General features: G+C 40.2%; 1 protein-coding gene across 2 annotated transcripts; it reads left to right on the top strand.

Annotated features, from left to right (window-relative positions):
- Positions 1–24,879: 24,879 nt before the first annotated feature.
- Positions 24,880–143,367, top strand: LOC106003286 (collagen alpha-4(VI) chain-like). 2 transcript variants are annotated; one of them, XM_045088927.1, is made up of 37 exons: positions 24,880–24,975; positions 35,375–35,463; positions 38,954–39,556; positions 43,216–43,821; positions 47,786–48,415; positions 54,087–54,632; positions 54,975–55,529; positions 58,932–59,266; positions 60,327–60,405; positions 61,929–62,074; positions 62,239–62,331; positions 64,579–64,632; positions 73,292–73,363; positions 74,435–74,461; positions 76,045–76,089; positions 78,378–78,431; positions 81,919–81,981; positions 82,322–82,387; positions 88,915–88,968; positions 89,087–89,122; positions 102,281–102,343; positions 104,134–104,196; positions 105,258–105,320; positions 105,870–105,932; positions 108,155–108,205; positions 112,992–113,027; positions 113,134–113,196; positions 114,502–114,564; positions 115,764–115,799; positions 117,075–117,111; positions 119,689–119,700; positions 119,789–120,282; positions 133,480–133,570; positions 134,851–135,534; positions 136,572–136,668; positions 137,170–137,399; positions 142,719–143,367. In XM_045088927.1, exons 2-37 carry the CDS (start codon positions 35,388–35,390, stop codon positions 142,892–142,894), a joined length of 6,462 nt encoding a protein of 2,153 aa, XP_044944862.1. In that variant the 5' UTR covers positions 24,880–24,975; positions 35,375–35,387; the 3' UTR covers positions 142,895–143,367. The 2 variants fall into 2 exon arrangements, with proteins under 2 accessions (XP_044944862.1, XP_044944863.1); XM_045088928.1 differs by lacking the exon at positions 137,170–137,399.
- The last annotated feature ends 812 nt before the right edge of the window (positions 143,368–144,179 follow it).

The following is a 144,179-nucleotide window of genomic DNA, read 5'->3' as shown; positions in this document are numbered from 1 at the left end:
CGTGGTCCATTGGACCTTTTAGTGAGCTTGCTTGAAGTTGACAGTGTTGGGAACAACCCTTAGCTTACAGAAAACAGAGGCATTCAGTGTAGTTTGCTTCTCAGGAGGCTACAACAGGATTAAGCTCTCACCTGGTTCAATAACACAGCCTCTAAGGGTGTCTTGGTGGCTCAGTGGGTTACGTATCTACCTTTGGCTCAGGTCATGATCTCAGGGTCCTGGGATCGAGCCCCGAGTCAGGCTCCCTGTTCAGCGGGGAGCCTGCTCCCTCCAACCCCCCACTTCTCTACCTGCCTCTCTGCCTATTTGTGATCTCTGTCTGTCAAATAAATAAAATCTTTAAAAAACAAAAATAAAAATGTTGGGTCCATTATCAAAGGAACGAGACTGAGACAAAGTTATGCAAAGCCTTATTCTATGCCAAGCATTAGAAGTTAGACTGACCGGCTAGGGAAACGAGGCTGAGACAAAGTAAAATTTATGTAAAGCTTTATTCTATGCCAAGCATTAGAAGTCAGACTGACCGGCCAGGGCCGCCTCCGAAGAGAGCGACGCTCCTTGGTCTTACAGGCTAGTTTTTATAGGGCACAATCGCAGACATCTGCATATGTGGCATTGGCTGATTGGATGTCTCCTACCTGTGTGTTTTAGTAAAGGTTACCTGGAACCAATACTAGTAACTGTTGAGGCGTTTATTAAACAACAAAATGGCCTTGTTTTTGGTATGTGTTTTGGTAATAGTTACCTGGAACCGATATAAACAAAATGGCCTTGTTTTAGGTGTGTGTTTTAGTAACAGTTACCTGGAACTGATATCAATAACTTTTGAGGCATTTATTAAACAACAAAAGGTCTATCTAGGCAACATGGAGTCACTATGGCTAAGTAGGCCCAGGCAGGTCCTAGGGGGTTAACATGTTTTAACATGGAATCGACCCCAACAAAAAACACAGCTTCTGGTCTGCCTGTCTTTCCTCCCTGTCTTCCTCTTTTCTGTTTCCTGGCCTCACCTTCCAAATTAATCACCAGCCTCCAAGTTGCTGTGTTAAAGGCTCTGCTTTAACTTACCTCTCTCCAGATTAGAAAAAAGGAAAGAACTCAGGGAGAACACAGAGGTGCACATCTCTGCCAGGAGTGTGTCTGGACCATTGTTCTTGTGCTGTAGATGTGCCTGGCAGCCTGAATTCTGGTCTAAGCCCTGACCAGATAGATGTAGAAACAGATTTTTCATCTTTTCTCTGGCAATCAGCTCTTTCATTCCAGCTTTTAAATGAGCTTTGCAGGGGGACTGACATCTCCAGCATTGTGTCCAAAAGCTGGAGCCAGAGGCAAAAATTCTCTGAAAGTTCAGCTTTTATCCTTTGGATTCAGAAAAGACCTGACAAGAAAAACTTGCCTGTGGCCTGGGCTATGTGGATAGGGAGAGATGAGTTCAGCTGCTGGTGGTCATGTGGCCAAACTGTGTCTTCATCTCTGCCCACTGGGCAGGAGTTCTTTTTCTTTCTCTGGGCAGTGCCTAGCTTCTCTCACACCACTCCCAAACACAAGAAGGAAAACCACCTTCAAAGAACAAAGTGAGGCACTTTTTCCTTTTTAGAAGGGATCCCTGAGGTTATTTCTGAGTGATGGGTTGTGTTATGGTTGATGTTTATTTTTTCTTTAGGCTTGTCTGTATTTTTTTTTTTTTTTAAGATTTTGTTTATTTGAGAGAGAGAGTGCACGAGTGGGGTTAGGGGAGACACAGAGGGAGAGAGAGAAGCAGGCTGAGCAGGGAGCCTGATGTCAAGCCCAAGGCTGACTCAGAGCTAGATCCCAGGACCCTGAGATCATGACCTGAGCCGAAGGCAGATGCTTAACCAACTGAGCCACCCAGGTACCCCAAGCTTATCTGTATTTTTTAAAAAAGATTTAATTATTTTTTTGAGAGAGAGAGGGAGTGAGGGTTTGGGGAGGGGAGAAGAGCAGAGAGAGGAACAAGCAGAATCCACACTGGACACAGAGCCCAGTGTGGGGCTATCTCATGACCCTGCATGGGCCCTTATCTATTGGGCCTCAGTGGGCATGTGGGCCCAGGGCCTGTCCTGCGTGGGGACCCCAAACCCCACTCCAGGGGCACAGTCTCATGGACATTTCTCCCTCCTTTCTCAACCCAAATAACGACAGAGCCATAAGCAGTCATCTGGCTCTGTCATATCCTCTTGCAAACACCTAGCTGAATCTTCTGTTGTGCTGAAACAAAGGATTTTTGATTAGTTTTCGAGGTTGCCTGAAGGAGGGAGCAAGGTATCTTAGTGCAGATCTCTGCTACCAAAGTGGGAAGTGGGGGAAGGGCAGACCAATAACATGTATACATCTGTAAATCATTTATCCTCCTGCAAACCATAAGCCAACATGTGAAGTAAACGAATCAGGAGAGAAAGCAGAGGTGCGAAGTGGAAAGGCGAGAATCTCTTGAGGTTGATTGTTAAAAAACCTGAACACCCCTGCAAATTAATGGGGTCAGAAACCCCCAGAGGATTTTATAACTATTCAAGCTTGAGATCCTTTGGTCTGCAGGGTCCGGAAACCTTTTGTTTCACGCACGAACTGGCATTCTACTGTTGTGCATCAGGACAACTAGAGCAAACCTCATGGTTCTCCCTCATCTGTAATGGGTGGCAAGGTCATGTGCAAATAAATGGAAGTATGAGGGCTGCTTCTGGCTGTGCCACCAGAGGGAAAACAGGTCACCTGTTGACTGACATTGAGAAAAAAAGAAAGTGTTCAGGAGAGTTATCTAAAACTTAGGAATAAGGTAAAAAAGATGACTGCCTGGCATTGTAAACGCCACACTAGAGCATTTTCTAAGCCTGCCTCAGGGTTATCTAAATCTCAGGGAATATAACTTTGTTTGATTTGCTATTCACAAATTGATTAGATCCCATTTATTTTACAGCTTTGAAAAGTCAGAGATTAACTTGCATTAAACTAAGAAGGGACTTTTTTTTTTCTTGTCCAGGAGGGAAGATAACCTGGACATTAAGGTTTTATCGCCTCATGGGGCATGAATCAGCATTGTATCTGAGTTGGCACTCTTATTCAGCATTCATTTTCTCTGCTGACTATATAAATGAAATTTTTCATATCCTCATGGAACTGGCTTTCTCTTTCTGCTGGTTTGCATGTTAATGAATTGAATAAAATGTTGAGTGTGCTTGTTATCTATTCATAGGAGTTATGATAACCTTCAAATAATGTTTTGGTGAGGCATACTGAGTGTTTTTAGGTCTGAGGCAGTGAATAGGAAACCAGTCAATGGGCTAAGAGTTACATGTATCAAATGTCAACTGAAAGGACGAGCCCTGGAAGAGCTGAGGTGAGCAGTTTAGGATGAAGGTCATGAACATGACAAGGCTCACAAGTGTCATACTGTTTGGGTGCAGTGTCGCTGGGCTGGACCAGGGTGGTTTTGAGGCACCGTTCCAGACCAGTCACACAACTCTTGCCCTGTTAGGAAGCTCAGTGCTAAGTCCGGTGCTCAACTGTTCTTTCTTTTTCCAGCACAGAGTTTTTGTGTTTTTTTTTTTAATTTTTTAATTTTTTAATAAACATATAATGTATTATTAGCCACAGGGGTACAGGTCTGTGAATTGCCAGGTTTACACACTTCACAGCACTCACCATAGCACATACCCTCCCCAATGTCCATAACCCCACCACCCTCTCCATACCCCCCTACCCCCAGCAACCCTCAGTTTGTTTTGTGAGATTAAGAGTCTCTTATGATTTGTCTCCCTCCGATCCCATCTTGTTTCATTTTTTCTTTTCCTACCCCCCAAACCCCCATGTTGCATCTCCACTTCCTCACATCAGGGAGATCATATGATAGTTGTCTTTCTCCGATTGACTTATTTCGCTAAGCATAATACCCTCTAGTTCCATCCACATCATCGCAAATAGCAAGATTTTATTTCTTTTGATGGCTGCATAGTATTCCATTGTGTATATATACCACGTCTTCTTTATCCATTCATATGTTGATGGACATCTAGGTTCTTTCCATAGTTTTAGCCCAGGGTTTTTGATTCATTTTCCCCTGTCTTATGTTTTCTTACTTGGTTTCCTTCTTTTTTTTCCTGTTTGTTATTTGAGGTACTGTCTTATTATAAGCTGTTGAAATTCCTGTTCTAGGTAAGCAGAGAAAAATCGATCAACAGGATAAAGGTAGTCTTTCAACTTGACCTAAGTGGACATGGTTGTTCACAATTATGAGGCCCTTTGTTTTTTATTTTGTTTTAATTTTTGGTTAATATCTGTAGTGTCCAATAGTTTGAAGCTAGAGCTATAAGTCTAGATATAGGTCTTTACTATTAAGTTAGAAGAGAGCAAGTGTCAGGTTACATTTATCCAGTTAGACATTTATACTTAAATTAAGCAGGAACAAACAGGCAGAGTAGGGTTAGGATTAGAATTAGTTTACAGACCACTGGTTTGGCAAATGGAAAAAGTGCTAGTTCTTCCTTTTGCAGGAGCTCTTGATAGCACCTTGCATGAAAGAAAGTCTCTCCCATGTGACAGGGTACTAGGAACATGGTTTTGCTCACTGATTAGGTAAGTGAGGGAACCACAAATCCTTCCAAATTAGGGGCTGGACACCAGAACTTTTGAGAATCAAGTCTCAGGCAGCATTTCCAAAAATACACTGGGCTTGTTACATTCTTATATCCTGTTGTATAATGATGGGTAGTATCCATAATATAACTGGACAATGCATGCATCTAGAGCATCACTGATTTGACCAAAGAATGCATTTCCAATGGTCATGTTAATTAACAAAATACCTGGTGTTAGCTGGGGACAAGGATGGTTGAAGAACTGATGGTAGCCATCTCTGGTGTGTGGCTTTTTGATTAAATCCTGCTTGACCTTCCAGATTAGGGCAATCCACTTCTAGGGCATAGGTGAAAACCAAAACCTATCTGCCATATGGTGGGGAAGTGTTTTAAAGATTTACCAACCACATCCCACTCAGGATACGGGAACATTTGCTGTGCTGTATCTGGCTTGTGTGGGAATTAAACCAGAATATTTTTGAATCAGTCTTGATTAAAATTAAGTTTCATAATTTCCATAGCAGTAAATTTGAAAGAATAGTAGGTGCTTTGAAAATGCAAAGCACTACTTTACATGAATTTTAAAGATTAGATAAGATTTATATGGAAGTTGCAAAAAAATAATGTTCAACATGTTTTTAACCTGTATCATGTTATCATAAAGTTGATTTTTAGGCTAAGTTATTGTCTAGAGAAAAACAATTTCCTGTAATAGTCAAAAGTTTACCTAATATAAACCTTGGAAAGACCATTGGTTAGTAATCTTCAGATCATGAGTTTGTGTTATGAGGAACTACAACCATTGAATGTTTATTATAGACAACAGTGTTTATCACTTAAAGTTGAAAGCTAGGTTTCTTGTTGAAGATTGAATTTATGGCTAACTTTAAGGTCATTGACCCCCTGACTGTGATCTCTTTTTATTTATTTATTTAAATTAATTAACTTTTATTAACATATAATATATTATTTGCTTCAGGGGTACAGGTCTGTGAATCATCAGGCTTACACTTTTCACAGCACTTGCCATAGCACAGACCCTCTCCAATGTCCATAACCCAGCCACCCTATCCCTCACCTCCCAGGCCCCAGCAACCCTCAGTTTGTTTTGTGAGATTAAGAGTCTCTTATGGTTTGTCTCCCTCTGGATCCCATCTTGTTTCATTTTTTCCCGGCCTACCTCTCCCCTCACAACCCCTGCCCTGTCTCTCAAATTCCTCATATCAGAGAGATCAGATGATAATTGTCTTTCTCTGATTGACTTATTTTACTTAGCATAATATCCTTTAGTTCCATCCATGTTGTTGCAAGTGGCAAGATTTCATTTTTTGATGGCTTCGTAGTTCTCCAGTGTATGTATGTGTATATATATATATATATATATATATATATATATATATATATATATATATATATACCACATCTTCTTTATCCATTCATCTGTTGATGGAAATCTAGGTTCTTTCCATAGTTTGGCTATTGTGGACATTGCTGCTATAAACATTCAGGTGCAGGTGCCCCTTTGGATCCCTACATTTGTATCTTTAGGGTAACAACTGACCCAGTGATTGCTGGGTTGTAGGGTAGCTCTATTTTGAAGTTTTTGAGGAACCTCCATACTATTTTCCAGAGTGGATGCACCAGCTTGCTTTCCCACCAACAGTGTAGGAGGGTTTCCCTTTCTCCGCATCCTCGCCAACATCTGTTGTTTCCTGTTTTGTTAATTTTAGTCATTCTGATGGGTGTGAGGTGGTATCTCACTGTGGTTTTGATTTGTATTTCCCTGATACCAAGTGATATTGAACACTTTTTCATGTGTCTTTTGGCCATCTGGATGTCTTATTTGCAGAAAAGTCTGTTCCTGCCTTTCGCCCATTTCTTGATTGTATTTTTTGTTCTTTGGGTGTTGAGTTTGATAAGTTCTTTAGAGATTTTGGATACTAGCCCTTATCTGATATGTCATTTGCGAATATCTTCCCCCATTCTGTCGGTTGTCTTTTGGTTTTGTTGACTGTTTCCTTTGCTGTGCAAAAGCTTTTGATCTTGATGAAGTCCTAATTAATTTTTGCCCTTGCTTCCCTTGCCTTTTGGCGATGTTTCTATGAAGAAGTTGCTGCGGCTGAGGTTGAAGAGGTTGCTACTTGTGTACTCCTCAAGGATTTTGATGGATTCCTGTCTCACATTGAGGTCTTTCATCCATCTTGAGTCTATTTTCATGTGTGATGTAAGGAAATGGTCCAGTTTCATTCTTCTGCATGTGGCAGTCCAATTTTCCCAACACTATTTGTTGAAGAAACTGCCGTTTTTCCATTGGACATTCTTTCCTGCTTTGTCGAAGATTAGTTGACCATAGAGTTGAAGACCTATTTCTGGGCTCTCTATTCTGTTCCATTGATCTATGTACGTGTTTTTGTGCCAGTACTATACTGTCTTGATGATTATAGGTTTGTAATAGAGCTTGAAGTCCAAAATTGTGATGCTGCAAACTTTGGTTTTCTTTTTCAACATTCCTCTATTTAGGGTCTTTTCTGTTTCCATATAAATTTTAGGATTATTTGTTCCATTTATTTGAAAAAAAAAAAGGATGGTATTTTGATAGGGATTGCATTAAATGTGTAGATTGCTTTAGGGTAGCATAGACATTTTCACAATACTTGTTCTTTGAATCCATGAGCATGAAACGATTTTCCATTCTTTGTGTCTTACTCAATTTCTTTCATGAGTATTTTATAGTTTTCTGAGTACAGATTCTTTGCCTCTTTGGTTAGGTTTATTCCTAGGTATCTTATGGTTTTGGGTGCAATTGTAAATGGGATCAATTCCTTAATTTTTCTTTCCTCTGTCTTGTTGGTGTATAGAAACACAACTGATTTCTGTGCATTGATTTCATATCCTGACACTTTACTGAATTCCTGTACAAATTCTAGCAGTTTTGGGGTGGTGTCTTTTGGGCTTTCCACATAAGGTATCACATCATTTGCAAAGAGTTAGAGTTTGACTTCTTCTTTGCCGATTTGGATGCCTTTTATTTCTTTCTGTTGTGTGATTGCTAAGGCTAGGACTTTTAGTACTATGTTGAATAGCAGTGGTGATAATGGACATCCCTGCCGTGATCCTGACCTAAGGGGAAAAGCTCTCAGTTTTTACCCATTAAGAATGATATTCACTGTGGGTCTTTCATAGATGACTTTGATGATATTGAGGTATGTATTCTCTATCCCTACACTGTAAAGAGTTTTGATCAAGAAAGGATGCTGTACTTTGTTAAATGCTTTTTCCGCATCTATTGAGAGTATCATATAGAGACATATATTGTTGTTCTTTCTTTTATTAATGTATTTTCTTTTATTAATGTATTTTATCACATCGATTGATTTGAGGATATTGAACCAAACTTGCAGCCCAGGATAAATCCCACTTTGTCATGGTGAATAATCCTTTTAATGTACTGTGGGATCCTAATGGCTAGTATTTTGGTGAGAATTTTTGCCCCCATGTTCATCAGGGATAATGGTCTGTAATTCTCCTATTTGATGGGGTCTTTGTCTGGTTTTGGGATCAAGATCATGCTGGCCTCATAAAATGAGTTTGGAATTTTTCCTCCCATTTCAATTTTTTGGGACAGTTTCAGGAGAATAGGTATTAATTCTTCTATAAAAGTTTGGTAGAATTCCCCTGGGATGCTGTCTGGCCCTGTGCTCTTGATTGTTTGGAGATTTTTGATGACTGCTTCAATCTCCTCACTGGTTATGGGTCTGTTCTGGTTTTCTATTTCTTCTTGGTTCAGTTGTGGTAGTTTTATATGTCTCTAGGAATGCATCCATTTCTTCCAGATTGCCCAATTTTCTGACGTATAGTTGTTCATAATATGTTCTTATAATTATTTGTATTTCTTTGGTGTTGGTTTTGATATCCCCTCTTTCATTCATGATTTTATTTATTTGTTTCCTTTCTCTTTTCTTTTTGATAAGTCTGGCCAGGGGTTTATCAATCTTATTAATTCTTTCAAGGAACCAGCTCCTAGTTTCATTGATTTGTTCTACTGTTCTTTGGATTATATTTCATTGATTTCTGCTTTGATCTTTATGATTTCTCTTCTGCTGGGTTTAGGCTTTCTTTGCTGTTCTTTCACTAGCTCCTTTAGGTGTTGGGTTAGGTTGTATACTTGAGACCTTTCTTGTTTCTTGAGAAAGGCTTGTATTGTTATATACTTTCCTCTCAGGACTGCCTTTGCTGTGTGCCCAAATTTTTGAACAGTTGTGTTTCCATGAATTTTTAAAATTCTTCTTTAATTACCTGGTTGATCCATTCATTCTTTAGTTGGATGCTCTTTAGCCTACATGTATTTGAGTTCTTTCCAATTTTCCTCTTGTGGTTGAGTTCTAGTTTGAAAGCATTGTGATCTGAAACTATGCAGGGAATGATCCCAGTCTTTTTGGTACTGGTTGAGATCTGATTTGTGACACAGGATGTGATCTATTCTGGAGAATGTTCCATGTGCACTACAGAAGAATGTGTATTCTGTTGTTTTGGGATGGAATGTTCTAAATATATCTGTGATGTCCAACTGGTCCAGTGTGTCATTTAAAGCATTTATTTCCTTGTTGATCTTTTGCTTAGATGATCTATCCATTTCAGCGAGGGGTGTTAAAGAGCCTTACTATTACTGTATTGTTGCTGATGTGTTTCTTTGATTTTGTTATTAATTGATTTATGTAGTTGGCTGTTCCCATGTTAGGGGCATAGATATTTAAAATTGTTAAATCTTCTTGTTGGGCAGACCCTTTAAGTATGATATAGTGAGCTTCCTCATCTCTTATTATAGTCTTTGGCTTAAAATCTAATTTATCTGATATTAGGATTACCACCCCAACTTTCTTTTGATGTCCATTAGCATGGTAAATTATTTTCCACCTTCTCACTTTCAATCTGGAGGTGTCTTTGAGACTAAAATGAGTTTCTTGTAGACAGCATATCAATGGGTTTTGGTTTTTGTCCATTCTGGTACCCCGTATCTTTTTTTTTTTTTTTTTTTTTTTTTTTTTTTAATTTTTTATTTTTTATAAACATATATTTTTATCCCCAGGGGTACAGGTCTGTGAATCACCAGGTTTACACACTTCACAGCACTCACCAAATCACATACCCTCCCCAATGTCCATAATCCCACCCCCTTCTCCCAAACCCCCTCCCCCCGGCAACCCTCAGTTTGTTTTGTGAGATTAAAAGTCACTTATGGTTTGTCTCCCTCCCAATCCCATCTTGTTTCATTTATTCTTCTTCTACCCACTTAAGCCTCCATGTTGCATCACCACTTCCTCATATCAGGGAGATCATATGATAGTTGTCTTTCTCTGCTTGACTTATTTCGCTAAGCATGATACGCTCTAGTTCCATCCATGTTGTTGCAAATGGCAAGATTTCATTTCTTTTGATGGCTGCATAGTATTCCATTGTGTATATATACCACATCTTCTTGATCCATTCATCTGTTGATGGACATCTAGGTTCTTTCCATAGTTTGGCTATTGTGGATATTGCTGCTATAAACATTCGGGTGCATGTGTCCCTTTGGATCACTACATTTGTATCTTTAGGGTAAATACCCAATAGTGCAATTGCTGGGTCATAGGGCAGTTCTATTTTCAACATTTTGAGGAACCTCCATGCTGTTTTCCAGAGTGGCTGCACCAGCTTGCATTCCCACCAACAGTGTAGGAGGGTTCCCCTTTCTCCGCATCCTCGCCAGCATCTGTCATTTCCTGACTTGTTGATTTTAGCCATTCTGACTGGTGTGAGGTGATATCTCATTGTGGTTTTGATTTGTATTTCCCTGATGCTTAGTGATATGGAGCACTTTTTCATGTGTCTGTTCGCCATCTGGATGTCTTCTTTGCAGAAATGTCTGTTCATGTCTTCTGCCCATTTCTTGATTGGATTATTTGTTCTTTGGGTGTTGAGTTTGCTAAGTTCTTTATAGATTCTGGACACTAGTCCTTTATCTGATATGTGGTTTGCAAATATCTTTTCCCATTCTGTCAGTTGTCTTTTGATTTTGTTAACTGTTTCCTTTGCTGTGCAAAAGCTTTTGATCTTGATGAAATCCCAGTTGTTCATTTTTTCCCTTGCTTCCCTCGCCTTTTGCGTTGTTCCTAGGAAGATGTTGCTGCGGCAGAGGTCGAAGAGGTTGCTGCCCGTGTTCTCCTTAAGGATTTTGATGGATTCCTTTCGTACATTGAGGTCCTTCATCCATTTTGAGTCTATTTTTGTGTGTGGTGTAAGGAAATGGTCCAATTTCATTTTTCTGCATGTGGCTGTCCAATTTTCCCAGCACCATTTATTGAAAAGGCTGTCTTTTTTTTTCCATTGGACATTCTTTCCTGCTTTGTCGAAGATTAGTTGACCATAGATTTGAGGGTCTATTTCTGGGCTCTCTATTCTGTTCCATTGATCTATGTGTCTGTTTTTGTGCCAGTACCATGCTGTCTTGATGATGACAGCTTTGTAATAGAGCTTGAAGTCCGGAATTGTGATGCCACCAACGTTGGCTTTCTTTTTCAATATCCCTTTGGCTATTCGAGGTCGTTTCTGGTTCCATATAAATTTTAGAATTATTTGTTCCATTTCTTTGAAAAAGATGGATGGTACTTTGATAGGAATTGCATTAAATGTGTAGATTGCTTTAGGTAGCATAGACATTTTCACAATATTTATTCTTCCAATCCAGGAGCATGGAACATTTTTCCATTTCTTTGTGTCTTCCTCAATTTCTTTCATGAGTACTTTATAGTTTTCTGAGTATAGATTCTGTGTCTCTTTGGTTAGGTTTATTCCTAGGTATCTTATGGTTTTGGATGCAATTGTAAATGGGATTGACTCCTTAATATCTCTTTCTTCTGTCTTGCTGTTGGTGTAGAGAAATGCAACTGATTTTTGTGCATTGATTTTATATCCTGACACTTTACTGAATTCCTGTATAAGTTCTAGCAGTTTTGGAGTGGAGTCTTTTGGGTTTTCCACATATAGTATCATATCATCTGCGAAGAGTGATAATTTGACTTCTTCTTTGCCGATTTGGATGCCTTTAATTTCCTTTTGTTGTCTGATTGCTGAGGCTAGGACCTCTAGTACGATGTTGAATAGCAGTGGTGATAATGGACATCCCTGCCGTGTTCCTGACCTTAGCGGAAAAGCTTTCAGTTTTTCTCCATTGAGAATGATATTTGCGGTGGGTTTTTCATAGATGGCTTTGATGATATTGAGGTATGTGCCCTCTATCCCTACACTTTGAAGAGTTTTGATCAGGAAGGGATGTTGTACTTTGTCAAATGCTTTTTCAGCATCTATTGAGAGTATCATATGGTTCTTGTTCTTTCTTTTATTGATGTGTTGTATCACATTGACTGATTTGCGGATGTTGAACCAACCTTGCAGCCCTGGAATAAATCCCACTTGGTTTGTGGTGAATAATCTTTTTAATGTACTGTTGAATCCTATTGGCTAGTATTTTGTTGAGTATTTTCGCATCTGTGTTCATCAAGGATATCGGTCTATAGCTCTCTTTTTTGGTGGGATCCTTGTCTGGTTTTGGGATCAAGGTGATGCTGGCCTCATAAAATGAGTTTGGAAGTTTTCCTTCCATTTCTATTTTTTGGAACAGTTTCAGGAGAATAGGAATTAGTTCTTCTTTAAATGTTTGGTAGAATTCCCCCGGGAAGCCGTCTGGCCCTGGGCTTTTGTTTGTTTGGAGATTTTTAATGACTGTTTCAATCTCCTTACTGGTTATGGGTCTGTTCAGGCTTTCGATTTCTTCCTGGTTCAGTTGCGGTAGTTTATATGTTTCTAGGAATGCATCCATTTCTTCCAGATTGTCAAATTTATTGCCGTAGAGTTGCTCATAGTATGTTCTTATAATAGTTTGTATTTCTTTGGTGTTAGTTGTGATCTCTCCTCTTTCATTCATGATTTTATTTATTTGGGTCCTTTCTCTTTTCTTTTTGATAAGTCGGGCCAGGGGTTTATCAATTTTATTAATTCTTTCAAAGAACCAGCTCCTAGTTTCGTTGATTTGTTCTATTGTTTTTTTTGGTTTCTATTTCATTGATTTCTGCTCTGATCTTTATGATTTCTCTTCTCCTGCTGGGCTTAGGGTTTCTTTCTTGTTCTTTCTCCATCTCCTTTAGGTGTAGGGTTAGGTTGTGTACCTGAGACCTTTCTTGTTTCTTGAGAAAGGCTTGTACCGCTATATATTTTCCTCTCAGGACTGCCTTTGTTGTGTCCCACAGATTTTGAACCGTTGTATTTTTCATTATCATTTGTTTCCATGATTTTTTTCAATTCTTCTTTAATTTCCCGGTTGACCCATTCATTCTTTAGAAGGATACTGTTTAGTCTCCATGTATTTGGGTTCTTTCCAAACTTCCTTTTGTGGTTGAGTTCTAGCTTTAGAGCATTGTGGTCTGAAAATATGCAGGGAATGATCCCAATCTTTTGATACCGGTTGAGTCCTGATTTAGGACCGAGGATGTGATCTATTCTGGAGAATGTTCCATGTGCACTAGAGAAGAATGTGTATTCTGTTGCTTTGGGATGAAATATTCTGAATATATCTGTGATGTCCATCTGGTCCAGTGTGTCATTTAAGGCCTTTATTTCCTTGCTGATCTTTTGCTTGGATGACCTGTCCATTTCAGTGAGGGGAGTGTTAAAGTCCCCTACTATCATTGTATTATTGTTGATGTGTTTTCTTTGATTTTGTTATTAATTGGTTTATATAGTTGGCTGCTCCCACATTGGGGGCATAGATATTTAAAATTGTTAAATCTTCTTGTTGGACAGACCCTTTGAGTATGATATAGTGTCCTTCCTCATCTCTTATTATAGTCTTTGGCTTAAAATCTAATTGATCTGATATAAGGATTGCCACTCCTGCTTTCTTCTGATGTCCATTAGCATGGTAAATTCTTTTCCACCCCCTCACTTTAAATCTGGAGGTGTCTTCGGGCTTAAAATGTGTTTCTTGGAGGCAACATATAGATGGGTTTTGTTTTTTTTTTATCCATTCTGATACCCTGTGTCTTTTGACAGGGGCATTTAGCCCATTCACATTCAGGGTAACTATTGAGAGATATGAATTTAGTGCCATTGTATTGCCTGTAAGGTGACTGTTACTGTATATGGTCTCTGTTCCTTTCTGATCTACAACTTGTAGGCTCTCTCTTTGCTTAGAGGACCCCTTTCAATATTTCCTGTAGAGCTGGTTTGGTATTTGCAAATTCTTTCAGTAGTTGTTTGTCCTGGAAGCTTTTAATCTCTCCTTCTATTTTCAATGATAGCCTAGCTGGATATAGTATTCTTGGCTGCATGTTTTTCTCTTTTAGTGCTCTGAAAATATCATGCCAGCTCTTTCTGGCCTGCCAGGTCTCTGTGGATAAGTCAGCTGCCAATCTAATATTTTTACCATTGTATGTTACAGACTTCTTTTCCCGGGCTGCTTTCAGGATTTTCTCTTTGTCATTGAGACTTGTAAATTTTACTATTAGGTGACGGGGTGTGGTCCTATTCTTATTGATTTTGAGGGGCATTCTCTGAACCTCCTGAATTTTGATGCTCGTTCCCTTTGCCATATTGGGGAAATTCTCCCCAATAATTCTCTCCAGTATACCTTCTGCTCCCCTCTCACTTTCTTCTTCTTCTGGAATCCCAATTATTCTAATGTTGTTTTCGTCTTATGGTGTCACTTATCTCTCGAATTCTCCCCTCGTGGTCTAGTAGCTGTTTGTCCCTCTTTTGCTCAGCTTCTTTATTCTCTGTCATTTGGTCTTCTATATCACTAATTCTTTCTTCTGCCTCATTTATCCTAGCAGTTAGAGCCTCCATTTTTGATTGTACCTCATTAATAGCTTTTTTGATTTCACCTTGGTTAGATTTTAGTTCTTTTATTTCTCCAGAAAGGGCTTTTATATCTCTCGAGAGGGTTTCTCTAATATCTTCCATGCCTTTTTCGAGCCCGGCTAGAACCTTGAGAATTGTCATTCTGAACTCTAGATCTGACATATTACCAATGTCTGTATTGATTAGGTCCCTAGCCTTCGGTACTGCCTCTTGTTCTTTTTTTTGTGTTGAATTTTTACGTCTTGTCATTTTGTCCAGATAAGAGTAAATGAAGGGGCAAGTAAAATACTAAAAGGGTGGCAACAACCCCAGGAAAATATGCTTTAACCAAATTAGAAGAGATCCAAAATCGTGAGTGGGGAGAAAGGGGATAAAAAGAGGTTCAAAAAGGAAGAAAGAAAAAAAAAAAAAAAACAAAAAGAAAAGAAAAAGAAAAAAAAAGAAAAGAAAAGAAAAGAATTTTTAAAAAAAGAAAACACCTAAGAAAAATGTAAAAAATATATATATATATATTAGATAAACTAGTAAAAAATCGTTAAAAAAGAAAAAGGTAACAGTTAAAAAAAAAATTTTTTTTTTTACCCGAAGGCGAGAAAAAAAAAAAAATGAAAAAGAAAAAATTAAATTAACTGCAAGACTAAAAAAAATCACAGGAAAAAAGCCATGAGTTCCGTGCTTGGCTTTCTCCTCCTCTGGAATTCTGCTGCTCTCCTTGGTATTGAAACCGCACTCCTTGGTAGGTGAACTTGGTCTCGGCTGGATTTCTTGTTGATCTTCTGGGGGAGGGGCCTGTTGTAGTGATTCTCAAGTGTCTTTGCCCCAGGCGGAATTACACCGCCCTTACCCGGGGCCGGGGTGAGTAATCCGCTCGGGTTTGCTTTCAGGAGCTTTTGTTCCCTGAGCGCTTTCCGTAGAGTTCCAGAGGACGGGAATACAAATGGCGGCCTCCTGGTCTCCGGCCCGGAGGAGCCGAGAGCCCAGGGCCCCACTCCTCAGTGCGCCCTCAGAGAACAGCGCCCAGTCACTCCCGTCTGCCTGACCTCCGGCCGCGCTCCGAGCTCACCGAGCCTGCGACCGGTTCAAGGTAACACGGAGCTGCGAGCTTACTGTCAGCTCTGTCTCTGTAGCCGGCTTTCCCGTTCCAATACCCGCAAGCTCTGCGACACTCAGACACCCCCGATCCTTCTGTGACCCTGCGGGACCTGAGGCCACGCTGACCCCGCGTGGGCTTCGCCCCGGTTTAGCCTCTGGAACGATGTCCCTCCGCGGAACAGACTTTTAAAAGTCCTGATTTTGTGCGCGGTTGCTCCGCCGCTTGCCGGGAGCCGGCCCCTCCCCCCGGGGTCTATCTTCCCGTCGCTTTGGATTCACTTCTCTGCCAGTCCTACCTTTCAGAAAGTGGTTGTTTTTCTGTTTCCAGAATTGCTGTTCTTCTTCTCTTCGATCTGCCGATGGATTTTCAGGTGTTTGCAATCTTTAGATAAGCTATCTAGCTGATCTCCGGCTAGCTGAAGCAGTCTCAGCTTGCTACTTCTCCGCCATCTTGACTCCTCCCTCCCCGTATCTTTTGATTAGGGCATTTAGCCCATTTGCATTCAGGGTAACTATTGAGACATATGAATTTAGTGGCACTGTATTGCCTGTAAGGTGACTGTTACTATATATTGTCTCTGTTCCTTTCTAGTCTGTTAATTTAGGCTCTCTCTTTGCTTAGAATACCCCTTTCAATATTTCCTGTGGGGCTTGTTTAGTGTTTGCAAGTTCTTTTAGTTTTGGTTTGTCCTGGAAGCTTTTTATCTCTCCTTCTATTTTCAGTGACAGCCTAGATGGATATAGCATTCTTGGCTGCTTATTTTTCTCATTTAGTTCTCTGAATATACCATGGCAGTCCTTTCTGGCCTTCCAGGTCTCTGTGGATGGATCTGTTGCCAACCCAATATTTCTGCCATTGTACATTATGGACCTCTTGTCCCTAGCTGCTTTCAGGAGTTTCTCTTTGTCAATGAGCTTTGTAAGTTTTACTATTAGATGATGGGGTGTGGACCTATTTTTATTGATTTTGAGGGGAGCTCTCTGTGCCTCCTGGATTTTGATGTTTGTTCCCTTTGCCAAATTAGGGAAATTCTCTGCTATAATTTGGTCTGGTATACCTTCTGCTCCTCTCTGTCTTCTTCTGGGATCCAATTATTCTAATATTGTTTTGTCTTATGGTATCACTTATCTCTCAAATTCTCCCCTCCTGGTCCAGGAGGTTGTTTATATCTCTCTTTCTCGGGTTCTTTATTTTCTCCATTATTTGGTCTTCTATATCACTAATTCTCTCTTCTGCCTCATCTATCCTAGCAAAAAGAGCCTCCATTTTAAAAATTGTACCTCATTAATAGCTTTTTTGATTTTTACTTGGTTAGATTATAGTTCTTTTATTTCTCCAGGAAGGGATTCTCTAGTATTTTCCTTTTTTTTTTTTCAAGCCAAGCTAACACCTTGATAATTGTCATTCTGAACTCCAGTTTTGACATATTACTAATGTCCATATTGAGTAGGTCCCTAGCTGTTGGTACTGTTTCTTGTTTTTTTGTTTTGTTTTGTTTTGTGGTCAGTTTTTCTGCCTTCTCATTCTATTCAGAAAGGAATAGATAAATGAGTGAACAAAATAGGGAACAAAATACTAAAAGGGTAGAAATGACCCCAGAAAAATATACACTAACCAAATCAGAAGAGACCCAAAACTGGGGGGAGAGAAAGGATGAAAAAAAGAAAGAGAGAACATATATATATATTAGACTGGTGAGTTGAAAAGCATACACTTTATTTTGTGTGTATTTTGGTCTGTTAGAAGAAACTACCTCCTAAAATTTTAAATAAAGAAAACCTTATCTATGTACAAAAACCATATATGTACAAAAATATCTGTAGATAGTGGGCAGTCATGAAGGGATAGAATATGACTGTAAAGATGAAAATTAAAGAAGATTCTGAAAGAGGAATTGGTAAGATAAGAATTTGGTTGAAAAAAGGTAAAAAAGGCAGGGGAAAGAATATGATCAGACTGGAGACTAGAACAAATCCTATGCACTAGATTTAGGGTATATTTTGATGTAGTAGAAGAAACTATATCCCAAAATTTTAACAACAACAAAAAAAACCCCCTATCTGTATACAAAAAATTAGGTTAAATGCAATGAAGGGTCAGAATATGACTATAACAATGAAAATTAAAAAAAAATTTTTTTGAAAAGTATTGATAAGATAAAATGGATAAAAAAATTAAAATAGGAAAGAGGAAAATAAAAAAATAGAATAAGAAAACAATAACATTTAAAAATTTAACTTTGAAAGACTAAGGAATCATGGAAAAAAAGCCACGAATTCTATGTGTTGCTTTCCCCTAGCTCTGGAGTTCTGCAGTTCTCATTGAACTTTGTCTTAGCTGGATGTTCTTACTGGGGAAGGGGCCTGTTGCAGTGATTCTCATATGTCTTTGCCTGAGGAGGAATTGCACCACCCTTGCCAGGAGACAGGCTAAGTAATCTGCTCAGGTTGCGCTTGGTAGCTTTTGTTCCCTGAATGCTTTCCATAGAGCTTTCAAGGATGGGAATGAAAATGGTGGCCTCCCAATCTCTGGCCCCATAGGAGCCGAGAGCTCAGGGCCCCACCCCTCAGTGCACCTTCAGAGAAAAACAGTTAATCCCTTCTGTCTCTCTGGTCTCTGGCCACTCTCTGTGCTCACCCAGCCTGTGACCGATCATTTTAACTCTGGTGCATGGCCACATTTGGAGTCTTGAAACCCAGCAGATTCTTGTAGCACATTCCCATGCCACTCCTCCTAGAGGAGGAAAGTGAGTATCCCTGGATCTGCCACTTGTGGGGTCCCTGCTCAAATAGAAGTGGCCTGATTGTGTCCCAATCACAGTTTATGGCAATCCTGAGCTGAGAACCCCCTCCTTGGCTCTGTCATTGTAGCCGGCTTCCTCACTCTGATACCCGGGAACTCTGCCACACTCAGACACCCCTGGTCTTTTTGTGACCCTCTGGGTCCTGAGACAACACTGTCCCTGGGAGTGCCCCACCCCTCTCTTAGCCTCTGGAGCGATGTCCCTTAGTGGAGTTGACTTCTAAAAGTTCAGATTTTGTGCTCTGCTGCTGTCTCACTTGCTGGGAGGCTTCTCCTCCCCCCATGGTATATCTTCCTGTATGACTCCTGGGATTCACTTCTCTGCATGTCCTGCCCTCTAAAAAGTGGTCGATTTTCTATTCCTAGAATTGCTGCCCTTCTCCTCTTTGATTTCCTATTGAGCTTGTAGGTGTTCAGAATGGTTTGGTAACTATCTAGCTGAACTCCTGGGATCTGATAATATTTAGGTTCCTACTCCTCCATCATCTTGCCAGATCAAAATGATCTCTTGATTTTCTTTTAAATCACTAGTCATAGCATGAAAATTTATGCTATGACTTTTTTTTGAGGAAGTTTTTGCACATATGCTATCCAAATAAACATTAAATATGTGACCTTAGTAGATAAAGACACAAAGCAAATTCCCTGTCTCCTGTTGTGGGTTTGAATCTCTTGCCCTGTAGCCTGATGAAGTTATGAAGTTGTGTAAGAGAATTACTGAATATACTGGATATAGTTTTTAAAAATGATATTATATGAATTACCAAAAGTCCAGGGTTTGACTATATGAAGTTTGGGTATTTGCTTATGTTTGGTTTCTCAATCCCTTTCTGTTGGCTCTTTGTCGTGGGTGCAGATATCTTATCTCTCCAAGGAACATAGCTTTTGGGATTAGTCTGGATTCCAAGAAGCCAGAGAGTGCCATTCCCACTGTGAATACTCAGCAAACATTTGGGTGATAATAGAGATTCTTCATGTCTCTGGGAATCCAAAAATCCTAATGCCTTCCTCTCTGGCCCAAAATGAAGAAGGCCTTTATGTCTCTGTTTGTAGGGGATGGGGGTAGGGAACAACACTGTGGTCCTGCATATGCTTTCCAGCTTTTGGATCAAGAGAAACTTGAGGGGTGCCTGGGTGGCTCAGTTGGTTAAGCATCTGCTTTCAGTTTGGGTCACGATGCCAGGATCCTGGGATCGAGCCCCGTGGCATGCTCTCTGCTCAGCAGGGAGTCTTCTCCCTCTCCTTCTCCCCTCCGCTTGTGCTCCATCTCTTTCAAATAAATAAATAGAAAATCTTTAAAAAAATTTAAAAGAGGAATTTGAGAGGGAGACAAGACAGATATCACCAATGGAAGCTAGTTTATACACTGATATGTACATGTTCTTCTAAATAGGGTCTCATATTGGCTCACAGATTTGAAAATTATCCCTCTTCTTCATGGCTGCTAATATCTTAGCTCCTGAAGGCTTCACAAAGACATTATGAATCACAGATAACATTTGTTGCATCATTTCCTCTCTTGCTATTTCTTATCCATGAAGGGCTTGTGAGGGATGGCTTACATCCAAGATTCTACCACAGGCTGGCTGCTATATACTTCTAATTTGATACTCTAATTTACAAATTTGTGACTAGCATTGCCTAATTCACTCCATTAGATATGAGGAAATGTCTTTAAATTTTTAGAGAACTATAGCTATAAACATTTTTTATGAATTCCTGCCCATAGCATGAAGCCTGAGTCTTCTCTTGACAGTCTTCAAACTCCCCTCCTCACTACTCAATAATCCCTTCCCTTTCGGGAATTACTGTGAACTCCATGTCCAGGTTTTGTCAGATCTGAATAGCATTAATTCCTTGGTTAAATCCCATTATCTCTGCCCTTTTCCCTCCCTAATTTCTGAGAATCATCCCTTCATCCTCTGCCATCTGCCCTCCCATCAGTAAGGAGGAAAATGGATATGCCTACTTAAGGCAGTGTTCAGATAAAAGAACAGAGAGAATATAAAGACAGTAGAGTGCGTAGATGAGATCAGTTACTGGCGAATATGGTTGTTAATTGTTTATGTGTCTCTTGGGCAAATTGTATCACCTTTTAGGACCTCTAGTTTTCTCTGTAAAGTAATGAGGTTTGACTAGATGATCTGTAAGATTCCTTCCAGGGCTAAATTTTGTAAAATATACAAGCATTTGCTGCTGCTGGATATTGTATTTGGCTCTAGAATTCCTGGTAGCAAAAGAAAATTGGAAAAGATATTGAATTATCCATTGTTCATTGATGAACAGAAGTACAGGCTGTGTCCTCAGAGATAGAGTAAAATGCAAGTGAGAAAGTATAATTTAGGACCCTGGAAAAAGTTTTAGATTGTCTATGTAAAAGTCATAATGATGATTCTCAGTTACAAATGACCAACCAACCAACCAACCAACAAAACCAAAACCAAACCCCAACAAAACAACAACAAAAAAATCCCCAAGCAAACAAACAAACCAAAACCAAAAACTAAAACCAAAACCAAGAAAGCCCCCAAACAGTGGAAGGGCAGGTACTTGAATGCCCTCAAAGTTTCATCTCTGCTTTCCTCTGTTCTAGGATCGGGCTGCCTGCCCCACGGTGCTGAAACCATGACAACAGATAAATTCAACATTTTATCTTTACAGCTTCATAACCAGAGATGTTGGGGAAAAATTTTAAGGAAGGATTTTCATTTGTCAGGTTTGAGTCACATGCTGATTCCTGGGCCAGTCATAGTATGGGGACTGCAGCTCCCACTGGAGCAGAGGGGGGAATGGAAGCTTTTCATAAGCGGCTTTCATTCCAGGTAGGTGAAGAGTAAAGGGGTGTTTCATCTTGTCTTGGTTGTTCTCTTTATCCCTTCAACTCTAGGTTTGGGTCTACCATATAAATTTGCCCTTCTCAGAAGTCCATTATACACTCAAAGCCCCTAGGTATTTTTAAAAAAATTATGGTTTGTCTCCTGACCAGAGTTTGCCTACCAGGTCTTCTCAGTGTCTGTCTCTAAGTGCTTTTCATGGTAATGACTAGCAACCTTGATTTATTTGTCTGTGCTACAAACAAATTGGCCAGAGGCGATAAAGTCCATCTGATAAAAACCACCAAGGAGCCACTTGTCATCCAATGAGGTTACTTGCTGAGTTCAGGGACCACACACCAAAGGGGCACCTCACCAAAGGAAGACTCAGGCTTATTGTAGTATTTAGAGGGGTGGTGGGGCTTAAGTAAAATTTCAACAAAGCAGTGTTCTGCTCACTCAAAGTGAAGCAGGGGGTTGTATAAAGGAGTTGACATCATGTCTGGGCTGAGATGAGAACTCAGGGTCCTGTTTCCTTGGAAACCACAAAGTTAAGAAAATGTGGAATGTTGTGTTCAAAACTCTTATCTGAAGCTCTGCACCTGGGTTGGAAATTGAATCTGTTTTTCTGTGTTAAAACGATTTAGATCCTCTAGGCAAAAAAGAGGTGTTTCATTTTCACTAAATGTGATTTCAAACATCAGTTTCTGACAGTCTATGGTTTTAGAGAACAAGTTTTCTCATGTCCTTTTGTTAATTAACAAAAGCGTTTCCCCCAACTTCCCCAAAGCTTCACAGAGGAGATTCTCTTCCACTCATCAGATACACAGTTGATCAGAGTCTCCCTTGAAATAACAACATGGCTTTTGTAATCAAACATCAAGGAGTGAGTTAAAGTGAAAATGTCATGTCAGTCACAAAGAGAAGTTAAAGGTCTTTTGTAGTTTATGTATATTATTTAGGCAATTATTTGCCATTTATTCACTCTGCAAATATTTGTGGAGCTCCTACTTTGGGCTAATACTTGCAAAGGAGATAGAATTTCTATCCTTGAGCAGCTCACAGTTTCGTGATGGGAACATTGCAGAAGGAAACAAGCCCAGTATGTAAGGGTGAAGATAACAACGGATTTTGGCATAGTCATTTTCGAGAGCAAAGTGGAAGAAGTTGTGAACTTTGAGCTTAGGAATTTAGCTCAACTCACGGGGAGAATAGCCAAGGGGCGGCAGAATCTGAGGTCTTTGAGGTGAGGAAACTTCGAATTGAAGAAGTTGGCACATGTAGTAGAGGCTGTTGATCCATGCTCCAGATCCTCTCAGTGCACCTCTGAGCTCCTTGCAGCTGTGGACAGTTTCTGACCATGTGCTCAGCTTCCCACCATAGTCTTCCACTTGAGAGCTTTCTCAGTTGCCAAGAGAGTTTACTTACTCAGTCTGCTCACAGAGCAGCTTGGAAGTGCTGAGGATTTCACATCCGCCCCCATTTTAGTTCTCAGCCACTGAGGGGTGGCATTCAGGGACTAAATTCCAACTATATCTCCCCGGGATTGTTCTCAGGGCCATTCTGAGTTTCTCAGAGGGTTCCCAGAGAGATTGAACCTCAGTTGCCTACCACAGTAACATACACATCAAGGCAAGCTTTTTGGCTTTTATTCTTTCAGGTCTAACTTTCCATATTCCCTCTCTTCCTTCCTTGGATGGCTTTCCAAATAAATGACATATCTCCAAGTCCTTTTCTCAGGGTCTGCTTTTGGAGGAACCCAAATGAAGATGGCAAACTTCTCCCTTATGGGAGAAGAGGAGACAAGAAGTAGGAATATTGCTTGAAGGTCAAGAAGAGGGTACAGAGCAGAACAAAATGGTGAATATTCTGAAGTAACAGAAAAAATAAGGACCTTGCTATTTAACCAGGGTCTGTGTTAAAGAGTTTAAGATCTTGAGTCTAAAGTTATCTTGGGGTCTAACCTACTGCTTTGGGCAATGAAAGGGAGACAGAAGGGGGGGGGATGCTGTGAGGTGGGTGAGTCATGGCGTGTGGGGGGAGTGGGGAGGGGGAAACATGACCTGCTGAGCAGGAAGGCACAAAAGACTGAAACTGCTGGTTGGCATTGAATATCTGAACAACACTGTTTTTACTGAAGAATTAAATGTGATGGCTTGATTATTTCCTTAGGGAATCAAGAAGAGTTAGTGAGCACTTACAGCTTCTTAGCTATATATGAAATTACTCTATCTCCAGGTAGAGCAAAGCTCTGCTCCTGTTATCCCCACATCAGGAATAATTAAGGGAAACTTGATGAAGAATGAGCTAACATCATTTTGGAAGTTATCTTCTATGTAGCAGGCTGTCTAGATTTTAGGTCAAATTTAGCAATCCTGGAAAAACACAGAGAAGACTGAATTCAACTGTTAATGATACATTATCCTTCTATTAATAATTTCTTTTGGGAAACTTCACTTGACCCCATTTCCTTGAATACTTATGCCAGAAATGGGTCCAAGTATGGGTCTTCAGATTTTGAGATAATGGTGAACGACAACTATACAAAAGTGATGGAGATGGTAGCTGACCAACCCCTCCTCCACCTCCATTCTCCCTCTCCTTGTTTTATGGGGACAGAGTTGAGCAGGGCACATGGTTGCTTGGTGGGAAACCAAACCTCAGGCGCCCCTTCTCCTGGATGTGACAGTGTCACTGAGCTCTGACCAGTGGAATGTGAGTGGAAGGAATGAATATAAGCAGCTTCTTCCTTGCTCTTTTAGGAGGAAGTTTGTAGGGTTAGCTCTTTCACCCTTCCCACTGGCTACCATCGTGGTACTTGCAGAAACCCTAGATGTCACATGTTGAATACTAGCCTGGGTCCCCAAATGACCATGTGGAAGAGAGCAGCTTGCTGACCTGGAATACCCACCTTGGACTGAACTATGTGAGAAGGAAATGACCTTCGTTGTTAAGTTTCTCGTAGCTGCTTAACGCTTAGTTTAACTCACGTGTATATACATATACATGCTTATATATTTCCTTTGACTCCATCCTGATCTGTAATCTGGTTGGGCTGGTTTAGAGTATCCCAGATGAGTACAGACAGTTGGTAAATGTTGTCCATGCAGACAGTTTTTGTCGTTGGCCAGTTCATGAATTTATCCACCCATCCATCCACCAATTCATCCAACCCTCATGCCTACTATTTTGAGATCTGTGTTAAAATGATTTGTATGTATAAGTATGTATAAGTATGTATGTATAAGACCCTTGGCTGGGGGATATCCAGGGAACATGAGTAACCCAAAGATGAATTATACTCAGTTCTTGCTTTCAGGAGGCTCATAGTCCAGAGACTTTAGGTGGAGACTAAATCATTGAAATAAGGATAATTAGGATAAATGTTTATTCTAGGAATTTTTAATTAAATTTGAAAGAAGCTAGTTTTATTTCTATTGTTTTATTATTATTGCTGCTATTTTTTGAGAACGCTCTTCCTGGTAAGTTTTTGTATGCATTTTTGAGACCAGTGTTTACAGAAGGACCCTTTATATTTAATGGCAATAAAACACACATGAGAAAAAAACAATGCGTCAGTCACCATAAACACCAATTTTGCTCCTTCCCTCACCCCCCCCTTCCTTTCCCCCAGGAGAGGATTAAATACTGGAAAAGCTGATGTGTCACTGTACTCTTGAGCCTTCCTGTACTCTAGGGAATTCCCAGGGCTCAAACAGCTTCTTAAGGGATGAAGACCAGAAGGACGAATTAAAAGAACAAGTCCGAAAGGTTTTGCCAGGTAGGAGGAAATGCCTTTTCCCAGGGAGAGTTTGGTAGGTGGGAACCCTATTTTGTTTTCATGTATTTTTTCAAATGCCCTGCTTCTATTTCACTTCCAGACAGAGAGAGACAGGAACACATAGACAGACCAACAGAAAAGAAGGTGAGACAGAGAGACCTCGCATAGCAAAGAGATGGAGAGAAAATGAGATGGGGATGAAGATGTGGAGGAAAAACCCCAGAGAGTATCTCTGTTAGATAGACAGAAGAAGGGTAACCTTTAAGATTCAGAGTATGATGAAAGGAGATCTGTAACTCTGAACTTCTGTGGAGTAGGAAGATGTGAAATATTTGAAGATTGGGCCTAGAATTTACCATCTGTGTGGAAATGGGAAACCAATTTATGGGGATTCACACATGTCTCATGAATTATTTCACTGATGAGAATCTTTGGGAGAATTTAAACATGGAGATTAGTGTTAGAATTGTAAGGCCAAAAGAAGAAAGAAAACACTAAATACTCAGGGACTAAATAAAGCTTTAGTAGAATTATAAAACTCAGGTAAAAATGACTCTCTCGGAACAATCCTAGAGGCAATTTTGAGTTAGAAATAGAGTTTTCTCCTGTCTAGTTTGCCAGGATTCATAGAATTAGGCTCTCATTTTCCTTTACATTTGACTACCATACACAATTTTAAGAAATAAGTTAGATGATTATTTAAAATTTTAATGAAAAATTTCAAACATAGAACAAAAGTCACAGAATTCACAGGGAATACATGTACCCACCACTGAGATTCACCATGAATTTTAATTTTAATATAGTTTTAATTTTAATTTTAATATAGTTTTAATTTTAATATAGTTTTAATTTTAATTTTAATATAGTTTTTAATTTTAATATAGTTTTAATTTTAATATAGTTGTTCGTTTTCACATATCCATCCCTCTAGCCATCTGTTAATCCTTCTTATTTTTAAATGTGTTTTAAAGTAAATTATAAACATCAGCAAATTGCCTAAATACATCAGCATGCATAACATTTACTAGAGTTCAAGAAAATGATTATAAAGTACCTCAAGAAAAATTAATGTAAAATTGACCAGATTCAGATTTTGCAGGCAATTTTTTGATGATTTGGGTTGATACTTATACATTTAAATTCACGGGACAGAGATAGGGATGGTGACAGCTATTAAGGATGACTTCTGTGGGGTGAAAGGACCAAATATTGACTGAGAATTATTCCACGGACTACAGGAGAACAATCTTAGCATCTGTTTGTTCTCTTTTATATTGATCTTCAAAAGCTAAGAAATTGGCCCAGGGACTTACAAATGTAGAAGGGTCCTTTTTATTTCAGCCCTGAGTGTGTGTATGCCGCAGGCCTTTGAAAGTAGTCTGTCATCACATATATTCTGTCTGGTAGATTCTGACTCATCGGAATGGGATTTGAGAGGTCTATGGATGCCTTTATTTCATCACTGACCAAGAGTAATGAAGCCTCGTCTACATTTTTGCCAAAATAGCACCTATAGTGCATTACAGAGTCACTAGGAAGTGAAAATAATGGATGCTATCTACCTGATATTTTGGCCTGAAATAAAAACACCATGAGTCCTTTAAAAAGATTGTAAAAGAAAGTGTTTGCCCCAACATTCCAACCTAATCTTGTGTTTTAGGTTTGAGCAACTCACCGTATAAGTGAACTTCTGTGGCTGTGAGTTTTAAAAGATTCACCTCTGGCTGCACCTTCCCCCTGCCTTCTTGGGCATGCATATAGTCATAGACTGGCTCCCTTTCAAATTTCTCAGAGATCTTAAACCAAGTCTCTTCTAAAACTGTACCTGTGATCTGGTTTTACTTATTGTACAAACTTGCCAAATGTTTAGTTTTATGATGTTTGTTCTGATTATATTTTTTAATTCAAATGAATTAAAAATAAAACTATAATTAAAATATAAAAGTGAGCCCAATTGGCTTTGAGTCTTCCACTTGCCAAAAAATAATGGCCTAGGGGGCACTGATCTTCCCTAGAATGCCTCTGAGTCTTTGTATAGAACATTCTGTCTTAAGGACCTGAATTTTTTTTCTGAAAAAATGAATTTATGCAACAAATTTTTTCTGAGCTATATGTCAGACACTGGGGATATATCATGGAAAACAAAATTCTTTATAGTGCTTCTATTCTAGTTAAAGGTGGGGCATGGCAACAGGTAATTCTTAAAAACCATGATGAATAATACGTAGCATGTAAGAAGGTGATAAAAGAAGAAAAGAGGGAAAGCAGAGGGGGATAAATGGGATTGTGTGCTGGGAGTACAAGGATGAGTAGCAATTTTAAGTAGAATGGCTATGGTGGAACTTACTGAGATGACAAGGGAATCAGCCATGCAGATATATGGGTATATATATGATATATGGGACCATATGGGGATGTGTGTAGGTATATGGGGACATATATGGATATATGGAGATATATGTAGACATAGATGGTCATATAGGATATTTACGGGTATTCGTGGATATATGTAGTTATCTGTGGATATGTGTAGATGTGTGTGGATATATAGGTTTATATGTGGGTATATGGTGTTACATGGGGAAGAGCATTTCAGATGGAGGAAACAGTAAGTACAAAGACCCTTAACAGGGAGTGTAACTGTCTTATTTGAAGGACAGCCAGTAGGCCAAAACAATCAGGGTCTAATGTGCAAGGTTGAGAGGTGAGTTAGAGAAAACTGGGAGTCAGATTACATAGGACCTTGTAGCCTATTTTTTTTTTTTTCTCTGAATGAAATAAGGAGCCATTAGAAGGCTTGGAGCAGAGGTGACTTTAGTTTTAAAAGGATTTTGCTGGATATATGTTGAGAATAGGCTTCAGAGAAAAAGGTTAGAAGCAGGGAGAGCTGCGGAGGTTGTTTTAGTAACCAAGCAAGAGAGATGATGGTGGCTTGAACCAGCCTGTTTGCAGGAGAAATGATGAGAGGATCAGTTTCTGTGTAAACAGCTTTAAATGCTGATCCAGCATGCTTTCCTCGCAGGCTGGATGTAGGGTGTGTGTGAGAGAGGAGTTAATGGTAACTCCATGGTCTTTGGTCAAGGTTGTAGTTGCCAGGAACTGAGAGAAACGCACAGATGGAGGGAAGAGGAGGGAGAAAGAACAAAGGAGAACAAAGGGAACTGTTCTAGGTGCTGAGCATATATTAATGGTCAAGACACAGTTTTAATAAATCCCAGTTATCCACTGAAATAAATGTACATGTTTCAGGGAGTGATTTGCCATCAGGCTTGGGTTAGGAAGGTGACATATAAATTGAGTTTTGAACGGTGAATGGAACCTGCAGGGGTGTGTGTGTGTGTGTGTGTGTGTGTGCACGAGCATGTGAGTACTGGGGCCAAGGAGTAGTATGCCACCTTCTAGGCAGAGGGAAGGAATAAAACATACTCTGAATCATCCAAGTGTGAATGGACTTGGCAAAACACACTGACTTATAATTCTGTAAGCTCCAGAAAGATGTGTAGTGTGGTCAACACTTCTTGCAATCTGTAAAGAAATATCATTACCCTTCCCAGGGGCAATAGGTTTGTGTCGCTGAATTTAGTGGGTAGTTTTTCAGTTTGTCTGTAAAAATTTTATTATACACTATTTAAGAATGCAAAAAAGATACAAAGAACGGTTCAATGGCATTTGTTATTTTTAAGCTGAGGCCCTGGAGACAAAAATGAAAGATTCAACCCAAAGAACATAGCTAAGATTTCCTAACATAAGATTTCCTAGAGCTTATCTCATCCAGGTGACCATCAGTTTGCTGTCACACCTGGTGCCCGACTTCTCCAATTTAGGGAATTTTCTCTCTGCTGTAGCACGTCCGTTCCTATATGTTTTCATCATAGTGTGATTATTTCCTAGACATAATGAAGCAGAAATGTAGCCACAGTTCTTTGATTCAAGCAATGCATTCTTTCCTCTTAGAATAAAAAAATTCTGAGGCTTGGTTCTATCAGTGAGAAAGGATTCAGTTTTTGGAATTGTGTTTTGTAGATTATTTGCTTGACGAAAGTAATGGTAACCTCTTAAGTTTCATAGCTTTCTACAAAGTCTTTCCTACTGCATTAGCTTGTGCTATCTTCACAATAACCCTTCCAAACAGTGATGGCACAGTATCATTACCTCTATTTTATGCTGACAGAGCTGTGCTTTAGTGAGTTCAAGAGACTTCCAAGATGCCAAATAACAAGAATGTGGTAGGGTTGACTCCTGAACCAGAAAATTTGAAGTCAAAATCCATGCAATTTTTATTGCTCCACACTACACTTTCTTTCCAGATTCTGGAGCAACTTTCTTAAAGGACATCAAAGAAATAGGGGATTGGGTGTATGAAGCCCTAGACAATTGAAGAGGGCCACTGTGCCCTTGTTAACTACCATGGCCTGCTCCTTCTATGTTTCTTTGTGATAGAAAGTAGGGAGTGGCAGAGTGTCCTGACCTGCTCCGGGTGTTTAGAGGGGCCTGATCTCTTTAGGGGATTGCAGGCATTCTTCCTGAATGAAACACTTGAGAAAGATAGGGTAGTTATTCCCATTTCTGCCAGAACCAAGCTCATGAAATGCCAGGGTGATGGAGTTTCTAAGCTACACATAACTTGAAAGCGTTTGAGTATTCTTTTTCCCTTGGATTAAATCACTCAGCAGTTCAAACATTTATATAATGATCACAAAAGGGAAAGATTTATTAGTTTCAACAAAGAATCCAGCACTGCAAAGATTTCTCGGATTGTGGCTCCTCCCTCTGTGTGTTCACAGCTCAGTAAGGCAGATAAATGATTCAGCAATGTTAATACCGTATGGCAAAGAGAGTAGATGACCTATGAGTCAGACACAGTGGGAAACTAGGTGAATCAGTATATGAAAAGGGACTACGAAATTTAAAAACTACCCAAGAGCTGAGATTCTATTTGGTTCTAAAATTTTCAACACCTCACAAGTTGTGCGCTAGTTTTGAAACGACCACAGCTGATGGGAGTGTCATAGCTGTGAGCACCCATTTCCTGCTTTGCACACTGCCCTGCTGAACTCTGCCATTGCAATCCTTATCCTTCCCTGGAGGAATGCTTTTTTCAGAGCCCCATGACACATTAATTTTCATTGAAATGTTTGACACAGCCTCTCTCAAATATGTTACAACAAAGTTTATGTAAATCCAAGCAGTCATAGGAATTGTGAATAGGCACAGAAAGCAAATGCTAATGTTTATGCAATAGGTTAAGGCTAACCTTCATTTTTCTTAACTGTTAAACATGCCATGTAGATTCTAATGTGATGTGTATAGAAGAATCTGTTCATGTCCTCCAACTGTTTGCCTTCTGGAGCTTCCTGTGGCCCAGATGTAATACACTCCAAGGCCGTCTTGTAAGAAAGCCAAATAATACAGTGCTTAAAATAATCCTATTTAAATGACCAGAAAAATTTTGGAAAAAAAAAAGAAGAGAGAGAAAGAACAGTGTTCTTTATTATTTCAGGGAATAAAGTATAATTAAAAAAATAAATTGAAAAATTGTGTTGTTAATTTTGCACATTTGCATTGGGTCTTTCATCTAAATATTTTGAAGCTTCTGCTTACCTCTCAGTCAGGTACGTATAGGGAAAACATTTTTAATTGATCGCCTCTTCCCTTTCCCCACTTAATGGGTAATAGACACTTGGCTTTTCTCCATGTGGAGCTCAAGATGCTGTTGAAAGTAAGTGCAGCAGACATCTGTCTGGTTGGTAACCACTGCATGCTAAATGCAGAGTAGAGTAGTTATCAAAGTGTGGTGTCTTGGATCCACTCAATATGCAAGTTCTTACCACAGAAACCTATTAAATCAGAAACTCCGAAGATGGGGTCCAGGAAGCTGGGTTTTAAAAGGTCCTCTGGATGATTCTGATACAATGCTCAATCTAAGAACCACTGGCATAGAACATTAGAGATGGCATCTTTTCATTTTATTTTTGAGGGGTTAATAGAGGGAGAACAGGAAACTCGAAGGAAATTAGTGTATAAAGCACAGCTGGTTTAATTAAATAAAGTGAAAGTGGCTTATGGTTGAAGACTGAGAAACTCTACCCAGTTCCCTCTTCTATCCCACCTTCTGAGTTCACACATTTCAGAAAACCAAAGACTCCATGAGATGTATGCCCTCAGAGCTTATGCAGCACACAGCTGTGTGAGCTCCAAGAAGGCTTACCCAGTTTCCTTGCACTCCAAAACCTTAGCTCCCAAGGCCTTGGATGAGCTCTATCTGGGGTTGTCCAATATCTCTTCTGAGACCTTGCATGTTCTATTCCATACCTGGAATGCCCTTTCCCCACTTGCTCACTTTAAAATTTCTGTTCCTCCCTTAAATCTCGACTCCAGCATCATCTGCTCTGTGAAGTCTTCACCAAATGAAGGGAGATGTTCACCCAGGTGTTTCTTAGCACCTTGTACAGTTTTCTATATTATTTTGCTCATGTCACAAAATATTACAGTGTATCCATCTCTTTTTCTCCACTAGAGTTCCAAGTCTTCTCAAGAGAAGAACTATTTCTTTAATATTATTTCTAGTGTCTGATATATTATTTGGTAAACAGTAAACACTCAATAAAAAAGTTGCAAAGTATTATAATATTTTTTCCTCTCTCTCTCTATGAATTATTATAATTCTGCTAAATCTTTGAGAGTAAGTGGGTGACCTTAAGACCCTCTGCCTCATATTATGTATATTTCTTAAGAACAAGGACTTTCTCTTCCATAACTACAACACAATGATCAACTCAGGAAATGTAACATTGATACATAATTATTATGTAACATTCAGTCCATATTAAATTTTTACCTGTTGTCACCCTTTATGTCCTTTACAGGCATTTTTTTTCCCAATCTAAGATTATTCATTGTCTTTAATTGCCACTTCTCCTTAGACTGTTTTAACCTCAGTTGGTTCCTTAGGTTTTCTTCGTTTTATCATGACACTAATATTTTTGAGGAGCCACAGGTCAGGTGTTTTTTAGATTGTCTCCAAGTTTTGTTTTGTATGATTGTTTCCTCACTATTAGACTTAAGTCATGGGATTGGAGGAGGACTACCATATAAGTGATGTAGTTTTCCCATGCATCACATCTGGAAGTATGTGATATTGGTATAGCCTACCATTGTTGGTTACATCATGTCTACCATGTTTTTCAGTTGTAAAGGTACATTTTTGCCCTCTGTAACTTACAAGTAATGTGTTAGGAGATACTTTGAGACTGTGTTAAAACCTTTTCCCCAATATGTGTCTACCCAATGGTAGCTTCATTTGATGATTATTCCCTCAATCAGTTATTATTATGGTGGTTGCTTGCCAATTTTTTGTAATTTTTTTGCTTGTAATTTTTTGTAGCTGAATGAGTCAGTCTTAGAAGATAGATGGTCTTAGTTGACTATTGAACTGTTTGACTTCTCTCAGCATACTTTGAGGGAAGTGTGATTCTACTCCACACCCATTAGAATTATTTCCAGAAAGAATCAGTATTCTATGCTAGCCCTACCTAGTGGCACTTCACTTAATGGCTCAATTTTTTTTTCCCTCCACAATGAACTCTATATGTTCAAATGCAAAACCAATTCAGAAACTTAAACTAGATATAAACATCCTAATGGAATTGTATATACAATATAGGTATTAAGTTCTTAATCTATAGAACTTTTTCTCTTCATTAATGTAAATACACATATGTGCAGCTGTAAAATGTTTATAAACTTCCGACTTCCCCACTGGATTTCCATAAACAGCTCTGGTACTTTATATATAACTAACTAAAAATATTTTCATTTCTTGTTATTAGCTGCATTAATACTAATAATTAGGATACAATCGAATATGAAGATGTAGATTCCCTACTTGAAGGTTTTCTATTTTATCCAACTTTATTAATCTAAGAGTTAAAAAGTTGCGGTATAGTATTTTATTATAACAATAATAATAATAATAATAAAAAAAAAATAACATCTGAATTTATTTTGGATCATTCTTCTTGGCCCTTTCAAATTTTCAAGCCCTTTACTCTCGAGCTCTATTCTTTGTGATCATACATTTGTTTACTTGTCAATAGATAAAAGTTTATTGGGGAATAGGATATTTACAGTCTTAAAGTATCTTCCCTCAAATTACCTATAAGCCTCCATGAGGAGGCATTAGTGGGAAGTTGGTGTTTCTCTGAGGAACCGAGAAATCCAATTGTATCACATCTATTATTGGAAAATTATTGGACCAACACCCTCTGGAGCATTTGCAATATAGTGGGCAATGTAGTAGATGTCCCAAATCAGTACCAAGCCCTTGAGAGTCATCACATAAACCTCAGAAGGGGAACTGGCTAGCTCAAGTCCACAAAGCAAATGGTCAAACTGACACCAGAGTTAAGGCCTCTGGGCCTCTTTTGAGGTCAAGGCTTCTCCCAGTATTTTCTGTTACCATAAAGTGGTAAAAATAGATGTGGTTATCCCATATCCTTGAGTCATTTGTAAGTAGTAAATTAAGCATGCACAGTAGGAATGTTTCCTTAGGGAAACAGGATGGCTCCACTTAGGCTTTCTGGAAAGAGGGCCTCAGTTGTTGGATAGCTGGGATTTCTAGACACCATGCTATGATTTCCACACAACTTTCCCCTTAAAGGGTCCGAGACTGCAAAGTGATGTAGACACAAGGAGATACTTGCCTAAACTCTTTGATACATTTAAAGTATGCGTTTAAAGTTTCCTGAATTTCTTAGTTTCCAGTATGTAAAGTTTCTCCCTCCAAATAGATTGTTCAGTTTTCTAAACAATAAAAGCAAGGTTTGTAGTTCCATTCTCTGGAGCACCCCACAAAGCGTTTTGTAGATAAAACTGTGCTCTCTGAAGACAAATTGGTGGATACAGGAACTTAGGGCTTGAGTTCGCGTTTTTACCCCATGGTAAATTGTTCACAGGTCTTCATTTTACATGAGTTGGGCTCTGGAGAGTGCAGTGACAGTCTGGACTTGGGCATTTTCATTGAGGGTTTAGAATTCCTGTCATGTGCTGTACCTAGGGCGAGGTTACATGAAACAAAGCCTGGCAGTCCATTGCCGTGTAGCTGTGGTTTGCTACTTAGCCTTGCTGGGGCCCCATTTCTTCATTTCCATCAACAAGAGGAGCAGAGTAAGGTCTGTTCTGTTGGCCTTTCCCAGGTTTGAGGTGAGGAATACAGAGATATCAGCATAGTAACTTAAAAAATATCAATCAACTGAGTGAAAATTAAATGAATTAAGTAAAAAATATAAATTAAAACACACACACAAAATAAACTCCTTATGAGTGCACAATGCAGAGTATTACTGTTCCTCTACTTCTGCAGATTCTGAGTTTCAAGTTAGAGGCTTCTTTACTTCTTAGTGGGTAGCCAAGGAGACTTATTTTATTTAACAAGCACTTAAGGAGTGATTTCTATGTACCGGGCATAGGTGAAGTGTTTTACAGTAATGAGCTCACTTAATCCTGATGGCAAGGCTCTGAGGTAGATGCCATTCTGGTTCTAATTTTATAGATGGGGAAACTGAGGCACAGGGCAGTGAAGCAACTTTCCCGAGATCAACTACTAAGTATGGGTCTGGGATTCAAACTCAGTCTGTTAAGAATCCTTACTTTCAGCTCGCTGAAGATACCGAGGATGGCTGGCTAAGAATATAAAGAGAAGGTGTTCCCTATTCCATTTGAAACCTCATTCAACACGAATTTCTTATTTTTAAAAACGTGGACTTCTTTAGAGTAAAAAAAACAGAAATGGAATTGGGACTGGATAATTTTCATGGAGGCCTTCAGAAATAAATTCAACTTTGACATTCAGCTTCTTCTGGGAACATGTAAAATATTTCCAGGCTATCCTGATTTTATCAGGCCAATGTGCTCCCAAGATATTTGAATATTTCTGCATGCCACAAATATTTATAAGGTTGTCCAATGCTTGTATACAAATACAAACAAAAGCATCCAGAAATGTTTATGTTCCACTGAATGAATTCAGTGTGTGAGACAGAAATTCTATCCATGCCCCATATGTTTCAGACTTCTCAGGTCATATCTGGACAACTTTAAACAGTGAAGTCTGAGGTAGTCATGCCAGGTGTTTACAAAACTCCTCCTGAGCTGGGTCAGCAAGATCATCTTCCTTGCATAATTGAAACAATGTAGAAACAAGCCCTTTATTTATTTATTTTTTTAAATCAAGTTTCCATTAGTCTGGGGAAAGACATCTTTATATATATATATTTTTAAAAAATTCAACTTTTGGAGATATAATTAACATATGACATGATGCACTCATTTTAAACATATGAAGACAGAATATTAATTATGAGGTTTTTTTTTTTTTTTCTTTTTCTTCCCTCCCTAGGTCCATATCCAGAATGGAGACTTGGAAGGCATTTTGGGAGTTCATCTTTCTTGCAGCTAGTTTTGGCTTCATCAAGTCACAGAGAATTGGTAATGCATTGGATTCTCTAAGCTAAAAATGATGACCTTCCCGGGGACCTATGGTAGTGACTGTCTTAAAAGATAGTACAGAAGCTTTATAATCAATGGAAGGGAAATACTTCTTTTCAAGAGAGCTTAGAATCTAGAAGCTATTAGGGAGCAGTGGGCACATGATTTTTTTTTTTTTTTCAAAGCTAAGTCTCAAATGACACACACAAAAAGCTATTAAAAATGCTATACTTCTGAATGCATTACCAGGCTCTCAAATGCTTTTGTAAACACAGGCCTATTCTCTTGATTCTGCATTTTGCTTTGTCTCCTTTGGCAGAGCTGTTCTGAGAGGTAATTGTCGTCACAAGATGGATCACTTCACTAAATGCCAGTGACACCTTTGTATTGTTTTTGTATTGTCATTTTAACAGATTGTTGTGACTTTTCACATGAAAGTCTCAGGAAGAAAAGATTGTTTGAGTAGCCTGAAGCCCAACTGAGACAATACTAAGGTTTAAATATAAATATTTAATTACACAGAGTGTTATTTGTTGGGGGAAAAAGACAACAACACATGAAGCTCTCTAAATTTTCCCTTCAGTTCTGACTCCCCGCTATTGGGAACAGAAACCATGACAGTCTGTCTCTTCATGTTTCAAACACCTTCTAAAATGACAAAGGGCTGATAGAGGTGTTAAGAAAAGGAACAATGTATAAAAATGCCACACATCTCTCCAGGTGTACGTCTGGAACCCGTACTTTTTTGCCTGGAAAACCGTTCCACAACTGTGAGTTTTCTCCTGATTGGAAAGATCAGGGCAACACTCTTATGTCTGTGTTTATCTCCTCTGAAAGAGATGTAAAGGAGACAAAACACTCAGTCACTCCTACACAGCATTGCATTCTGGAGAGCCAAAGGGAAATAACGCTTCAAGATCCATCTGCCTTTTCAATAATCATGATTCCACTTGGCTTTATGACCAAGATTAGGCAAACCTCTGAGAAGTGGGACTCTGGAAACTTAAAGTGATTTAGTGTCCCTGGAGCACACCACTCTTTGTCAGCCCTTCTCTGCCTAAACTCTTACAGGGTCTTTGCCTTTCTATAATATAGACTTTTAATTTAATCTTCTTTATGGCAGTCCTGGATGTCAGGAGACCTGGTTTTTAACTGGTCTGTTCTAACTGATTTATGCCTTTCTAGGTCTTGTTGTTCTTATCTGTGAGATGGACAAACTGGATTCATTCTTCTACACTTGCATTTTTCATTTTTAAAAAACGTTATTTATTTATTAGAGAGAGAGTGAGAGAGCACAAACAGGGAGGGGAGTGGAGAGGGGGTTGGAGAGGGAGAAGCAGACTAGCTGCTGAGCAGGGAGCCCAATGTGGGTTGAACTCGATCCCAGGACCCTGGGATCACGATCTGAGCTAAAGGCAGATGCTTATTGGACCGAGCCACCCAGGCACCCCTATACCTGCATTTTTCAATACGGTGGCCATTAGCCATATGTGACTATTTAAATTAGATTAAAATTCAGTAAAAATTTAAATTTATTTTCACATTTGTGCTAGCTACATTCCAAGTGCTCAATCACCACATGTACCTAGTGGCTATGGTATTGTATTCTATAATCTCATAGGGTTCTTTCTAGCTCTAAAATTTTCTGATTCCCTTATTTGGTTTCATTAATTTTCAATATTTCCATTCTTATAAGAGATATCTTCTCCCTTTTTCCCTTCCTCTGTCCTCCCTTCTTTTCCAAATATTTCCTTCCTTGAATATTTTTTTTGGTGACTATGCTAGATACCTGAGTGATGGACAAACAAACAAAAGATAGGGTGTCTGTCTGCACAGAGCCCACTGTCTAGTTGGGGCGATTGCTATTAGTTGAATAAGCAAATTGATGAATGTTACATTAAAAAATGGGAAAAATGAACACGATTCTATGAGGATTTATCAAAAAATAAAAAAAGAAAGAAAGAGAGAGAAAGAAACTCAGCAGATGGAAGAGCATGTAGGGGACACATGGCAGCTGTGAGAACTTGGACTAAGGAGCCTGGACCATGGAGAGCCAAGTGGAGAGGTGACAGTATGTACAGGGCCAGGCCCAGCCAGTATTTTAACCCTCCAGACACAAGATCAAATACAAGATGTATTTAATCAGTGTGGCATAATCATCCTCTGATTGTTGAACCACTTGAAACTAACATCCTCTTCAGCTAGTTTCTGTTTTGTTTCTCTTCTCTCTTATTGCTGATTCATGGATTCTCCTACCATCATCATGGGCAATCATGTTGCCAAGTGTGGGGGGAACAGTCATGCCAGTTACTGATGAACAGGGAGATCATAATCACCTCTTCCTTTCTTTTGGTCCCCACAAGCACAGTGTTCAATCCATGCGTTTACTTTTTGCCAGAGCAGTGCAATGTTTGAGTTGGAAGAGACCAGGTCATCTGATCAAACCCTTATCATAGAAAGATGCAATCTGAGAAGCAGAAAGATGAGCTCTTGGCCCCAGTCCTGCAGCCACCTGGTGTCTGATCCTTTCCATGCTGGAGGCCAGGGTGGGCCCAGCTGGAGTGACACTCCCTCTGGTCACTGTTGGGGTTGTGGTTTCTGGGGTTAGAACTGGGTTTGGGAGATGTGGTTGTACAGTGCAGGCTTGAGTTTAGGGAGCCAAAGGACAAGTGGGAGCCACACTTATGGTAATGCCAGAAGATAATACTGAAAGGGGCTGGTGGTAGCTAAGGAATGCCAGGGGTCAAAGCTAGAAAGCAGAGGTCTTAGGTCAGGTTCTCTAGATGCAGAGCCTGAGGAAAGGATTTGGTGAACATGTTATTGTGAGGGAATACTCTTTAGAACAACCTGTAAGGGAATAAGAGAAATAAGATAGGCTGGGGGTGAAGAAGCCAAGCAAGGACGTAATCTCAGGTAATATCCAGCCTTGGCCTGAGCCATGGAAGATGCTGGAACATAAATGACACCGGAGTTTTTTCAGTCAAGGCAAGGGGGCCAGGTACTTGTGACACCATATGATCGACCATTGGCCACCAAGGTGGTATAAATTTCCAGATGTCTCCAGATGTGGTTGCTCTGCTCACTACAGCCAAGGACAAGTCTCTAGACAAAGTGTCAGAGGGGAGCAGTTAACTCTAGCACTTGTAGAAGCTGGGGCACAGGTGTGCCAGCCAGCAAAGATCTAGGTGGGGCAACAACACATCCTCTACTGGTCAAAAGTATTTTCTTTTATTAAATTTAAGGGATGGGTGGAGAGCCATAGTCAGGGATCTCACTGAAGGGATCAGATATCTGTTGAAATGAAACAGAGTGGCTGGTGAACAAGGGTAGATGGTGGCCACGAGGAGACAAAGGAAGTTGACGATACGCTTAGGCTGTGCATATTAGCTATTGTCAAAGAGCTGTGCAGGCAGATCTGTGGGCTGTGACGGCAACAAGTGGTAGCTGTCAATTTTGTGTTGTTTTATCTTGAATTGACTCTCTTCTCCAGTCTGCAGGGAGGCGTCCGTGGGAGATGTCGTGTTTCTAGTGGACGCCAACATCAACCCCCAACATACCCGCAGCATGCGGAACTTCTTGTACATCATGGTAAACAGCTTCAATGTCAGCAAAGAGTCCATCCGCGTGGGGCTGGCTCAATACGGCGACCAGCTCCACTCCGAATTCCTACTTTCCTCTTACCCCCGCAAAAGCGATGTGTTGAAACAAATTCAGAGCTTTCAATTTAGGCCTGGGGGCCACAGGTTGGGCCTGGCCCTGCAGGTCCTTCTAGATGAGCACTTCCAGACAACAGCAGGGAGTCGGGCAACCCAGGATGTGCCTCAGGTGGCCATGGTGATCAGCAGCAGCCCCGCTGAGGACCGTGTGCGGGAAGCCGCCGAGGCCCTGAAGAGGGCCGGCGTCCATATTTTTACCGTTGGTGTCAAAGATGCAGTTTTGGCGGAGCTCAAGGAGATTGCGAGCAGTCCGGAGGAGAAGTTCTCTTCTTTTGTTCCCAAATTCTCTGATCTGGGCAGTCACGCTCAGAAGCTGCGGCAACAGCTGTGCAATACTTTGGCAAAGGCAGTTCCACCTGCTGATGACAGCTTTCCAGGTACAGAGAATTTCAATTTCCCCTTCTTGTTTCTAATCTAGAAGTCACAGGACTCAAAGCTTTATCTCTTCTTCATCTCTCCCACTATCCTTGTTTTCCATTTGTGTGGACATTGAATTTTAATATTACAATCTCACTAAACTATTTGTACTCAAAGCTCCTCTCCAATCATTGACCAAAAACTTAGCAACTTTTTTTTTTTCTTAAAGATTTTTATTTATTTATTTGACAGAAAGATTCCAAGTAGGCAGAGAGGCTGAGAGAGAAGGGAAGCAGGCTTCCCCCTGAGCAAAGATCCCGATGTAGGACTTGATCCCAGGACCTTGAGATCATGACCTGAGCTGAAGGAAGAGGCTTAACCCACTGAACCACTCAGGCATCCCGAGACTTAGCAACTTTTTAAATAAATCCTGTGGGCCATATGCTGGTTCTCTAAGCAGATGTATTGGAAGTTGGTTTTGGAGGAAGAATATTTGTTCTTAGAATGATATTCTTCCTGGATTAACTTATCCATGTTGCCTGGGTGGGGGGTTGAGGAAGAGAGAGCAGCAGTAGACCCTCCAGGAAGCTTGCTTATTTTATTGCCACTGTGTTGGTATAAAGTATTGGTTATGAGGATGAATTTAGGGAAAAGTAAGGTCTGGGCTCAAATCCCAGTCTTCCACTTCTTAACGGTGTCAATTCGAACAAGTTACTTTATCTCCCTGAATCTAAATTTTCTTCCTAGAGTGGTAGTACCTGCCTCAGAGAGTTGTTGAAGTCATTAAATAAAATTATGTAAGTCGGGTGCTTATCCTAGTGTTCAGCCCATCAGAGGTGATAGCAGTATGGCCATTAGCCATGATGATCTAACTGTCATTAGCTTTGCACTCCTGTTGGTGGTGATGGGGTAGAGACTTGCAGAAATCCTTTAGGAGTTTATTACTTAATTCTATGAGAAAGAAAGGAACTTTGAACAGAGGAAGAGAAGCTTGCTGGTGGTTTTCATCAAAGAGGATAAGCCTTCATTACTTATTCATTATTTTGGCATTTCTACATAAGGTAGGTAAATTGGAAGTAGTGTTGAAGCTTTTTACCCATTTGTTGCTGCAGGTGTGTGGTGGTAGTATTGCATTTGTACAGCCAAATCATATACCTTGTTTTTCTGTATCACTCTAGGGTTTACAAAAAGGTTTTAAATACCTAGTAATATTAAATACCATTTTCTTGGTACTATACTATTTGACAAACTTGTTTACATTGCCCTTCTGACTGATAGATACATATGCAAGGTGATTCTTTGTTAGACCCATGGGATGTGTATGATATGTAGGGTAATTAGTATTTACTTTTACATAGATATGTGAGGCAACTGGTATTATTATTTGTATTTTTTAAGTGAGGAAACTGAGGGCAAAGGTAACATAACTGGATGGCACAGCTAGGATTTGGTCCCAGGTTTTTAAGACCAGATCCATTCCAATAGGACAAGTGTTGTAGATTGCATTCCCCAGAAGCAGAGCTTGAGGCAAGGATTTGGATATACATTATTTATTATGGAAGTGCTCCCAAGAGATTGGTAAGGATGTGGGGGGGGTGCAAGACAGAGAGGTAGAGGAAAGAAAGGAAGAATGTAATCTCAGGCAAGCGAAGGGTAGTTTTAGCTTGATTCTACAGGAAAACTCAGGAATATAAATTATGCTTCAGCTAGGCTTTCATATAGAGTAGGCAAAACAGCTCCCAACAGCTGAAGGGAAGTCCAACGATCAGAGCACAAAAATGGTGAAAAGGAATTCAAAAGAACCTGGGCAGAGCACAAATAATGTCTGCTACAGTAGATTATCTTATTTTATCCTCAAAACAACCTTTTGAGAGTGTGAGGGCTGGTATAAAGATTTCAGTGCTGTAGAGAAGAAAACCAAGTCTTTGAAAGGTGGTTGATAAATAGATCACAAGGCTCTATGTGGTGGAGATACAATGATGTATATAATGAAACACAGGACACATTCCAGCTTTTTGGCCTGTTGGTACCAGCACACTTGTAGAGATGAAGTTTATTATCACTGGAAAGAGGACAACTCCTTTCTCAGCATACTGCTACATATACCCCTTTAAAGAAGGGGTTTTCTTCTTTATGAGATTCAAGGGATGTCCAAGTGAGTTCCAAGATTGGACATATCGGTAGAACAAGACAGAACCCTCGGGAGATGATGGAGTTGAGGGAAGGAAAGGCACAGGGAATGTTGTTACTTCTCTGAGCATTATAATTTTGGGTGTCTGAAGGCCACAGAGTATAGTCTGATTGGCCCTACTCTCCTTTCTGTATATGATTCTGCCCCATTAGTTCCAAGCATTTTGAATGACTCCAAGATTTTGTCTTCCTTCTTGCAGCTTGCAGAGAGGCAGTCCTAGCAGACATTGTCTTCCTAGTAGACAGCTCAACCAGCATTGGACCCCAGAACTTCCAGAAAGTGAAGAACTTCCTTTATTCTGTGGTTTTGGGGCTTGACATCACCAGTGACCAGGTCCGAGTGGGACTTGCTCAGTATAATGACAACATATACCCAGCCTTTCAGCTGAACCAGTACCCTCTGAAGAGTGTGGTCCTGGAGCAGATCCAGAATCTTCCCTACTGTACAGGAGGCACAAACACAGGAAGTGCCCTGGAGTTTATCAGGATATGCTATTTGACTGAGGCAGCTGGCAGCCGGGCCAAGGACAGGGTTCCTTAGATAGTTATCCTGGTGACAGATGGGGAGTCAAATGATGAAGTCCAGGAGGCAGCCAACAAATTAAAAGAAGATGGAGTGGTTGTGTATGTGGTAGGGGTCAATGTTCAGGATATCCAGGAATTGGAAAAAATAGCTAGTGAGCCATTTGAGAAGTATCTCTTCAACATTGAAAACTTTAACACCCTTCTGGATTTCTCAGGAAGCATTCTTCAGACTCTGTGCTCCACAGTGGAGGGTAAGATAAAAGGTAAGAAGGGGTGTCAAAGCCTAATATTCTGACCAGGACACCTAAATACAGTAAGAGCTAGGACACACTGAGTGTAGTGGGAAGGCAGGAGAATGAGCTGACTGCCATCACTGGAGAACCTGGGGGCACTTCACTTCCTAGGTGAAGGAACCTCAGAGCTGGGGGTTGAACAATGAGCACAGTCTTCATGGATAGAAAAGGATGTCTTGCCATGTTGTCCAGAAGAAGTCCCGAAGACCTATGTTCTTGATCCTGCCTGTGCCAATTTCTAGTTAGGTGAGTGTGGACAAGCAGCTTTACTTCTTCACATCAATGTTCTCATCTGTACAGTGAAGATAATAACACTTGCCTAGTAGGATGGTTTTTGGAGACTAAATCAAATGAGTATAAAAATAGCTAACACAAAATAACTCCTCCATATATGTCCATTTCCCTTGCCTCTTCCGTTGGTGGAAGAAGAGTAGGCAAGAGGTGCTTCAGTGTAATAAAACAGACAACAAAGGCAGCAGGGTGCAAGAGGGAGAGAGTCTTGTGAAAGGCTCACACTGAGGAGGTGAAGTAGAATATGTACATTGTTACATAAATACAGCACCTCTCCTTCTTATATTTCCTGCATCCTTGTATTCAGTTTTCATGAGATCTTGATTTGATTTACTTTCTCTTCTATGTCTTTGCCTTCTTCCTCCTCTTTTCAATTCCAGAATTCTCCCAGGTTTATGCAGATGTGGTCTTTCTTGCCGACACCTCACAGGGCACATCATGGGCCACTTTCCAGTGGATGCAGAATTTCATCTCCAGAGTGGTTGACCTCCTGGATGTTGGCAGGAACAAGTACCAGATTGGGCTGGCTCAGTATGGTGGTCAAGGTCATACTGAATTTTTGCTCAATACCTACCAGACCCGGGATGAGATGACTGCTCACATCCGTGACCGCTTTTTACCCCGAGGTGGCTCCAGAAGGACAGGCAAAGCCCTGCGATACCTTCATCAGACCTTCTTCCAGGAGGCAGCGGGAAGCCGGTTTCTCCAGGGTGTTCCCCAGTATGCAGTGGTCATGACCTCAGGCAGATCTGAGGATGAGTTCTGGGATGCTGCACAGAAAATGAGGGAGAAAGGCGTGAAAGTCATGTCTGTGGGTGTCCAGGACTTCGACAGGAGAGAACTGGAGGGGATGGCAACCCCACCCCTTGTATATGAGATGGAAGGACAAGATGGAGTCAGACAGTTGATGCAGGATGTGGGTGTGGTGATCCAAGGGACCAGGCAGCCTGGGTTTGGGATTGCATCTGAGAAGGAGCCTGTAGTAGGTAAGATTTGGTCCCTACATGTGTCAGCCACTGGGAGGTCTCAGAAACTCTAGGGGAGAAAAGAAAAAAAGAAACTCTGGGGAATAGCAAAGAAGGGGAGAATTCTGGATTCCTCAGTACAGGGATACCAGCACCAGTGGATGGGGAAGAGGCGGCGGCATGGGGTTTCCTCAGGCACATGCCATGTGTTAGTTAACTACGATCACAGTGAGGCTGCAGAAGAAGCCATCCAAAAAGTCTGTGGCCAAAAAGAATCATTTATTTTTGCTGATCTGCTGGGGATCAACTGATCTTTGTTGGGCTCAACTGAATGGTTTTTCTGATCTTCCCTGGGCTTTTTCACAGATTTGAGATTTGGCTGAGGGTTGGTTGATCTACATTTGGCTCTGCTCCATAGCTCTCATCTTCCTCCTGTAATTACTAGGCTAGTTTGGGCATATTATTTCCATGGTAACTGCAGGGGTGCAAGAGAGAAAACCTAATTACATAAGCACTTTTAAAACCTCTGCTTCATCATCTGCTAACATCCCATTCACCAAGCAAGTCATATAGTCATGTCATCATCAATGGAATAAGAAAGTATATTTCTCCCATGGAAGTGAGATGCAGGGAGTTAATATCTCTGAACAATAATTCAAGTTACCATATGCATTTTCTAGGAGAAGGAGAATTCAGACTTCTCCCCAAAGAAGCTGGTGTTCAAAATGCTCAAGGAAGGTGTTATTAACATTTTGAGGGAGGACATTCATAGTGTAGGATTGTACTATTCACTGTCAGAGGTCTAGCATTCCTGGTCCCTGCCAACAGCATCTCCAAGGACAATTCAAAATATTCTCATATATTTCAAAATGTCCCCTGGGGATGAGAACCACTGAACCTTATGTCCTGCTAAGTCCCTTTATATGTTCTAACCATTAGCCAAACTGAACCACTCACCATTTGCTCTATACGTGCCATACTTTCCCACCACTATTTCTATCCTTGAATGCATTAGATCACCAGCCTAGATGCCCACAGGCAAAACTTCATCTTTTAGTTGTTATCTTCTTGGCAGAGCTTCTGGTTGATCTTCACAACAGAAATGATAAATCCCTTCTTTCTCTGAATTATCAGAGCTCTGCCCAGACCTCTCAACATGTAGAGCTTGAAAGTCCTTTGCATTTTATAGTCAGAGAGACCAACACATGTGAGACAAGATGAGGAAAATCCAAGCACAGATAATAAGGAACTAAGAAGCACCTTAAAGACATTACATTAAGTTGAAGTAGAATAAAAGGGGCATGGGTAATGGAGAATCTGACCTGGGCAGAATTGTGTTGGTCCATCAATAATATATAGAGAAAAGGGAAGAGCCTTCTTGGTAAGGGGAAGACCTTCAGTAAGTGGAAAGCGGAAGTGGAAATAGGCTGGATAAATGTGGAAGAAAATGAAAAAATGGAGCCGATTGGAGGAGGGGGAGGGTAGTGAGAGGTAATGAGAGGTACTGAGAGATGAGACTGATCAGGTAGGATGGACCCCAACGGTCCTAAAGGACCTGGGAAGTAACTGTAGGCTTTTAGGCAGGAAAAATAACCAAAATGGTCTTAAATGAAGGCTTCAAAAGGCAGGCTGAGTTCCACACGACACCTCAGACTCAGGAAGACTGTAAATCTGAGCTGTCATTTATCACATATGGAGGAGTTACTTGGGTCAAGAGCAATGCTGGCTCTGATAATGAGGAAAAGGAATGAATCTTGAAGACAACTTGAAAGAAAAATACAGTTGACCCTTGAACAACTCAGGAGTTAGGGGCCCTTACCCCACCCCAACAGCTGAAAGTCTCCATATAAATTTTGACTTTCCCCAAACATAACTGCTAATAGCACACTGTTGATCAGAAAGCTTACAGATAGCTTAAACAGTGATTAACACATTTTTGTATGTTATATGTATCATATACTGCATTCTTCAATAAAGTAAGCCAGAAAAGAGAAAAATGCTATTAAGAAAATCATAACAATGAGAAAATACTTTTATAGTACTGTACATACATTTATTGCAACAAATCCGCATACAGGCAGGCTGAGCCAGGGCTGCACAGGTTAGGCTTGGCATGGAGATGGCGATGTCCTACAGCCTGGTGGTTTCCAGTTCGTGGAGGCAGCTGCCAGGTGGGCCTGTGGCTGGTGGCAGTAACCTTGAGGTGTAGTATAGATGTTCTATTGGCCTGGGAATGTAGCACTAGCCTGTGGACTTGGGCAGATGTGGCCCACTAGGAGTGCACTGGCTTCTGGAAGGTGGAGGGGAGGAGCACCACAATGGAAAGAGTCTGTCTGAGACCCTGGTGTGTGGAGAGCCAAGTGAGAGGGTGTGGGTACACCAGGAGCTCAGGGTTTCCTGCCCAGTGCTGTCCCTGACCTCTAGGCATTTTCCTCTGCGTCAGCCCAGCCTCCTGCCCCAACCCTGGCACTTTACCCAACCACCCCATGGGCACACAGGGCAACCTGCAGCCCTACCGAGTCCCAGGGCCCCAGGGGCTGCTGACAGCCTTGGCGGGCCTCCCTCGTACTCAGAAGCTAGTAGGCACCTTTGATTGTGTCCCTAGAGACTTGGGTGGGCAGTTGTAAATAAATGCCTTGTGGCTTTTGGTGCCAACTCTTAAAAAGAAATCCCATGTGTATAAGGGACCATCATAGGGCAAACCCATGTTGGTCGAGGGTCATCTGTAATAGCACTTGGTACCAGCAGATCAAGGAAGGGAGAAGTCAAAGATGCTTTGGAGTTTCTATAGAACATGTTTTAGATTTGGCAAAATCAGGGGGCAACACTCTTTAAATCTAGGATTATTTGAGGGTCTTTATAAAAAAGGGAAATCACAGGATCATGAGAGGCCAAAGGTGAGTCAAAAGGTGATTATTGTCTCTCTAAACATTTTTTTAAAAAGATTTTATTTATTTATTTGACAGAGATCAGAAGTAGGCAGAGAGAGAGGAGGAAGCAGGCTCCCTGCTGAGCAGAGAGCCTGATGCAGGACTCCATCCCAGGATCCTGGGATCATGACCTGAGCTGAAGGCAGAGGCTTTAACCCACTGAGCCACCCAGGCACCCTCTCTCTAAACATTATTTAACAGGACTCCACTCTCTATACCTTGGCTTCAGCCTTTTGCATGGGTGATTTTGGTTTGTGTTAGGGAGGTTTCTGTTCTTATATGTATGTGGACACAGTGGGTTTCCCTGCGTTAGGCAGGCAAAATCTTAAATTTGGAGGGAGGGTCTGCACTCCCTTGGAAGGGAGTTTAGGCAGGTACAGCTCCATGCTCCCATTTGAGGTAGGTTCAAGAAAAGGCTCTTTTATAGCAGAATGAAAAAGTCAGTTAGCCCAATTTGTGGACAAAGACTTTTCATAGGCAATCGCAACATTTCATGTTGTCTCTGTTGAAGTGACATGAGATTTATCAGAGAAAGATGCACAAGTTAATAGTCACAATCTCTTATTTGTATGTGTACTGAGAGGAAAAATTATGAAGTCAAGGAGGTTTTAGGCCTATAATAGAGAATTTGATTCAGTGGGGGAAAAAAAGGGGGGAAAAAAAACTAGTCGAGGCAGGCTCAGATGTTTCTAATGGACATTGACAAATTGAGAAATTGATCTTAAAGCACTTCTTGTGGATATTCACATATTTACATATTTTGCAAGTGATGTGAATACTCTTCCCAGTGAAAAATTCTGTGATAAGTATGAAACCTGTGATGTTCTTTGACTATCATGCCAAATACTGCTCATAAAGACTTCCACTAAATTCTAAAACCCATTCATATAAATTAGTATGATATACTTTTAGAGTTTGTAATACTAAATATATTATTACAGTATATAAAAAGATAGCATAGTACAACATAAAAATATAGCATGATACCAAATGAGTATATTGTCTTTATTACTCTGTTCTCATGCTAAAGTCCTTCTTTCTGTTTTTGTTTATAGCATGTCCGACAACTATCTCCACTGATTTGGTCTTTCTCATTGAGGAATTCAGTTGGGACAGGCAATCAAATTTCCAACAAATTGTCAACTTCTTAAAGACCACTGTCAGCTCTCTAAACGTTCATCCAGATGGTGTGAGAATTGGCTTGGTCTTTTACAGTGAGAAACCACGACTTGAGTTTTCCTTAGATGCATTTCAGAACCCAGCCCAAATCTTGGAGTATTTGGACAAATTAACCTACCGGAGAAGAAGTGGAAGGACCCAGACTGGAGCTGCTTTGGAGTTCCTAAGGAATCAGGTTTTCATTGAGGAAAAGGGCGGGCGGTCCAAGCACGGTGTGCAGCAGATGGCGGTGGTCATCACAGAAGGCTTCTCCCAAGATGAGTTGTCCAAGCCAGCTTCACTCCTCCGTAAGGCAGGGGTTATCATCTATGGGGTGGGCACCCACCTTGCCTCAGAGAGTAAGGACCTGGAGACTATAGCGTCATATCCTCCTTGGAAGCATGTCATCTTGCTGGAATCTTTTCTGCAACTCTCTGTTGTGGGAAACAAGATTAAGAACCAGCTCTGCCCTGAGACTGTGGACAGAAGCGTTTCCCTTTCTGGGATGGGCAAGGATCTGCAAGAAGGTAGGAGAACCTTTTCCAAATTTGATTTTTTTTTTTTTTAAATACCTTCACTCTGCTTGTTCCACATACCTGCCTCCTCTACTCCTCAACAAAGGAAAGATTTTGGAGTCAGTTTATTAAAAAACAAGAACAAAGGAGGTGCCTGGGTGGCTCAGTCGATAAAGTGTCTGCATTCAGCTCGGGTCATGATCCCAGGGTCCTGGGATCAAGCCCAGCATTGGGCTCCCTGCTCAGTGGGAAGCCTACTTCTCCCTCTGCTACTTCCCCTCGTTGTGTTCCCTCTTTTGCGTGTCTCTCTCTGTCAAATAAATAAATAAAATCTTTAAAAAAAAAACCCACAAAATTTATTTTTGTTTTGATTCCAAACAGGGCAAAAGAATATGAAGAAAAAGTGAATATTCCTTTCTCATCCTATCTTAGCCTTCATCCCTTTTATTAGTTTTTAAAATTTATTTTTATTTTTTATTTTAAAAAGGATTTTATTTATTCGTTGGACAGAGAGAGAGAGAGCAAGGGGAGTGGCAGGCAGAGGGAGAGGGAAAAGCAGACTTTCTTTACTTTTTAAAAAAATTTTTTAAAAGATTTTATTTATTTATTTGAGAGAGAGAGAGGGAGAGAGAAGGGAAGAAGGATGTGAGAGAGAGACAGAGAGAGACTACAGCAAGGGCAGGGGCAGAGGGAGAGGGAGAAGGAGAAGCAGGCTCCCTGCTGGGCAGGGAGGGGGTGGGGCTTGATCCTGGACCCTGAGATCAGGAACTGAGCAGAAGGTAGAGTGACTGAGCCACCCAGGCGCCTGAGAAGCAGACTTTCTGCTGAGCAAGGAGTCCTGTGTGGGACTCAGTCTCAGGGCCCTGAGATCATGACCGGAGCTGAAGGCAGACACTGAATCCACTAAGCCACCCAGGTGCCCCTTTTTAATCAGTTTGATGAAAATATATGTAATATGTAATTTACAGTAGAAGCCTTAGGGATGTAAGTATGGATTTACTGAATCTTAACTTTCTTGAAGTAGAACACGATTTCTAAAAAGATAACGTTCTTGAAATTAAAAAAATTTAACTTAACATGTAAATGAACATTAATTTGCCAGTCTTTTGTGTAGAGCCAAGGCTTCTTTGAAAATGAGCCCCGCTGATTGGATTTCCGTATGTTTTCTTCATCAAACATCCAATAGTATAGTTTGTGTAATTTCTAGTTTCTTTATTTTTTAAAAAGATTTTATTTATTTGTTTGACAGAGAGAGATCACAAGTAGGCAGAGAGGCAGGCAGAGAGAATGGGGGAAGCAGGCTCCCCACTGAGCAGAGAGCCTGATATGGGGCTCGATCCCAGGACCCTGAGATTTGGACCTAAGTCTAAGGCAGAGAGACTCAACCCACTGAGCCTCTCAGGTGCCCCTAATTTCTAGTTTCTTTAGAGTGGGAAGAAAACTTAGCCACTTTTGAAACAATTTGAGTATAGAATCTTGATTTTTGATAGTCTCAAAAATTCAGTTTTTGTAGTGCTATCTGGTACACCAACAATTTCCTTTAAAACAATTTGCGTTGTTGGATCTTGTCTAAGCAGTTAGTCTGGTTTTCATAGACATAATAAACCTCTTTTATTTACGCTCACATCCTATTGATTTGTACAATATTTGATTTGTTGTGTAATTGTAGTAACAAAACTGCCATACATAGGCTGAGTATAAACCCACATTATTCTTGGTAGGCTTATTCTTTGTTGACTTTATAAATAAAACAGTCAGTTACTTCACCAGTAAAAATGGGTTAAATTGGGAATGGCAGAGAACTGCGATTCGGGACAGGCAAGCTATAGTAATAACAGTAGGTAAGTCCAACAAAAAAAGGAGAAGAATATTATTTTATTGGGAAGAAAGAAATTGGGAGGGATTGTTTTGAATGAAAGTCCATTAGAAAAATGCAAGAGCTCAGAGTGATGGCAGTTTCCCCTTGGCTGAGTTGCTGGGATAGTTGATTTCGTTTAGGAGATGCATTATTCATTCTTTTCCTGTTGGGGCTATAATCCTTTCTTTCCTGCTGAGGAGTCTTCTGTTGGGGACTGAAATGGACAAGTGGTAGGGCATGAGAGTTCCCCTTTCCGCTCTGCCATCTCCATTTTAGAGAAGCCTCCCTTTATTAATTTTCACATCTTCCACTGAGTTAAGCAGAACTGTGTTGTGTTACCCTTGGGGGTCCCATGGGGAGGGCACTCAGTGTATTGTGGGAGCATCATTCATGTGTGCTGCTTCCAGCCTGCGAACAGGAGAAGAATTAGGCACAAACAAGTTGGCTGCAAGAGAAAGGGAGCAGGGGACAACAGTCGAAAAGACTGCTGCCCCGAGCAACTCCACAGTCTCACTTTTATTAGGTAGAAACAATAACCAACAAAAGAGCCAATGAAGGTCAAACATTAGTCACATGTCTTGCGGACAAACAAGAAGGAGGGCAAACTTTATAGTTAAACAAGCACATTCAAAGGACTCCTCTAACTAACAACAGGCACTTTTGGGAGGAGAAAAGGGAGATAACAGAAAAGGGAAGCAGGCGGATTCCACTCTGAGCTGGCGAGGCATTCCCAGCTGCTCAGCTTCAAGATTGTATGTTGTCCTTTCCCGCAAAGGCCTGTTGCCAGTATGTGTTTTTCTTAAAGCTATACCTAAATGTGCTTGGTAACTCGTAAAATCTTCCAGGGGTTCTATTTTAAGTAATACATTGTTCTGAGGGGCAGTTGCACATGTGTGACTAGAGAAAGGGAAGAAGTCAGTAACCTGGTGAGCTGCTTAAGAGGAAGTTTGTTAGGAGAGCTCTTGCTATGTATGCAGTTTCAAAAAAACACCAGAGAGGTACATCTGGGTGGCTCAGTGGGTTAAGCCTCTGCCTTTGGCTCAGGTCATGACCTCAGGGTCCTGAGATTGAGCCCTACATCCGGCTCTCTGCTCGGTGGGGAACCTGCTTCTCTCTCTCTCTCTCTGCCTGACTCTCTGCCTACTTGTGATCTCTCTCTGTCAAATAAATAAATAAAATCCTTAAAAAAAACCACCAGAGAAAACATAGCAGTTAAGTATATGCACCTTGGAGTGAAAGTGCCTGAATTTTAAGTCCCTAATTTTCCACTTACCAGCTACCCTAAGTATCTTTGTGTCTGTTCATTTCTCTATTTTTGTCCACCCATGCTAATATTTCTAAGATTCAAATCAGGATAATAGAAAGAAGTTGACTACTTGAAATGCAGATAATTAACTTAAAATTCAAGGCTGTGATTATATCTTCAGGGGAAAATCACTTAGCTTTTTTTTTTTTTTAAACAATCAATAAATAATCTTGTAATTTCTTGCATTACTTGTGCCGAGGTCTAGAGATTTAAAATATCTAAATAAATTCCCATCTTTCACTTTGGCATGTATTTTTGGTCCCTTTCTCTGTTATGGGAATGAGAAACAAAATCATTATGAATTTCATTTCCTTGGGCACCCACTCCCTATAATCTGTAGGGGAGAAGGGGAGAAGAAGCCTCCATTTCTCTTTTCTAATTCATAGACAGCATAACAGCTAAAATGAAACCTGAAATCAGGAAAATCAGTCCAAAATCTAGAGTGGTTAGAGGTAAATGGAAGCTGGGGCAATTTTACCAGAAATCTGTCCCAGATGACCATAAGATCATGACTTACAATGTCTTATAAGATCATGACTATAATATCTGCCATTTATTACTCATCAGCTCTGTGGCAGACTCTGCTAAGCATTTTGTATATGTGATAGATATGGAAGCATAACAGTGTCCAGACTATAAAAGTTATTCTCTCTCTTCCCTCTTGCCTCAAAGTTCCATCTGCCAAGATTGGCATGAATGTATAGTGCCAGACACTTTTTAGGGCTCTGGGATCCTTTGGACTATGCAAAGGCCCTGCGCTGCAGTGGAGCTTCTTTGGACTACTGCTGCCTGGGGCTGGGTCCAGAGATGCCTCTTCCTGCCCAATAATGTTTTTTTGCAGACTTGAGCAAGCCATCTAGCTGTCATCAGTGAATGGATGGCTTCTAGTAAGTTCTGCATTTCTGCCTTCTTTTTCTATAACTTCCCCTTGAGTCTCCAAGAATTCAACAAACACTCTACCAGAGAGGTAGATAACTATTTTCCACACCCTTCCAAGTCACACCACCTTCCAATATCTGCCCCGCTAGACTAGAATTGTCAGATATAGTGCAGGGTGTCCAGTTGCCTTTGAACTTCATTCTGATAAACAATAAATACTTTATAAGTGTGTCCCATGTATCATGCAGACCAAGGTCCTTCCAAGTGAAAGGCTTGACCAAGGGAGCCCATCTGCCACCTCAGTCCACTTCCCATCCAGCCAGGAAACATGGAAAGTCTCCTGATTTTTCCCTGGGGCAAGGGAGGCTAGAGATTAGAAACACAAGGCTGGACCACATTTTCTGAGTGGTGCAAGAAGAAAATAATGTGTCTTTTTTTTTTTTAAAGAATCTGCTGTGTGACAATGGGTGATCTTATTCATTTTTAATAATCAGCTCTGCTATTCTTCTATGATCTGATTTAGTCCTCACTATAATCTTACTGAGTAGGTGTTAAGATTGCCGTTTGACAGGTTAGGAAATTGAGACTCAAAGGGGCAAGCCTGGATACCAAGTGGTTGAGAAAGGATCTAAACGTAGAACCATTTTGTCCTTTGGAGTCTAAGCCTTCATACACAGTGATTCAGTTAAGTAAGGCTCATTTAAAACAGAAAATTTTATATTAAATTAATTAAGTTTCAGCAAGTATACTCTTTTGCCTATATTTTAAGAGGGCTGACTTGCATGGGTCACAGGAATATTGGATACTCAGAAAATTCCTAACTTCAAATATGTCCTGTTATTTTACTCTGGCTTGTCCTCAACTTCCCCATTTTTTAAAAAAAGATTTTATTTATTTATTTGACAGACAGAGATCACAAGTAGGCAGAGAGGCAGGTAGAGAGAGAGGAGGAAGCAGGCTCCCTGCTGAGCGGAGAGCCCGATGCGGGGCTTGATCCCAGAACCCTGGAATCATGACCTGAGCCAAAGGCAGAGGCTTTAACCCACTGAGCCACCCAGGCACCCCTCAACTTCCCCATTTGAGAAATATCAAGTACTACTTACTTCACGTCTGAAGTGTGGTTCACCAGAAACAGACTCTGAGAAACAGACTCTGAGGCAAGGATATGGATGCAAGTGATTTATCTGGGAGGTGCCCCCCAGGAATATGGTAGGGGGCTGGAGATTTGAGAAAGGAAAGGAAGGCAGCCAACTGAGGCTGAATTAATGAGGTAATTGCTGTAGGCAGCTGGAGCTCAGTTCTGCTGGGGACTCAGGGAGATTGCGTAGAGTTCGCCTCAGAGCTGTCCCACCCAAAGGGCAAGGGAGCTGGGTATGTATCCACTACTCCCCTCTCAGTCATTGGTTGGTGGTGCTTCCAAACTCACGCCCAGGCATTGCGGCCTGCCTGCTATGTAGTTGGTTTTGCTTCTGGTCAAGCAATATCCTTAGACAGAGTCATGGGTACTTTCAGTAGAAAGCTGTTGGCTCTCAAGGGGACAATGAGAGCTGAGGGCCTATGGGTGGGGATCAGGATGAACAGCTTTGGCTACAGGCTATGTCACACCCCATTCTAATAGGTCGCTCCTTCTTATTGTCTAGACTGTGTACACATGGAGAGGGCCGATATTTACTTCCTCGTCGATGGCTCTAGCAGCATCAACCATGACAATTTTCTTGAAATGAAAATGTTCATGAAGGAAGCCATAAAGAGGTTCCAAATTGGGCCTGACAGAGTACGGTTTGGAGTTGTTCAGTACTCGGATGAAATTGATATTCATTTCATCCTCAACCAGTATTCCAGTGTGTCAGGGCTGAAGGCAGCCATTGATGACATCCAGCAGAAGAAAGGGGGCACCATGACTGGTGAGGCCTTGAGCAGCATGGCTCAGGTCTTTGCGAATACCACTCGCAGAAATGTGCCTTGGTACCTCATCATCATCACAAACGGTAAATCTGAGGACCCAGTGGCTGAGCCTGCAGAGGCATTGAGGAGAGATGGAGTCACCATTTATGCTATTGGAGTAAAAAATGCTAATGTTATGGAGCTCAAGGAGATAGCTAAAGACAAGATGATTTTCACGCCTGAGTTTGATTCCTTGAAGGCCATCCAAAAAGATGTGGTACAAGACATCTGCTCCTCAGAGAGTAAGCGTTGTTTCTTTCTAGTCTCTCTTTCCCTCTAAGTGTATGTATCAAATCTAATTAGATAGGCTTCATTCTCAAAGTGTGGACTCATTGGGGTCCAAAAGTGAATGTTGGACACAGAGTGACCACTACCTGGAATGAAATAAGCTGGTTAGATTCTATCTTTATCAGCTGTGCCTCCTTTGTGCTGGGTCACAGAAAATATATCTCATTGGCTTCCTTTTTTGCCCCCTTTAAAAATATTTTCATGTTGTCTATATGCCACCCTGGACTGTCCCTGGGGACTTATAGTTTATTGGTTTCAGACTCTGAGTAATGTTCTGTTCTCCCTTTTGTCCCCAGCCTGTAAGAATAGGCAAGCTGATATTATCTTCCTGATAGATGGTTCGGAATCCATCTCCCCGGAAAACTTTGAAAAGATGAAGGGATTCGTGAAGAGGATGGTGAACCAAGCTGATATTAGTGTTGATGAAATTCAGATTGGCCTTTTGCAGTTCAGCTCAGCCCCCCGAGAAGAATTTAGGCTTGACCGATACTCCTCAAAGGTGGACATCCACAGAGCCATCTCAAATATTCAGCAGATGAATGATGGCACCCGCACTGGGAAAGCCCTGAATTTCACTCTGCCTTTTTTTGACAGTTCAAAAGGAGGGAGACCCAATGTTCAACAGTATTTGATTGTGATCACTGATGGGGTTGCCCAGGATGATGTAGTCATGCCAGCCAAGGCTCTCAGGGACAGGAACATCATTATTTTTGCTATTGGGGTGGGAGAAGCCAAAAGTGCTCAGCTTTTGCAAATTACTGATGACCCACAGAAAGTATACTATGAAGAGAATTTTGAGTCCCTGCAGAACTTGGAGAAGGAAATTCTTCTTAAGGTCTGCCTTCCACAAGGTGAGTGACAGAGGGTTGTTATTTGATCTAGGAGCCCATTGTAAGTCTCAGGGATGCTGTTGTCTCTATTAATAAAATGAAACTGATCCTTCTAGCCGGAGGAGGGAGGGAGGGTCACTCTGAGGGGAGGACAGTGGACCTGAACCCCTGATGCTGTGGTTCACCTTTCCCTAGGGTTTCTTTCAATCGTTTTCATGGCTGTCACCACTCTGGACTCCAGGGGCCTGACCCTTCTCAGAGGTCTGTCTCTAGAATGTCCTTACAACTCTTAGGTTTATTCCTTGTAGATAGAAGAACCAGACTAGAATTTGTAAACACAATTTACTGAAGATTTGGGCATACCAGAAGGAAAATAGAAGCAGAAAATAATAGCAGGTACATACGCGCTCTTTTGAACAGGTCTTTTTCTACGTGGCTTTGTACAGAGGCCTCTCTACTTTGTTGCCAGGAAGCTTTCCTATGGCTGAGGTCATCCTCAATACCATTTTATCACCTTGAGTTTTTATCCTAAACAATAAGGTCCAGAGACAGGTGTTCTTCCTCCCAACAGTCTAGGTCTGCTCTTCCCCCAAGACCTGCCTTACAACGTGCCATTGACCCAGATCATATCTTCATGGACAACTCTCCCTTTTATCCAGAGGGAGTGAGATTCTCCAGCAAATCACATTATAATCAGAATGGCTAACCTTTAGATGGTCTTTTTTTGGTGCCAGGAGCGATTCCATTGGCCTCCACATATTAAAACACTTAATCTTCACATAACCTTATTAAATAGATAGTATTTTACAGTTGGGGAAACTAAAGCACAGCAAAATCAGGTTATTTGGCCCAAGTAAATAGCACAGCCGAGATTTAAACTTGAGGCCATCTTGTTCTAGAGTCTGTATACTAGGTATTGTTCTATACTGTTTTTTGGAACAGCATGGTAGAGCAGAAGAGGGCCTCTCAAACTTGAATATGCTTTTGAATCACCTGGAGCTCTCATTGAAATGCAGATTCTGATTCAGTAGGTTGGGGTGGGATTCTGCAATTCTAACAAGCTCCCAGGTGATGCTGATCCTGCTGGTACTCAAATTACACTTCGAGTAGGAGGGTAGTATAGTATAGTGTGTAGTATAGTAGTATAGTGTAGTGTGGTGTAGTACAGTATTGTATGATATTGTAAGGCAACATGAAAGTTAGTATAGTATAGAAGAGTTTAGTATAGTATGATATAGTATAGAATGTCATAGGATGGTATACAATGGTATAATACAGTATAGTAATACATAGTAAAGTGTAGTATAGTATAGTAAAGTATATTATAGTATGAAATCCTATAAAGGAGTGTATAATGAAACCCATAAAGCCTAATATTTCTACATCAGCTCCATGTGAAGCAGATGCTATTACTATGATACCGAATTACCAAATGAGAAAAGCAAGGAAGAGGTAAGAAATGCCGATAGGAAATAATGGGAGTCCAGGTTTGGATTTTCCAGAAGTTTGGTGTTGAAAGCTGGAGCTAATTTTCTTGAGTATTAAATTGATATTTTTGTTTTACTGCATAAAGGATATCACTTTGCCGTGTCCTTGCTGAATTCAGAAATCAATCGAAAAGAGTGGAAATGTGAAATTATTTTTTAAATAAGCATGGATTATGGGTTGTCCTGCATTATGTAATTCAGATTTTTCAGGACGTAAAATCCATTTCTGTTTGTTTGTTTATATGTACCTAAGTATTATTCCAGGCATGCTAAGAGATACAGGATTCTAACTTCTCTTTCCAGATTATTTTGTACCATGTAGTAAATTAGGATTTACATTCATCTTCAGATTTGTCTTTTAAATTTTTGATAAAATTAGCTGAGCACCTCAATAATGGCTGGAACCTAATTAATTCTAGAATTCTAGAATCATAAACCTGAATCATAAAGACCTTAGAGATTACCTGGCAAGGTTCAACTCTCTCCATTAACAAGGGGAAAAAAAATGCTTGCATATTCTTGCATTTACAGAATAAAGCCAACTGACATTTTCTGGGGGAAAATGTAAATTAGAAGTGTTGGAATGATATACCATACTGCAGAAAGGAAATTCCTTTTTTTCTGAAATGAGATCTGATGTAGAAATGGGATTTACATCTGTGAAAACTCCTTTTGGTGAATTTCAATTAGAGATTTAAAAGTCAAAACAAAATCAAGATTTTATATAAAGGAGTGCATTTTCTGTCTTGGTAATTCTGGAAGCATTTGGTCACCTAGCACAAAGTGTATTATTTAGGGGATGGAAAAATAATGGCTCAGCCCTGGATCTCAGATCCGTGAGAAACTTTGAGACATTGTTTATGACCATTTTCCCTGGTTAAGGGTCCAGCCAGTATTTATTTATTTTCTTCAAATTTCTCCCCTAAAATCTGCAGTTTTGTTTTTATTGATTCTGAGCCAAATACTCCAGTGTATGCTGGTCTAAGGAGAAAATATCCACATGTCTTGGCTTGCCCTGGACAATTGCATGTTATCCTTGTTGTCCAGAAGTAGTTAATAATTGTGGCCCTTTCATGATTGTTAAGTTACATTTTAAGTCATTTGTCCAGATTTTAATTCAGGTGCATCTGTGATCAACTTGGCCTCCTCATTGGAATTCTGTGCACGGTCTTATTATTCACCAGTGGGCGGGTGTGTATAGCCTGAAAGATCAGTGGGTTTTCAGATTCTTATAATACTCTTCCAATAGTGCTTAACAATTTTCAGATAGAAGAAACATAAGTCTTGATCTCTTCTAATAAGCTCTCCTGAAATAAGAAGTGTGCAGAGGTGGTGAATGAGAAAAGAAACTTCTGAGGAAGAAGGAAATAGTACAGCATGTGCTGAAAGATACTCAAGGCTCATTTATATTCCCTTCTTTATTCATTTATCAAACACTTACTGAATATCTATCTATATTAGGCATTGGAAAAGTAAGATGATATAATCCCTACTATGAAGGAATCTTTGGTTAGTAGGAGAGAAGTTCAAGTAAAGTAGCATGGTCATACAGGGGCATTTGGTAAGTCAACCTGAGGACCTAGGAAAATGAGTCAGAGAGGGCTTTAAGGAGGGGCTCTCTTTGGAACTGCAACTTGAAGAACATGTTTGGGTTAGCCAAATTGGGGTGGAGGAGATGGGAAAGGACACTTCAGGTGGAGGGAATAGGATCTGCAGAGGAACAGAGGTATAAAACACCTCTGTTATATGTATGTTGTATCAGTTAGCTTTGCTGTGTAACAAACCAGCCCCCAAATTAAACAATCACTGCCATTGTTTAGCTTATATTTCTGTGGGTTGGCTGGAAATTCTTCTTTTAGGGTTGGCTAATGTCTTCTGGGCTCTGTCATGAATCTATTGATGACTAATTTGATTTTCTTCTCTTCTACCTTCAAAGGATGCAACATAGATTTGTCCATAGGAATTGATATTTCCACTCCCACAAGGCAAGTTCAGCAGAAGCTTCAAGGGTTACTGCCAGAGTTGATGCAACAGTTGGCCTTGCTTTCCAACATCAGCTGTAGTGATGCTGGTGGCCTTGACTTGATGTTCCGCTACTTGGTCCCTGGCTCAAATGGCCAGCTTATCTTTGACTCAGGCTTTAAAAAGTATAGTAATGATATTATTCAGACATTCTTAATTCATCAGACTTCCACAAGCAACAGAATGGATGCGGATTTTTTGCAGTCCCTTGGAGATCATGCTATCCATCCCTCTTCTGCTAAAGTGAAGGTAATAAATGCTGAGAACCCGTGATATGGCACCAATTGCCAGGGTGGGAGGGATAAGGCTTTTGTAACTGAGGCCAATAAACCAATAAACTCTGTGTAGAATCTCCAGTAGAATCGCTTACACAGAGGAAAACCATAGTCTTACTCAGTAAAGACCAACAAGGGATATGTCTTCATTCAATCAACAGATATTTACTAAGCCCTAGAGGTTCTCTGCTCAATAATGCTAGTAGAGATAAAAGGATAAATCCCCGCCCTCAAGTTGCTCACAACATGGAGATCCAGATTCTTCCATGGTACAAGTTCATTCCAAAGACAACCTGGAAGATATCAGTTCCTTATCTGTCACTGACGATCAAGTAGAGTAGGGCCCATTAGTTTTCCAGTCAGCTCTTTGAACTATCTTTAGTAATTAGCTAATGGCTTGTCAGTGGTCCTCCCTTCCTGGTGCCCAAGAACTACACCCCACTAAAGACTGCAGAGATGAAAAGGTCTTATGTGATGTTTTTTAGGAAATGACATCCCCAGACTTTGCAAGTTATATTTAGTTTTTCCTTCAATCATGCATTCAGTGGGTTTCTTTCTTAAAATATGGAATTCACTTTTAAATTAAAATTTTCTGTGAGTAAATATAACCCATTTTAATTATAAAACTGCATTAAAATTTTGGTATTTTTGCATTGATATCGTTCCAATTTTTAGTATATGTGCTGCCGAAGCGAGCACTATTTTTGCATTGATAAATCTGAACATTGTAAGACCATTTTTGGAAGGTATTTTTAAGGGAACACATTAAGCTGGTTCAAATTCTTTTTTTTTTTTTTTTTTGCCGGCTGTCCATGGAAATGTTGAAGTATAAGTGAATGTGTAATAAAATAACAAATAAATAAATGGGTGAAATGAAACAGGGTGAAAGGCTGGATACAATGAGAAAAGCTAAGCTTATCCTTGGATTTTTACAAAATGTGTAACTTCCAGCATTTATCTTTCCTCTCTCCTCTTCCTCTCTGCCATCCTTGTTCTCCCTCCACCCTTCCCACCCCCTCCCTCATAAACAACAGATCCTTTTAGTGTTTACAGATGGACTGGATGATAGTTTCCAGAAACTGAAGATAACATCTGAGCTTCTCCGCAGCAAAGGTAAGTGCTTGTAGTTGCCCTGGGTGTTCCTCCCACAGCTGAGGGCTTAAGGTCCTCTTTCAGATTTCTGGATGGTACTGGATTCCATTAAGCCTTCCACAGACTAACCCAGGTGGTTGGAGATCAGTGCCCACAAGGCTTTTGCTTTGTATGAATCAGGGTTGAGAGAACCCTGGGTCCCATATCCCCGACACTAACCAAGGGTCACTGACTGAGACAGGACTGATCAGTTACCAGCTTGGCATCTGCTTTAGAGGGTTGAATGTGCAACTCCTACTTCCTGATAAATGGGGTCTCATTTGCTATTGTAGGCTACCAAGCAGTCCATATGTCTCTTTTCCTTAAACTCTGGAATCACCCACAGGCTGAGCTTTGCTTCTCCACTGCCCTTCCTCCCTCCTTTGCTCATTAATTCTTCCTCTTTCTCCATCCCCCAAGGGCTGCTACTAGTCTCTGTGGCATCTTGGTGAAATTAGAACGAGATGCCAATGCTCTGGGTGTATGCGACCCAGTGCCTGGGCACTTGGCTTGAAGAGCAGTAGGCTGGCTGGATTTCAGGGCTCCCCAGCTCCCTCAGCTGGGCAGTACCACCTGTGGAGCTGTACGCCCTTGCTCTTCTGTTCCCATTTTGTGTCATATAAAAGCTCGAAGGCAAACTCAAGGTGAACAAGCGGTCACTCAAGCTCCCTGTGCCACTCTCCCTTCTCCATAGAGTATGTCCAGAATATTCCTCTTGAGTTGATGCTTTCCCTTGGTTAACAAGGTGCTGGAATATTTGCTGTGATAATTTGCTCCCAGTTGGATTCACCACACAGGAAGTTTAAAATGTTGTGGATCTTTTGGAAGGGAATTTGAAGCATTTGACAAAAAATGGCAAACTTTGTCTACGTGCTAGATCAGGCTTCCATTTCTAGAAATTTATTTTGAGGAACAATTAAGAACATGTAAACAACTTTTTAACCACAAGATTGATAAGTAGCTTATCTACAATAGCCAAAAACTGATGTGTGTATGTGTGTGTGTGTGTGAATTTACTGTTCAAAATATGAACAAATATTTATTCTGAAATTCTATGAATGGTGATTTCTAGCCAATCTGAAAAGTGTTCTCGTCCATTTGTTCTCTGTTATGTGGGCAAATCCACATGATTTTTTAGTGCCTTCCTCAGTAGGATGGGCTCACACTGCAATAATAAACAACCTTCAAATCCCAGTGGCTTAAATTAGCTAGAATATATTTATCTTAGGCCTTATGACCATTCATTTGTGTCTCATTCTCATCCCTTAAGGACCCAGGCTGTGGCAGGGGGCAGGAAATGGGGCAAATTATGCACTGTTCTGAAAATTTCTCCCAGCGAGTGACACATGCCACTTCTGCTCCCATTTCATTGGTCCAAAATACAGTTTGAGAAAAGACTGGTGATGAATATAGGAAGGGTGAGATGATACATGACTGCCTAGGGCCAGGGCAAAGACCGTTCAAAAGATGTGCAAGTAACTCTCCTACCTGCTGGTATTTTGAAGGACTCTCTGGGCTCCTCTTCATTGGCCTGGAAGGTGTGCATAAATTAGAAGAGCTCCAGGAGCTAGAATTTGGCAGAGGATTCCTATATAACCAACCCCTGAGCATCACACTGCAATCCCTCCCAAGCATCTTACTGAAGCAACTTGTAAGTATTTTTTCCTTTTTAACACCATCCTTCGCTAGGTTTATTCACCCTAATAATTTAAAAAAAACCAGAGGGAATTTTGTCTTTTTTAGTGCGTCGTATGACACAGGCTAACAGAGATGGAAAAAAAAAAAAAGTCATGTTACATGAATTCTGCTTTTCAGGACTCAATTGTGGAAAGAAGATGCTGCAACATATGTATAAAGTGTTATGGAGAAGATGGGTACCAGGGCGATAGTGGGAACCCTGGGAGCAAGGTGAGAATTGTTAGATGTGGATGGTGTGGGTGAGAGGGCTTTTCAACACCAACTGCATACCAAGCCCTGTGTTCTGTCTTTAACACACCTTTGCTAATTCTGCCCTCTAACAAACCTTTGAGGCGAATGTTACTTTGCAGGTGTGGCATAGAGGCTTAGAGAGGGAACATTGCTTTCCCAAAGTCACACAGGTTCGAAGAGCCATTTTGGGACTTAAGCCTCTGTGTCTACCTGATATCAAGGCTCACGTTCTTTCCCTTATATTATGCTTTCCCCTCATGTTTATTTGACAAATAATTTCACAGACAAGTTTCTCATACTCCCCTGCTGCATAGCAGTTTTCACTTGTTTACAAAATGTTCCCTCGTGCACCAACTTCTTTCTTTACAGAAAGAAGTTTACAGAAGTTCCCCTGTGAGCTGACTGTTCCATTCTGTGGCATTAAACTCTGTGGAGAGATACAATCGCTGGCTCATGAGTGATCACTTTGAGTCTTTCTTTTAACTCCACAGTGAAGTGATAGCAAAATTACCACATCCCACTATTAAGGGAGAATAATAAATCTCATTAAAAATGGTCCTTAGTTATGCAGGGACATGAGTACCCTTCACACATGAACTACAGTTTTATGATGGTGGCATCATCACAAATCCTCATGTAAGGTTGAATCAAACCCATTGGCTTTCCCCATCTTTTCACATTCTTTCTTTGTGTGGTTTTCTGTGAGGCTGTTGGAATTCTTACTGACTTTGCACATCAATCTTGATTTAGAAGAGTATAAAGTATATAATGACTTTTTGAGAAAAATTGTAGATATGCCTTAGCACAAGATTTTTCCCCCTTGCATTATTCTTAAATATCAGACTGGAGAATCAGGAAATCAAGCTTGGGAACCTCTTGACATGTTTTTATTTTGTAACTCAGGACTCAGCCACAAAGGCCAAAAATGGGAATGTTTTGAATAATTGACTTCTCTGCTCTTTCTGTCTCTAAGAATTCAGTGGTTGGTTGTATTGATGTTCATGTCTTTGTTGATCCCAAAGAGAATATGGCTCCCGTATCTTATTGACAATTTATAAATCAAATAAACACATCTGACTATACATGGCAAGCCAAAGTTCCCTGAGAGGAAATGGTTTGTGTGTTTGGTTATCTAAGAAGAAGTAAAGAAGAGAAAGAGAAAGAGAAAGAGATTGGAAGAGACTAAACAGCTGAGTCAGACAGAAATAAACAACCATTTCTCATAAGTAGCATAGATGGTCACAACTTTGCTTACTGACATTTTGAAAAACGAGGTCAAAGGTCTCTTTAAGAGGAGCAGTGTTCCTAAAACATTTAACTAGAAACTAGTTTTGGTTTGGATTTTCTGAATAGAGTGGCTTAAAATGGTATTTCAGAAAAATAAAAGTAGGCTGACGTGCCAGTTATTAAGACAAACAGGTATTCAAGTTTTTACTTCAAGACAAGCCATAAACAGAATAAAGATATGTTAATTTAAAATTCAAGTTTTTTTGTGCGTGATAATCACCAGACTGATTTTCTATTAGAAGAATACATTCAGGAGATGGGTTTCTAAGGAAAATGGCTCCAAAAAAACTTTCCATAAATTAAAACTACTGTGTGCAAAAAAAAAAAAGGCCAAAAGTATTTGTTTCTTCATATCCCTATACATTGTGCTCAACATTTAGTTGATTCTCAATAAAATGCCAACTCAGCAAGAAAAAGGTATCTATTAATAACAGGTTTTTTAAATTTTTAAATTTATTATTATTATTTTTGTTTTTAGAGGGAGAGCATAAGTGGGGAGGGACCGAGGGGGAGAAAAAGAGAATCTCAAGCTTTACTGAGCCCAGAGCTGGATGTTGGGCTTGATCTCATAATGGTGAGATCATGACCTGAGCTGAAATCAAGAGTTAGACTTTTTTTAAAAAAAGATTTTATTTATTTATTTATTTGACAGAGAAATAGACACAGCAAGAGAGGGAATGCAAGCAGGGGGAGTGGGAGAGACAGAAGCAGACTTCCCGCCTAGCAGGGATCCCTATGTGGGCTCAATCCCAGGACCCTGGAATCATGACAGGAGTCGAAGGTGGAGACTTAACAACTGAGCCACCCAGTGCCCCAAGTTAGATGATGTTTAACAGACTGAGACACCCAGGACCCTACTAACAACAATTTTTATTTCATGTAGATTTAAGAAAAGGATTTAGAATCCAAGTTATTTCCTTTGCTTTCCTTTTTTCTCAGGGAAGGCCAGGTGCTGATGGATTACCTGGTCATCCTGGTGAAGAAGGTGGACACGTAAGTACTGAATCTCTTTTTTTAAATTTTTTATTTGAAGGAATATGGTAAAATGGGTCAAATATTAGAAATACTTAACTGCATTTAAGTCATGAAGATTTTTCTAATCTATGCCATTTAAAATGGGCTTAAATATGTATATAAAAATAATAATTTGTTATAACAAATGTTAGGTGGACAAATTTTGTAGATACAGGCTCTAAAATGTGTTTAATGGTGAAAGGTGGTCATTTTAATCTGAATTCGAGATAATTGAAAATGTGGGCTGTGTCTAGTGGGTATATATGTAATAGTAATGATTAATTGTGAGCTGAATTGCAGGTAATTTGTTACTATTAATGAGATATCTGTGTTTGTAAGTAATTTAGCAAAATAAATTGAAGAGAACTAAGGTCATTCTTATAACAAGATCCCTCAGATGCCTTTCTGAGTGGTCAAAAAGGTGATAGAGTTATATAGTTACTCACCAAAATTTTGTTTACAACCCTGGACATATCCCTGGGCACGGGAAAGTTAGCCATCGTGTGATTAGCTGTGGGGAAAAATGGATATTATAGAAAGAATTGCTACCAGAGGGGCTGTAATGCAACAGGGCCCATCTATTATTACAACATATGATATCAAAAGGATTTTTAAATGCCATCATTTTCAGTTAATTTTTAATTGTGGATAACCACTTTACCACAGGTGTCTATTTTAAAGTAGATATGTATATACCACTGGTTCTCAAACTTTCGGTCTCAGGGCATCTTTACTCTCTCTAAAGTTATTCAGATTGCCTAGATTCAAACAGTCAGTACATCACGTACACAATGTTGCAAGAAAAGGCGAGATATTCAACTATCTTTGCATCCATTTCTCCACTGATAAAATAAGTTTTATAGTATGTACCTGACAGAGATGTCCTAAACATGACAGAATATGTATATGAAACATTTCACTCAATTCCTGATAAAGAGTAAATTACACTAAAAACTAGATGGGATGATGAGAAAACATCTGTTGATGTAGTTTTGGAGAATTTTATTATTTTATTTTATTTTGTTTAATAGAGAGAGGGGGAGAGAGGGAGCTCATGGGGAAGGGTTGGGGCAGAGGGAGAGAGAGAATCCCAAGCAGACTCCATGCCTAGTGCACAGTCTTGACACCACGCTCCATCTCAAAACTCTGAGATCATCTGAGCCAAAATCAAGAGTCAGTCACTCCACCAACTGAGCAAACCAGGAGCCCCCAAACGGAAATAATTTTAAAATATTTATTTATTTTACTCCCCAATAACAAAAACAAGCCCTTAATATAAATGAGACATTCCTTAATGAAAAATAACGATATGTTCCAAAACAAAATAGTTAAGTGAGAAGAGTGGCATTGTTTTACATGTTTTCAATACCTGGTTTATTAGAAGATAACTAGATTCAAATGTCCACTTCTGTGTTCAGTCGGTTGTGGTATCACTTGCTTTGTGGTTTCTTAAAAACTCTGCTGTTCACTTGGAAGAGAATAAGAGTTACAAAAGATAATAGCATCTTTGTGTAATTGGAAAAGTAGTTTTAATTTTGTGATCACCCCTTCCCAAAGGGTCTTGGCGACCTGTGGGGTCCTTGGACTACACTTTTCAAACTGCTGGGATATCTAGGCATTAATGTTCTCATCACCCCCTCAGGTTGTACATTGTTTTACTGTTCTGAATATTTAGGCTGCTGGAACTTGGAAAATCATCAGAAATTAGAAAAAGAAATGTAGCTATTGGGAGCTATATCAACCAATTCATTTCTCTGATTATATTTGTGGGAGAATCGCTCAACTTTTCTGTCTTTATTTTGCCTCTGCAATTATAGTCTTTGATGTTAGAAATACATTCTAAAGTGTGGGCTGTGGATTTTTGCTATTTTGTTCAGGTACGGTGAAAATATTCCTTTCCATTTTTATGATGTTTTAAAATGTCCTAGAAATGTTATTTTATTTCTGACTGCTTGGCCTATGGTTCAGTAAGCCTGGCCAAATTTTTTAAAAAGATTATTTATTTATTTATTTATTTGAAGATGAATCACAAGTAGGCAGAGAGTCAGGCAGGGAGAGAGAGAGGGAAGCAGGCTTCCCACTGAGCAGAGAACTGGATGCAGGGTTTGATGCCAGGACCCTGGGATTATGACCTGAGCCGAAGGCAGAGGTTTTAACCCACTGAGCCACCCAGGTGCCCCTAGCCTGGCCAAACTTAAGAGAATAATTTAGAGTCTAAAAATTTAGAGAATACATTTCGAGTTCCTAAATGTATTAGGAACATTGACACCAATTCCAGACAAATAACATGAACAAGCCCTGTCTGTCTAGAGTAAGAGATAATTTTGTCCCCCTTTTCTTTTTCTTTTTTTTTTTTAAGATTTTATTTATTTATATGATATATAGAGAGAGATCACAAGAGTAAGCAGAGAGGCAGGCAGAGAGAGAGGGGGAAGCAGGCTCCCTGCTGAGCAGAGAGCCCGATGTGGGGCTTGATCCCAGGACCCTGAGATCATGACCTGGACCAAAGGCAGAGACTCAGCCCACTGAGCCACTCAGGCGCCCCTGTCCCCCTTTTCTGCTGTCTTAACATCCTAAAACCAAGGTGGTTTATAAAGACTGTCCAGTACAGAGCTAGGAATAAAATGTGAGTGATACATATAATTTTATAGAATTTAAAATTTCATAGTAGCCATCTTAAAGACAATAAAAAGAAATAGGTGAAGTTATTTTTAACAATTAAACCCAGTCTATCCAAAATATAATTATTTCAACATGTAACTAATATCAAAATGGTTAGTATTTTATTTTTTAGAAATACACTGTCTTTGAAATCCTGTGTGTATCTTATATCTATAGCACATCTCAGTTTGGACTAGATACATTGCAAGGGTTCAGTAGCTCTGTGTGGTGTGTAGGGCTCTAGCATGTGTCGTTTTCTTTTTCCTGCATTTCTTGTAAGAGAAGGTAACTACAAAATATGTTGTCTTCTGAATGGCTTTTAATGTTGTTCCCCACCCAGAGTAAGTCAGATTGGTCTGCGTAATGACTGAGACATCTCTCTGCAGATGGCAGGCTTCAGAATGGGGCTGTAATTTGTAGATTCAAATTGAAAGCGTGTAACGACAAAGAGCTAATCCATTGTTCCAGTTATCTATTACTCCTCTTCTCCCCACTCCTCCCTATCCCCTACAAAACCAAAACAACAATCAATTTATTATATCCATGGGCTCTGGGGCGCAGCGGGGCGGGGGGGGTAATGAGCTAAGACTGGAAGAGTGGGTGGCTGTCTCCTAGTTGTCTGAGGTCTCAGCTGGGCTGACTAGGCAGCTGGAGGGCCCCCTGCAGAGATGACTTCCTCTGTCACTCTCTGGAGCTTGGCTGTGATGGGAGAAGGATAGGCCATAGTGGTTCAAGGACAGGTATGGCTGCTGGGTCTGAGAGGGAGCTCCCACTGGGCAGGGTCCATCCTGAGAGGGAGGATTCCAGGAGACCAAGGCTAAGCTCAAATCTTCTGAGGAAGCCTCAGAAGTCATGTGGTAACTTGTACAGCCCAGTCACTAACTCCAGACTGGATTCAAGGTGGCTGGGGGTGGGGATTAGACCCTTCTTCTTTTTTTTTTTTTAAGTTTTAATTTTTTATAAACCTATATTTTTATCCCCAGGGGTACAGGTCAGTGAATCGCCCGGTTTACACACTTCACAGCACTCACCAAAGCACATACCCTCCCCAATGTCCATAATCCCACCCCCCTTCTCCCAACCCCCCTCCCCCCAGCAACCTTCAGTTTGTTTTGTGAGATTGAGAGTCACTTATGGTTTGTCTCCCTCCCAATCCCATCTTGTTTCATTGATTCTTCTCCTACCCACTTAAGCCCCCATGTTGCATCACTACTTCCTCATATCAGGGAGATCATATGATAGTTGCCTTTCTCTGCTTGACTTATTTCGCTAAGCATGATACGCTCTAGGATGTGGTATATATACACATGGGATACTATGCAGCCATCAAAAGAAATGAAATCTTGCCATTTGCGACAACATGGATGGAACTAGAGCATATCATGCTTAGTGAAATAAGTCAAGTAGACCCTTCTTTTTGATTGGGGGTGTGACAAGGTTCCAGAAGAGCACTGAGATTTTGTCCTGGCCATCTTTGGAAAAGACCATCTGCCTGACTCATGAATTCTATAGATTTTCAAAATATACCTCATATGAGATGGTGGTTTAAATATGCATTGGTTACCTATCAAAGCCTTATATATCAAATTAGATTATCTAGGGTCCCCCAAAACAGTTATGTAACTTCAGTAGGAACAAAACTAGTTGACATTTATTGAAGACTTCATATGTGTTGGATGCATGACTAAACATTCTGTATACATTTCCTCATTTCATCTACAAAATAAGATACTAATGTTATTATTCTCATTTCTCAAAAATAACTTGAACCAGCCTAGCATTTGAAGAGTTTATGATCATGTTATTCTTTCCATAGAATCATGGCTATAGTTCATAGCTTTAAGCCACTAGTGTGGACAAATGGGAGACCAATTTTTAAACAGGATAGAGCTTAGTATTTGAATGAAAAACACTGTAAGCCCAAATTTTGTTTTCAAAACAATTTGACATAGGTGCCCATTATAAAGTGATTCTTGTTTTCTCATGAGAATAATCTAAAAAATTCTTTTGCTCGATTAGAAGATATAAACTTTGAAGGATAGGTGACAAATGCATACTTATATTATTTGACTTATTTAATTACTCATTAATATTTTTAAAGTCTTTCATTATGTAAAGGAATTTAATAAGAAATTCTGCTTTTTTTCTTTCTCATATTTTATCAAGCAATTTTTTATTATTTATATTTTTATTAATTTTAAGAAGTGTTTATCCAAATGTTTGCCACCTTTCGCCCTTCCCTCCTTCATATGCCACTTGTGAACCTTCCCAAGAACACTGTGGTATATTTTTTGATTTATTATAATCTTTATGGCTTAACAATTGTATTAAAAATTCTTCCCGGGACGCCTGGGTGGCTCAGTTGGTTAAGCAGCTGCCTTCGGCTCAGGTCATGATCCCAGCGTCCTGGGATCAAGTCCCACATCAAGCTCCTTGCTCAGCCGGGAGCCTGCTTCTCCCTCTGTCTCTGCCTGCCATTCTGTCTGCCTGTGCTCGCTCTCTCTCCCTCTCTCTCTCTCTGACAAATAAATAAAATCTTTAAAAAAAAAAAATTCTTCCCACAGAGTTTCTGTATCAGTTTTCCCAGCATTACTGGAGCCTGTTTTGGAAACACCTTACCTGGTTTTCTAGAGTATATTTTGTTAATTTCTGTCTAAATTGTTTCAGATAAACCATGTGTGTGTGTGTGTGTGTGTGTGTGTGTGTGTGTGTGTAAGGGGGGTGGAGAGAACAGGGGGAGAACAGAAGGAGAGGAAGAGAGAGAAACCTAAGCAGGCTCCATGCTCAGCAAGGAGCCTGAAGCAGGGCTCGATCTCACGACCCTGAGATCATGATCTGAGCCAAAATCAAGAGTCAGATGCTTAACCAACTGAACCACCCAGGCATCTCTAAGATAACTGCTTTTTAGATCTGTTTATAAAGTCTGTCACTGAAAATTTATTTTGTTTCAAAATCCAGTTGCCTCATTTTTCTTGTGAGAATATTTTTATGGTCTTCACCATGAGTTCTATTGCTTTGAAAGGTGATTTTAAAAAATCTTACTTGCATGGCATCTAACATTTGAAATTGTGAGACCTCACGGTCAAATGTGATAAATAAGTGATCTCTGTTAGATTACTTTACCTCTATTTTTTTCCTCTTTTAACTAATTTTGTAGGTGATATCCTTGAGGATCCCATAAATAAACATATTAACATTGCCTGGGTGTCAATACTATGTTGTTCAAGGTGAAGCAATGGGCAGAGGATTCTGAAATATGAGAATCTTTGTGAAAACTCAAGTTTAAGAATATCCCTTTTTCTAAGGAATAATTTTGGGAGAACTCATACCTAATTATATCTGTATAACAACCAAAACTTTAGAAACTGGGAATAGAAGTCATGAGAGTAGGTTTTTTTTTTTTCTTCACAATTTTCTTTTAAATTTTTAGTTGTGGCAAATGACACACAACATAAAATTGACCATCTTAACCATTTTCAAGTGTACAGTTCAGTTATTAAGTGTGCAGTACAGTTATTAAGTACATTAATATTGTTGTCAACAACCTCCATCATCCATCTCTAGAACACTTTTCATCTTGCAAAACTGAAACCCTGTCTTCATTATCACTAACTCCCAATGACCCCATATCTCCAGCCTCTGCCAGCCACCATTCTACTTTCTGTCTCTATGAATTCCACTACTCTAAGTCCTTGTTAAGTAGGATCATATGGTATTTATATTTTTGGCTTATTTCATTTACCATAGTATCCTTAAGATTCATCTATATTGTAGCATATCAGAATCTCTTTCCTTTTTAAAGCTATATAGTATTCTACTGTATGTATAAGGACACTTTTTTTTTTTAATCAGTTTATCTCTTAAGGGACCCTTGGCTTGCTTCCACCTTATGACTGTTGTCAGTAATGCCGCTATGAATGTGTGTGCAAATACCTCTTTGAGACCTATCTTCCAATTCTTTGGGGTGTATACCCAGAAGTGGAATTTGTAGATCATATGGTAATTCTGTTTTTAGGTTTTTTTTTTTTTTGGAAACTATCATATGTTTTCCATAGCAGCTGAACTCTTCTATTCCCACAAAAAGTGCGTAAATGTTCCAGTTTCTTCACGTGCTTATCAACACTAGTTTCTTTTTGTTTTTGTTTTTGATAACAGCCATCCTAAGAGTGTTTTGTTTTGTTAGAAATAAACTTTAAGAATTTTCCCTTTGTGCTCCTTTGTTAGGGACGTTTGTTTTGTATATCGCAACTATTTCCTAATGAAGGCAACGGCCAATTATTCATGATTGGTAACACTGTGTAGGACAAAAGAGTAAAGAGATATCTTAAAATTAAATTTTCCAGATGATACTTAACCACCACGTACTGAACCTAAAAATGCAGGCAGATGAGGAAGGCGGGGGGGATGGACATTTACTTGACATCTACTGTGTGTGGACCTTTGCATTTGGCATTTTGTACCCACTAAGACATTTCACCTTTGTAACATTTCTACTGATACGGGCTAATACTTTCATTTTATAGATGTGGGGCTCAAAACTCAAAGAGAGAGTGACTTATAAGGTCAGATAGAGAATTTTAGAGTTGTGCCCAACCCCCTGTCAGTCTGATGTCAGAACCTGTGCTTTTCTCATTATCTTTTCCTATTTAAGTACAAAACACCTCATTTTCCAATCTGTATAATTTGTGAAGTACCTTTTTTCCTTCTTTTAAAAAATATTTTATTGATTTATTTAATTTATTTATATTAAAGATTGATTTATTTGAGAGAGAGAGAGTATGCATGAGCAGGGGGAGGGGGACAGAGGAAGAAGGAAAGTCCAAGCACATTCCCATGCTGAGCCCAGAGCCTGATGCAGGGCTCGATCCCACCACCCTGAGATCATGACCTGAGCTGAAACCAAGGGTCAGATGCTTAATCGACTTCACTACCCAGGCGCCTGTGAAGTACTTTCAGTGCAGATTCTCATGCATTCAATATAATGATCCCATGAATGGTTAGCATCAGTATTACTAAGGTCTGCATTTTATAAATGGAGGAAATTGTAATTCATAGAGTCATGTACTTATCCAAGCTCACAAAGCAAGTTGGAGGCAGAACTAGGACTTGATCCCAGGACCTTTCATTTTTGATCCAAATGCTTCTCACTTTACTGTGTTCTGTTTTACTGTCCCAGGCAACTTGTGTCATGAAGTTTTTTGAACTCATTAAATCAAAGTGAGATTACATTTGTAGACCCTCCTGATGAAAGCTCATGGGGTATACAATGCTTTCTAATTTATATTTAATCAATTTGGCAAAGATATAATATCTACCAGTCCCTTCCCTATCCAATACCTAGATCAAAAGTTTATATTCACTAATGTAATTTAGGAAGTCATTCTTCAAATCTTGATTGGATGGCTGCTGCATGCCACACAGTCTACTTAGGGTTGGAAACCCATAGATAAATTCTAAATACATATCCTTCTCTCCTAGAAGTTCTCAAAATAGCAGGAAACAATATAACACAGAAACGGGTAATAGCACACAATGTAACATAAAAAGCTTCTCAGAGGAGGTGACGTATGATCTATACCTTAAGAATGGTTTGGATTTCACTTAGAAGAAAAGGAGTTAAATAATGGTTGATTCTTTGTAGAACCAAAAGGAAAACTTTATCCAGTTCTAGCTTCCAGAAGGAAATGTTCAGACACACCTTCAGTTTTGCATGAGTACTGAAGTTTTGTCCCTCTGGCTTGAATGAATTAGTCAAAAAAATACAGATAATACGGATTTGTAAGATTTGGGGTTATCAGTATGGGTAGTTGATAGATGAGCATTCTGATTGCCTTGTAGGTGATCTGATCAGGTCTTTGAGGCTATAGAAGTAATTTTAAGGACAGTGTCATATTTTAATCATTCTGATGGTCTTTATTGGTTGGGTGATGGTGAAGATAGTTGCTTGACTGTCTCTATGTGTGTCTTTATTCCATAGGGAGAAAGAGGCCCCCAAGGCCTTCCTGGACCCCGAGGTGAGGAAGGTTGCCCAGGTGTGAGAGGACCTAAGGTGAGTATAGACCTTAAGCTGTGGAATTCTTTCCCTGTCCTGGTTTTATCCCTTGAGTTTGATGAGCATCTTACTTTTTCAACATAGTGTCTTAGCTCTTTCTCAGACTCAGGTTTTCCCACAAGTAGAGCCTAAGGAAAAGAATCAAGTGCAAACAGTTTCTTAGGAGGGGTTCTCAGTAAATACTAGTAAGACATGAGAGAAGTTAAGGAAGAAAGGTGACCTAAAAAGGGTATGGTATCAATTAGATGACCATGGTGGGTAGATAGAGCCTAATCCTGCTGAGGAACTGTGTGAACCAATGTTGAACATGTACCTCAATGTGGTCCCACCCAAGGGGAGAGAGCTGAGGTACTTATACCCCAAATTCTATCAGGTATTATTTGCAAGCTGCTCCTAGTGGGTATTAATTCTTCAGCACTCCTGAGCTGCATTGCATGTGGATAGGCTCTGGTACCAGAAAACGCCCTCAGGACAAGTCATAGCTCTGGCAGTTGGAAGGGGGTTTGAAAATACTGAAATTTCAAAGCCTAAAGAACTAAAGGGTGGGGCTACTTTTTTGGTAGTTTCATAAATGTCTCTTAACCTTCCAGGATTAGAGAATCTCCTTTAATAAGGCTAGTAAATTTTCTCTATAATCTCTGAGTCCTATAGAGAGTTTGTCTGACCATAGCCACCACATTTTGTACATTCTAATCAGTTACACTTCAATTAATTTTTCTTATTGTTCCTGGGAGACTTCTTAAGCTTCTTAAGCTTCCTAGCCAGTGTATTCTCATTTTTGTTTGAAAACATATGATTGTGCTATTAATAAGTGGCAGGTCATTGCCATTTCCTGCTCACCCCTACTATGTGAGGAGTTACCGGTATGAATTTCTCCAAGTCACAGGCAAAGGGGAGTGGTAATAATCAGAGTGCTGTGATGGTCATTATAGTTGCTGAAGAGGAAATCTTTATTTCCGTCTACTCATTGCATTTTCTTGGAATTCAGGAATATGTGGTTTCCTAAGTGAAACAAAGGTTTAAAAATCTTATTCAAGCTCAATTCTTTTTATTACTTTCTAACTTTAGGGAGCAAGAGGATTTTCAGGAGAGAAGGTAGGTGACGGTCCTTCCTCTTGTTTAAGCTAGAGAGCAATTTCTTTGGGAAACAGTCCGGAGTCCACTTGCTTTTCCTTTGTGTACATGAGGTGGGACTTAAAATTTTTTGACAAGGGGATATGTGGGATGATCTTAATAGCCAAACTGCCATGTTCATGAATGGTATAAAGCAGGGACATATATGAAAATGTATACTTATCTGTAGTAATTGAGCCAACATATCTGTCACATGATGCTCTTGAAGAGTGCGTCCTGAAATCAGGGGTTGGTAGTCAAATGGGAGATGGAGGCCAGTACGAGTTGATAGGAAAGGAGATGGCACAGTAGGATAACGACTTTACATTCAGATTCAGAGGCAAAGTACTCATTTGCTCATTCATGCACTCGAAAGATATTTTTGTAGGTACCAACTCTGTTCCCCACATTATCCTTGGACTGACTACAAAGTGATGAACAAGACAGACAAGGGCTGATTGAGCTTCTTTACTCATGTCTCCTGGAGCCACTGATTCATCCATATGGCCAAATATATATATATATAGCAAATATATCACATAATTGTAGTCTGAGAGTTTGGTGTGCTTATTTTCATGCACTAACTCAGCTGTCCTTTGGTTTAAAAAAAGTGCCTGAAACTTGACTTCCTTGTACAGATAGTAGGAGTAAATCAACTATTTCACACATGTAATATGCATTTTATTTGGCTTGCAAAACTCTGGACATTCTTTTTCAAAAGATGCTTTATAAGAAATATGTTTAAAAAATTTTATTTTTATTTATTTGAGAGAGAACAAGAGGGAGAGAGAGAGAGCATGAGCAGGAGGGGCAGAGGGAGAACCAGACTCCCCACTAAGCAGGACCCTGGGATCATGACCATACCTGAAGGCAGACATTTCACTGACTGAGCCACCCAGGTGCCGATATAATAAATACAACTGTCATTCTGAGATTGTTGGTAAAACAAAGGGCCATGAGTTGGAAGTGATGGAATATTTGATGAGATGGCACTCTGCAGGGGCCAGTTTTTACTCTTATTTAGTTAGTTTCAGGTTTTCCATTCTTAAGGAGTTTTCTTATGGTAAGTCTCCCCAAATACGTACATATGGATATAGTCCCATCTAATTCTTCCTTAATCTGAGAGATCTTCTGAGTTTCCATTATGTAAATTCATTCAGACATATTTGCCAGTCTTTTTATATTAAAAATGCCAATGACCAAAGAACCACCTTTAACTTGCAGAGAACCAGTGGGAAATGTTTCATTCAGTCTTGTGAAAGACTTGTTCCCAGTGCAAAAGTTGAAAAATAAGTCTTTCTATCCTTTAGATTTGAGTTTCTTATCTTTTTCTTTGGAAATTAAAATGGTCAGGAAAAAACAGTGTATAACACTAGGGACTATTTTCGGAATGAAAATGATCATTGTTTTTTAATATATGAATGCAGTATATAAACACCATTTCAGAAGGTCTAGATTCTCCTCCCAACTAAAACAAACATTAGCAAGGAAGTTAACATCAAAGCAGTAAGCACGTACACCTGGTCCTCTTTTCCCTAACAGTTTCATCTTCCTTTGCTCCACAGGGAAGCCCTGGTGATGAAGGTGTTGACGGCTTTGTTGGAGAACAGGTATAGAAAGTTTCTCATTTCTATGTTCCTCCTCTATTAGTTTGGTATTTATGCTCTGTATTTATACTTTAAAATATAAAACACTATACTGTATTTTATACTTATATGTATATTTTATACATAGTCTAGAAATGTTAGCATGCATACTCAACAGTGTCTAATCTATTACTTGCCCTTATCCTCAAAATATAAGGACCCTAGAAACATAGCTCTAATCAATTGTCTCCCATAATAACATGTTATAGTTCAGTATCTTTTTTTAAAATAAAATATTTATTTATTTGACAGAGAGAGATCACAAGTAGGCAGAGAGAGAGAGAGGAGAAAGCAGGCTCCCTGCCAAGCAGAGACCTTGATGCAGGGATCGATCCCAGGACCCTGAGATCATGACCTGAATTGAAGGCAGAGGCTTAACCCACTGAGCCACCCAGGCGCCTAGTCCAGTATCTTATTCCCATTTATTTTTGTTAAATTCTATCAATTAGATATTGTTATTTTTATTGCTTTATTTAATCATTGCTTATCCAGCTTTACCCTCATATTTGTTACTTTCCCCGTATGCCTTCAAAGGAACATGAAAGATCTTGTTTCTTTTCCTCCAGGTACAACTTTTAGAATTTCCTTTAATGGAGTTTATAAACTCCTTTGGTTTTGGTTTTTCTGAAAATTTCTTTATTTTACCATTTTTCTTGAAAGAGATCTTGGGGAAATAATGATTTTCTTTCAGCACTTAGAAAATGGAATTTCATAGTCTTCTGGCTTCTATTGTCTTCTGTCTCTTACTAGCACTGTTTAAGAAGTTATCAGTTATCCATCTTATCCTTCCAGCTTAAGAAGCTCCTGGGTGGCTCAGTGGGTTGAAGCCTCTGCCTTCGGCTCAGGTCATGATCCCAGGGTCCTGGGATTGAGCCCCATGTCAGAGAGCCTACTTCCTCCTCTCTCTCTGCCTGCTTCTCTGCCTACTTGGGATCTCTGTCTGTCAAATAAATATAAAAAAAAATCTCAAAAAAATAAGTTATCCATCAAATTCTTTGTTGTTACTTTTGTCAGCAATCTTAAAAAGATATTGTCATGCTGCTTTAAAAATTTCCCTTTCTTTCTAGTTTTCTGTGGCTTTAATATGTTGTGTCCAGGTGTGGGTCCCTTTTTTATTTATCCTGTTTGGAGCTCGTTAGGCTTTTGAATTTGAGCATTTGTGCCTTCAGTCAGTTTTGGAGACTCCTTAGCAAATTCTCATTTTGAAATGTTTACCCTTCTCATTTTCTCTATTATCTCTTTATGGAAGTCTAATTAGAAATCTGTGAGAACTTGTGCTATCTGCAATGTCTCTTAACCTCTTTCATATTTTCTGTTTGTCTTTCTGTACTGCATTTGGAGTACTTTCTCCAGTTTCAAGTTCATTAATTCTTATGTCACTTGTGTTTAATATACCATTTAACCTGTCAATTGGATTTTTAATTTCAGTTATTCTGATTTTCACTTTAAGAAGTTCTATTTGATTCTTTCTCAATTCTGCTTGGTCTCTTTTTTAACAGTTGCTTATTATTTTACTCATTCTTTTTTTTTAAACCTATTTAAATGAATGAAATATACTTATTTTATATTCTGCATATGATAATTCCAATAGCTGTAGTCATTACAAGTCTGATTTTGTTGCCTGTTGTTTCTGCTGGCTTCTCTCTCATGGTGTCTCCCTCACATGTGTTGTGAATTTTGATGGATAGATTGATTTGATTTTCTTTTTTCTCTCTTTTCCTTTTTTTCCTTCTTTTTCTTTATTTTTTCCTTTTTTGATGACTTTTGATTTAAGTTCATTTTTAAATGAACTTCATCTGTGAGATGTCATTAAGTTCTGCACTGAGGTTGTTTGCTTCTGTCTCATATGTGGTGACACGTCCTGTTGAGATCACTTCAAAATAAATGATGAGATTTGGTTTTTCACACTGCACTCATGGAGTGATCAGAATTCCTAAGGACAGCCAATCACTATTCTCTGGATTATTGCTTTCTCTTTACTCTGAACTCTAAGGATTTCTCTTGTTTTTTATTTATTTATTTATTTATTTTTTTACCAGCTCATGAGCATATGTGGAGTATCTTAAACTTGGTTATCTGGAATTTATATTATTTTCAAAGGAATGATTATTCAGGGCATTTAGTCTGTCACGTACAAGTTGGATGGTAAAGAAATTTTCCGCTCTTGGATAGAATGTGAAACTATGTGAAAAAAGTTTCTGGTGTGACTTGATATACAAAGCTTTTTTGTGTACTTATTTTTCTTTTTCTAGGGTAATCGTGGAGCCCCAGGGTCATCTGGAGAAAAAGGAAATAGGGGAAATCGGGTAAAGTATGAAAATATTCTTCTCTCATATTTCTACTGCATAAACTGACCTTGACAGTTTATTTTTAAGTTCTGGGAAATAATCCTCTAGTGGTTCAAGTTCTAGATTGGGAGTTAAAGGGCAATAAATATTAGCTCTTTGGAATCTTTAGTGAAGACCCTCTTATGCTGCTAGTGAAATGAATGATGGAAACTGGCGTCCTTAACCCTTGGAACAGTAATCACCATGCCCTCATGGGCTTTGCAAGGCTCCCTGTCACCAGTGATTAGTCTCACACCCAAGCCCTGTCAGCCACATCCTTCACTACTGTCAGTCCAAAAGTGTCCTTTCCAATAAGATTGTACTATTCATTGTCCCCTGAGAACCCTCGTACATGCCCACCTCTGTGTCTTAACTCATGCTAGGTACCCCATCCCCGAGTGACTTTTCAAGCTTCCATTTCCAGTGTTTATTTGAATATCATTTTCCCTCCAATTTCCAACTCCTCTCTTTCCTCCTCATCATACCCCCTTCTTGACCATATCTGTCTGTAGTGCCCTCTCCCTTCTCTACATCTTTCCCACATTATATTTCTATGTAAGGGAAGGCAGATGCCTGGTGTGTGTACCACAGCTCTACCTTCCTGTGCCCATGGTAGATATTACTAAGCAATTATGGAATCCAGCCAGAGGAATCCATCTCAGGACTGTTATACTCAGCTTCTGTTGATTGACTGGATTAGATAAGGGGTGGAGTTATGTTTTCGTGTACCCCTCATGGCATTAGAGTAATGCTTTTACCCCAAGATGGGGACTGATTTCCTGATAAGTAACACAGGGAGTCACAAGAAATGGTTTTTTTTTTTTTTTTTTTTAATTTTTACTTTTATTTATTTGACACAGAGAGAGATCATAGGTAGGCAGAGAGGCGGGCAGAAAGGAGGAAGCAAGCTCCCTGCTAGGCAGAGAGCATGATGCAGGGCTTGATCCCAGGACCCCGAGATCATGACTTGAGCTGAAGGAAGAGGCTTAGCCCACTGAGCCACCCAGGCACCCCAAGAAATGGTTCTTTATTGAGGGAAGCTTAATTGATAAGCTGCAATTTGGGGATTAGATTTTGGAGAAGGTGGGGGACACCCCACTTCTTTCAAGACTGGAGAGCCTTCAGTTTCCATCCAATTCAGTTAAATTCAATAAATGGATGTTAAGGGCTTCTAACTTGTAGAAGGTATCCAGCAAAACACTTAGAAAGTTAGGCATATCATAATAAGAACCAAATGCCAGGCTCTGTACTCAGCATTTTAATCGATTATTCCATTTAATTTCCATTGCAACCCGATAGAATGGGTACATCTGTTTCACAAAATGGAATCTTAGAGAAGTTGAAGAAATTTGCCTAGCTGGTAAATTGGATAGCAGGGTTGGAATTTAGAATTAAGTAACTCCCTTTTATCATTATATCAGGTGAGAAAAGAGATAAGGTAGAGTTACAAGTAACAATAAGAAGGGGCTTTTTTTTTTTAGAGTGTAGAGAACATTCCATTCCCTGCGTGTCTGAGAACCAGATCTCAGAGATGAGTCCCATTTCATTAGGGTCAGAGTGTGGCATAGACCCTCTAGACCAAGGCATATAACACAGCTTGAAAAAGCTTCCTAGGGTGGGGGCTCTTCCCAACTCTGCAGGAACTACTACACAGAGGGGGTACCATTAATAGTACTTTAAAAAAAATTATGTTATGTCACCATAAAACAGTAGGATTTTTTTTTGTCTTCTATATGCATTTAGTTTTTTTTTAATTTTTTATTTTTTCAGCTTAACAGTATTCATTATTTTTGCACCACACCCAGTGCTCCATGCAATCCATGTCCTCTCCAATACCCACCACCTGGACCCCCCAACCTCCCACCCCCCGCCCCTTCAAAACCCTCAGATTGTTTTTCAGAGTCCATAGTCTCTCATGGTTCACCCCCACCTTCCAATTTCCCTCAATTCCCTTCTCCTCTCTATCTCCCCTTGTCCTCCATGCTATTTGTTATGCTCCACAAATAAGTGAAACCATATGATAATTGACTCTCTCTGCTTGACTTATTTCACTCAGCATAATCTCTTCCAGTCCCGTCCATGTTGCTACAAAAGTTGGGTATTCATCCTTTCTGATGGAGGCATAATACTCCATAGTGTCTATGGACCACATCTTCCTTATCCATTCATCCGTTGAAGGGCATCTTAGTTCTTTCCACAGTTTGGCGACTGTGGCCACTGCTGCTATAAACATTGGGGTACAGATGGCCCTTCTTTTCACGACATCTGTATCTTTGGGGTAAATACCCAGTGGTACAATGGCAGGGTCATAGGGAAGCTCTATTTTTAATTTCTTGAGGAATCTCCACACTGTTCTCCAAAGTGGCTGCACCAACTTGCATTCCCACCAACAGTGTAAGAGGGTTCCCCTTTCTCCACATTCCCTCCAACACATGTTGTTTCCTGTCTTGCTAATTTTGGCCATTCCAACTGGTGTAAGGTGGTATCTCAATGTGGTTTTAATTTGAATCTCTCTGATGGCTAGTGATGATGAACATTTTTTCATGTGTCTGATAGCCATTTGTATGCCTTCATTGGAGAAGTGTCTGTTCATATCTTCTGCCCATTTTTTGATATGATTGTCTGTTTTGTGTGTGTTGAGTTTGAGGAGTTCTTTATAGATCCTGGATATCAACCTTTTGTCTGTACTGTCATTTGCAAAACAGTAGGTTTTAAGAGAGGCAACCATTTGCTTATAAGGTCATAGTCTTACGGCAAGTTGCTTTACCTCACTGGTTCTCTTTCTATAGTAGGAGCGCTAGAAATACTTTTCTCTTTTTTTGCCCCCTTTTCATGAGATCTTGCTGTGTCAGTGCTGCCCATGTCTGTGATAGAGAGAGCCTTCTTCTTATGTGTGAAATACTTGGGTTACTTTAGTCATTTTTCAGTCATGCATTTTAATGACTAGGACATAAAACATCTAAATATATCTTCCAACCAGTTAGCGGTATCTACAAAGTTAACAAGTCTTCTACCTTTGGTAAGGTCTTCTGTCATAACACTTCCAATCTTCCAAACTAGACAAGTATCTTATCTTTAAAAATGGCTAGTATTCAATTCACAAGAGAAATACTTTTTCTTGTGAATAGGAATATCAGGGAGAAGTAGAAAGATCAGGGACTTAGGAGTAGAGAGGACTAGGTCCAACTTCCCTGAGCCTTGGGTTCTTCGCCCACACTATGTACTTCCTGAGTTGTAAGGATTCAGCGAGGTAATGCACACCTAGGGCCACATAAACAGACTTCCAATAAAAGTATGCTCTTTTCTGCATTGCAGTCTCACCTATTTAACTGCAAATGCTTTAAAGTTCAAGTACTAAATTGCTCTTTTAATGTGATTCTCATTTTCCCTCTTAATGTTCTCTTTCCTTTAGGCAACAGATGATCTTTTAAAGTGACACTTTTTTTTTTTTTTCCTGTGATTTAAGGGCTTGACAGGACCACCTGGATCTCCTGGAGAGCACGGAGAGCCTGGGCTAAGAGGAGACCCTGTAAGTGCTGGGTGAGGGATTAGAGCTGCTTTTATCCAGGGACTTAGAAATAGTTTGCTTAGACGCAAAGACAACAATTAATTATTCATCAATGAGGCATCTGTTCAACCTATCTTAGCCTTGCAACGAATAAGAGATTTGTGAAAAGACCCCATCTTATAGAACATTTAGGTTCTTAAAGAACTGAATGCAACTTTAATTGCATTGAGTATTCAGGATTTCTGAGCAGCCTGGACAATTAAAATATCTACTTTGGTACCTTTAAAAAAATCATATTTCCTTTCATTTCTTTTCCTATCTTTCCCATCCATTTGAGGTAAGCAAACTTTTCTTTTCTCAGGGGGATCCTGGAGCAGATAGTTACATCCAAGGCCCTAAGGGAGAAAAAGGAAGGCGTGGACATAGGGTAAGATGGTTTCTGTTTGTTCAGGGATGCTGGAACATGTGGGAAAGATGCTAGCTGGTGAAGAAGGCTTGAATGTTCTGGTTGGATCAGCATAGAGAGCAAAACTGTGGCACTCCACTGCCTGTAGAGACAGGAGCTCAGAACGCTAATCTCCACTTAACAGCCTTGTCCTGGCATCCTTGTCTTGTGGTTCTTTTTTTTTTTCCCTGAAAAAACAAAAACAAAAACAAAAAAAACCTCATTTCCCACAATACTAGTAACACAAGTTACTTAATCTCCTTTATCTTTAGTTTCTTCATCTCCAAAATGAAAGCATTAGGCTCAGTGATGCCTAAGATCTTTTCAGTTTAAAAATTCTTCAATTTCATAACGATGTCTTGATTTAAAAGTGGTCAGGCCATTACATGGCTGACTCACTATTCACCACTGCCAGTCTTGATGTGAATTGAATACTAGCCATTTTTAAAGATAAGATACTTGTCTAGTTTGGAAGATTGGAAGTGTCATGACAGAAGACCTTACCAAAGGTAGAAGACTTGTTAACTTTGTAGATACTGCTAACTGGTTGGAAGATATATTTAGATGTTTTATGTCCTAGTTATTAAAATGCATGACTGAAAAATGACTAAAGTAACCCAAGTATTTCAGTCCTCACATCTTATCATTCCCAATTTCCAGAAACAGCGTCTGCACAGCAAAATGTTTATAACTGGAAAGTACCCTCTATTTGCTTTGGACTCCAAATTACCTTCTTTGACAAAACTTTAGGATGTTGATTCTCTTCCCTTTTGTGGCTCATTCATATCCATTTCATATATGTCCAGTCCCAAGTACAATCCAGTTTGTAACAGGATCAGTACTATGTAGCTATGCCAGAAAACTGTCACTCCTTACTACAATAATTTCTAATCTTGTTATTAATTATATTTATTTTGAATGAACTCCATTGAGATGGTTCTCTTGGGTGAGTTGAGATCAGAGAGTCCAGTGAATAGATACTCAATCAGTTATGGGATTGAGCTAAGAGAAGAGCAGGCCAGCACCCCTTAACCGATCTGGGCCCTGGTTTCCTCATCTGCAAGGTGGGAAGGTTAGAGAAACCATTTATAAGCTTCCATGAGTTAGTGGTTGTCATGGGAATTAAAATGTATGAATTGAGTTCATTTCCATGATTTGCTCATGGTTTTACAGCTGGAAAAGCACTCCAGCCTCTAGACAAACTGTCCAGTACTCTGTGCATCACAGCGCCCCAGCCATGGGGAGAACCTCCTGCTTGCAGTTTTTAGAGGTCTCCATCGCTGACTTTATAGCTAAAGGCTAACTTGGAACATTAGATCCCTGAATTGCGTGTGCAAACCACAATTGTGACCCTCTGAAGTGGTGCCACGTCACACCGCACTTGTGTTCCACGTGGTTTCTACTCCCGTGCTGAGCTCAAAGAAGGGTGCTAAGTATTTCCTGAATAGACTTGGGTAATAAAAGTCACTCTCACCAGTTACATAAGCCTGCTGCTGCAGAGGCTGAAATTCTTGAGGTAGTCCATTAAATTCCATTAGAAGATAGACCTCTAGGGGGCAGTCTTTCCTCGGTACAGGTTTCCTTGGCTATCCTGAAGCAGAAGCAGAGCGTTCCTATGAAACCAGTCATAAACAGAAACGGAGTAAGCAAAGAAGCAATTACCATTAATTTCCGTGGAGACATGTGTAAGTGTTCCCAGACCCCCCAAATAACCTCTCTTAGGCTTCCCTGTTACCTTAGGACACATCTTGCTAAGGGATGCACAAAATAAATTGAGATGAATGGTTGCTCACAGAGTTCAAAGCTATGGTTGCTGCAGGCTGAGATGATGCTCAGTTCGGTCCCTGGGGAAGAAGCATGGCTTGGCAGGGCCTCTGTAAAGGCTCAGTGCAAAATACATACTGAACGTTGTTTTCACTTTTTGCCCTTTTTCGTAAAAGTGAAAATCCTCTTTGTATTTCTTTTGGTTAGTGAAACCTGGTACTAATGTAGATCTTTCATAAAAGTGACGTGGCTGAACACACACTTTTAAAGAGGGAGGATACCTCTATTTGGTTCTGAGTTGAACCAAAGAGCAGATTCTATGTTGCAGTTTGGATGGAGACAGTCCCCTGAAGGAAGCAGTCTTTTAAACGAAACAGAAACTTCATTATACACCCAGTGTGGGGGAAGGAATGCAAAACCCGTCCTGCTTTTCCTCACTTCTGAAAAGGAAAACTAATACAAGCCTTTTGGAAGGCAGTCTGGCAATGCACAGCAGCTAGGGCTACTGTTTGTTGCTTGTATATTTTAATATACAAGTTTATATATATTCATATGCAAGTGACAAAACCTAACAGTGTTTAGCTAATAAACATGTTTTTGATAATCCAGGGAAAGGTGATTCCTGGATTGATGCATAGCTCTATGATATCATTAAAAGCCAGGGATGTCATCAGGGACTCAGCTCCTTTCTTCCCCGGTTACATCTTCAGTGTGGTCCCTGGGCTTAGCAGCCCAAGCATTTGTCTTCATGATTACATAAAATGCCAGAAGGAAAGGCGCTTTCCTTTCATCAGGTCATGGTCAGCAATATTCTCTTTTTGTCCCCTTTGGCGCGTTGACTGGCTCCCGTGTGCCCCGCCTGCCCAAGATACCAGGGAAAGCATGTTTCTAACAGAGGCAAGTTTCTGACAGAGATTACCATGACTGATTCAGACTTGTCATAATTCGTTCCTTGGGGCTGGGTGTGTTGTCCCAAATGAAACATTTTCTCAGCGAGAAAGAAAGGGGCAAGAGTGTTGTGTAGCCCCCAACTGCATCTGCCATGGGTTGAGGTTTGTATATCCTTTGATCCAGTCTCTCCAGTTCTAGAGATTTATCTAGAAGCTAATCATGGACCAACACAAAAATTTAGCTCCAAGGATGGAGATTAGATTATTAGATTTTAAATCACTACATTGCTTGACTGTCCAGTGATAAGGGATTGTTTATATAAACAATGGCACACAATAAAATATTACTAAGCTGTGAAAAAGTTTAGAAGACTATTTCATAACAAGGAAAACATTCATGATGTAATATTAAGTGAAAAGACCAGATTACAAAACTCTATATTCAGTAAGAGCCCAAATTTTTTTAAAGATTTTATTTACTTATTTATTTATTTGAGAGAGTGAGAGAGAGCATGAGAGAGGAGAAGGTCAGAGAGAAGCAAACTCCCTCCTGGGCTGGGAGCCTGATGCGGGACTTATCCCAGGACTCTGGGAACATGACCTGAGCCGAAGGCAGTAGCCCAACCAACTGAGCCACCCAGGCACCCAAAGGTCCAAATTAGTAGAATATAGCTATATCTGTTCTGGAAAGATAAACACCCAGAAATTAAGCTTTTTTTTTTTTTTTTAACCTTACCTTCTGAAGTTTTGAAACATTCTATGATGAACTTGTATTTTTTTTTTTACCCTGGCTTTTCATTTTGAAAAATTTTAAATCTACAGAAAAAGTTGTAGTTGCAAGAACAGCATAGTGTACACCGATTTTTATCATTTAGCTGTATTTGCTTTATGTCTTTCTATACAAATACATAGGTAATATTTGATATATTGATATTGAGCTATTTGATTACTTACTTACTTAATCAAGGATTAATTGAAGGTCTTATAACATTTCTCTTCCAAATAGTCAGCAAGTATTTTTTTTTTAAAGACTTTATTTATTTGACAGACAGAGATCACAAGTAGGCAGAGAGGCAGGCAGAGAGAGAGGGGGAAGCAGGCTCCCTGCCAAGCAGAGAGCCGGATGCGGAACTTGATCCCAGGACCCTGAGACCATGACCTGAGCTGAAGACAGAGGCTTAACCCAATGAGCCACCCTGGCGCCCCCAGCAAGTATCTTTTAAGAGCAAGTACTTTTTTTATATAAACAAAATACAGTCATCACACTCAAAAAATTTAATATGGCACAAAATTATTTTCTAATATGCAGTCCATATTTAGATTTCTGCACTTGCCCAAATGAGGCCCTTGTCTGTGTTTATTGTTGTTGTTCTGAAATCTAATCAAGGACTGTGTGGAATATTTAATCATCTTGCCTTGGTAGTATCCTTCAATCACAGCTGTTGTCCAGTTATTTGTTTCCATGACATTGACATTTCTGACCAGTTATTTTGCTAAACATCCTTCAGTTAGGATTTGTTTGATAGTTTCCGCATGACTAGACTCAGAATAAGCATTTTTGGCAGATTAAGCAAGGCAGTATCCTTCTTCTTTTCATTTCTTTATTTCTTTATTTTTAATGAACATAAAATGTATCATTTGCCCTAGGATGGTGGTTCTTCTTTTTCTTTTTCTTCTCCTTCTCCTCCTTCTTCTTTTAAGATTTTATTTATTTGCCAGAGAGAGAGTGAGTGAGAGAGAGAGAAAGTGCACAAGCTGGGGAGCAGCAGGAGGGGGAGAAACAGGCTCCCTGCTGAGCCTAATGTGAGACTCAATCCTGGGATCATGACCTGAACTGAAGGGTTCCTAGGCGGTACCCTTCTCAATCATCAGGAGGGACACTATGTTGGCTGTCTCATTACTGGTGCATTAATTTGGTCACCTGTTGAAGATGAGGTTCACCAGACTTATCCATTGTAAGGATAGTTTTTCCTTCCTTGTAATGATCAAGTAATCTGGCGATGATACTCTGAGACTGTAAACTTCTTGTTTCCCGACAGTCTTTCACCCAGTGATTCCAACATCTGCCCAGATGATTCCTTTGCTATGCTGCAAAAAACTGTCTACTATTGAAATGAGAAAATGATAAGCATTTTAAGAAAAAAAATCTTTTAAAAAATCTAGACCAATCATGAGAGTGCCTTGTCTGAAGACTCCTTTCTCATTCAGCCTACCATATTAAAAATAATTCCCATTATAAAAGTAACACTACCAGGGCACCTGGGTGGCTCAGTTAGTTAAGCGTCCAATTCTTTTTAAAGGTTTTTTTTTTTTTTTAAATTTATTTATTTGACAGACAGAAATCACAAGCAGGCAGAGAGGCAGGCAGAGAGAGAGGAGGAGGCAGATTCCCTACTGAGCAGAGAACCCGATGCGGGGCTCGATCCCAGGACCCTGAGATCATGACCCGAGCCGAAGGCAGAGGATTCAACCCACTGAGCCAACTCTTGATTTCAGGGCAGATCATGATCTCGGGATCCTGGGATCCAGCCCTGTGTGGGGCTCCATGCTCAGCAGGGAGTCTGCTTCAGGATACTCTCTCTCCTTCTGCCCCTCATTCCTCTCTCTCAAATAAATACATAAATCTTAAAAAAAAAAAATTAACACTACAGATATTTGGGAATACAGAAAAGTAAAATGTAGAGAAAAATTTAATAGTTCCAGTAGCCAAGAAAAACTTCAGTTTACGGAACTTTCCTAACTTGTTGATGGCAAATCTACTCTCCCTGAGAAGGTCAGATAAGGATCCCATGGGCTCATTTTAATGTGTTCTAGTATAGTATAAAGAAATGAGGAAACATCATTTTGTCTTTCTCCATATTCAGGATAAATTGTTCTTTCAGAAAATTTAACATACTTGAATGTTATGACACATTTTTTCTCCTTCTTAAGCTTCTGAGAAAACACAATTTTTAATAATTGCATACTATTTCAAAAAGTGTTTCTTATCATAATTTTATCAGCATTTCCCTCATACTGTGGGATATTTATATTGTTTCAGAATTTAATATATTATAAATAACAGCTGGAAGAACAGCTTTGCACAAATGTTTTTATTTCTGTATTTCACATTCTTTTCCTATTTATGTGTTCTTACTGAGTTGGCATGTGACTTTATTGCGTATCTGAAAATATCCCTACTTGGAATCCAAGGTGGTTTCCATTTCTCCTGAAAGACGGGCTCATTTTCTCTGGACTTCACTCATCTTCTCATTTCTGACCTTGAGGAAGTGAGAGCACTAGAGCATTTCCTCATCCTGACCATGTGTAACCTCTCCCTCTGTTATCTTTAGTCCATTTTGGTCACTCCACACGTGCAGAGACTCGCTCTTCTGCCTTCTGTTTCTGTCTGCCACTCTGCACCTTATATGATGGGTAGGAAGGGAAGTACTGGTGTTTTTCAAATATTAAGCACAGTTTATTCAGGAATATCTCTGACTACTGTCCCAGCATGATGAACACTGAAAAGTTGTCACATGAACAATCTCTGGGGAACAGTGCCTACAACATGGCTATTTTAAAACACCAGAATTAATGCATTTGCTTCTAGAGAATTACTGACCAACAGAACTTTCTGAGCTCCAATATCCTATGTCTGTGCTAATATGGTAGCCACTAGCCACATGGAGTTACTGGACCCTTGAAATATGTATAGTATAACTGAGAAACTACCCTTTAATTTAATTCTAATGAATTTAAAATAGATAGCCACCTGTGACTAGTGGCCTCTGTATTGGAGAGCTCATGTCTGAAGAATAAATGCAGAAGAGTGTAGACCTCTAAACTTTTATATTCCCTTTACTTCTTCCTTTTCAGGGACATTCTGGTTTTGAAGGACCTCAGGGGGAGCCTGGAAATGTTGGCCCTCAGGTTAGTACAACCACTCATGGGTCTTATTTCAGCTGTTTTTTGTGGAGGAGAGAGGTCGGCTGGGCTGAAAATTGGCTTGTTTCCTTTTCTAAGGTCTCTGCTTCCCTTCTACTCTTAGGGGTCAAGAGGAAGACAAGGTGTGCCAGGGCTGAAGGTCAGTGCTTTCTGGAAAGGCTTTCTTCTCACTCCACAGATGTACCTACTTCAAATAGTTCTCTCTGACGTCAAAGGGAGTTCTGGTTGGGCTGTTTGAGGTTGCAGGAGGATCACTGAGAAGTTTTCATTAAGACCTTTTCCATGAAGAAGAAAAAGTTAAGATGGTTCTCTGCTTCACCTCCTACCTGGTATAATATTTCATTTAGGTTGAAAGGAAGCTAATAACTTAGTGAATGGTGTTACCTCTGAAATCATGACTTTTTTCATTTAAAGAAGTGGGACTTCCTGTGGGTACTCTAGGGGATCTCATAGTCCCTAAACAATGAAAAAAGATTGAGTTTTTAGCATTTATTCAAAAGGGATTTGTGGGTGGGATAGAGGCTATCTCTTTGGGGGAATTGTATTTTACTAAGCAATTATTTAGCATCAGTCACTGTGCTATGCCTTTATTTCTAACACTTTAAGTAACCCTTCTAAGGCCCCAGGAGTTAGGAGCACCATTGATTACATTTTACAGATAAGAGAAAAGATATAGATTTAGCAAAACTCGTCAGAGGGCACATGGCTAATAATCAGTAGAAACAGGATTCAAATCTGAAGATCAGGATGCTCTTATAAATTTACAAAATAAATTTATTATATAGTCTTCTTTCTAACACAGTGTGGTCATGCTTGGCTGTTGTTGGTTGTGTTTTTGTTGTTGTTGTTTGCTTGTTTGTTTGTTTGTTTTCAGCATTCTCATGATTTACAGATGGAGGAAAAGTCACAGATGGATTTATGTCAACTCTGAGTCCCTCTGAGTGTGTGTGTGTGTGTGTTGGGTAGTGACTTCTGACCTCCTAGATATAAAAGAAGATGGAACTGCTAGTCTTCAGATCAAACAGGTTAGAAAAGCACGGATATTGAGAAATCCAAAGTCAAACAAGTTCTGTCAACACCAAGTAAAGTATTATTTCTCACAAAATGTTTAGGATTTGAAATCAATTCTTTTTAAAAAAAGACATATATTTGAGAGAGGAAGGGAGAGAGAGAGCGAGTGAACAAGCAAGCACAGTGGGAGAGGGAGAAGCGGGCTCCCGGCTGAGGAGAGAGCCTGATGTGGGGCTTGATTCCAGGACCCTGAGATCATGACCAGAGGCAGACACCTAACTGAACAATCCAGGTGCCCTGAAATAAATTCTTAAATCGATATTCTCTTGTACTATTAATTTGGTTTTAATACTTGTAAAATAAATGTCTTGAACTATCATTTTATCCTATTGTTTTTACCCCCACAAGGCAGAAAGAAATAGACTAAGTTATGAGGAAATTAAGTGGCTCTAGGCAATAGAAGAAATTTCTTACTCTTGAATTATTTAAGTCTTTTGTGATGCTACGTGTAGTTTATCTAAATGTCTGCTCTGTTCACTGTGGATTCTCTGCTCAGTTGGGTCATGGTTATTTTTGTTTTCCTATGTCACCCCATCTCCTGTGTTACTCTTTTTTAAATTTAATTTGAATAAGAGTGAAGCCTGTGCATATATTGAAAGTCAAACTGCATTCATAAGCTTAATAGTGAAAGATGTCTTCCTGTCTGTTCTTTCCAGCTCTTCGGGAATACTCAATTTCATCTCTGTGGGCAGTTCTTCTGATATTATTGCTGTTTTTCTTTTCTTTTTTATTTTATTTTACTTTACCTTACTTTATTTATTTATTTATTTAATTTATTTTTAATTTTAAGCATGACAGTATTCATTATTTTTGCACCACACCCAGTGCTCCATGCAATCTGTGCCCTCTATAATACCCATCACCTGGTACCCCGACCTCCCACCCCCTGCCCCTTCAAACCCCTCAGATTGTTTTTCAGAGTCCATAGTCTCTCATGGTTCACCTCCCCTTCCAAATTCCCCCAACTCCCTTCTCTCTATCTCCCCATGTACTCCATGCTATTTGTTATGCTCCACAAATAAGTGAAACCATATGATAATTGACTCTCTCTGCTTGACTTATTTCACTCAGCATAATCTCTTCAAGTCCCATCCATATTGCTACAAAAGTTGGGTATTCGTCCTTTCTGATGGAGGCATAATACTCCATAGTGTCTATGGACCACATCTTCCTTATCCATTCGTCCGTTGAAGGGCATCTTGGTTCTTTTCACAGTTTGGTGACTGTGGCCATTGCTGCTATAAACATTGGGGTACAGATGGCCCTTCTTTTCACTACATCTGTATCTTTGGGTAAATACCCAGTGGTACAATGGCAGGGTCATAGGGAAGTTCTATTTTTAATTTCCTGAGGAATCTCCACACGGTTCTCCAAAGTGGCTGCACCAACTTGCATTCCCACCAACAGTGTAAGAGGGTTCCCTTTTCTCCACATTCCCTCCAACACATGTTGTTTCCTGTCTTGCTAATTTTGGCCATTCCAACTGGTGTAAGGTGGTATCTCAATGTGGTTTTAATTTGAATCTCTCTGATGGCTAGTGATGATGAACATTTTTTCATGTGTCTGATAGCCATTTGTATGCCTTCATTGGAGAAGTGTCTGTTCATATCTTCTGCCCATTTTTTGATATGATTGTCTGTTTTGTGTGTGTTGAGTTTTTTTTTTTTTTTTTTTTTTTTTAAAAAGGATTTTATTTATTTATTTGACAGAGAGAAGCACAAACAGCAGAGGCAGAGGGAGAGGGAGAAGCAGGCTTCTCTCTGAGCAGGGAGCCAGATGCGGGACTCCATCCCAGGACACTGGGATCATGACCCGAGCAGAAGGCAGATTCCCATATTTGTTGTTGTTGTTTTTTTTTTTTTTTTTTTTTAATTTTTTATTTTTTATAAACATATATTTTTTATATACATATATTTTTATCCCCAGGTCTGTGAATCACCAGGTTTACACACTTCACAGCACTCACCAAATCACATACCCTCCCCAATGTCCATAATCCCACCCCCTTCTCCCCAACCCCCTCCCCCCGGCAACCCTCAGTTTGTTTTGTGAGATTAAGAGTCACTTATGGTTTGTCTCCCTCCCAATCCCATCTTGTTTCATTTATTCTTCTACCCACTTAAGCCTCCATGTTGCATCACCACTTCCTCATATCAGGGAGATCATATGATAGTTGTCTTTCTCTGCTTGACTTATTTCGCTAAGCATGATACGCTCTAGTTCCATCCACGTTGTTGCAAATGGCAAGATTTCATTTCTTTTGATGGCTGCATAGTATTCCATTGTGTATATATACCACATCTTCTTGATCCATTCATCTGTTGATGGACATCTAGGTTCTTTCCATAGTTTTGGCTATTGTGGACATTGCTGCTATAAACATTCGGGTGCATGTGTCCCTTTGGATCACTACATTTGTATCTTTAGGGTAAATACCCAATAGTGCAATTGCTGGGTCATAGGGCAGTTCTATTTTCAACATTTTGAGGAACCTCCATGCTGTTTTCCAGAGTGGCTGCACCAGCTTGCATTCCCACCAACAGTGTAGGAGGGTTCCCCTTCTCGGCATCCTCGCCAGCATCTGTCATTTCCTGACTTGTTGATTTTAGCCATTCTGACTGGTGTGAGGTGATATCTCATTGTGGTTTTGATTTGTATTTCCCTGATGCCGAGTGATATGGAGCACTTTTTCATGTGTCTGTTCGCCATCTGGATGTCTTCTTTGCAGAAATGTCTGTTCATGTCTTCTGCCCATTTCTTGATTGGATTATTTGTTCTTTGGGTGTTGAGTTTGCTAAGTTCTTTATAGATTCTGGACACTAGTCCTTTATCTGATATGTCGTTTGCAAATATCTTCTCCCATTCTGTCAGTTGTCTTTTGATTTTGTTAACTGTTTCCTTTGCTGTGCAAAAGCTTTTGATCTTGATGAAATCCCAGTAGTTCATTTTTTCCCTTGCTTCCCTTGCCTTTTGCGTTGTTCCTAGGAAGATGTTGCTGCGGCAGAGGTCGAAGAGGTTGCTGCCCGTGTTCTCCTCAAGGATTTTGATGGATTCCTTTTCGTACATTGAGGTCCTTCATCCATTTTGAGTCTATTTTTGTGTGTGGTGTAAGGAAATGGTCCAATTTCATTTTTCTGCATGTGGCTGTCCAATTTTCCCAGCACCATTTATTGAAAAGGCTGTCTTTTTTTCCATTGGACATTCTTTCCTGCTTTGTCGAAGATTAGTTGACCATAGAGTTGAGGGTCTATTTCTGGGCTCTCTATTCTGTTCCATTGATCTATGTGTCTGTTTTTGTGTGCCAGTACCATGCTGTCTTGATGATGACAGCTTTGTAATAGAGCTTGAAGTCCGGAATTGTGATGCCACCAACGTTGGCTTTCTTTTTCAATATCCCTTTGGCTATTCGAGGTCTTTTCTGGTTCCATATAAAATTTTAGAATTATTTGTTCCATTTCTTTGAAAAAGATGGATGGTACTTTGATAGGAATTGCATTAAATGTGTAGATTGCTTTAGGTAGCATAGACATTTTCACAATATTTATTCTTCCAATCCAGGAGCATGGAACATTTTTCCATTTCTTTGTGTCTTCCTCAATTTCTTTCATGAGTACTTTATAGTTTTCTGAGTATAGATTCTGTGTCTCTTTGGTTAGGTTTATTCCTAGGTATCTTATGGTTTTTGGATGCAATTGTAAATGGGATTGACTCCTTAATTTCTCTTTCTTCTGTCTTGCTGTTGGTGTAGAGAAATGCAACTGATTTCTGTGCATTGATTTTATATCCTGACACTTTACTGAATTCCTGTATAAGTTCTAGCAGTTTTGGAGTGGAGTCTTTTGGGTTTTCCACATATAGTATCATATCATCTGCGAAGAGTGATAATTTGACTTCTTCTTTGCCGATTTGGATGCCTTTAATTTCCTTTTGTTGTCTGATTGCTGAGGCTAGGACCTCTAGTACGATGTTGAATAGCAGTGGTGATAATGGACATCCCTGCCGTGTTCCTGACCTTAGCGGAAAAGCTTTCAGTTTTTTCTCCATTGAGAATGATATTTGCGGTGGGTTTTTTCATAGATGGCTTTGATGATATTGAGGTATGTGCCCTCTATCCCTACACTTTGAAGAGTTTTGATCAGGAAGGGATGTTGTACTTTGTCAAATGCTTTTTCAGCATCTATTGAGAGTATCATATGGTTCTTGTTCTTACTTTTATTGATGTGTTGTATCACATTGACTGATTTGCGGATGTTGAACCAACCTTGCAGCCCTGGAATAAATCCCACTTGGTCGTGGTGAATAATCTTTTTAATGTACTGTTGAATCCGATTGGCTAGTATTTTGTTGAGTATTTTCGCATCTGTGTTCATCAAGGATATCGGTCTATAGCTCTCTTTTTTGGTGGGATCCTTGTCTGGTTTTGGTATCAAGGTGATGCTGGCCTCATAAAATGAGTTTGGAAGTTTTCCTTCCATTTCTATTTTTTGGAACAGTTTCAGGAGAATAGGAATTAGTTCTTCTTTAAATGTTTGGTAGAATTCCCCCGGGAAGCCGTCTGGCCCTGGGCTTTTGTTTGTTTGGAGATTTTTAATGACTGTTTCAATCTCCTTACTGGTTATGGGTCTGTTCAGGCTTTCTATTTCTTCATGGTTCAGTTGTGGTAGTTTATATGTTTCTAGGAATGCATCCATTTCTTCCAGATTGTCAAATTTATTGCCGTAGAGTTGCTCATAGTATGTTCTTATAATAGTTTGTATTTCCTTGGTGTTAGTTGTGATCTCTCCTCTTTCATTCATGATTTTATTTATTTGGGTCCTTTCTCTTTTCTTTTTGATAAGTCGGGCCAGGGGTTTATCAATTTTTATTAATTCTTTCAAAGAACCAGCTCCTAGTTTCGTTGATTTGTTCTATTGTTTTTTTGGTTTCTATTTCATTGATTTCTGCTCTGATCTTTATGATTTCTCTTCTCCTGCTGGGCTTAGGGTTTCTTTCTTGTTCTTTCTCCAGCTCCTTTAGGTGTAGGGTTAGGTTGTGTACCTGAGACCTTTCTTGTTTCTTGAGAAAGGCTTGTACCGCTATATATTTGCCTCTCAGGACTGCCTTTGTTGTGTCCCACAGATTTTGAACCGTTGTATTTTCATTATCATTTGTTTCCATGATTTTTTTCAATTCTTCTTTAATTTCCCGGTTGACCCATTCATTCTTTAGAAGGATACTGTTTAGTCTCCATGTATTTGGGTTCTTTCCAAACTTCCTTTTGTGGTTGAGTTCTAGCTTTAGAGCATTGTGGTCTGAAAATATGCAGGGAATGATCCCAATCTTTTGATACCGGTTGAGTCCTGATTTAGGACCGAGGATGTGATCTATTCTGGAGAATGTTCCATGTGCACTAGAGAAGAATGTGTATTCTGTTGCTTTGGGATGAAATATTCTGAATATATCTGTGATGTCCATCTGGTCCAGTGTGTCATTTAAGGCCTTTATTTCCTTGCTGATCTTTTGCTTGGATGACCTGTCCATTTCAGTGAGGGGAGTGTTAAAGTCCCCTACTATTATTGTATTGTTGTTGATGTGTTTCTTTGATTTTGTTATTAATTGGTTTATATAGTTGGCTGCTCCCACGTTGGGGGCATAGATATTTAAAATTGTTAAATCTTCTTGTTGGACAGACCCTTTGAGTATGATATAGTGTCCTTCCTCCTCTCTTATTACAGTCTTTGGCTTAAAATCTAATTGATCTGATATAAGGATTGCCACTCCTGCTTTCTTCTGATGTCCATTAGCATGGTAAATTCTTTTCCACCCCCTCACTTTAAATCTGGAGGTGTCTTCGGGCTTAAAATGTGTTTCTTGGAGGCAACATATAGATGGGTTTTGTTTTTTTATGCATTCTGATACCCTGTGTCTTTTGACAGGGGCATTTAGCCCATTCACATTCAGGGTAACTATTGAGAGATATGAATTTAGTGCCATTGTATTGCCTGTAAGGTGACTGTTACTGTATATGGTCTCTGTTCCTTTCTGATCTACCACTTGTAGGCTCTCTCTTTGCTTAGAGGACCCCTTTCAATATTTCCTGTAGAGCTGGTTTGGTATTTGCAAATTCTTTCAGTTGTTGTTTGTCCTGGAAGCTTTTAATCTCTCCTTCTATTTTCAATGATAGCCTAGCTGGATATAGTATTCTTGGCTGCATGTTTTTCTCGTTTAGTGCTCTGAAAATATCATGCCAGCTCTTTCTGGCCTGCCAGGTCTCTGTGGATAAGTCAGCTGCCAATCTAATATTTTTACCATTGTATGTTACAGACTTCTTTTCCCGGGCTGCTTTCAGGATTTTCTCTTTGTCATTGAGACTTGTAAATTTTACTATTAGGTGACGGGGTGTGGGCCTATTCTTATTGATTTTGAGGGGCATTCTCTGAACCTCCTGAATTTTGATGCTCGTTCCCTTTGCCATATTGGGGAAATTCTCCCCAATAATTCTCTCCAGTATACCTTCTGCTCCCCTCTCACTTTCTTCTTCTTCTGGAATCCCAATTATTCTAATGTTGTTTCGTCTTATGGTGTCACTTATCTCTCGAATTCTCCCCTCGTGGTCCAGTAGCTGTTTGTCCCTCTTTTGCTCAGCTTCTTTATTCTCTGTCATTTGGTCTTCTATATCACTAATTCTTTCTTCTGCCTCATTTATCCTAGCAGTTAGAGCCTCCATTTTTGATTGCACCTCATTAATAGCTTTTTTGATTTCACCTTGGTTAGATTTTAGTTCTTTTATTTCTCCAGAAAGGGCTTTTATATCTCTCGAGAGGGTTTCTCTAATATCTTCCATGCCTTTTTCGAGCCCGGCTAGAACCTTGAGAATTGTCATTCTGAACTCTAGATCTGACATATTACCGATGTCTGTATTGATTAGGTCCCTAGCCTTCGGTACTGCCTCTTGTTCTTTTTTTTTGTGGTGAATTTTTACGTCTTGTCATTTTGTCCAGATAAGAGTAAATGAAGGGGCAAGTAAAATACTAAAAGGGTGGCAACAACCCCAGAAAATATGCTTTAGCCAAATTAGAAGAGATCCAAAATCGTGAGTGGGGAGAAAGGGGATAAAAAGAGGTTCAAAAAGGAAGAAAGAAAAAAGAAAAAAAAAAAAAAAAAAAAGAAAAGAAAAGAAAAGAATTTTTTAAAAAAAAGAAAACACCTAAGAAAAATGTAAAAAAATATATATATATATTAGATAAACTAGTAAAAAATCGTTAAAAAAAAAAAAAAGTAACAGTTAAAAAAAAAAAAAAAATTTACCCGAAGGCGAGAAAAAAAAAAAAAAAAATGAAAAAGAAAAAATTAAATTAACTGCAAGACTAAAAAAAATCACAGGAAAAAAGCCATGAGTTCCGTGCTTGGCTTTCTCCTCCTCTGGAATTCTGCTGCTCTCCTTGGTATTGAAACCGCACTCCTTGGTAGGTGAACTTGGTCTCGGCTGGATTTCTTGTTGATCTTCTGGGGGAGGGGCCTGTTGTAGTGATTCTCAAGTGTCTTTGCCCCAGGCGGAATTACACCGCCCTTACCCGGGGCCGGGGTGAGTAATCCGCTCGGGTTTGCTTTCAGGAGCTTTTGTTCCCTGAGCGCTTTCCGTAGAGTTCCAGAGGACGGGAATACAAATGGCGGCCTCCTGGTCTCCAGCCCGGAGGAGCCGAGAGCCCAGGGCCCCACTCCTCAGGGCGCCCTCAGAGAACAGCGCCCAGTTACTCCCGTCTGCCTGACCTCCGGCCGCGCTCCGAGCTCACCGAGCCTGCGACCGGTTCAAGGTAACACGGAGCTGCGAGCTTACTGTCGGCTCTGTCTCTGTAGCCGGCTTTCCCGTTCCAATACCCGCAAGCTCTGCGACACTCAGACACCCCCGATCCTTCTGTGACCCTGCGGGACCTGAGGCCACGCTGACCCCGCGTGGGCTTCGCCCCGGTTTAGCCTCTGGAACGATGTCCCTCAGCGGAACAGACTTTTAAAAGTCCTGATTTTGTGCGCGGTTGCTCCGCCGCTTGCCGGGAGCCGGCCCCTCCCCCCGGGGTCTATCTTCCCGTCGCTTTGGATTCACTTCTCCGCCGGTCCTACCTTTCAGAAAGTGGTTGTTTTTCTGTTTCCAGAATTGCTGTTCTTCTTCTCTTCGATCTGCCGATGGATTTTCAGGTGTTTGCAATCTTTAGATAAGCTATCTAGCTGATCTCCGGCTAGCTGAAGCAGTCTCAGCTTGCTACTTCTCCGCCATCTTCAAAACAGCAGATATATTTGTTGTTTTTAAATGTTTATGGCTTTCCCCCAGTTTCTGAGCTCTCTATATTTTCTGATGTTTGCTCCAGAAAAGAAGGCTCATAGCTTTGCCCTTCTTCAGAGTCAGCTACAAGTGGGGGAGGGCAGGGAGAGAGGGAAGTATTCACTCCCTTGGCACTCTTCTTAGTGTATTTCTCAGTCTTTATCTTGCCTTTTAAAATCTAACTCAGCACTACAGCTCTGACTCTGTCAGCAGTCATTCTGTCTGTGTGTTGAGTTTGAGGAGTTCTTTATAGATCCTGGATATCAACCTTTTGTCTGTACTGTCATTTGCAAATATCTTCTCCCATTCCATGGGTTCCCTCTTTGTTTTGTTGACTGTTTCCTTTGCTGTGCAGAAGCTTTTGATTTTGATCAAGTCCCCAAAGTTTATTTTCGTTTTTGTTTCCTTTGCCTTTGGAGACATATCTTGAAAGAAGTTGCTGTGGCTGATATCGAAGAGATTACTGCCTATGTTCTCTAGGATTCTGATGGATTCTTGTCTCATGTTGAGGTCTTTTATCCATTTTGAGTTTATCTTTGTGTACAGTGTAAGAGAATGGTCGAGTTTCATTCTTCTACATATAGCTGCCCAGTTTTCCCAGCACCATTTATTGAAGAGACTGTCTTTTTTCCACTGTATATTTTTTAATTAACATATAATATATTATTTGTTCCAGGGGTACAGGTCTATGAATCATCAATCTCACACAATTCACAGCACTCACTGTAGCACATACCCTCCCCAATGTCCATCCCCCAGCAACCCCATCGCTCCCACCCCTCCCCTCCAGCAACCCTCAGTTTGTTTCCTGAGATCAAGAGTCTCTTATGGTTTTCTATTGCTGTTTTTCTAAACAACATACTTATTTTGCAGTTTCTTGGTTTTCAATTTGGGATATTTTTCTCTCGATTTCTGATTATGGGGGAGAAACATTGTTCTTAAACTCTGTGTTTCCTTCTCCATATACTTGTCTCCAGCTCATCCTTGCCGTATGCTTAACTTGTCCACTTTTGGTCAAGTCAGCTGATTGTTCATATGGCTGGGCAAATATTATTTGCAGCTATGTAACCTGTTTTCCTTGAGCCAGCCTCTCTTCTTATTTGCTTTGTGTTCTACGTGCCGATTACCAGTTAATTTTAAAGCTCTTTGAGAAAACTGAGAACTTCCCAATATATTTAAACATGTGGGATTTATTTCTCTTGGATTTCCTCCTTCCTGGGCCCTCTGTCTTCCTGCTCTAATTCAGATCCATTTTTCTCTGGGCCTCTGTACTGTTGTCTTATAGGGACAAATTGTAAAACAGCAACCTCTCATTTGGGGAGCAGAGAAAAATGTGTGCAAACTGCTGCCTTTCATAGAAAGCCTCTCCATTTAGCACATTGTAATCTTGATGAATCCCTGTCTTTGTTCTTTTTCCTTTGCTTTTAAAAATTTTTTAAAAATAAGAGATAAAATCCCAACCATTTGCAGACTCCAAGGTGAAGTGGAGTTATTCAACACGTCAGTAGTTTGCTAGTTAACCCAGTGTTGGAACACTGGTCATATAGATGCATTTATGTTTTGAGGCTGCAGCTTGCTAAAGATGGGCAAGTACTATTGGAAGAGTACAGTGTACAGAGGTGCTGAATTCCAAATCACAGCATCCCTTGGATATGGAAAAAGATGGTTCATTACGGTCTATAAAATTAGAGATGCTGGCATCTACAAGATACATAATAAACTGGAATTTTAAATAATATTTTTTATAGAAAACATTGTATTATGGCAAACAAATCAATGCAGAGGTTATTTTGGCAATAAGGAAAAACTTGAACTTGTTAATTATGATAAAATTAAGAATATAATTTGTTTTTTATATGTCCATAAACCCACTAGCCTCCAGCAATTTATTTTCATGTTTGTGTGTTTCCTGTACTAGATAGATAATAAAGAGTTATTATCATGGGTATACTATTTTATAGTCTGCTTTTCTGTTTCCAAATCTTCCTATTATCAGTTTAATATATTATAGCATTCTCTGTAGAAGAATAGTAATTTGCTAAACAATTCTTATGTTGAGCATTTAGGTAATTTCTATTATGTTAGATATCATAGTCAGTGATGTAAAGAAAAACTGTATTATAGGGTTTTTGTTTTGTTCTTGCTTTTGCTTTGCTGAAATGATTTCCTTAATATAAATGTATAGACATGGAGGTACAATAAAAGAGTCTGAATTTTGCGGCATAGAGCCAAATTGTTTTCTGAATGTTGCACTGTCAATGGCAGTAACGTGATAGGCAAACATTTCACAACCTATCTCAAAATTTCTAGCTACGTGCCTTTAAAATATACAAAACGAAGGTTGCTAGAGGGGAGGTGGGTGGGGGGACGAGGTAATTGGATGATAGGCATTAAGGAGGGCACGTGATGTGATGAACACTGGGTGTTATAGGCAACTAATGATTTTTTTTTTTAACTTTACATCTGAAAATAATGATGTACTATATATTGGCTAATTGAATTTAAATTAAAAAATTAAAAAGTTGGGGCACATGGGTGGCTCAGTGGTTAAAGCCTCTGCCTTTGGCTCAGGTCATGATCACAGGGTCCTGGGATCGAGCCCCCAGTCGGGCTCTCTGCTCAGCAGGGAACCTGCTTCCCCACTCCCCCACTTGTGATATTTGTCTGGCAAATAAATAAATAAAATGTTTATAAAAAATAAAAAAATTATGTTTATAAATCTAGAAATCAACTGCTAAAGACCAGAATAATACAGCAGTAATAATTGAGAGAAGTGCTTCCCATTTACCTGAATAGTTTTAAAAACTTCAGAAGCATGAGGAATTGATCCATGTAGTGATTAATTCTGAGTTCAAGGTTTTTTTTCTCTTTGCAAATCCATGAATAAATAGTAACCTTCCCGACACCTGAACAACATGAAAAAGAAGACAGAATAATTCACAAAATGGGTATTATCCTCAATCTTACAAAAGGTATCTTCTCTGTAGAAGTGAAAATATTAATTTGAGGGTGAAATTAATCAGTTATTAGATGAATCATGTTAACATCTCACCTTTTGCCTAGAGAGCCAGCTTAATGTTGTAAGAACCTGTAGGATTTTTTTTTTTTAAGATTTTATTTATTTGTTATTTAAAAAAGAGAGAGAGACAAGAGAGAGAGAGCACAAGAGGGGTAAGTGGCAAAGGGAGAAACAGGCTCTCTGCTGAGCAGAGACTGATGCTGGTTTTATCCCAGGACTGAGCCACCCAGGCGCCCTGAATCTGTAGGGCTTTAAAGCCAGTTTTCTGGGGGCACCCTGGGTGGCTCAGTCAGTTGAGCATCTGCCTTTGGTTCAGCTCAGAATCCCAGAGTCCTGAGATTCAGCCCCATGTAGGTTCCCTCCTCAGCAGGAAGTCTGCTTCTCCCTCCGCTTCTGCCCCTCCCCCTGCTCCTTCTCTCTCTCTCTCAAATTAAGTAAAATCTTTTTTTTTAAAAAAAGCCAGTTTTCTGCCATTTCTGCCAGAATGTCACGCCTGTTGCTGTGCTCAACCTTCTGAGTTTCTTCACAAGGGCTAAGGGTCCTTAACACCAGGGAGCATTTAGCCCATATCACTTAAAAGGAATGAATGGGCTTTTTACGAACCTGTTGTTAAGTGGGAGCTTGGGTTATTTAAACAAAATATTTTTGCTTTTATCACCAGCCAAGATATTGGAAGGAGACATGCAAAGACTGGGAAAGACAGTAAGAATCTGGTTTTCCAACATAAGTGGAGGCCCTTCTTCCCATATCCTCTCCAATCCCAAGAGAACGGAGCACAGACAATCAAAACCTTTTTTTTCCCCCTTTCTTTTCTCTTGTGGCTTTCAAGTGACATCTTGCAGGAAAGGCTGCCTTCAAAACAAACATTATTAGTGCCTGGTGAACTCACTAAGTTTTGCTTATTTTGACAGGGTGTGCGTGGAGAACCTGGTGAACAGGGTTACCAAGGAGAGCTTGGATACCCAGGCTCACAGGTTGTATCAGTGAACTTGTTTTTAGTGCTAAAGGATATTTGTTTGAAATTATCAAACAAAACAGATTCTTGGATAGGGACTTAACATATATCAGAATGGCCTTGGATATCTCTTTTCCAGGGCCTTCCAAAGCAAACTGTAGAGTCTCTCTCCTGGGCAAGTTAAACTCCAATAACTAATATTTACTAAGTTCTTATTACGTCTTAAATATGGCCCTAAGCACTAGTATTAACACATTTAACCTTTAACGGAAGGTTATTATCCTTATTTTACAGAGAGAAATGGAGGGGGGGATGGAGAAGTTAGGTAAATTGGCCAAGCTCACACAACTACTGAATATAAAGATGGGATTCAAACTCAGGCAGGCTAGTTATAAAATCTATGCTCTTAATTACTGCCTCTGAAACTGTGTCTTCAAAGTATTCAAATTTGGCATGAAAAATCAGTAAAGCGTTTATTGAGTATCTGTTATACATAGGGCAATTTGCTAATAGGCTTGGGATGTTCAGAATATTAAGGCAAGGAAGGGACTTGTCCTCAAGTGGGGTGTTCTAACTATTCAGTGATAACTGGATATTTGAACTTCCAACCAGTTCTTTTGGAATCTTCAAAGTATAACCCAAATCTGTCATTCTGTAAATTCTTCTGGAACATGTCCTACCTCTTTTTTTTTTAAAGGCCAAATTGTTTCCAAGTATTAAATGGAAGAACTTTAAAACAACAACTCTTACTAACACATTGAATCATTCTCCATAACTTTAAAAAGTCTATGAGCGTCACGCGATCATTTTGAAAGGTTTCTGTTGTTTTTTGACTTGACAAAGGTATGAAAGAATGAAAAGGGTGATCGAAGTGTAATTAGAGATTGTATTTATTTTATGATAGAAAATAGTGTCTGAACATAGGGAGAAACAACCGAGAGATGGATTTTTGCCTTTCTTTTGATCGCTGGCTTAATTCAAATTTGGACCCCCTGCCACTGTGGCTTTGTGGTTTTCTCTTTTGTATTCACTTTATCATACCGCTGAGTGCAAGGGGAGCAAAAGGGCTGTGTTATGAACCATGAGCAAGATAATCAATAAAAACCTCTCCTTACTTTCACCACCCACTGGGATGTGAGTATGATGCTCTATTTAAATGGGTGATTATAATGCCTCACGCAGGAATATAGAAGGTATAGAAGCCACGATCCATGTTTCTAACAGGAAAGCATTTCTCAGAAAAGCTGGAAAAAAAAATGAGTGTTGAAATCAGTAAAGTTAAATAGGTCAGGGAGAAAATGAGTACCTCCCCAGCAACGTGCCCAGTGAGATTAGGCTATTGTACTATTGTGAACAAGCAGCTGTACTCTTGGTTCTTGATAAAATCAAAATACGTTCTCCAGTCCTCAGCCCTTGGATATATAAAGCAAAGGTTGAATTTTCAAAGGAGATCAGTATCTTAGCAGCTCCTCTCTTTCCCCTTTCAGGATTTAAAATTAGTTGGGCGTATTAAAATATAAAAGCAGTGTTCTGAAATTTTAGGGCTCACTGGACTCAGCTGCGGAGGTGGTTATTATAGGTACAGATGGAAAAGGCTCACATCCGGTGTTTCTGGTAGAAAGAGCCTGGGGGGCTCCCTTGCAGATGCTGCTGAGTGGAGTGTGATAAATACATTAGTGATGGGTCAGGACCCACAAATCAAGTACCCTGATTTGTGCTCTCATTGTTGACTAAGGTGACTTTGGGATTACATGGGAAATAAATAGCTCCATAAACATTGGTTGAACTTTAATTTCATCTTGGGACTAGGGACTGAGAGGAAGACAAGGAATACCAGGAAATTCTGGACAAAGAGGATTACCCGGTGCTGAGGTAAGTTGGAAGCTCTAAAAGGTGCAGCAGAGCTGCTCATTAACAATGTTAACAGTGGCCACAGCATTCAGATACCCGAGTGTTCCCAAGGAATAACGTAAAGCTACACTCTTTGCCCTGGGATTTGTGGGTATCAGGGGTTTCTAGAAATAGCTAGTTTGATCACTGGGTGTACCCCCTTCTCTAGGTATTGTGGGAATATAGTGATCAACGAGATTGGGTCGGAGCCCCAAGGGTGTTTAACCCAAGCTCATAGTGCCTTACCTATAGCGTGACAAAAAATAAAACCGTAAAAGGGGCATCAAAGACTAATTTACTGCTTATAAACATAAAAGGAAGCATTGCCATCCCAGTCTTACAGATGAGGTGACTGAGGCTCAAAGGGATTGAGAATGATTTGTCATCTGGATAGGAAGTGGCTGAAGTGGCTCCCAGCTTGGTTCCCTCTGGCGTCCCTTCTACTCCTAACCCAGGATCCCAGCAGTTCATAGAAGGGTTAGACCTCATTGAGGCAGGTGATGAGGAGTGGCTTCTAATGACGGGAGCGTCTGGGCTTCAACACTGAGCAGCGTGATCTAAGTTAGGCAGAAGCATCTTGATCTGGAGATTTCAAACTCACATCTCCAGGATGGCCTATGTTCTAGGTCTGTTCTGACTCTATGTTGAGCAGGAAGAGTCTAGTCCTGTAAACCCATCTTATTGTTTTCATTTTCATTTGATAATATTTTCGGTTTTCAGTGGGTGAAAGTCCAGGTGTTTGTCTTCTGGATCTCCTAATCAAATGGTGTTTTCCCCTCTAGCAACCAGATCATTGCTTCAGTGCTCAGTACTTGGGAGACGTGACCTCTTACCCAGAATGCCTCCCTCCCCCCCCCCCCCCGCCACCCAGAGATTAAATGTGCATAGGAAGCATTTTGTCTGTTGAAGGATACAATTAATTGTATAAAACATTAAAGGCGATTCGTGATTTAGGACCAGTTCCAGACTATTTCAATAACAGCAAGAGAGCCAGACAGTTAACATTGTGCCTTGAGGTGATTTTAGTCCTGATCTTATTGCAGGGGATTCCTGGGCCTCCCGGGCCAATTGGTTCCAAAGGAAAAGCTGGACCAACAGGAAGGAAGGTAAATGTCAAAAAACACATTTTTTTTTTTTTTTAAATTGCAACTTGGGTTTCCTTATTCAAATCTCTCCTTACCTGATCATTTCCAACAGGAGTTTCTGATATGGTTGGTGGTGGTATTGACTGGCCATTATCTTATAGATGGACGGATGGATACAGGGAAGAAAAGACATATAGACTGACATATAGAAAGATGGATGGATAGTTGGCCACCTATATCAGTAGGCAAAGACATATCAATAAAAAGATACATATATGGATTCAGTACAAATACAGATTCTCACATTTACACCTCGAAAAATCAGAATAATACAAAATTCTGTTCCTGGTGCTTCATACCTGGTTTTGCTAATTTTCAGTGCCAAAATCTCTGCTCTATTTGTTATTATCTGTATGTAACAAAGTCTAGAGGAAGAGACTTACCTTGGACCAAACGGTGATGCCAATAGGACCTGAAAAGTGTGACTGTAGAATCTCTAAGGAGAATGACATAAGATTGCATGAACTCACAGGAGAAAATTAACTTCATGTTTACTTTTTATTGCAAAAGGGGGAAGTTGGTGATGTAGGAGCCACAGGCCCCCGGGGTCCACAAGGACTAAGAGGACAACCTGTAAGTCTGCTTTTTCTGTTTTGGACTCTTGATTCACTTTCTTGTTTCTTATTTGTTCTCGTTGCCCACCAAATTCTCATATTCTTGATGAATATTTGGGACACAAATATGATCTGATCCGCAGAACTGTTGTGAATCTAAAGAGTCAAAGATTCTCAAACTCTTCCTACAAATAAAGAACACACAGTCATCTCGGGATTTATTTTGCCTTCTCCCATGCTGTTGAAGAGGGACGTGCCAGTGAGTGTCTTCTGTTTGACAAAGCTGTTTTACAAGCATGTGAAACTTTCTGGAATACAGACATGTTTTATGAAACCCCTTTTCCAGGGAAACAAATAAGACAGGCAATCAGAATGCAAACTTATAAGTACATGGGCTCAATTGCTCAGAGCACAGAAATAACCCTTGGAAACCAACAATCGTTAGAGGTTTACTTCAATAGGTAAAACTACCAGAGACAGGGCTATGCATTTAGACCTTCCTTAGTCATCCTTCTAAACATGAGAAAAAGTTAATTATTTTATGGCTATTTTCAAGTCACCATTTTATGGGAAAGAGCTTTATGATATGGAAAAATGTTGTCTTCCCTGCAGCTTCGATTTGTTTCTGAAATTCCTTTTATGAGCAATGGGCAAAACCTGCTGTTGTTTTGCACTCAGTACTGAAATTGCATTGGTTAGCCAGAGGTGGAGAAAAAAAGCAGGCTGAGAAATTTAAATGTGGAAAGGGAAAGAACAGGGTTACTGTCGACCAGAATCTGAGACAAGTAGTGTTCTGCATCTACACTCAATCCGGATGATGAAGTTAACACTGTTTAACTTTGTGAAAATATCCTGATTTAAAATAATGCAAAGTTTGTTCCTACTGATCTCTCCCTGGGACAGACAAAGCTGGGGAGCAGTGCCTTTCTGGAAGGTGTCATTTCAGGATAGTCAGAGGCAGATATCTCCAAAATAGACAGTTTGGGTCTCTGGAGTTGTAAATGCCTGAAGCTCTGTGTGTCCTTCAATGGAAAGAAGATGGGAAAACCGCAAATGAATCTCATTTGCATTCTTTTGGTCTCCCAATAATTCATCTTTGGCAATCTTTTTTATCTTACTCTTTTTCATTTTCTAACATTTCAAACTTTCCTCCTTAGGCCATAAGAATGATCGTTGTGGCTTAAAATTTAAAATTGTCCTTTGCAGTTGACTACTTGGTTTAGGTGCAGTTCTTGTCCCTTGAGCAAAAAAGCACCTAAAGGTTCTGAATTCACTCCTTAATATAGGAAGCACACCGTGTACAGATGCTAAGATCCCAGTAGTATCATCAACATAGTCATAATTGCTAGCCTCACCATCACCTCCACCTTGACTGTCACTGTCTCCACCAACAACACCATCACTGTGACCAAAATCACCATCACCACCACTACCACCACCTCTGCCATCACCACCTCCACCATCACCTCCACCACCACCACCATTGCCTCTACCTCCACCCTCATTACTGCTCCTCTGCAAGCATCATCACTGCTGCACCATCAGCAGCAGAGTAATGACTGCTCTCTCTGAGCTGGCATCGTGCGAAGTGCTTTCCATGCATAATCTCACTCAATCTTCCCAGCAACCATGCTGTGTACATGGTGTTTTACCCCATTTAATGGGTGAGGAAGCTGAAATTTAGGTTGACTAACTTGCCTAATGCCCCTCGTACAACCAATTGGGAAATGGAATGAAAATTCAGATCTGTCTTGGTTTACGTTCTGTGCACTGATTCACTCAACTTCATTTCCTCTATCCCAATCTTTTTTCCTAAGGTCTGTCTTTATCTCTAGAGATTTATACAAAGTTCTGGAGTTTCTGCCATTGTTACTCTGTCCTGCAAGAAAAGCCCAACAGGGATTTTTTAATGGTGATATGGCTCCTTGCAACTATGGTATCATCTTGGTGAGGCATAGAATCTTGCTGAACAAGTTAAAAACTGAAAACAAAACAAAACGGAACAGAACAAAAAACCCCTCAAACTGCTATACCTTGCTCTTTAAAAATTTTAAGCCCTTATCCTCTCCTTATCCTGTAAAGGTAGCTTAGAGTTTATCCTATGAGATAAGATAAGCCTCTAGCAGCCTGTCTGCTTTGACCACTTCCTTCCTCTCCTGATTAATCCAAGGGTTCAGATAACATAATTAACCAAGCACTGGTATGGATAACTCTACTGTTCATCTTGTGTCATTTTCTTAGGGTCTTTTAGGTCCAGATGGATATGGACATCCAGGAAGAAAAGGGAAAAAGGTGAGGCTTAAGTTATGAAGTATTCCAAATGAAGGACTATAGTTTTTATTTTATTAGATGGATGGTAAGTCTTATTCTAAGTGGTATGCCAGACATGGTTTCTGAACGCTGTTTATGACATGTTGTAGCTGCCAGAGTTCCCTCCTTAAAAAAAAAAAAAAAAAAAAAAAAAAAAGCTGATTTTTTGTCACTGCTTTTTTTAAAAAATCAAACTCTTTTTCTCATCTTCCACCTGTGCCACATGGTCCCACCTGAGCCAGGAACCTCCCCAACTCCTCGCCTCAGCAAACACTCTTGCCTTTATTTGAGATGTCCCTACCCATCTCCCTCCTTTTGACAATTTTTCCTCATTTTCTCAGACCAACTCAAATATCAACTTCTCTTTGTGGAAGCCTTCTTGGATTTCCATGGACAGATTTGGTTGTCCTATGCTCTGTGTTCCTAAGGTGTGTTAGTCATATTTCTACAGTAGTCCCTTTCCATTGAGGTTGTATTATAATTTATCCTTACGTATTTGACAAGTTTGTGAATTTGACAGTAGACTGCATCTTATTCAGTTTTGTATTGCTGGAATGAGCCTGGCACAGAGTAGGGACTCAGTAAATATGTTTGAATATTTCTACTCCCAAAGAAGATGGTATTTTAGCATGTTGTAGTTGAAGGGTTACTGACAGAGGTTTTGAAGAATGAAACTCACATGAAGCTTTCAACTCATCAAATGTCAATAGTTACAGTTATTCTGGTGCTTTGGTCTGTGAGTTACCATTTATTGCATCACAACATAAGAAATCACTGGGATGTTTAGAGATGCCCAGCTACTTAACCCTGGGCTGGCTTCTCTGCAATTCTCTTATTTCCCTTGATGGCACTGCTGCTATTTTATTGACCAGAAAAATGCCCTGAATATAATTAATGGGCATAAATTCCCAAAACATAGTAAACTTTTAGTAAATATCTGTGCAATAATGAAAAATGGAGACCTCGGTGATCATCTAGTTCGGCCCTTTTGATTCACAGATAAGAAAATTGAGATTCAAAGAAGTGATGTAATGTGCTGATGGTCACACAGCTGGCCACACATCACAGTCACACATGGTTAGAGACAGATCTGAGTGTAGAAGCTATGCCATTGGATCCCCATCCTGGCACATCCTGTCTTTCTTCTCTAGTGGGGACTTTGCATAGATGGGGAATTCTAGGTAGAATTCAAATGCCCATATTTTAAGCCACATACCAGCTCTGCACTAAATCCAAGGGCAGCCTCTCCTTATTGTAGTGTGGTTAACACTGTGGAACACTGTGGAACAGTTCTGAGCTGCAGCCAGAGCCCTATTTTATTTTATTTTATTTCGTGGGTTTTTCCTGGCAAGACTTAATGGCTTCGTTTTAAACAGTCCTCATTGCTGCTTGGCTGACTGGCTGGCTATCTTCCCCTCATCTATTCACTCTCCTCTCTGAATTGACTGTTTCATACCTTCTCCCCTTCCCTCAGACTTCCAAGACCTGCTTTCCCTTCCAAATTTCAGCAGACAGTTGTGCTTCTTGTTTCATGAAATAAGTAGGAGAAATGAACAGAAAACATCTACCTACATCCGCCATGACATAGGCCAACTGACTTGCCTCTGTACCCTGTCTTCCCTCCTACTGCTATAGATAAGAGTCCGTGCCCTCATCTAAGACTGATCGCATCTCTCTTGGGCTGGATTCCATTCCCTTTTTGCTTTGTTAAGGTCCTGGGTCTTTTCTCGTCTTCATCCTCAAATTTTCTTCCCTCTCCATAGATCATTCCTGTCAGTATACAAAGAAGTGTGAATATAGCCCATCTAAAAAAACAAACATAAAAAACCCTCACTTAACTACATAGTACCACTGTCCCCCTTCTCTCTGGCAAAATTCTTTGATGGATTAGGTGTATATCTGTGGTTTTTACCCAATGGTGATTTTACCCTCCAGGGCATATTTGGTAATGTCTGGAGATGTTTGGGTTGTCACAACTGGGGGAGGAGATGCAAAGGGCACCTAGTGGATGGAGACCAGAAGTACTATTTTTCTTCCTGTAATACACAGGACAGCCCCTCACAACAAAGAAGAATCATCAGGTCCAAAATATTAGTAGTGCCATGGTTGAGAAACTCCACTTTCTGTCCTCTGGTTCTTTGGAACGGATGACAGTTGAACCTTCACCCCCTGACCCCTGCCCACTCAATGACATCTGCTTTAGTCAAGGTAAAACCCATGGTGCTAAATCCAGTGGTCAGTTCTCTGTCCGCATCATACTCTAAGTCTCAGCAGCATTTGACAAAGGTGATCATGGCCTTCTTCTTTAAACCTTTCCTCTCTCATCTCCCAGAACATACCAATTCCCTGGTTTTTGCTATCTTCTTGTTTTTAGTTTCTTTTGAATGTTCTTGGCCTCTAAATATTAGAAGACTCAGGACTCTATCCTTATACTTTTCTTTTTTATAATTTTAATTTTTAAATTTTTTTATTAAGTTTTTCAGTTAACGTAGAGTGTATAGTTAACGTAGAGTGTAGTATTAGTTTCAGGTGTACGGTATAGTGATCAACACTTCCATACAACGCCCAGTGCTCATCACAGGTGCCCTCCTTAACCGCCATCACCTATTTCCCCCATCCCTTCCCCCACCTCTCCTCTGGTAACCATCAGTTTTTTCTCTATAGTTAAGAGTCTGTTTCTTGGTTTCTCTCTGCCTGTCTGTCTCTTTTTTCCTTTGCTCTTTTTGTTCCTTATACTTCTGTTGTGCTCCTCTTTACTTTCTTCTCAGGTGACCTTATCCAGTTTCACGGCATCAGGTATCCTTAATCTATCCTCTAATCTCCGTGCACTTCTCCAGTTTGGACCAGTGTCTTAAACTCTAAACATGTTTCCACCGTAAAACTGGCATGTAACGAAACAACCTTCTCTCCCCGCCCCCCTCCTCTCCCTCCTTCTTCTCCTCCACCACCTTCTCCTTTTTCTCCTCCTCCTCCTCCTCTTCCATTCCCCTCTTCCTTCATTTTTCTTCTTTTGTTTGTTAACCTTTGATTATGGAAAAATTCAAACATAGATACAGGTGGCAAAACTAATACAATGACACCTCTCCCCAGGTACCCATCACCTAACTCAAGCGATGAAAAACCCTTGACCAGTTTTATTTTGTTTTATATGTACCCCACCACACCTGTATCCTTCCCCCAGTTATTTTGAAGCGATCCCAGATATCATATATTCCATGAGTAGATATTTCAAGTTGCATCTCTAAAAGATTCTTTATAAATATAACCACAGTACCATTATCAACCTAAGAATTAACAATAATCTTTTAATATCACCAAATATCTGGTCAGATATCATCAAATATCTGACAAACTGCCCCTCCTCTAGCCTTCCCCGTCTCAGGGAGTACAGCCTCCCATCTGCCAGTTGTGCAAGGAAGATACTTGCTCCATCTTTAATAAATGTCTGTCTCTCAACTACTGTATTTACCTCATCATCAAATACTGTGAGTGTACCTTCCAGATACATCTAGCATTTCATCACTTCTCGCCCCTGCCACTGCCACCCTCTGGATCAAGCCACCTGACTGGCATTCTTGTTTCCACTCTTGCCTAATCTAGTTAGTCCTCTGAGCAGCAGCCAGAGCCCTATTTTATTTTATTCTATATTTATTTTTTAAAAGATTTTATTTTCAAGTAAAGTCTACACCAAACATGGGGCTCGAACTTGCAACCCTGAGAACAAGAGTCACGTGCTCTACTAATTGAGCCAGTCAGGCACCCCCACACTCATCTTTTAAATGGATAATCAGACCATGTCATTCCTTTATTCAAAGCCCAGCTTCAGCTCCTGGTGTCATTCAGAATTAGCCCATTGTTAACATGGCCTACAAGACTCTATACATCTGGTCCTTCTGTGAACTCCCTGACATCCTCTCCTCCTGCTCCCCTCCTGCCATTCTGGGGCAGGGTTCCTCAAACACAGCACACATTCATATTCTTGCCTCAGGGTTCTTCACACACTCATCTTTCACACACACACATGTCTCCCAGATACCTGTTTGGCTGGCTTCCTCAAGTTATGCTGGTCTTTGCCCAAATGTGGCCATTACCAAAAGGCTTTGTCTGACCACTTTGTATAAAATAGTTACCCCCTGACCAAATCTATCCATGTCATTCTTTATCTGTTAATCCTCTTTCTAGAATAGCATTCATCTCTCCCTGACATACATTTCTTCCTCACTAGCAGGTAAGTTCCACGATAGCAGGATCTTTGTTCTGTTCACTGCTCAATTCCCAGTGGCTAGAAAGGTGCCTGGCATGTAGCAGGTGCTAACTAAATACTTGTTGAATGAACAGTTGCTTTGTAGTGTGCCTTTGATCTGACAATGACCACCTGCTTTCCGGCAGCCAGTTTGGTACCCTTCCCTTTGGTTTATGTTGGATCAGACCTCTGGTTATTTAGACCACTGGATAAAAATGCTTAAGAAGGAAATTCTGTTACACAATATGTAATACATAGTCCCATAGTTCCCTTTCTGTCTGGCAAAGAAGGAAGGGGAAGATTGGTAAAGATCATTTGCCACTTATTTCACATCAAATTATAGAAATAAAATATGGTCACTTGGGAGTGGCTCAAGATAACAACCGTTACTATCATTGTTTTTCCTGGCACCTGTTTTGAGTCTATTTTCTCAAAATTATAGTTTCTTCTTATTCCCTGAGGAATGTCAAAGAAAGACTCAATCATATGACATTAAACAAAACCTTATCTCATTTCTGACACTAGGGTGAACCTGGATTTCCTGGCTCTCCTGGTGCACAAGTAAGAAGTTATCTTTCTGCGTCTGGCAACTGGTATGCAGCATGTGTCATTTGTTTGTAGCTATTTTTTTTTTCCAACTCAAGGCTTTGCTTTTGATTCTGTGAAGGGGGAAGATGGTGACTCAGGCCACCGAGGAGAGAAGGGAGCAAAGGGAATCAGAGGGCGGAGGGTAAGAATCAAAGGAATTTCCCAAGATCTATAACTGCACATATCATGACACTACTCATGGGAGAATTTCTATTGGGTTAACGGACTTCTCAGCAGGAAGCTCTTGTCCTTCTCAGGAAACATTCCACACCTTTCTCTGGCCACCCCACTCCCCCTGCCCCCGAATTAATACCACTCTCATTGATCTTGTGAATACAAATGCAGCTCATCAAAGTGTAATAAAAGAAAATCCAAGTTGGAGTTTCAGTTACACAATATCTATATCTATGGTAAGTCTGGAAATCACTTGGGAGGGTATTGTTTTAGCGGCAGAGCAAACATCGCTATTTCTGTCAGATTCCTTCAAGCCTTAACTTTGTCTTAGCTAATTTAGGACTGGACTCTCAGGAACGTGGCTGCCATCCTGGTGGACTTTGAGCCATGTCTTCACTGTGCTTTGTGGAGTCCACCATTTAAAATCCATTCCCTCGGGTTCCAAAGGTTCAGTCTCAAAAAGCTACAATCACTGGCAGCTCTTTTTGGAAAGAGCCTGTGAATATCTAAAACCTTGACAGTTTTTAGCTGATAGACATTAGAGAACAAGGCCTTCCGGGAAAGACATGGACTAGTATTTGGTGCAGAAAAGAGGAAAGAGAATATTTATTATCTAGGCACTCAATAATTGGTATTTTCATACACTGGCAAGGGCACAAAGGAAAAAACTAATCTATGCCTAATGTGGTTTGCTGCTGGCTAATATTGCCCTGCTCTATGATGTCTCTGATTTCAAATAACTGATGTCTCTGGTTTCAAATAAAAAAGAACAAAGCATTACCTACATGCTGATACTGCTATGTCGTTTCAGATACCTGTAAGATGATCAGTAAACCATGGTCAGCATAGACCTTTTATCAGACTCTAAAGACCAGAAGGTGGTGCAAGAAATTTTCTCTTTGATGTCTTTCTCTTGATGTCAGGTCCTCAGGGTGTATTTCCTATATTCTTTTAATTATATGACTTGGAGTCTAAATTGACTACTGAGCCATCCTTTAAGGCCGGGTTTGAAAGTGTGTGTCTGTGTGTATGTCCACATGTTGGCTGAGGTTAGGTCTGTAGGGGGCAGTTTAGATGGCTCCCGAAGGAGACTGCCTCCCTTTCTACTTTGGCATCTCACTCCATTGATACAGTTCATAAACTTAACTAGTCCCTAGCGGACTCATTGGAGCTTAGAAAGAATGACAGCTTAGTATCTCAAAGTGGGTCTGATGGTTTTAACCGAGTTGTATTCAAGAGGAGAAGCTTATTCCTTTGGTTTGGCTATTTTTAGGGTAATGCTGGCTTTCCTGGACTTATTGGAACTCCAGGTGACCAAGGCCCTCCAGGACCAGTGGTAACATAGATTCTTCTTTCTTTTATTTTCAACCTTTGTGTAAAAGTGAATAAGGATCTGCTAAGAGCCATCTGAATGAATGAAGAAATGAACATTTGGGAGGCCCTAGAGGATCTGTATAGGGAATGAACCAAGTTTGCTTTTGGAGACATTAGCTTCAAGTCCTTACACAGTATACTTATTTAATGTATATTGTTTACTTGAACATCGGGAAGATATTAGAGCAGCTGGAGATTTATAAACCTGTCTAAATACATAATACATAAACTCAGTGGAGACTGAGTTTATCAATATAAACAAGATGAGCAAAAACATTTGTGTAAACACTGGAAGGAAATCCTAACAAAATGTGACATTTATATAATCTGAACTAAACAGACAATGTTGCAAGTCCACAATTTTTTTTTTTTTTTTAAATTCCCTGGGAGGTCATTTGGTATGAAGGGAAAGACTTTGGGGCTCTTGTCATTTTGCAATACCCCTTGTCCCATGAGGCTAGGCAGTCTTTTCACAGGAGATGGTAGAGTGAGTGAGCCAGGGGCTGAACCTGGTGGTTTCACTGCATTTAGGATTTACTGTAGAGGAGCCACAAAGTCATGGAAGCAAAAATCTTGGAAGCAGAATGATGCACACACCTATTTTACAGACGAGAAAACAAAGGCTGAAAAGATTATTGTGACCTACCTGAGCTGACAAATCACTAGCTTGTAGAATCTAAATAAAAACAAGGATCTCTAGACTCCCAGAGTACCTCAGTCAGGACTATCTGTTCTGAAGGATTCCAGGGATGGCTTATTTGGCACTAGAGCCAGGATAAGATGGTGGTGGGTAGCCTGAGGAGGAGAGATAGGAAATGGCTGGTCTACTTTAGAACTGTTTCTGAATCGCCCTGAGATCTTGACAGGCCTTTTCTTGAATTGGATCCTAAACTGTGTGGCTTGCTCTCAAGATGACCTGATCTTCTAAGAGTCTTTATGTACCATGCTCCTGGATATCCTAGACTCTGAGGTCTGAGCATACCTCTGATCCACTCTGACTTTTTTCCTTAGGGGATCAGCCAGAATTCCAGGGCCAGGACTGTAGGGAAAGAAGGTGGTCTATGTACTATGGTATCTTTCTGAGAATGTTTTGCTAACTCCAGAGAATAATTTATCAGACCTCAGAATCTTACATTTTAAACCCATTTCTTCTCTTCCCAGGGCATCAAGGGTCCCAAAGGTTTGGCAGATATGATGGTAGGTAAACATTTTAAATCTAAACCTTGTTCTTTTTAACACATGAGGCTTTCCTCTTCCACACAGTAGAAATCTATATTCTATTGTTTCTCTTCTTATAAATTCTTTAAGTACCTTAAGTTTATAGACTTTCCTCTGAAAGGTTATAATCACATCAGTGAGAAGAGTAGAATAATGTTTTAAATCATGGAGGCAATCTGGATGTTTCTGAGTGCTACTATTGGCTGACATGAAGGGAAAGATTGAGGCTACAACTCCCATACAATATGCCTTTTTGTAAGAAGTTGTTCAGAAGTTGCTTATAAAGTATTTATAGATGGCAGAGTACATCTTCATGTTTTATGACACACCTGAAAACAATCTCAAAAGTTACGGTCAGGGGCGCCTGGGTGGCACAGTGGGTTAAGCCGCTGCCTTCGGCTCGGGTCATGATCTCGGGGTCCTGGGATCGAGTCCCGCATCGGGCTCTCTGCTCGGCGGGGAGCCTGCTTCCTCCTCTCTCTCTCTCTCTCTTTCTACCTGCCTCTCCATCTACTTGTGATTTCTCTCTGTCAAATAAATAAATAAAACCTTTTTAAAAAAAAAAAAGTTACGATCATTTTTCATCTCCGAAGCACAAAAATACTACTGTGGTGGGAAAGAAGTGGGGCGAGCGAGAACCAAGAAATAAAGGGGCCAAGGGATTAACAGAGCACAGAGGAAGAGGTCAAAGGAACGAAGCAGAATTCTAATGGTGGTGTGAGGGGATCTGTGTCTTGGCATTCGCCCTAAAGAATTGTTCCAGGAATTGCTGACACAGAGATCCAGGAATTGAAGACAGTTCTTTGCATTTTAGGCCAAGAGTTCTAGATTGAAACTTCCTCAAAATCAAATTTGGTTCCATTGCTTTTTGAGGCAGTTAAAAAAATTATTTATTAATTATAATTATAATTATAAAATTATAAATGTATAAAAATATAATTATAATTATAATTATAAAATTATAAAATTGTATAATTAATTATAAAAGTATTTATCTATGTCTAGTAATATGAGCACTGTATGGTATATAAAATATATTTTAAGTGTTTTAAAATATCTGTTGTATCTAGAAATATAACTTCTGAATCATTTCATCTGCTGTAACAATTTTTGTGTTTTCTATTGTAGCTTAGAAAGCTTCAGAAAGAAACTGATAATACACAGATGACATTTCTAAGTCATGAGAGAGAGAGATGGAATATGCTTCAGATTAAATACCTTTCCCTTTTCCCTCTTTCTCCATCTTTCTAACAGCCTTGTGACATCATTGCTGTCATACAAGAGAACTGCCGTAAGTTGTTTGGGAAAGGCTCAAGTGGGGGCCAGTGGTGTGAGGTGGGGCTGGTTCATGGTCATGGACTGGGGACATAAATCACCTGTGGATTTGACTGAGTGTTGTCTATCATGAAAGACTTATAAATTAATGTATTTGGCTCAGTCTGCCTTTGGGTAAGTAATCTTCTCCAGTGGGGTCTCAGAAATGAAGTGGCTGAAAGGGATGCTGTCTCAATGGTGAAGAGAAATTCCACTATAATGTGGCACCTCATGAAGGGGAATGCCAACTGCACACCTGCATGTCTGCATCTCAGTGCTTCTTATCACAAAACAAATAAAGAAAAACTTTGCTATTCTTATTCCATCCATTTAAACAAGAGGGATCATCAGGGAGCCTTCAATAAGAAATGTGTCCTTTTTTATTTGCATTTATGCTTTAACAATGGAATTACAAATCATCAGATGTTAATATTTGGTAACATCCCCAGATTGGATTTTACTCATTGTCTTTAGTGTATTCCTGGATATTTGCTTCCTGTAATATGTACACTTCTCCACTCACTAGCAATAGGGAGAGAACATTGATTTGGCAGAGTGCTTAATTTGGGTGCTTGGCTTCTCTCCACAAATGCCTAGTCCTGCTTATTTAAACTTCATGTTCTGTCCATTCCCATTTAGTTGCTGTTGAAAGAGATTCTGGAGTCCTTTTTCTTAGAAATCACAAAAAATAATACCATAGTTTTGACCACAAAGGGAGAATGTCAGAGTTGACCATGTAAAAAGTTAAAACCCGTTTATACTGAAGACCACTGTGAAGTCAAAAGTGAACAGAAAGGGGCGTGCGTCTTGGTGGCTCAGTGGGTTAAAGCCTCTGCCTTCGGCTCAGGTCATGATCCCAGGGTCCTGGGATTGAGTCCTGCATCCAGCTCTCTGCTCGCTAGAGAGCCTGCTTCCTCCTCTCTCTCTGCCTGCCTCTCTGCCTACTTGTGATCTCTCTCTGCCAAGTAAATAAATAAATAAATAAAAATACTTAAAAAAAAAGTGAACAGAAAAATGGGGAAAAATATATACAATATACCAAGCCAAGGACCTAATTTTGTTAACTCTGTCATGTCGAAATATATATAATCGCTTAATCATTTTTAAAAAGATTTTATTTATTTATTTGACAGAGAAAGAGACAGTGAGAGAGGGAACACAGCACGGGGAGAAGGAGGGGGGAAAGCAGGCTTCCCACCAAGCAGGGATACTGATGTGCCGCTCGATCCCAGGACCCTGAGATCATGACCCGAGCTGAAGGCAGAAGCCCAACGACTGAGCCACCCAGGCATCCCTCCTCAATCACTTTTATCTACAAGCTCAGATATTTTATATATGTTGAACCTAATGTAAAAAATTCTTAGACTGAAAAATCTAAGTATCATGAGACATCTATAGTATCATGAGACATCTATAGTGGACTAGGCAATACTGCTCTAAATTTATCGATGAAAAGAATTCATGTTCATCATATACTAAGTAAAAAAAGATTCAGAATAGGACATATACTAAGGTCCAAGTTTTATAAAATAAAATAACAAATTAAACAAATACATACATACATAGACATTATGAATTAAGGATAATTTTAATTTTTTGTTTTCTGATATTTTCCATAAAAATATATTACTTGAGCAAACACACTTATACATATTATAGTGTGTATAATATATACAGTATATTATATACAGTTTTAGATATATATATGTATATATATGTGTGTGTGTATATATAGTTTCAGAATAGCTCAGTGTATTAGTCAGGTTTAAGTTCAGTACAGTGTGACCTCAGTGCTCAGTAATAATGACACAAAGGTATTTCTCAGATCAAAGCCATGAAGGGGTCAGTCTGGGGTTGAAATGGATGTCCGCAGTATTCAGGAACACAGGCTCTTTATATTTTTTCATTCTGCATTGTAGGAAGGGTGTTCTGTTTCCAAAATCACCTTGAGGTCCAAGATGTTGACCAAGCTTCAGGCAACAGGAAAAGAAAGGGAAAGTTGTTTCTGAAGTAGTTTCTGAAGTTGTTTCTACCATCTCTCTTTTTTTTTTCTTTATTTTTTTTTAAAGATTTCACCCATTTACTTGACAGAGATCACAAGTAGGCAGAGAGGCAGACAGAGAGAGAGAGAGAGAGAGAGAGGAGGAAGCAGGCTCCCCACTAAGCAGAGAGTTCGATGGGGGCTCGATCCCAGGACCCCGGGATCATGACCCTAGCCGAAGGCAGAGGCCCTAACCCAGTGAGCCACCCAGGTGCCCCTCTACCATATCTCTTATTCCGTTCTTCCAGCTTCTCCACTGGGAAATGGAGTCTTTTCTCCAGGCAGCCATATGTCCTGAGACTGAGGATTTACTGCTATAGAAAAAAGGGAAAATGGATATTGGGGAGCAAATCGAGGTCTTGACCAAACTCAGGCAGGAGTCAGAGAAGGTCACTGCTTGAATTTCTCAGAGAAGATAGTTTTTCATATTGAAGCACTCACCTAGAAACCATAGCACTGCCTATATAAACTAACAATGTCTCGTTTTTTCCTCCAAAACAATTTCCCTTCCAGCTTGTTCGACAGGTAGGTAATATTTCTTCTTATTCACTCAGACATCACCTGTTCAGAGGCATTACAGAAAATCTTAAATCTGGGTGTCCATTGTGTTAAGGTATTTCCAAATGCCCAGCGTTCCCTAGCGAAGTGGTCTTTGCCTTGGACATGTCAAACGACGTCTCCCAGTCGGATTTTGAGAGGATGAGAAACATTCTATTGTCTCTGTTGGAGAAGATGGAAATAAGTGACAGTAACTGCCCAATGGGTGCCCGAGTGGCCATCGTTTCGTACAATGCCAAAACTGACTACCTGGTTCGCTTCTCAGACCACAAGGGGAAGCCCACACTCCTGCAGGCGGTCAGGGCGATCCCTCTGCAAGGGTCTTCTGGCAGCAGGAACCTTGGGGAGGCCATGAGGTTTGTGGCCAGACATGTATTCAAACGTGTGCGCTCCGGTCTTCTCGTGAGGAAAGTGGCTGTGTTCTTCCAGGCAGGCTGGTCTCATGACCAAGATGCTTTCAGCACCGCCACTCTGGAGCTCAGCGCACTGGACATCACCTCTGCGATCATCACCTTCACAGAGGCGCACAACCTCCCGTATGACCTGCTGGTAAGTGGGGGAGTCGCTGGGGGGCGGCGGCTTAGTACCTGCTCCTTTTCCCTCCATCAAGGACTGCATTGATGTGTATGCAGGGGGAGGGGGGTGTTCTTATTATGGACTCTGCTACAAGTGTAACTACTAGCACCAACTGGCCACTCTTGAGTGCTTACTCTGAGCTACATGCCTCACAAACATTAACTTATTTAATATCCCCAAGACTCTCTGAGGTGAGTAGATAAGAAATATCTTATTCAGAGATAAGAAAACTGAGGCTTAGAGAGTTAAGTATACCATCAAAAGTCAAATATCTAGTTAGTAGCAGATTGATCTGCCTTCAGAGCCCATGCTTAAACACTGTGCTAAATTGTATCAGGAGGGTTTGTAGAATGTAACTCTCCCTTTCCTCTCTTCTCCTCCCCTCTGCTCCCGCCCCCTCCCCTCTTCTCCCCTCATCTCCTTCCTTCCTCTTTCTTTCTTTCTTTCTTTCTTTCTTTCTTTCTTTCTTTCTTTCTTAAACACATACCCATATGACAAAGTGGGTAAAGCACATTAATTTAAAATGTACATCTAGATGGATTTTTATAAATGTTAAACCCCTTGTGACCAAGACATGGTTCAAGATATGAAACTCTCAGCATCCTTTAAGTTTTGCTCATGCTTCTCCAAACTATACACTCCACAGAGTCTCTGCTCTTCTGGCTTCTGTCACAGTCAAATAAGCAGTTTGGCTTGTTCTGAACCTTCATTTCAATTGAATCCTATAACATGTACTCTTTCGTACCTGGCATCTTCCACTCAACATAATGTCTGTTCTCCTTGTTTATCTATGTTGTGTATATGGGTATCATTATTTTTTACTGCTGTTCTGAACTATGCTAAGTGTGTACATACCACAATTTATTTACCTATTCTCCAGACGTGACTTCTCTAACTGAACCCCACATAACACATTCTCATGGAATATATGGGGTGATCTATCAAAATAAAGACAGGTTCTCTAAGAGACTCCATTGTCAATATTCAACTGTAATGGGCTAGCAAAAATGAAAATGTCATATAGTTCAGCCCAATAGCTAGTTAATTTAGCTGTGCTAGACCATTTAATTTTCTTGTAAAGAGAGAGGGTAGGTGACAGACACTGTTATCACAGCTGTGGATATACTTCTAAGAATCAATAGATAAAATTATGATAGCTTGCAACCATTGGACTACATACCCTGGGTTTTGATAAACAAAGTTAAAATGCAAAGCACTGAGTTCTTTTCTTGCTGTAACATCCCTCTTGTCCAGGAGGATGTGTGAGCAGAGATGTATTGTTGATGGAGCAGCCCTCAATAACTTCCTGAATGGATTCCTAAAGGCAGAATATAACCAAATAACAGTTAAAATTAGAGACTGGCTCTTCCATCAACAATGAGTGCCTTTGGAAAAGTCTCTTCATCTTTCTGAGTCTCATTTTGCTCAGCTCTAAAATAGAGAGAAGGTCACAAGTAAATGTCATCTAGCTCCCTTCCTGGTGTAATGATCTATTTACAAAAAAAGCATCTCCCTAACATTTGGAGAGTGACCCTTGGGGTACAGTTACATACCTCAAATGTCCAGCAGTGTGGCTGTCTGAGAGGATCCTGGGCAGACTGTTGGGATTTGATGTAGAGTGAATATTTGGTCAGGGTGCTCTCGGCTTCTTAGTTGCTTTAGGTTCCAGGTAAAAGGATATAATTGTATGTGAAAAGAATCTGCTAGCTTCAGTACACTTGGACCTCAGCTTGGTCACTTCTCTCTCTGCTCTCCTTTCTGTTTCTTAGACATATTCTTGCCCCGGGTTGCTGGAAACCAATTCTGTTTCCTAAATGTAACAAAGTAGAAGTGTTACATGGTGCTAAGTGTTGCTTGTCCGCTCAAATGTAATGGATGACCTCGTTTCTGTTGACACCAGCAAGGAGAGAAACCATAAGGATGATAGCTCCATTCTCAAGGCCTGTCAGAAAAATCCTCATTTCTTCATAACTGGACATAATTGCAGCCCTGAATCTCTCCCCTACTTTGTGCATTATCCTTAGGGGTATCCTGTTAGGAGAGTAGAAATATCCTGTAATTTGTCTTTGGAATTATCTGCCTGAGGAATCTCTCTGATGTTGCGTGAGGCTTTTGTCTTTCCCCTCTATTTTGTTTTATTTCACAAAACAACAACCACATGCTTCTTTTGGAAAAATGATAGTTGTTCAATTTGAAATCATTATATAAACAGATTCCGAACTTCTCAGTCCATTTAAACATTTTCAGAGGCTGTGGGGCATATTAAAAAGACTTTTTAAGCCATCCATTGAGTCATCTTAGCCCTAAAAAAAGTTTTGCAGCATTGGACTATTTGTGTCTGGATCCAGTTGTCTGTATGTATCTCAAAATCTTTGCCCTGTTTTTTAAAGTTAAAAAGCAGAGGATTGCAGGGAAAACGAAATTTGAGTCCCAGATTTCAAATTTTATTTTTCTTTATGAAAACTCTAGTACATTTTCCCTTAAAATAATACCTAGGAAAATAGCTCATGTTTATTCACTCAGACACTATACTAAGATCTTTCCACTTATTGGTTCTTGTAATCCTTATAACAACCCAGTGAGATAACTATTATGGGCCCATTTCTCAGATAATGAAACTGAGATATGGAGAAGTTAAATAACTTGCTCAAGGTCTGGAGTTTTCATCAGCAATGAGATTTTGAGTTCAAAAGTCAAGAACAGGAAGGGAGTTTAGAAGTTCTAAATTCTTCCCATGTATTAATTCATTTTATCTTTACAACACTATGAGATAAACCTATCAACTAGTCCTCTCTTTATTTCTGTGTATTAAAAGAGAAGAATCCAAAGAATGGAGTGCTGGCTATCATGGAGACAAGAAAATCAGCTCTAAAGGATAGACACATTAAGAGGATGGTCAAAAAAATGGGGGTGGGTAATTATAAGTTTTGTGTAATTTCAGGATTCAGAAAAATTATGAGGACTTTTTTTTTTTTTTTTAATTAATAAAGTATTGGGTTGCCTGGAGAGACTCTTCCAGAGGCCATGGATAACCTTTAGCTGAGGCTTTGTGGGTTGCTATTTTCCATTAGACTGTTACTGCTCTAAGTCCAGGATCAGCAGCCAAGGGAAGAAATTAGGTAAAGACTTCACACTCTGGGGGTGCCTGGGTAGCTCAGTGGGTTAAAGCCTCTGCCTTCAGCTCGGCTCGTGATCCCAGGATCCTGGGATTGAGCCCCACATTGGGCTTTTTGCTCAGCAGGGACCCTGCTTCCCCCTTTCTCTCTGCCTGCCTCTCTGCCTACTTGTGATCTCTGTCAAATAAATAAATAAAATCTCAAAAAAAAAAAAAAAAGACTTCATACTCTGTTTTGGTCCTGTATGTTATCTGGACATGTTTTCTTGACACTGGGACATCAACTTATTCACCTATAAAATGGGGATAAGCTCACAGATATGTCATAAAAGTCCTAAGAGGTTGTGCTTACAGGGACATTGGGCTGACACTTTCTATGTGTATACTTAGTGGGTAGCCATTATTATTACCATATCTTCTTCAGGGACCTGAAGAGTGCCTCTTCACCCAAGAACTATTAAATTAGACAGCTTCTATTTGTAAGCACCTATGAAGTTCCAACCACTGTGCTATGTGGTTTTCGTGCCTTGTCATCTTAACCCATCAATACTCAAAATGTGGTCCTGGGACCAGCAGCAAGACCATTACCCGGGTAATGAGAAATGCCAAATCTCAGACTCTACCACTGATCTAATTAATTGAGCTCTGCATTAAAAAAAAAAGATTTTTAAAAATTTATTTGTTTAAAGAGAGAACATGCTCGAGTAGGGGGAGTGGCAGAGGGAAAAGGAGAGAGAGACTCTCAAGCACGCTCCACATTGAGAGTGGGGTAGAGCCTGATGGGGGCACCATCCCAGGCTCTGCATTTTTAACAAGATCCCTAGATGGTTTGCATGAGTGTTAAAGTTTGAGGAGTGTTGGTCCAATCCTCATAACTATCCCACAAGTTAGTAATGATAATCTACATTTCACAGATGTGGTAAGGGAAGGCCAGAGGTAAAGCAACTTGTTTTAACCTGCATAGTCCTGGAATTTGTACTCTAATCTGTCAGGTTTCCAAGTTCCACTCTGCCACCTGCCACCTCAATCCAATGCCAATCCCTAATGTTAGTTGGGAAGTCCAGGAGTAGGCAGCTGTTTCATGGCAGTCTTGGTAGGATGGGGTCATGCCAACTGCAAGGAGCCAGGGCTGGACTCAAGCTCCTGGGGTCAGTCACAGGTCGCATGACTACTCTGTTTGCCTCCTTCCCCAGTTTGTCCATTTTCCCTTGTTCCCCAAGTTCTTGCCTCAGCTGGAAGCCAGATGGTTTCTAAGTCTCTCTCCTTAGGGTCCAGTTAGCTCTCCCTCCGTCCAAGGCAAATCCTCCTCCCCAGCGCTTGCTTTCTTTCCTTCTATTCCCATACAAATCGAGAGCCTCCCCAAGCTCAGTCCCAGGAATAAACATTGTCCCATGATGCTGGCAGCTTTGTGCAACAGCTAGAGCATTGGATTGAACCCTGTGGGTCTCTCCAGCTCAGGGCTCATGGGGACTTCTTTAAAAATTGGAGGCTGGAGTTTGAGAGTTGTCTGAATCCTTTGAAGAAGTGTCTTTCTGTCTAAGAAATAAAAGAGGATGTGAATGCAAATCCATGTGCCATGTCTTCTCCCCTCCATAAACTCCCGTGTTTAGTACACAACTAGTCCCAACAGACTACAGTTGGACACTCAGGAATGTAGTTGAGAAACTCGCCAGAGGCATTGATTCAAACTACCATAAAGTTTTGTGCCCCAAGCAGGTCACTTAGTCTGTGTTTAAGGTACTCTGTTTATGAAATTTCCTTCTCTGATGCTGATGGGAGTTTTCACTAAGACTCATAGAGCCAATTTTCTCCTCTCCTCATACTGAATTCTCTCCCACACTGTCTCTCTGCTTGAGCTTTCCCAGGAATTATCTTGTTTACCTTATCAGTGACTAGGACCATGCTGGTACGCACAAATTCAAAGTAATTAGAGGTTCATTAATGACAACTGGGTATGGATGAATCTATACTGAATCATACTTACTTATGGACTTCCATTGTGTTTTTGTGTACTTGTTCCCACAATTCTATTTTTGCAAGAACACTAAACATTTTAGGCATGATCACAAAATCATTCTTCCTAAGAAAAGTTTTTAAAAAGATGTAAGTTTTGTAACTATTCCAATTCAGTTGGGTTTGGTAATTTTCCAATAAGCAGACAACAGATGGAAGAGTTACATCCTCTGAGTTGCTCGGATAGAAAAGGTAACATGAGGCAAATACAGAAGGTTAGAACTGAGGACCAGGCTGTGTTGACACAGGAAGAAAACTTGTGGCATCCATTCAGACCCTCAACTCTATTGCTGAGGAATCTTAGGCACCAGACCCTTGTCCAAGGTCACACAGCCAACCATGGCAGATCAAGGACAAGGACCTGGGATACTGACACCACATCCGTTACTGCCGCATTGGACTCTTCTCATGGACCAAACTTGGGAGGATATTTGGATTTCTTTAATGTCTTTCATACAATCTTAAAAATTCACACAAACACTGCATTTTATAGCACACTTCCATATGTTTCTTGTGATTTAAAAGTAATGTACTCGAATTTAATGTTTCCCCACAACTCTTGGAATAAAATGGGTGCTCCTAGGGTTATCTCAGTCTTCCCATAGGTCCTGGAACACTGCCATGGATCCTGATTTCAGCAGCCTTTCAAAGTGCTTCATGTGATTTCCAGGAAAGCTATCAAATGTCTACTGTTCTCTCTAACGCCTGGTGATTAATTAGGACCATTTGGTTTGGTCAGTACTCAGATATGATGACCATGTGGAATTTAGATCTAAATGTTGAATTTGGGCAGCTCTGCCCTTTTTCTTTATGTCCGCCTCCACCATCTGGCAGGGGGTTCCAGGGTTTCAGATGTGCTGTGTGGCTGCACATTGGAGCTGGGCATTCTCTAATCTATAGGGAATGGGAACAAAGGAGACTTCTAGAGAAAACCACTGTGTACCTCTGGGCCTTTGTACATGCTGTTCCTCCAGATTCTAATCTTTTGCCTGCTTCTTTGCTAAGTAAGTATCCTACTCATTCTTCCCAAAGTGCCAGATGTCAGTATCTTCATCAGGCTCCCTAGATCCCCTGAGCTTCAAATGAACCCTCTCTTCCTTTGTTCCTAAAACATATTATTTGACCTCTTTCTTTCTTGAAATTTGTTTATCTGTCCTTCCTGCTAGGTCTTACACACTTCGAGGGTGTGATTGTCAGTTTTGTATCTCTGTAGGGATTGTTAAAACCTCTGTTTTGTAGTTGTTTAGTCAGTCTTGGTTGATTTGAATTAAGTCAGGAAATAGCATAACCAGGTGAGGAAATTTTAATTTTTTAATGTATGTTGGATTCTATTGGCTATTTTGGAACAGTTTCAGAATAGGTTTTAATTATTCCTTAAATGTTTGGTAGAATTGCCTTGGGAAGCCATCTGGCCCTGGGCCCTGCTTCAATTTCCTTGCTGGTTATAGGTCTGTTCAGGTTTTCTATTACTTCAAGGTTCAATTTTGGTAGTTTATGTACCTCTAGGAATGCATCTATTTTTTCCAGATTGTCTAATTTGTTGGCATATGGTTGCTCATATAATATTTTTTATAATTGTATTTCTTCACTATTGCTTGTGATTTCTTCTCTTTCATTCATGATTTTATCTATTTGGGTCCTTTCTCTTTTCTTTTTGATAAATCTGGGCAGGAGTTTAACAATTTTATTAATTCTTTCAAACAACCAGCTCCTTGTCTTGTTGATCTGTTCTACTGTTCTTTTGGTTTCTATTTCATTGATTTCTGCTCTGATCTTTATTATTTCTCTTCTTGGGCTGAGTTTAGGCTTTTTTTTTTTTTTTTTTTTTTTTTTTTTTTTTTTTTTTTTTTTGCTGTTCTTTCTCCAGCAATTTTAGGTGTGGGGATAGGTTGTGTATTTGAGACCTTTCTTGAGAAAGGCTTGTATTGCTATGTACTTTCCTTTTAGGACTGCCTTTCCTGCATCCAAAGATTTTGAACAGTGTGTTTTCATTTTCATTTGTTTCTATAAATTTATTTATTTATTTATTTATTTTTATTTTTATTTATTTAAAAAATTTATTTTTTAAAATTTCTTTTCAGTGTTCCAGAATTCATTGTTTATGTGCCACACCCAGTGCTCCATGCAGTATGTGCCCTCCACAATACCCACCACCAGGATCACCCAACCTCCCATCCCCCTCCTCTCCAAAACCCTCAGTTCCTCAGAGTCCACAATTTTTAAAAATTCTTCTTTAATTTCCTGGTTGACCCATTCATTTTCTAGTAGGATGCTCTTTAGCTTCCATGTATTTGAGTTATTTTCAACTTTCCCCTTGAGACTGAGTTCTAGTTTGAAAGCATTGTGGTCTGAAAATACACAGGGAATGAGCCCAATCTTTTGGTACCAGTTAAGAACTAATTTGGAACCCAGGATGTAAACTGTTCTGGAGAATGTACCATATGCACTAGGGAAGATTGTGTTTTCTGTCACTTTGGGATGGAATGTTCTGAATGTATCTGTGATGTCCATCTGGTCCAATGCATCTTTTAAAGTCTTTATTTCCTTGTTGATCTTTTGCTTAGAATATCTGTCCATTGTGGTAGTAAGAGGGGTGTTACTGTTCAACTATTATTATATTATTGTCGATGTGTTTCTTTGATTTTGTTATTAATTGGTTTTTATAATTGGCTGCTCCCATGTTAGGGGCATAAATATTTATAATTGCTAGATCTTCTTGTTGAATAGACACTTTAATTATGATAGAGTATCCTTTCTCTTCTCTTATTACAGTCTTTGGCTTAAATTCTAATTTGTCTGATATAAGGACTGCCACCCCCAGCTTTCTTTTGATGTCCATTAGCATGGTAAATGGCTTTCCACCCCCTCATTTTCAATCTGGAAGTGTGGTTTTGGTCTAAAATGAGTCTCTTACAGACAGCATATCGATAGGCCTTGCCTTTTTATCCAATCTGATACACTGTGTCTTTTGATTGGGAGCATTTAGCCCATTTACTTTCAGGGTAACTCTTGAAAGATATGAATTTAGTGTCATTATATTGCCTGTAAGGTGACTGTTACTGTATATTGTCTGTTCCTTTCTAGTCTGTTACTTTCAGGTATCTCTTTGCTTAGAGGACCCCTTTCAATATTTCTTGTAGGGCTGGTTTGGTGTTTACAAATTCTTTTAGTTTTTGTTTGTCCTGGAAGCTTTTTATCTCTCCTTCTATTTTCTTTCTTTCTTTTTTAAAAATTTCTTTTCAATGTAACAGTATTCACTGTTTTTTTCACCACACCCAGTGCTCCATGTAATACGTGCCCTTCTTAATACCCACCACCTGGCTTCCCCATCCTCCCACCCCCCGCCCCTTCAAAACTCTCAGGTTGTTTTTCAGAGTCCCCAGTCTCTCATGGTTCACCTCCCCTTCCAATATCCCTCAACTCCCTTGTTTCCATCTCCCCATGTCCTCCATGTTATTTGTTATGCTCCACAAATAAGTGAAACCATATGATAATTGACTCTCTCTGCTTGACTTATTTCACTCAGCATAATCTCTTACAGTCCTGTCCATGTTGCTACAAAAGTTGGATATTCATCCTTTCTGATGGAGGCATAATACTTCATAGTATATATATGGACCACATCTTCCTTATCCATTCATCCGTTGAAGGGCATCTTGGTTCTTTCCACAGTTTGGCGACCGTGACCATTGCTACTATAAACATTGGGGTACAGATGGCCCTTCTTTTCACTACATCTGTATTTTGGGGGTAAATACCCAGTAGTGCAATGGCAGGGTCACAGGGAAGCTCTATTTTTAATTTCTTGAGGAATCTCCACACTGTTCTCCAAAGTGGCTGCACCAACTTGCATTCCCATCAACAGTGTAAGAGGGTTCCCCTTTCTCCACATTCTGTCCAAAACACATTGTTTCCTGTATTGCTAATTTTGGCCATTCTAATTGGTGTAAGGTGGTATCTCAATGTGGTTTTAATTTGAATCTCCCTAATGGCTAGTGATGATGAACATTTTTTTCATGTGTCTGATAGCCATTTGTTTGTCTTCATTGAAGAAGTGTCTGTTCATATCTTCTGCCCACTTTTTGATATGATTGTCTGTTTTGTGTGTGTTGAGTTTGAGAAGTTCTTTATAGTACAGACAAAAGGTTGATATCCAGGATCTCCTTCTATTTTCAGTGACAACCTAGTTGTATATAGTATTCTTGGCTGCATATTTTCCTCATTTAGTGCCCTGAATATATCATGCTAGTTCTTTCTGGCCTGCCAGGTCTCTGTGGATATGTCTGCTGCCAATCTAATGTTTCTACTGTTGAAGGTTACAGACCTCTTGTCCTGAGTTGCTTTCAGGATTTTCTATTTGTCTCTGAGATTTGTAAATTTTACTATTAGATAATGGGGTGTTGACCTAGTTGTATTGATTTTGAGGGGAGTTCTCTGTGCCTCCTGGATTTTGATGCCTGTTTTCTTCCCCAAATTAGGGAAGTTCTCCACTTTACTTTATGCCTGTGTGCCTTCTACACCCTCTCTCTTTCTTCTTCTTCTGGGATCCCAATTATTCTAATGTTCTTTCCTTTTATGGTATCACTTATCTTCCAAATTCTCCCCTCATGATCCAGTAGTTATTTGTCTCTCTTTTTCTCAGCTTCTTTATTCTCCATCATTTGGTCCTCTATATTACTAATTCTGTCTTCCACCTCATTTATCATAGCAATTAGAGCCTCCATTTTTTGATTGCACCTCATTAATAACCTTTTTGATTTCGACTTGGTAAGATTTTATTTCTCCAGAAAGGGATTCTCTAGTACCTTCTATGCTTTTTTTCAAGCCCAGCTAGTATCTTTATAATCATCATTCTGAACACTATTTCCAACATCTTACTAATGTCTGTATTGATTAGTCAGTACTTCCTCTTGCTTTTTTTTTGAGGTGAGATTTTCCATTTTGTCATTTTATCCTGAGAAGAATAGATGAATGAGAACAAAATGCTAATAGTGTAACAATAACCCTGGAAAAATGTACATTAGATTTGGGTATATTTTGGTTTGTTAGATGAAATTGTCTCCCAAAATTTTGAAAGAAAACTCATATATATATACAAAAATAATGGCAAATTACAGTGGAGGGATAGAATATGACTATAAAAATAAAAATTAAAAAAGTATTTAAAAACGGAATTGATGGGGTGCCTGGGTGGCTCAGTGGGTAAAGCCGCTACCTTCAGCTCGGGTCATGATGTCAGGGTCCTGGGATCGAGTCCCGCATCGGGCTCTCTGCTCGGCGAGGAGCCTGCTTCCCCCTCTCTCTCTGCCTGCCTCTCTGCCTACTTGTGCTCTCTCTGTGTGTCAAACAAATTAAAAAATAAATAAAAAAAATTTAAAAATGGAATTGATAAGATGTTGGTTGGAAAAGAAAAGAAAAATTTTTTAAAAAAAGTATAAAAAGAAACAATAAAGACAATTTTAAAAATTTAGCTTTGAAAAACTAAAGAATCATGGGGAAAAAGCTGTGAATTCTATGTGCTGTGTTCCCCTAGCACTGGAGTTTTGCAGTTCTCGATGATCGGTAAACTCGGTCTTGGCTGGATGTTCTTGCTGATCTTCTGGTGGAGAGACCTGTTGCAGTGATTCTCAAATGTCTTTCCCTGAGTCAGAATTGCATGGGACTTGCCAGGGCCCAGTCTAAGTAATCTGCTTGGTTTTGCTCTTGGTAGCTTTTGTTCCCTGAATGCTTTCTGTACAGCTTTGGGGGATGAGAATGATAATGGTGGCCACCCAGTCTCTGGCCCCAGAGGAACCGAGAGCTTGGGGTCCCACTCTTCAATGTGCCCTCAAAGAAAAGAAGTCAGTGAATCCCATCTCCCTGGCCTCAAGCCGCACTCTGCTTACCCAGTCTGTGACAGAGAAGACTGGGTAATTTCTATCTCCGGTGCAAGGGCCCAGCACCAGATTCCTGTCCAGATTCCTGTAGTGCATTCCTGTGCCACTCCCCCCAGAGGAGGAAGGAGGGGGTCTCCCCGGATCTGCCACTTGTGGGATCTCTGTTCAGAGAACAGTGGCCTGACTGTGCATCAGATCACAGTTTATGGCAACCCAGAGCTGAGATCCCACTCCTTGGCTCTGTCTCTGCAGCCAGCTTCCCCATCTGATACCTGGGAGCTCTGCCACACTCAGACACCCCAGGTTTTTTGTGATCCTGCAGGTCCTGAGACCTCACTGTCCCCACAAGTGCTCCACCCCCTGCTTAGCCACTGGAGCGACCTCCCTCCACAGAGCAGACTTGTAAAAGTTTCAATTTTGTACTCTGCCACGCTGTCACTTGCCAGAAGCTGGGCCCTGCCGCTGTGGTCTATCTTTCCATCTATTCCCTCAGATTCTCTTCTCTGCCTGTCCTACTTTTCAGAGAGTGGTCGATTTTCTGTTCCTAGAATTGCTGCTATTTTTTCTTTGATCTCCTGTTGAGTTTGCAGGTATTCAGAATGGTTTGATAACTAGCTGAATTCCTGGGGCCAGATGAAATTTAGTTTCCTGCTCCTCCACCATCTTGCTCCTCTCTCCAAAAGTTCAACTTTTTGTATTTCTTTCTCCACATGGGTTTTTCTTTCATGTAATCTCACTCTGAGAGCTAAAGTTGAGGATATGCTGCAGTCCCAACCAGAAAGACTGAAGAGCTCTGTTAGGAGGGCATGTTACAGAAAATTCTTTCCCAAAGTAGCCTTTGCCTGTCTTCTCTGCTTGAGGGTTAGCATGACAGCTTCATGTCCCTAGCACCTTGATTCTAGAGGTGGCTCTACAACCTACTTGGCCACAGGGATTAAGGAAGAGGAATTGCCCTCCAGTGGTGCCCTGTCCTTCACATTTTGACAGAGAGCAGACAATGTGATGGACATGAATAATCTTAGATACCCCCTCACACCTGGACAGAAATAATCTGACAGTATTCCAAATTTCATCATGAGGTGTAAGGTCTGCAAATAATCTGCATCTGTCAGGGAAGGTTAACTGCAGAAACATTCATGTCCAAGTCTCAGTGGCTTAACATAATCAGGTATTCTTTCCTCATCTGTCACAAGGGAATGTGGGTCCTTGGATGTGGGTGTGGAATGGACAAGCGTTTTTTTCTATGCAGCCATTTCAGGACCTGGGCTTCTACCAAAGACTCCCTCATACAGAAGGGCCTGTAAATCTTTCTCTGAGTCCTTCATATTTGGCTGACAGATGTGCACACACAGAGTATCATACATGATCTGGAAATGGGATCCCTCCACCCACCTGGCATTGGCTAGACCCCATTCATGGTCCCAGTTAACTACAAGGACAATGGAAAACATCATCTGTTGTGGCCCTAGGAAGAAGAGGGAATGGGTTTGTTGATTACCTGGTTGTCACATGAATCTGTTGGATTTATTGTTATCATTGTTTGCTTTTAAGTTTTGATATCAGTTATTACATTAATCATAATTGGAAAGGTTGAAGGAAGGAGGTAAATAGATTTTCCATCCCTACAAAGCCTTCCCTGAGTCCTCCTCCCTCTTGCCTTCTGGCTTTGGGATGTACCAGCCCTGAACACCAGGAATATGCTAGAGAGGCCTCCCTTATGGTATCTACCTCTTTCCATTCTAATGGTGTATGACCTATATGACCACCTCCTCAAAGGGTCTGCCTCTTTAAAGCTCCCACCATATTGCATCTTGCATACTGTGGATAATCACTAAACATTTATGGAATTTATAAATGATTGAATCTTCAATTCCCTGACCTTCATTCCAACACAACACAACACAACACTGGTTGAGTTTTATACACATCGGGAGTCTGAAGACCCACATGTCCCCACACAGTCTAATGTTCAGGTTAGAACTAGAGAACTAAGTGACAATAAATAACTGTAATAGGTAATACCAAATTATTTATCTGTATATAAATACATGTATTCTCTAAAACTATCAAACGAATGTCTTTCTCATATGAATTGGAAAAAGCATGAAAAACGTGACCTGAAATTTAATGCCACTACTGATAATCTTGTGTATGTGTTTGGATTAGATGGATGGAACCAACAGATTTCAGCTGTTCGTCTGGGAGACCGAGAGGCACCAGGACGTGGAGCACATGGCCCACTGTACTCTCTGCTATGGTAAACGCACTCAGCATTTCTGATCAGACTGATGTCTTTAGAGCAGGATGAATTCACTGGTGGCCATAGGCTAGATGGGCCCTACAGATGTATTTTCACTTGAATATGTGCAGTCTTAGAATCTGGGAATTCCTATAAAGTCCAGATTTCCAGTTTTTCTTAGGAATCATCTTGAGAATCACAGACACTGTATTCCTTTGTGGCCATAGTCAGCCTGAACTGAGTTGTACTTGACCTATTTTGATGGGCAAGTGTCTTAGAGGGCCCCACAGTCCCTTTTGTCCCTGTAGTCTCATCCCTGGTCTGCTCTGCTTATTTATCTGTCCAGCCAGGCTCCTGTTGATGGCTGGGCTTGTGTTCCTCATTTAGTGGGCCCTTACTGTGCAAGGCAGACCTCTGAACTAATTGTCCAGAATCCTGTATGCTCAGCCTGGAACAGCTATTGACCATCAGTGGAATATTGGCAAGTCATTTGATGTGTCTGTGTCTCTGGCTTCCATCACTATACCTGCACTCATATTCATCTGTGCCAGAGAGAACTTTGTGCTGAAGCCCTTGCCTGCCCAAGTGCAAAGCACTCTCATCCACACCCCTGGCACCCAGGGCCAGAGGGAGTCCTATAGGTGAAACTGAAAGGGGATTTAATTGTTCCCTCTACTGGTCCACACTTAGACCTAACACTGCCATGGGAGATTTGCCCTGAGAAGTTGGTCAAGTCAAATACAGTGACTGCTGTTTATAGTGTATGTTACAGTTGATGAGCTCCTTTCACACCCACCAAATCTTTTGACACGTGGTCTCCCTGGGTCTTGGTTCCTTCTCCTATAGAAGGATAAGCCTGGCTGGTATTTACTGAGTGCTTATTTGTATTGACTCATTTTTTATTTAAACCTCTCAGACAACCTCATAAGGTACATATTATTATCATCATTATATCCAACTGACAGATGAGGAAACAGGCATGGGGAGGGCTGAATAATTTGCCCAAGGTCACATACCCAGTAGGAGAGCCAGGATCAATCATGTGGGTGTCTGTGAACCCAGAGATTAGAAAACCATAGCCTAGTGGTTAAAAACATTAATGGTAGGGCTAGATTGTCTGAATTCATTCTTCTGAAAAAATGGGCATGATTACTTACCATGCCCATCAGCTCACCTTGTTAACACAATGCAGGTCCCACTCAGCAGCATGTGCTCTTACCGAGGGTCTGGGAATGTGTCTGCGTGGAATGGAAAGGGATGCGTGGTAACCCCAACCTCTCCTGGCTCTTCCTCCCCAGACAAGTGCAGACCAGACCCAGAGTGTGAACAGAGCGTGCCAGGACCCCTCACAGCGGACATGGACATGGCATTCGTGGTAGACAGCTCCTATGGCGTTGGTGCTGATGTGTACCGCACTGCCCTGAGTCTAGTGGATGCTGTGCTCAATGACCTGGAGGTGGCGGCACAGCCCAGCATGTCCCCCCGTGGGGCGCGTGCTGCCCTGGTGATGCACACGACTCCAGACTTCTGGCCAGGTGCAGGGAACCCCCCTGTGCTGGAGGGCTTCCACTTAACCTCCTACGGCCAAAAGATACGGATGCGGAAGTACATCCGGGAGGCTTTCCAGCGCACTCTGCAGGGACCTCCTGCCCTGGGACACGCCCTGGAGTGGACGCTGGAGAAGGTGCTCCTGGCAGCCCCTCTGCCCAGGCCGGTGCGGGTCCTCTTCGCCATCGTGGCCAGCGAGACCAGCAGCTGGGACCAGGAAAAGCTAAGAACTCTGTCCCTGAAGGCCAAGTGCGAGGGCATCACTCTGTTTGTGCTGGCTTTGGGCCCGGGCGTGAGTACTCAAGAGCTGGCAGAGCTGGAGGGTGTGGCCAGCCTCCCCACTGAGCAGCACCTGCTGCGTCTGGAGGGAATCTCAGACCAGGAAGTAGCTTATGCCCAAGGATTCACGAGGGCCTTCCTGAACATTCTAAAAAGTAAGCACTGAGGATGCCCTGGATAGGGTTGGGAGAGGAACTTAGTAGAGCCAGGTATTTGGGCAAATAGGTGCCCACTGAACTTTCACCCTTGCTGAGTGTGTCCTCTGGGGAGTCCCAGAGAGCACCCCCACGGCATTTCCTGAAAACCCTGAGCTATCATGGTCTCCACACTATGAGGAGCCTAGTGCTGGTTTCTTATCTGGGCCCTCTCGTTTGTTGTGTGAGAGGCCTCAGATTTCTACTTTAACCTCTTGATTTTCCCTTTTACCAAAATGAGAATTACAGTCTTGTCCTTATTTGTGAAGTCTGCATTCCAGTATACATGTGAATGGACTTTGAAAGCACCAGTGTTGTGCAAATACAAAGAATAATTTTTATTATTCTTATATTTAGGAATATGGATTACAGAATCCAGTGGCATATAACAGTGCTTCTCAAATTTTAATGTGCACATGTATCTTTCAGGGATCTTGTTAAAATGTGGATTCTGATTCCTTACCTTTGTAGGAAGTGGAGGACAGAATTCTAATAGATGGCTGGTGGCTTAGTGACTCTGAGGGAGAAGCAGGCTGGGGGAATCACGTTCCCAGTCTGTTCCAATTTCATTTTACTTAATTTTTAAATGTTTCATTATGTTAGGTTTAATTTTATGTTTTAGTATACTCTTTTATGTTCTGATTTTATTTTATAGTATTTATGTGATAGGATGAATTTCATGTTTTTATTTTGTTGGATTTTTATTTTCTTTGCCTTTATTTTGGTGTTTGTTCTATGATTTATTTGAATTTATATACTTTTTTCATTTTATGTTTACAGATTTTTTTGGTCTGTATGTTTTGTTTGATTTTTGTTTGTTTTTTTATTTTATTTTATTGTATATTTTATTTTATGCTTTGTCCTCTTGTCTTTTAAATTTTATGTCTTAATGGATAATATTTTGTTTTTATACATTATTTTACTGTATGTTTATTTTAAAGTTTTATATTATTTTGTGCTTGATTTGATTTGATTTACTTATTTTATTTTATTTTTAGATGGGATAAACCAATACCCATCCCCTGAGCTCATTGGAAAATGTGGAGGCCCGAACCGAGGGGACACTCTGCTGAAACCATTTAGATCTATCAGGAGGTAGGCTGAAGGCAGAGCTGAGGTTATCCCACAGCTTTGTCCCCATGCAAGAGCCTCTTTCCCTAAAAAAAAGGTAACAGGCAATGCCAAGTCCTTGACTTCACCCAAACCATTGGGCTAGGATGCTCCTTTGTTTGACAACTTTGATCTGTTTTTTTTTTAAGTTATTATTTTTTAATGTTAAGAATAATATAGGACCAATATAACAAACTTAAAGGCCACATCAGTATTTAAAAGCAAAGAAATAGCAATTTCCCATTCTACTACATCCTCCCAGCCTTTAATCCCATGTCTCAGAGGCAAAATTAATAATGCCAACCATATTATTCTGATTTCTATACAAACATCTCTGCAAACCTAAGAAACTAGCCAATCTCACACCACAGTCGTCAGGAAATGCTCAAACCTGAAGTTTCTTGAGCCCACTCGTACCAGCTGGGGACGGAACCTCCCAGTTTTTGTGATTGTTTTGCAATTTGAGACAGAATTGTTTCTGTGCAGGTTGCCCAAGCCCCAGTTTGGCAGATCTGGCTTTGCAGATGATCTGGAAGCACTTGAAGGGACAGATGTTTTGTTAAAGGAGAATAGAAAAGCCACAATGAAATCTGTAACTTGGCAAGTAGCACTTGATAGTCATGAAAAGAATGGATATGGTGCTGAAAGAAATGGACAAGAAAGATCTACAAGACAAAAGCAAACCAGAAAAGAAGGAAATTCAGGCACTACCTATGGTAAAAACCAAACTATTTCTTGCTCCTTAGATTGTCTTCATTAAAAAAAAAAATTCCTGTGCACAGTGTTAGAGTAAAAATTTTGGCTTTGTAGGTAATTGCCTTTCAAATGCACAAATTCATGTACGTAACTAAAGCCATTAATTTAAGAAAACATATGAAGGCTGACTCTCGTCTGACTGTAAAACTAGAACTGAACGGCAGTTATTTCAGGGAATATTATTATGGAGACACTTTCAGTCAGAATCTCTGCGTGTGGAACTTACCCAGTGAGTCCACTGAGCAACCAAGTGTGAGAACTACTGCTCTAAGCACCCTCTCCCACAAATTCAAAGTGAAGGAGATGGAGGAGAGCTTACCAGTTATCTCATCCAGTCCTATTCAGAGTCAAACACTGAGGCTGGAAGTTCCACCTAATTTCCCACAGTCAGTAACTTGGCTCTGGCCAGTTCCTCTCCTGTTGCCTTCCAAGGGCCCTCTAAACCTTCACAACTTCTTCAGGTTCCTTCTGCCATGTCTCTTTCTCTAGCAGATGTCCTTATTTTATTTTATATTTTTTGATTTCAAAAGAAATAAAGGTGGCCAGGTAAAGCCTCCTGTGACCTCCTAGAGGGCTGGCTGCACACCCTCGTTTCTAGTCCTCTTCAGAAAGAACAGCCAGCCCTTGTCTTCAAGTGTGCTTCGAGCTGTCAAGAAAGATCAAAGGGCCCCTTCAGACCTTGAAGACCTGACTTAAAGCCTCCTTGGGGCTTTACCCACTACCTTTCTCTTCAGACCTTTTCCTCTCCAGGCTTCAGAAACAGCATTCTTATCTTGGTCTTCCCACTTCTCACTTGTCCATTCTTGTGGGCTCCTCTTTCCAGGTCCATCCTCACAGGGGGATCCGGGTTTTATGGAATCTGATGTTGATACAATGTTTACATATAAGCCAGTCTTTAAGAATAGGAAAAAAAAGATACTAAAATTAAGGACAGAGTGGGTATTTCTTTAGAGGAAGCTTATGCAAATGAGAGGTACAGACTTTTAGGCTTTGTTAATTTCAGGCTCAACCTGCCATCTTTCCCCCCAGGGCCTGCGGTGAGCCCCCAAGCACTCTGCACACACACACACAAGGGGTGAACTTTTCTGCCAGGACTTTGGCTTTCCCCTGTGACTGATGACTCCAAATCCATATCTTCTACCCTCTTTACTCTCTTGAGCTGCAGACCAGTGTATTCACCTACCGTCCAGATCGGGCTGTGGTACATGTCCTCAGTTATCTCAAACAAACTCAGTTAAATGAGCTCCACTTGTCTTTACCATTTAAACCTTTTCCGCATCTATTCTTTTCCTGGAAGGCACCACCATCAGCCCAGGAATGGAAAGCCAAAACCCAAACATCATGCTGGTCATTCTCCTTTCCTGGCCTGCCCGCTCTAGCTGGTGACCAGACCTTGGTGTGGTTCTCCTCAGCATCCCTCAAGTCCATCCCCCTTTCCCACATCTTTTTTCCAACACTTTGGCTCTCACTTCTAGGGTAATGGCGGAACTCTCTCTATCATCTCATTTCTTCCAATTTGTCCTGTTTCCAACTGCTGTCTGGGCACCAAATTAATTTTTCTTATTTGCCTACACATGTGTGACTGCCATTTCTCTTCTTCTATAGTTCCCCATTGTTTAGAAGATAGCGTCTCTCTGCCTGGGAAAGGCAAACAGGTCCCTCAATCAGACCCTTGCCGTGGTCTTCTGGGGCCTCTCTGGCCACCACTCCCCTGCAGACACCTTGCGCAGTATTTGTCCCTTTATGCCCTGTTATTTATTTCCTGTCGCCATAGAGGTGCTCACCCTCACCTGCCCGTCTGCCTCCTCTCCATGGTGGCCACCTGGACTACCTCTATTCACCTTTCACTACTCAAGTTCACCTCCACTTAGAATCTGTTCTGACCCCAGGGAGTGTTAAATTTTCATGGCCTCCTTTGTGCCCCTGTATCTTCAGTCAAATTCTGCTGTAACACTGGCAATCTTTTATTGTACTTACTTGTGAAGAATTAAGTGAATGTCCTTTCTTTCCCACAACCAGGCCAATCTTGACATATTTTCAATTCCAGTGATCTCTCCAAAGCACACAGATCTGTTTTTTTGTTTTTGTTTTTGTTTTTCCTCCATGACTACACTATAAGACATATATACCAGGAGAAACACCCAGTCCTATCCAACACTCATCTTTCCTCCTTTTTTTCCTTCATTCCTTGATTTCATGGACCTCTTGAGTAACACTGCTGTAGAATCTTTCTAAGAAGGTAAAAATTAATGTTCATGATAAAAATAATGCAAATGTAAAATTGGGGGCTGGCAATAATTGCTTGGGTGACATATATTGCCCAATGTCATATCCTACTGATAAGATAAAACTGAAGACTCAGAGGCTTGGAGTCTTACAAAGAATACCTCAGAGAGAAAGCATCAGGATTTACTCACCTATAGCTGTACTGACCACCCACTAGCCACATTGGCTATTTAAATTTAAATAAATCAGTTCCTTAGTTGCAATAGACACATTTTAAATTTTCAGTGGACATTAAGCATTTGTTTTTATTTTACTTTTTAAAAGACTTTAAAAAATTTTAATTCAATTTTATTAATATATACTCTATTATTAGTTTTGGAGGTAGCATTTAGTGATTCATCAGTTGCATCTAACACCCAATGCTCCTTCCTTCAAGTGCCCTCCTTAATGCCCATTACCATCCTGCCACCTACGCTCTCCTCCAGCAACCCTCAGTTTTTTTTTCCTATAGTTAGGAGTCTGCTGTGGTTTGTCTCCCTCTCTGTCTCATCTTATTTTTCATTCCCTTCCCCATGTTCATCTGTTTTGTTTATTAAATTCCACATATGAGTGAAATCATATGGTATTTTTCTTTCTCTGCCTGACTTATTTTGCTTAGTGCAGTATCCTCTAGTTCCATTCACATTGTTGTGAGTGGCAAGATTTCATTCTTTTTGAGATATAGATATAGATATATCTATATCTATATCTATACACACACACACATATATATTCATTTCACATCTTCATTATCTATTCATCTATCGATGTACATCTGGGTTCTTTCCTAGTTTGGCTATTGTATATATTTCTGCTATAAACATTGGGATGCAGGTGCCTCTTAGAATCACTATGTTTGTATCCTTTGGATAAATACCTAGTAGTGCAATTGCTGGGTCACAGGATAGCTCTATTTTTAACTTTTTGAGGAACCTCCATGCTGTTTTCCAGAGTGGCTGCACAGCTTGCATTTCCACCAATAGTGCAAGAGAGTTCCTCCTTCTCCATATCCTCCTCATCATCTGTTGTTTCTGGTGTTGTTAATTCTAGCCATTCTGACAGGTGTGAGGTGATATCTCATTGTAGTTTTGATTTGCGTTTCCCTGATGATGAGTGATGTTGAGCATCTTTTCATGTGTCTGTTGGTCAGCTGTATGTCTTATTTATTTATTTATTTATTTATTTATTTGACAGACAGAGATCACAAGTAGGCAGAGAGGCAGGCAGAGAGAAAGGAGGAAGCAGGCTCCCCACTGAGCAGAGAGCCTGATGTGGTGCTTGATCCCAGGACCCTGAGATCATGACCTGAGCTGAAGGCAGAGGCTTTAACCCACTGAGCCACCCAGGCGCCCCCAGCTGTTTGTCTTATTTGGAGAAATGTCTATTCATGTCTTCTGTCCATTTCTTACCTGGAATATTTATTTTTGGGGTATTGAGTTTGATAAGTTCTTTGTAGATTCTGGATACTAACACTTTACCAGATATGTCATTTGCAAATAAATATCTTCTTCCATTCTGTAGGTTGTCTTTTAGTTTTGTTGATTGTTTCCTTCACTGAGCAGAAGGTTTTTTATTTTGATGAAGTCCCAGTAGTTTATTTCTGCTTTGTGAATTATCTGTTTGAACAAGTCCTTGGCTGTCAGTTTAAATTAGTTTGTCATGGTAGAGAGTGCTGAATGCTGAGCCCCAGATCTGTTTAATGACTCCACAGAATATGCCAAAAGTTCACCTTTGGAGTATTTTCCTAATTTTTTTTTTAAACATTTTATTTTATTATTATTTTTTTAAAGATTTAATTTATTTATTTGTCAGAGAGAGAGCGAGCGAGAGCGAGCATAGGCAGACAGAGTGGAAGGCAGAGTCAGAGGGAGAAGTAGGCTCCCTGCAGAGCAAGGAGCCGGATGTGGGACTCGATCCCAGGACGCTGGGATCATGACCTGAGCCGAAGGCAGCTGCTTAACCAACTGAGCCACCCAGGCGTCCCTGGAGTATTTTCCTATTAACTCTGACAAGTTTTGGAGAAGCATTTGCTCTGGTTTCTTCTCCTGGACAATTCCCACGAGCAGCTCTTTACCTCACTGAGAGTGTATCTCATTCCCTTGGGCCCAGCACATGTGGTCACTCCTTCAAGAAAACTGGTCTGGGCTTGTTATAGCAATGGGAGTTGTCTTCCAAGGAGCTGACAATGAATATTAGCCTCTCGCTTTCTGAAGATCTTATCATTTTTATTTGGTGGTGCTTAGAAGGCCCAGGGGGAAATCCTATCTGAAGGATACCATTATTCTATGCTATATGGCTGCTGAGCTAAGACAAGTATTTTTCTGTGACATCAAGTGTATCCAAGGAAATCTGTTCTCCCTGGAAGACAGAAGTTACATACACAGGGAAATTAATGTCTGATGTAAAATTCAGGGCATCTCAGATTTTGTTCTGTTGTAACTTGTTAATTATAAATGCTATTTTTCATTTTTCAGGAACATCATGTTTTTCTTATAATAGATACATCTTAACTTCTCGGGCAAGTGTCAGGGTACTATAGTAAGAAATACATGTAATAAGCTGGATATTTTGCTAGGTCGCTAGAAGGCTGGATGGGTTTAGGATAAGTCAAGGGATTGATACAATTTGAAAAAAGAGGGAAATGAGCATAACAGGCAAGCGAGGAGTTCTTGACATCAGAAAGCTTCATTCATTCATTCGTTCACTCATTTACACATTATCTCATGTATCTTCCATATGGTGAGTACCAAGCAAAATAAGCCTGTAACTGTATTATGCTTTTCATGTATGTTCCATGCCACCTTATGACGAACTTGTGATGTGGGTTTTCCCACTGCTTTTATGGGTGAAGAAACTGGGGCTCAGAGAGAATAAGTTCAGGACAAGCTCAGGCTCACAGAGCCAGTCAATGGTGAGGCTGGGATTCATTCCCAAGCTCTGTCTCCAAACCATCTTTCCTTTGCGGTCATGCTCCTGCAGGACATTCAGCTCTCCCTGCCTTTGTTTTGCTGCAGATCCTTGTTCCATGGACCCAATGGCAGGGGAGTGCCAGGATTACACCCTGAAATGGTACTACGACAAGGAGAAGCAGTCCTGCCAACAGTTCTGGTACGGCAGCTGCGGGGGCAATGCTAACCGGTTCGAAACCCAGGGAGAGTGTGAGGTGCGGTGTGTCCCAACACTCCCCTAGGGCAGAATCTCGTTCTGGCTGCATCTGTTCTCATAGCCCATGAAAACAAGTTTACCTTCCCTGAAACGGCGCCACACAACACAGCAATTAAGTAGCTCAGTCTCTGATCTCATAGGTAGGATTCCTAACCCTCTGAAATTTTTCCTACCAGCGAGGACTTGGGTCAGATGATCTGTGACTTGAGAAGGACTGCATTCTAGTAGCTAAAAGAGTAACTGAAACTTTCCTGCGAGTTTGTAAGGGACCGAGAACTGAATGAAGAAAAAACTTAACTTGACCTGTAACATTACTTAAAATTTTGTTTTCGGCTCTAGCAAAAGAAAACTCAGTGTGAGCAGTGAGTAGAATCTAATTCAGGAATGAGTTGAAATTTGAATTCTTGTTTATCACTAGAGAACAGGGTCTGGAGATTTTTCATGTAATATTTAATCCTTGTCACTCAAAGTAAAAATAAAGATATTTTGGTTAAACCACTTACGGGAAACCGTGTGTGAAACTTGCTTATTGCATTATATTCTGTGTTCTATTTTGTGACGTAGCTGTTGATAGGGAGGAAGCAGTGAGTTCTCCTGGGACCAATCCTTTGTCATCAATTACAATGACTCTTGTCCTTTTGAAACCTGGTGACTCAACAACTAAAGCCGAGGTCATCAATGCACATATGAAGCGAAGGGTCTAGGTTCATCCCAGATGAAATTTTTTTCCATATAGATTGTGAGGAAATTGTGGTTTTGTGAGATCTTCCTTGGGCTTCATGGTTCTATTCCCCAGACCTCTGACTCTGGCCCAGGCTCAGAGCAGAAGTGGGCACTGCATTGAATTCTAGAGCTGCTGGATATTGAGATTGTCTCATGTGGGGCCTTCGGGAGATCATGTACTAATCAGCTTGGGCTGCCATGGCAAAATACCACAGGCTGGGTGGCTTAAACATCGGAAACTTATTTCTCACAGTTCTGGAAGCCCAAGATACACTGGAAGTCTAAGTTCAAGGTGTGGCCAATTTGGTTCCTCATGAGAGCTTCCTTCCTGGGTTGAAGAAAGCTGCCTTAAGCTCTGCCCTTAAATAGTCTTTCCTCTATGGAGAGAGAGAAGGAAGGAGGAAGGGAGGGAGAGAGAGAGAGAAAGAGAGAGGAGAAAAAGAGAGGGAGGAAGGGTTTTCCAGTGTTTCTTCTTACAAGAACACTAATTCCATAGATTAAGACCCTACCCTTAAGACATCATTTAACCTGAATTACCTCTAAAGGCCGTATCTCCAAATACAGTCACCTTGAGGGTAGGGCTTCAG

Source organism: Mustela putorius, unplaced genomic scaffold (genome assembly GCF_011764305.1).
Source record: "Mustela putorius furo isolate JIRA1106 unplaced genomic scaffold, ASM1176430v1.1 tig00003834_pilon_pilon_pilon, whole genome shotgun sequence".
NCBI lineage: Eukaryota > Metazoa > Chordata > Mammalia > Carnivora > Mustelidae > Mustela > Mustela putorius.
Note: the sequence above shows the minus strand (reverse complement) of the source record. Positions and strands in the feature narration are given on the sequence as shown.

Bases quoted from the DNA above. Each gene is read 5' to 3' on its own strand.
- LOC106003286 (XM_045088927.1), top strand. From the start codon at position 35,388: ATGGAGACTTGGAAGGCATTTTGGGAGTTCATCTTTCTTGCAGCTAGT. The intron at 43,822-47,785 runs GTAAGATTTGGT...TTTTGTTTATAG, and splicing joins TGAGAAGGAGCCTGTAGTAG to CATGTCCGACAACTATCTCC. The intron at 115,800-117,074 runs GTAGGTAAACAT...TCTTTCTAACAG, and splicing joins AAGGTTTGGCAGATATGATG to CCTTGTGACATCATTGCTGT.